This window comes from Ictalurus furcatus, chromosome 15, assembly GCF_023375685.1.
Source record: "Ictalurus furcatus strain D&B chromosome 15, Billie_1.0, whole genome shotgun sequence".
In the NCBI taxonomy this organism is placed as follows: Eukaryota; Metazoa; Chordata; class Actinopteri; order Siluriformes; family Ictaluridae; genus Ictalurus; species Ictalurus furcatus.
The window spans coordinates 4,840,001-4,981,590 of record NC_071269.1 but is presented as its reverse complement, the minus strand read 5'-3'; the positions used below and the strand labels follow the sequence as shown (position 1 = coordinate 4,981,590).

At 40.8% G+C, this 141,590-nt stretch overlaps 10 protein-coding genes across 46 annotated transcripts in view; 5 read left to right on the top strand and 5 right to left on the bottom strand.

Moving 5' to 3' along the window:
* Nucleotides 1-13,096, top strand: part of acap3a (ArfGAP with coiled-coil, ankyrin repeat and PH domains 3a) — a 62,267-nt gene extending 49,171 nt beyond the window's left edge. The window contains exons 15-26 of one of the 3 annotated variants that reach the window (XM_053642719.1): nt 1-157; nt 1,020-1,089; nt 2,322-2,416; nt 2,506-2,714; nt 2,807-2,908; nt 3,570-3,662; nt 4,057-4,277; nt 4,388-4,497; nt 4,598-4,708; nt 5,227-5,288; nt 11,181-11,283; nt 12,294-13,096. The exon at nt 1-157 is cut by the window's left edge and continues 52 nt beyond it. In XM_053642719.1, the coding sequence (XP_053498694.1) occupies nt 1-157; nt 1,020-1,089; nt 2,322-2,416; nt 2,506-2,714; nt 2,807-2,908; nt 3,570-3,662; nt 4,057-4,277; nt 4,388-4,497; nt 4,598-4,708; nt 5,227-5,288; nt 11,181-11,283; nt 12,294-12,300 (1,340 nt within the window). In that variant the 3' untranslated portion in view covers nt 12,301-13,096. Of the gene's footprint in view, nt 158-1,019; nt 1,090-2,321; nt 2,417-2,505; nt 2,715-2,806; nt 2,909-3,569; nt 3,663-4,056; nt 4,278-4,387; nt 4,498-4,597; nt 4,709-5,226; nt 9,612-11,180; nt 11,284-12,293 lie in introns of those variants that run through there. The other 2 variants (XM_053642722.1, XM_053642721.1) reach the window with 2 other exon arrangements.
* A 5,051-nt stretch (nt 13,097-18,147) lies between these two features.
* On the top strand, nt 18,148-24,722 carry ube2j2 (ubiquitin-conjugating enzyme E2, J2 (UBC6 homolog, yeast)). Of its 12 annotated transcripts, none has more exons than XM_053642729.1 (8): nt 18,369-18,400; nt 18,528-18,596; nt 19,762-19,892; nt 20,004-20,044; nt 20,145-20,247; nt 20,940-21,078; nt 21,223-21,303; nt 22,616-24,722. In XM_053642729.1, exons 3-8 carry the CDS (start codon nt 19,762-19,764, stop codon nt 22,889-22,891), a joined length of 771 nt encoding a protein of 256 aa, XP_053498704.1. In that variant the 5' UTR covers nt 18,369-18,400; nt 18,528-18,596; the 3' UTR covers nt 22,892-24,722. The 12 variants fall into 12 exon arrangements, 11 of the variants coding, with proteins under 11 accessions (XP_053498700.1, XP_053498702.1, XP_053498699.1 ...); XR_008387851.1 differs by lacking the exon at nt 18,528-18,596 and having other exon boundaries at nt 18,392-18,415; nt 22,616-23,702; nt 23,815-24,722; XM_053642725.1 differs by lacking the exons at nt 18,369-18,400; nt 18,528-18,596 and adding an exon at nt 18,148-18,170.
* Nucleotides 24,723-27,938: 3,216 nt separating this feature from the next.
* Nucleotides 27,939-48,376, top strand: hipk1a (homeodomain interacting protein kinase 1a). Of its 16 annotated transcripts, XR_008387905.1 has the most exons (19): nt 29,118-29,321; nt 29,424-30,142; nt 32,319-32,692; nt 32,846-32,969; nt 33,390-33,509; nt 33,601-33,687; nt 33,854-34,035; nt 34,244-34,394; nt 35,242-35,449; nt 35,680-35,801; nt 36,839-36,973; nt 39,408-39,565; nt 39,699-39,854; nt 40,508-40,648; nt 41,655-41,836; nt 41,944-42,074; nt 44,781-45,178; nt 45,815-46,071; nt 46,275-48,376. XR_008387905.1 is itself a non-coding variant. In XM_053643283.1 (18 exons), the coding sequence occupies exons 2-18, from the start codon at nt 29,426-29,428 to the stop codon at nt 45,831-45,833; spliced, it is 3,405 nt and encodes a 1,134-aa protein (XP_053499258.1). In that variant the 5' UTR covers nt 27,939-28,082; nt 29,424-29,425; the 3' UTR covers nt 45,834-48,376. The 16 variants fall into 16 exon arrangements, 15 of the variants coding, with proteins under 15 accessions (XP_053499258.1, XP_053499257.1, XP_053499252.1 ...); XM_053643283.1 differs by lacking the exon at nt 29,118-29,321 and adding an exon at nt 27,939-28,082 and having other exon boundaries at nt 45,815-48,376; XM_053643282.1 differs by lacking the exon at nt 29,118-29,321 and adding an exon at nt 27,960-28,412 and having other exon boundaries at nt 45,815-48,376.
* A 4,037-nt stretch (nt 48,377-52,413) lies between these two features.
* Nucleotides 52,414-69,218, bottom strand: marchf9 (membrane-associated ring finger (C3HC4) 9). Its single transcript, XM_053644024.1, has 4 exons — nt 66,324-69,218; nt 55,226-55,381; nt 54,306-54,498; nt 52,414-52,748 (listed from the first exon to the last, which is right to left on the bottom strand). Exons 1-4 carry the CDS (start codon nt 66,651-66,653, stop codon nt 52,414-52,416), a joined length of 1,014 nt encoding a protein of 337 aa, XP_053499999.1. The 5' UTR covers nt 66,654-69,218.
* An 8,332-nt stretch (nt 69,219-77,550) lies between these two features.
* tspan31 (tetraspanin 31) lies at nt 77,551-87,935 on the bottom strand. 2 transcript variants are annotated; one of them, XR_008387951.1, is made up of 7 exons: nt 87,656-87,935; nt 85,490-85,657; nt 84,214-84,294; nt 82,094-82,234; nt 81,336-81,443; nt 78,623-78,802; nt 77,551-78,520 (listed from the first exon to the last, which is right to left on the bottom strand). XR_008387951.1 is itself a non-coding variant. In XM_053643806.1 (6 exons), the coding sequence occupies exons 1-6, from the start codon at nt 87,716-87,718 to the stop codon at nt 78,728-78,730; spliced, it is 636 nt and encodes a 211-aa protein (XP_053499781.1). In that variant the 5' UTR covers nt 87,719-87,935; the 3' UTR covers nt 77,551-78,727. The 2 variants fall into 2 exon arrangements, 1 of the variants encoding a protein (XP_053499781.1); XM_053643806.1 differs by having other exon boundaries at nt 77,551-78,802.
* A 3,299-nt stretch (nt 87,936-91,234) lies between these two features.
* On the top strand, nt 91,235-112,433 carry agap2 (ArfGAP with GTPase domain, ankyrin repeat and PH domain 2). Of its 4 annotated transcripts, none has more exons than XM_053643144.1 (18): nt 91,235-91,713; nt 100,848-100,906; nt 101,212-101,299; nt 102,144-102,229; nt 102,338-102,479; nt 102,580-102,714; nt 103,012-103,133; nt 104,210-104,353; nt 104,617-104,700; nt 106,586-106,690; nt 107,601-107,778; nt 107,869-107,973; nt 108,155-108,295; nt 108,947-109,095; nt 109,185-109,275; nt 109,599-109,821; nt 110,466-110,724; nt 111,750-112,426. In XM_053643144.1, exons 1-18 carry the CDS (start codon nt 91,545-91,547, stop codon nt 111,954-111,956), a joined length of 2,487 nt encoding a protein of 828 aa, XP_053499119.1. In that variant the 5' UTR covers nt 91,235-91,544; the 3' UTR covers nt 111,957-112,426. The 4 variants fall into 4 exon arrangements, with proteins under 4 accessions (XP_053499119.1, XP_053499117.1, XP_053499118.1 ...); XM_053643142.1 differs by having other exon boundaries at nt 107,866-107,973; XM_053643143.1 differs by having other exon boundaries at nt 91,237-91,713; nt 107,866-107,973; nt 108,158-108,295.
* A 50-nt stretch (nt 112,434-112,483) lies between these two features.
* LOC128619169 (zinc finger and BTB domain-containing protein 39) lies at nt 112,484-119,865 on the top strand. Of its 3 annotated transcripts, none has more exons than XM_053643146.1 (3): nt 112,484-113,788; nt 115,377-116,913; nt 117,841-119,865. In XM_053643146.1, exons 2-3 carry the CDS (start codon nt 115,408-115,410, stop codon nt 118,735-118,737), a joined length of 2,403 nt encoding a protein of 800 aa, XP_053499121.1. In that variant the 5' UTR covers nt 112,484-113,788; nt 115,377-115,407; the 3' UTR covers nt 118,738-119,865. The 3 variants fall into 3 exon arrangements, with proteins under 3 accessions (XP_053499121.1, XP_053499122.1, XP_053499123.1); XM_053643147.1 differs by having other exon boundaries at nt 113,670-113,784; XM_053643148.1 differs by lacking the exon at nt 112,484-113,788 and adding an exon at nt 114,039-114,115.
* A 203-nt stretch (nt 119,866-120,068) lies between these two features.
* LOC128619171 (G-protein coupled receptor 182-like) lies at nt 120,069-124,167 on the bottom strand. Its single transcript, XM_053643150.1, has 2 exons — nt 123,578-124,167; nt 120,069-121,658 (listed from the first exon to the last, which is right to left on the bottom strand). Exon 2 carries the CDS (start codon nt 121,653-121,655, stop codon nt 120,600-120,602), a length of 1,056 nt encoding a protein of 351 aa, XP_053499125.1. The 5' UTR covers nt 121,656-121,658; nt 123,578-124,167; the 3' UTR covers nt 120,069-120,599.
* A 1,182-nt stretch (nt 124,168-125,349) lies between these two features.
* LOC128619170 (G-protein coupled receptor 182-like) lies at nt 125,350-128,231 on the bottom strand. The gene is made up of 2 exons (XM_053643149.1): nt 128,158-128,231; nt 125,350-127,410 (listed from the first exon to the last, which is right to left on the bottom strand). The coding sequence occupies exon 2, from the start codon at nt 127,405-127,407 to the stop codon at nt 126,337-126,339; it is 1,071 nt and encodes a 356-aa protein (XP_053499124.1). The 5' UTR covers nt 127,408-127,410; nt 128,158-128,231; the 3' UTR covers nt 125,350-126,336.
* Nucleotides 128,232-128,753: 522 nt separating this feature from the next.
* Nucleotides 128,754-132,350, bottom strand: LOC128619306 (G-protein coupled receptor 182-like). 3 transcript variants are annotated; one of them, XM_053643408.1, is made up of 3 exons: nt 132,093-132,350; nt 130,782-131,362; nt 128,754-129,392 (listed from the first exon to the last, which is right to left on the bottom strand). In XM_053643408.1, exons 1-3 carry the CDS (start codon nt 132,330-132,332, stop codon nt 129,272-129,274), a joined length of 942 nt encoding a protein of 313 aa, XP_053499383.1. In that variant the 5' UTR covers nt 132,333-132,350; the 3' UTR covers nt 128,754-129,271. The 3 variants fall into 3 exon arrangements, with proteins under 3 accessions (XP_053499383.1, XP_053499382.1, XP_053499381.1); XM_053643406.1 differs by lacking the exon at nt 128,754-129,392 and having other exon boundaries at nt 129,655-131,362; XM_053643407.1 differs by lacking the exons at nt 128,754-129,392; nt 132,093-132,350 and having other exon boundaries at nt 129,654-132,050.
* Nucleotides 132,351-141,590: the final 9,240 nt, after the last annotated feature.

Here is a 141,590-nt window from a genome sequence, read left to right as displayed (position 1 = left end):
AGCCACGAGAGCGCAGTGTAAGGGTCGAGAGCGTGTTGCAGAGGGTGCAGTGTGTGCCGGGCAACGACGTGTGCTGCGACTGCGGCCAGGCCGACCCACGCTGGGCCAGCATCAACCTGGGCATCCTGCTCTGCATCGAGTGCTCCGGCATACACAGGTAACACACACTCCGAGTAACACAGGTACAGTCGAAACAGAAGGTTGTAATGAGTGGGTATACTGTTACAACACTAGTCCATAGAATAATAATAGCATTTGATCAAATTCAGACACACCCATTTATATAAACGGGGAAAAAAAAAGTTTAGATTTACCAAGTGATTCCCTGATTTAAACATATCGTATAGTGAGAAGACGTGTAGAAACAGACGGAATGTATCCGACTCGTGTTTTATCAAAAAAAAAAAAAATCTCCTTTCATAGTGTCCTTGGTCTTTTATCACAGCACAGACAGATTATGCAGATCCCTTCAGTACTCTCCCTGTGGTTCAGACCACCTCGTGAATATTAACGCACCCTCCGGAGGCCACTTTTTCTCACGCCAAGGTCCAGGCAACGTTCTTCTTCTTCTTTTTTTTTTTTCTTCTCCATTTTAATCGAGCCTGGTTGCCCGGATACGCAGCGACACACATGCACTGATGTGAGAGAGGCTGGGCAGCTGATCAGTTTCTCTGGGAAGGAGCTGCACAGCTCTGTAATTTCAGCCCTCGAACTCTCTCCCGCTGTTCGACTCAGAAACTCGTCCCGAGCGGAGAGCGAAAGTTCCTTTCTCTGAGAGAAACGCGAGAGGAGCTTTGAGCTGCCCTTTTAATTCAGACAAGTTTTGTGCGAAAGAATGCCTGCATGCAGTATATAATTAGCACCTGGAGGTTTATGGTGGCCTCTTCTCTATGTGTGAGACCTGTGTACAGTTCAACACGACTGTCAGACGGCTACTCGTTTAACGGCAGGCTTTTACTTGCTCGGCTGTGATTATGTATGTGTGTGTGTGTCTGTGTGTGTGTGTTTTCTTCATGCAGGAGTTTGGGAGTGCACTGCTCCAAAGTCCGCTCTCTCACCCTGGACTCCTGGGAACCTGAGCTACTCAAGGTGGTGTTGTTGGGTTTTTTTTCTTTCTTATAACCTCTTAATCCAACTCCTCTACAATGGCACACTACACGAATAAAAAAGTGCAAACAATGTTTATCAGATAGATATACACTGTATGGCCAAAATTTTGTGGACATCTGACCATCACACCCATGCATACAGTATGTTGGATTACCCCAGACTGTTGCCACAAAGTTGGACTGTATGTACTAGGAAATCAGACCGTATAGATTGTATAAGGTTTAGAGGTCGACCGTTAGTGGATTTTATTGATACCGGTAACTATGTCAGGTGGTATCGGGCAGTACCTGAATTTTTATAATTGAATATTGAATGAAAACATAACACTCAAGGTAAAATATTGCTGAGCTTTATTACAAAAATAGGCAGTACTGACTATTCTATGAAAATTTTTGTTTTGTTTTTATAAGTGAAGTGAATATATAAATATTAGTATACACTACAGGTCAAAAGTTTGGAGACACTCGACTGAAATGTTTCTTTTGATCTGAAGGTGTATAATTAAATGTTTGAAATCGGTGTTGTAGACAAAAAATATAATTGTGCCAAAGTATATTTATTTCTTTCATTAGAAAACATTTTATTTGCAAAAAAATATTTTTTTAAACGGACGACTCGGAGCGAAATATTCCAAAAAGCAGCCGATAAGAGTCCAGCGTAGGTGGGAACTCCCTTTAATACTGTTTAAAAAGCATCTCAGGGAAATTCCTCAAGACATCGGTTAAGAAAAGGTCAAGAATACATTTCTGGAAATTCTAGATAAAAAGGGCATCTACTTTGAAGATGTAGATAGTTCCATTTGTGTTAAAATGTGGAAAAATTCAAATAAATACTGAGTGTCTAAACTTTTGATCGGTAGTGTATATTAACTGTTAATAAATATTAAAGTAAATGAAAGATACACATCCAAACTGAACCAAAAAATAACGCTTCAAATACCAAATAAAAACAGAGGCGTCCAAAATTATTAATTAAAAAAAAAACACTGCAATAAACACAACAAAATTTGGCAGTGATAGTTTTTAATTTCGCCTCTAGAGGCCGCTCTCGTACTGTATAAAGTCAGCGGTTCCTTCTCAGCCACGGATGCATACTTTACCGGGGATACTTTAATATACAAATACTTTTAGTGTGTGACTAACATGTGGACTCTTCTTATGCTAGAAATAAATAAAAGATCAACCCATGCTTACGTGTTGCTTTGCCTGCAGCTGATGTGCGAGCTGGGTAACAGTGTTATAAACCACATCTACGAGGGCATGTGTGAGGAGCAGGGATTGAAGAAGCCAGGAGCCAACAGTCCAAGGTGAGAGCGGCACATGCACGCTACTTTTACTCCAGCTTGGGTAGACTCTTCATTTCTGCTGTTTCGTTACCCGGCTTAACCGACTGCAGGCAAGAGAAAGAGATGTGGATTCGAGCCAAGTACGTGGAAAAGAAGTTCCTGAAGAAGATGGCAGCAGCGGAGGCCCTGGTGAGCAGCGAGAGAAAATCGGAGAGGCGGTGGGCTGCAAAAAAGTGCCGACGCCACAACAGCGCCACCACCGTACCCAAACACCGGCGGAAATACAGGCAGGATCCCGGCTCGGGTTCCCTCTGCTCAGGTAACACGTCTTACCTTCAGTCACTGATCCGTATCAGACCAGTGTGCAGACAGAGCCACTCCTTTACATTCCTGCTCCTTCTTTTCTATCAGCCGCCAGCGCTTTGGAGAGAAAGTTCCGGCGAGATTCGCTCTTCTGTCCTGATGAACTGGACTCCCTTTTCTCCTACTTTGACACCAGCTCAGGGCCTCGCAGTAAGTATTCCAGCCCAAACAGGAAAGATTATCCTGAGACAGAGTGTAGTCTTGCAGAGCGTTCTTGTCATTCTTTATTAAATAGAGTAACTAAAGTACACGTGGCGCATTAGTGCAGCACATCTCAGTCTATTATAAGAGCTTATCATGCCGTCTCTGAAGAGAGCATAACCCTATATACTGGCTTATTGATTAGACCTGAGAGCTCAGGTTAATGTAGGGAGCCAGGAAGAGGAGGAGTAGTGTATCAGAGGAACCGGATATTAAGGTAATATTTTGTCGGAGTTTTTTTCACTGTACAGTGAGTTACAGTCGGTTACCACGGACAGGCACTTTGACCTTTCACAGAAAACCGATTTTAAAAACTATCGCTTGATTCATCTGTTATCGGCAGGTACCGCGCAACTTATCGGTATCGGTAAAATCCACTAACGCTCACCGTCTAATCTGGTTCGGGACGATGGTGCGCTATAGTAATTTCATTTACGCTTTTATTGTGTTCGCCATGATTATTGCCGTCACTTATAAGTATCGGAATACTTTCCGAGTAGTGGTTAAGCCTGTATGAATACAGACGTTAAATGACGCTTTGTCGCTGGGAGCGGGAGTGCGAGTGTAAGCACGTAACGCGTCCGTGGTTTGGCGCTCTCTGGTCCTGCAGGTCTCAGCAGCGACAGCGGTCTGGGCGGCAGCAGTGACGGCAGCACCGACGTCCTTCTGTTCGGCTCGGTGGTGGACAGCGTCACTGAGGAGGGTGAGACCACGGATGACTTACACACCACCATCTCTCTCACACACCTTTACACACACACACAGTTACACACACTAGTCGGGTTTGAGGTTAATTCCGTGATGTAGTTCATAGATCAAATAAGTGAATAAACGAACGAATTAGTGGCCCAGACAAAATCCCGACGTTTCCCCCAAAAACAAGGACGCGTATAAGGGCGTATAGCCGAAGGTAACGAAAATGTTAGTGTTCAATTATAAAAAAAAAAAAGAGGTAAAAGATAATTGTGTGAATGTGTGTGTGTGTGAGAAGTGAAGCTTAATTGAGCGTGAAAGTCCTGTCCAGAAGATCACTGAGTCGATAAACAATCAGCCGTGTGTGTGTGTGTGTGTGTGTGTGTGTGCGTGTGCGTGCGCAGAGTGTGAAGTGTCGGAGGACTCGAGTGGTGAGGTGGAGCTGGAGCCGGAGGCATCAGACCCAGAAGACGTGCGTGAGCTGCATCCCGGCGCACTGCTCTATAAAGCCTGCCAGGCTCGTAACCTGCCCGTCATGGCCGAAGCGCTGGCACACGGCGCCGACGTCAACTCCATCAACGAGGAGGACGAGGGCAAGAGCCCGCTCATGCAGGCCGTGATCGGAGTGAGTTTTTGTTAAAACGCCCTTGGTACTGAATCCTGATTTATTTTATTATATTTTTTTGGTATGAATTTTGATACAAGACTGGATTCATGTTGTTTTTTTCCTGATAGGGCTCTTTAATAGCGTGTGAGTTTCTGCTACAAAACGGTGCAGACGTCAACCAAAGAGACCTAAAAGGAAGGGGACCGTTACACCATGCTACGTATTTAGGGCACACAGGGTGTGTAAACACAAACACACACACACACACACACACATACACATACAGAGTTACAGAGTACACTGACTGGGTCTTGTGTTTGGCGCTGTGTTTTTTGCAGGCAGGTGTGTCTGTTCCTGAAACGAGGAGCCACGCAGAACGACGGCGATGATGACGGTCAGGATCCTCTCAGTATAGCGGTGCAGGCCGCCAACGCCGACATCGTCACTCTGTGAGCGTTACATAAATAATCATTTACGAATAACCGTTGCAGAATGTTAATCAAAACAAACTGCCTCTTTAGCCTCCAAAGGTTATTACACTGTCCTTGGGGAATTTAGCATTTCCTTTTCCTACTCGTTGCTGATGCTTATTACTTTAACTTCAAAGCCTTACATGCGTACGAGCAAAACCTTTTCTTTCTGTTTTTTTATAGAAAAGTGGTATTTGTAGTACAGAGTTACATAAGAGTGCATTTTAAATGTTTCTCAAGCATGAAAAAAAAAATACCATTAACCGCTGCAACAAAACGTCTTTAATGCTTTATTATCCACGTTTGGTGTCACGTTAAAGGAATCTCTTGTTACATGTTAAATATTAAATATAAGGTGAAACTCAAACTCAGACTGCTTACAGTATATAACGGCTTATTAAGCCCCACCTTTTCTATGTTATGTTTTATCAGTCACAGTCTCTCTCTCTCTCTCTCTCTCTCTCTCTCTCTCTCTCTCTCTCTCTCTCTCTCTCTAGGCTGCGTCTGGCTCGGATGAACGAGGAGATGAGGGAGGCGGAGGGGCCGCTGGGACAACCAGGTCAATACCCAAGTAGCAGTCCTACAGAGCAGCAGTACAAGAAATGCATCCAGGAGTTTATTTGCCTCAACATAGCTGAGTGTTAGATGTCCCTGTGTAGCATAGACAATCTCTCTCTCTCTCTCTCTCTCTCTCTCTCTCTCTCTCTCTCTCTCTATCTCTCTGCTAATCTCCTGCCTCACACACTTATCCCACAGCACATCTAAACACCATGAGGAGGTTCTCGCTGGGCAAAATATGGTCTAAGTATAGTATTATATAGTATTATATAGGAGCATGCGTCCAACAACTTTCATGATAAATGTAATAAAAATCTTTTATGTTGCTCATTTCCGACTTTAAGCAAACGTCACGTTGTGTTACGGACGTGTTTTAGAAACAACTCGGCTGTCCCGCGCTACAGAAATCTGGCCTCCTAAATATGAAGTTTGGAGTATGGAGGGTTCAAACTAAGCTATGAATAAGAAAACCAGAGAGAGAAAAAAGTGTTGTCTACAGTTTAAACACGTGCAATGCAAAAGACTTTGCTGCTGTTAGAGTACGTTTTGTCCAGGAACGCGAACGCAGCAGGCTTTATAAAGTCCTGATCGGCTCCCGGGAACTGGAGGACTCTCTCTTTTTTTTTTCTTCTTTTTTTTTTTTCCTGTGCCCAAAATGTATGTTTATGTTTTATAGAGGAAACAGGGTTCAGCTTGTGCTGGTGTTGTGGGTTCTCTGGTATTTCTGAACATCTTTCACCAGTCAGCGCAAATGATATCACAGTTCATCAGGGTTCGTTAACCGTGTGTAATACAGTACACGGTGTTACAAATCATGATTTAGAAAAACATCAGTTCTATTTATTATTATTATTATTATTATTATGATGATGATTATGATGTCATGAGGTGCTATTGGATAGAGTGGAAGTCTATCCCTGAGCTAAAGACTTAACACTAACACTATGGGACCAGTTTCTCAGCCTCAGCTACTATCAGATGCTTTCTAACTGCTTCCTGCTTCTCGACCTTATCTAATAATCTGATCTCTGGCAAAGAAAAGGAGGGAATAGCGTGACCAAAATGACTAACCTCGCTACGAGTGCAAATTATTCCAGACGACACGCGTTCCCTTCCGTCTCTTGAGTCTTTAGAGCTCTGAAACACTAAGATGACCGTCAGCTGTAGTTGTCGAATTGCTCACGTTGAGAGTTTTATACGTAAACAAGCTAATGACCCTTACGAGCGACTGAAAACCCCGTCCATGTAGAGCGTTCGCGAAAAGCAGTTTTAGCTGTTTGCGTTTCTGCACATCGCCTCGTAAATAAAACGCTATTTTAAAGCAACCTCACAGCTAGCTGATCATTTGCGAGACGCCAGATCTAGCTAGCCGTTATTGAGCAAACACAGTTGCAAGTCGTGAGCGTCTCCGGGAAAAGTAAGCGCTGCCGGTTTCGTCCTCACTTACGAGGATGATGATGATGAAGGATGTTGTAAACACGTTCCCGTCCGAGTGAAAAACTTCATTGCGATGCAGCGAAATAGTCAAAACGGTAGCTAGGCTAGTTCCAAACCATGTAATAACACATGAAATAGTACATCAGTGTAGGTACCGATACTGTACTATTTTGACATACTGATTAGTACTGTTTAATTCGGGACACTGCATCTTTTCCTTAATATTGAGGTTTTTTTGTTTTGGTTTGGTTTGTTTGTTTGTTTTAAATAACAAACACACACATTACTGCCATCTACTGGCATGAAGAGTTATTTCCGTTCCCACTGGACATACACGCACGTCAGTCGTGTTCGCAACTTTTCACTCTTCGATCCTTCTTGGTCAGCGTTAGTGTTTCAGTGTGTCGGGGCTTTAGAGTCTCATATATAATCCTAGTTTCAATCTTATTAAGCGAACCTTCAGACAGTCGAGGCAGCTGTCCTTCATTCGCCTGTGGCATTGAGGTAGCTTTTCTAATGCTTTGGGGGGATTTTTAAACGCACTCGAGGGACTCGATACCCGCGCTATCAAAAATGCATGAATCTTGGGGATGTCAGCTTGATATAAATAACTGTGATGTATTATATTATATCATAAATACTAAAAACGTCTTTGTTGAAGGAAATGATTAACTACGTAGAGCTACAAGGAAGTATTATGCACTTTTTTAGGGGAAAAACAACAACTTTTGTTTGCTCGTTTTGGAGATAAGAAATGCTTCGAGTTGGATTTTTCTTCTCACGTGTTGCCCAGAGCGACGGTGCAATGATGATCATTTAAATTGAGATAATCAGTATTTTTTGTATTGTTTTATCGAGACAGCGAAGATAGTATTTTTTTAACTCGGCGTACTTTGTCATTAGATGTTAAAGCGGCAAACCTTCACCGACCTGCTAAATGCACCTCCTATCCAAAAAAAAAAAAACCCATCCACAACCCATAACTAGACAGACACTGAGCCAAATATCAGATGGGATAAACATTTAGAATTGTATCTAGTGTGCATTCATGTACTGTATGTTTTAGCTGCGTTTATCTGGCACTCGGATGTAAAATGATCAGAATCTGATTTATTTATTTATTTATTTATTTATTTATTTATTCATTCATTCATATGCTCTGTAGTGCATGAGTTACTGTCCCGTCCCCCCCTTTTTTTTTTTTGCTTTAACTTCTTCTACTGTATCTGACTGTATGTATATGAATATTTGTTTTCCTACACAAGGTTAAACCTTTCAAGTCTGTGGTATTTGAATTGAAAACGTCTCGAGGGACCATTAAAGCAGCAGTTTGTAATCTTTACAGTGCGTGGAAATTTTCCAGGTTACAGGTTTTTTTTTTTTTTCCTGAAACATCTTTAACATGATGTGATTATTACAGGTCTAGGAACACTTTTTAAACGTTACACACTGCACCTTTAACCTGGCGTCTGACATTCATGGTATTTCTCTACCTAAAACTTCTTTAATTGCAGCAAAAACGTGACGTTATTCTCATTTTAAATACACAGGACAGAAACGTCCAGCGCATATCGCGAGACAGGAAGGAGGACACGCGATGTCCGATTACGAAGCTCCGTGGACTTCGTAATGCGTTTATAAGATGACGTGAACAGTTAGATTTTTATATATATATATATATAATATATATATATACTTGTGTAATTGAGTCGTCTTCATTCATTAGAATCCATAGCTCCGCCTTTTTAATCGCAGTTTTCAGTCAATCAAAGACCACAGACGCATTTCTATCTGTAAAGGAAAACACAAAAACGAATCATGCCTTTCTAAGATCTCATATTAAATCTGTAACTCATGAGTTTATTTAGAGCAGGGGTGTCGAAATATATCCAGAACCAGCATGTGAGAGGTTTTAATATGGCCAAGCAAATGAGTTTAGATTCTGTGTTTTGAAATTAAAATGGACTGGAATTGAATTGAAGATTCGTAATGAGAGAAAAGGAAATAAGAGCTTTCTGTTCTTCCGTAAATTATTATTATTATTATTATTTTTCTAAATAGAGCATTTAACTGATTTTTTTTTTTTTTTCTCACCCACTTGACACTGGAGTGAGTGTATTGTAATGTAGCCTGTTAGTTGAACGTAAATTTTGACACCCCTGGTTTAAACCATTCCATCATGTTTTCCCCTCATCAGAAGACTCGATGGTGGGATTTTGGGAGCTTGTCTTTCAACGTAGCTTCTTATTAAAGAACGAGGATTAGCGTGCGTTTGTCTCTCTGGCCAGTGAACATTTGTAGCACTTTTAATTTAAGAAAAAAATAAATACATTTGTGCTCACTTGCCAGTGAGGAGATAAAGGGAAGGAATTGCATTCGTTTAATTTAAGCGTGGAAAGAAATGTACAGTAGAGGGGGGGAATCACATTCATGTACAGTACTAAACTTTCTGCTGTAGATGTTAACTCTTCTGCTTGCTTTCAGACTCCGCCGGCACTTTTACTACATCCTGTCTTACTCCAGTCCAGTCCTGTAAAATAACTCCTTTGACTGTTTGTATTTTAAAAAAAATTCACTTTTCCTCTGTGAACTAAACCACTGCTACCTGTTCTGTTCTCGATCTGCTTTCTCTGTCCTTTTTCCTGATTAAAAAATATGCTGAAAATAAAGGAAAGATGTGAGTGAACTGCTAACCTTTTCTTCTGCTTCGTGCCTTTTATTTTCCAGTCTTTATTCACTTTGGGCTCACTAATACTGCATTTACCTGGACAACTAACTAACTGCGTTAACATGAACTGCTTCTTTGTTTACGTAGCCTACTAGGTTAAAGTATTCCAGTTTTATTGTGGCAGTTGTATACAGTGTTTTACAATCAAAAACGCTTTAGTTGTGCTGTCTGTTTTATCTGTGTACCAGCGTCAGTGTGGAGAGGTGTGAATCACGATACTCTACACACAGGAACTTAATAGTACACCACTGCTCAGCTTTTTCACAGTATCTACCATCAAACAATCTTTATATATGAATAACAACATTGCCATGAAATACATTTACAACAGCGAAAATGACACGTCATATTCTCTTAATCTACTTTCCTTACAATACACTATATGATATTGCAGTAGTTTAATATTTATGTTTAATATTATATTTGTGTCAACATCGCCTGGCACCTCTAACTTTCGCACCTCTGCTTTACATGTTAACCGCAACGATGTCCCGTATAACGCCAACAACAAATCGTTACAAATCGCAACATTTTATGTGCAGTAGATACAATTGCAATAATTGTTGGATATTATTATTAGAGTTATTATGGATATTATTACAGTTATGGATATTATTAGAGTTATTATGGATATTATTAGTTATTATGGGTATTGGATATTATTATGGATTTTATTCATTATTATGGTTATTGGATATGGTTATTATGGATATTATTACAGTTATGATGGATATTATTATGGATATTGGATATTATTCTGGTTATTAAGGTTTTTATGGATATTGATATTATTACAGCCAGGAAAATAAAATATGTGAAACTGCTCACGAAAAGCAACAGTTGAATATTTCGATTCAAATTTCGAACAAAATATAATAAAAGCTAAATAAATAAATAAATATTAGGAAAAAACAAGAATTATATTAACATCACAAAGGAAAAGACATTCTGCTTTTCATTCATAAGATTTATTTATACCACGGCGTTGTTGGATTTTTTAAAAAAAAAATTTAATTATTATTCTGATTGGTTGAGAAGCGTCGATTTAATCTTACAGGATTTCCGGCTGTATTTCGAATCGCAAGTTTATATGAATGCGCTCGTCCTGGCACGTTATCGTTACTATAGTAACGGGGGCTTGTACGGCGGACGCTCTACATGATTTAAATCTAATCATAAACAGATAACAAGATGTGTTATTATTTGACAAAGAAGAGAAAAAGGCGTTGACGTGACGTTTTCCGTAAGCAGATGTTTAACTGATGATTAACGTTTGTGGGTGGAGCCTCCAGTGTCAGCGCTTTGTAACAACCAGGAAGTTTTCAGCTTAGCTGTTTCTCAGTAACATAGCAAGCTGCATTTTTTCCCGTCTAATTAACTTCGAGAGAGAGAGAGAAAGAAGCATCTGGTGAAGGAATGACTGCTTATAGCTGCTTTAACTTAAGTGATAACGGGAACTAACCTGTTTCACGGCTGTTTATACGCTATCACTTCATTGATTATTTTCCTAAAACAGCAGGTCCCCAAGTGTTTACTTCCTTACTTACATCATGTGTGACTACAAAAAAAAAGATTTAAATACTATTTTCAGGATAATACAGTATTATGTCAGTACAGGAAGTGTTTACCATTTATATTTTTAGAAATATTGTCATTCTCCATCGCATCATTATTTAAACAGATTTCCTGAGTGTGTCTTAAACACACGCATGTCTTTCCCTCCTCTAGGCGACACCACGTATCTGGACATCTTCCGCGAGTTTTCCCACATGGCATCTCACAACCCTGAGAAGCTAAAGCGCAGGAGCATTCACTTCCGCCACTCCTTCAGGTAACTCCCATGATGCCCTGCCCTCTGGTGTTGTTTTTGACCAAGGCCACTGTTCAAGGGTGCATTCAAAATTCGTGTACTGTAGCCTACGATACAGGTTTGCGTTGGGGCTGGACTCCTTGTCAGGGTCACTGTAGTTTTAAATGACTGATTTGCTGAGACATACAGTCGGGTCCATACGTTTTCGGACAGCCACACAAGTTTCTGAATTTTGCCTCTGTATACCAGGAAAAACGGATTTGAAATGAAGCAATCGAGATGTGTATCTGTCTTCGTTAATTGAAAAGCACGCTCGGTCGGGGTCGAGGTCAGGTGACTGACGCGGCCGTTTGAGAACATTTCATTTTCTTTGCCTTTGGAAGCTCTTGCGTTGCTTTCGTGGTATGTTTTGGGTCATTATCCGTCTGTGAAGCGCGGTCCATCGCTTTTGCAGCATTTGACTGAATCTGGGCAGAAAGTACAGCTCTATACGCTTCACAATTCATCCTGCTACTTCTATCAGCAGTCACATCGTCAATAATCACCAGTGACCCAGTTCCATCGGTAGCCATACATGCCCATGCCATAACCATGGCCTCCTTCACTTGCATCGCCACCTCTTTGGACCGCATATTAAGAGTTCCCACGAACACAGCTACCGAATGCAAATTCAACGCTTGGAATCAACTCCAGACCTTTCATCTCCTTAATTTGTCAGGAAATAACGAGTAAACAAGCCACACTTGGCCGGGCCATGAAACTGCTCATCGGTCAGCTGTCCAATTACTTTTGAGTCTGTGAAAATGGAGGGACTCTGCAATATGTTTTGTTAAACCCCTCCAATTAAAGCTGAACGTCTACACTTCGGTCACGTCTCGATTGCTTCGTTTCAAATCCGTCGTGCTGGTGTACAGAGGCGAAACGACGAACGCCGCGTCGCTGTCCAAATACTTACGGACCTGACTGTAAGCAGTACACCTTGCTGCGAACCGAACTGATTTCAGTCTTTTGTTCCTTTTCTTTTCATCCAGAGTCTGATGGAGGTTTTCCCGCGGACCTCGTCATATTCCGCACGGAAACGGCGCCGAGTTCTAAAGCCAGGTTATTGACACCGAGTTAGCAAACAATAGAGTTCGCAGACGCCGAGCGATCAGAATGGAGCGGTAATCTAGAATCGATTACAAACACGTTCATTTGAACGGTGGAGAGGGTTCTTTACAGAAATGCTGTTTTGTAAGCTTTAATGACTTTATGGGGATCAGCTGGACTTATCCTCCATTTTCTTTTTTAACTTTACCTACATCATTTTTTATTTTTTTGTATATTAATACTGTTTAGACTTTCAAAGAATAGTAAATATTAAAGCTCGCATCACTACAGTTAGTATACAGGATAATACTACATTATTCAGTAGTTCATGGCTGAAGGTATGTACAGAAAAAAACGAAAGAAGAAGAAATCTCAGTCTTTGCTCTTGTCTCAATGCATTTATTATCTTCACTTGCTGATAATGTCTATTGTGGTTTTTTCTGTTGTTGTTTATTCAAAAGAACCGTTTCACAGTATCGTGTATTTGGGACTGCAATTACTGTGGTTCGTCTTAAGCGCCTTTCCAGATGTGTTGGGTGTGAAGTGTGACGTTCAGCCATGACTATGCCGGTGTAGTCCTACATCCGTCCTGCTCTTTATTCTGTACAGTTACCGTAAAGCATCGCAAACCCAATAGCAGATGTTGTACATGTACAGTACTTTTTAGATGCAAAATGCTAATATATCATGAGAATTGTGGTATTTTGTAACGGAAAAAAAAATAAATAAAACTGAAATAAACCTCTCTGGGTCTGTTTTCGACGTTTGGCATCGATATGGCGTCTCAACGTAAGTGTTTATATGCCAGGAGTCTCAAGGCGAAATCACATCGATTAGTAAAATAGTCTGCTTGCTTGGCATTGTAGTGAGAGAGGAACTTTTCAGGTGTACTACAATGGAAAACACGCTTAACTCTTTTCCACTGACAGGGTGCTGGTCCTGATTCTGGTCCCAAATGGATTTCAGCAATCAAATTGCTGGTCTAGAACCAAGAATCGTTGATACCATGGCGTTTTGGGTGTGGAGCAACTCAACTTATTTCGAAGACTACCAGGAAAATAATATGTGATCGATGTGAGAAGGTTGGAGAGGATGACTGAAAAGCAACTATTGATTGCTGCTGTGTGTTACTCGGTTTGTTTTTTCTTCTCAATGAAATATTTGGGAAAAAGGAGAAGGAAAAAAAAAGAAATGTTCAGCAGACATGTCCAGTAGAAATGTCCAGTAGAAATGTTCAGTAGAAACGTCCAGTAGAAATGTTACGTAGAAATGTCCAGTAGAAACGTCCAGTAGAAATGTTCAGTAGAAACGTCCAGTAGAAATGTTCAGTAGAAACGTCCAGCAGAAATGTTCAGTAGAAACGTCCAGTAGAAATGTCCAGTAGAAATGTCCAGTAGAAATGTCCAGTAGAAACGTCCAGCAGAAATGTTCAGTAGAAACGTCCAGTAGAAATGTTACATAGAAATGTCCAGTAGAAACGTCCAGTAGAAATATTACGTAGAAATGTTCAGTAGAAACGTCCAGTAGAAATGTTACGTAGAAATGTCCAGTAGAAACGTCCAGTAGAAATGTTCAGTAGAAACGTTCAGCAGAAATGTTCAGTAGAACTGTTCAGTAGAAATGTTCAGTAGAAACGTCCAGTAGAAATGTTCAGTAGAAACGTCCAGTAGAAATGTTACGTAGAAATGTCCAGTAGAAACGTCCAGTAGAAACGTCCAGTAGAAACGTCCAGTAGAAACGTTCAGTAGAAACGTCCAGCAGAAATGTTCAGTAGAAACGTCCAGTAGAAATGTTACGTAGAAATGTCCAGTAGAAACGTCCAGTAGAAATGTTACGTAGAAATGTCCAGTAGAAATGTTACGTAGAAATGTCCAGTAGAAACGTCCAGTAGAAATGTTCAGTAGAAACGTCCAGTAGAAATGTTACGTAGAAATGTTAAGTAGAAACGTCCAGCAGAAATGTTAAGTAGAAACGTCCAGTAGAAATGTTACGTAGAAATGTTCAGTAGAAATGTTCAGTAGAAACGTCCAGTAGGAATGTCCAGTAGAAATGTCCAGTAGGAATGTCCAGTAGAAATGTCCAGTAGAAATGTTCAGTAGAAATGAAACTGGAGATTGTTTGTTTGAGCTGAAATTTAAACAAGGGGGAAAAGCAACTATTGGTGGAAAAAACAGTAAGAAACTAAATCTGAGCGAATTAACAGCTGAAAGCGTTAAAAACGTGTGCATTCGTTTGTTTCGCACGTTATTGTTATCTCTGAAAATATGTTTGGGTTTTTGGATGGTAAAAATACATTCCATGTCAGGTTACGTACAGTTGTGGTCTGGTGGTTAGCCTACCACATCGACGATTTACACCAATCGTCCTGTTCAAAAGTTTACACCCCCTGGCTCTTAATGCATCGTGTTGTCTTCTCGAGCATCAGCGAATGTGTGCACCTTATGTAATAGTCGTGTACGAGTCCCTCAGTTGTCCTCAGTGTGAGAAGACGGATCTCAGCATCATATAGAGACCGTTAAAAGGAAAGGGCTCAAATATGCAGAAGATGCTGGAAAAGCGAAGAATGTGCAGGACCTGGAGGATTTTTCTGAAGAACAGTGGGCAGTTTAACTGCTCAGGACGAACAAGAGACTCATGAACAACTCTCACAAAACATAAACACAGTCGTCGATCCTCCAGGTAACGACACACAGTATTAAGAATCAAGGGTTTTTTTTAAATTATTAACATTTCACAGATTCTGCGAGGGGTGTGTAAACTTATGATTGCAACTGTAACTTTTAAACCAGTAGAGACGTGAGTCAGTTCTTCCTTGAAACGATATTATTGGAAAAGTACCATTGGTGCACTTAGAGGAGAAAAAAAAGCTTCTGTAAGGCTTCTTTAAAGGATCATTGGATGATTTAGTTCTTCACCACCTAAAAGGAACCTGGACTCCTTTTATGGTAGGGAGATACTGTGTTTTAGGGTTCTCCATAGCATATTTCCCCTAAGAGTGTAGGTTATAACATCATAACATGCATGATTCATCCAAGCATCATGAACAATAAACTCCAGCTTGTTACTTATACAAAACTGGAGAACCTTGAGGAAACCCACATGGATATGGGGAGAACGTACCATACACGTAAAAACTCCAGCCAGATCTCAAGATCGAACTCAAGGACCCTGGAGTGGTGAGACGTCGTCGACACTACCCACTTCACCACAACACCACCCGATCGATTTTGATTTCTCATGAGCTAGGCGAATATTATGACTTGTGTAGACTTCTTACTTCCACAGACGTCCATAGATCTCTAAATTACATAGTAATAGAGTTCGAGATGTGAATGGATGTCTGTCACGAGCCATGTTGGGTGCGTTGCCTCACCTTCGAAACAGTTCTTGGAAATATCACGCAGACACAAAGGTGGTTTATTAATATATGAAAAGTACCAAAATAATGTTTGAAAAGAGGTGATTGGGGTGGTAAGATTTATTTTTGCACACTGAACCTCAGTGTGAATATGTGTGAAGGTGTGTGTGGTGCCCTGTGATCAGCCATAACATTGTTTATCTCGTTACAATGGCACCTATCAAGGGGTGGGATATACTGTATTAGGTAGCGAGTGAACAGCCAGTTCTAGAAGTTGATGTGTTGGAATCAAGAAAAATGGGCAAGTGTGAGGATCTGAGCGACTTTGACGAGGGCCAAATTGTGATGACTAGATGACCGGGTCAGAGCATCTCCAAAACGACAGGTCTTGTGGGCTGGTCCTCGTACGCAGTTGTTAGTGCCTACCAAAAGTGGTCCAAGGAAGGACTACGGGTGAACTGGCGACAGGGTCATGGTCGCCCAAGGCTCATTGCATCACTGCATACGGGGCTGCGTCGCCGCAAACAAGTCAGAGCACCTGTGCTGATCCCCGTCCACCTCCGTCAGAACTGGACCATGGAGCAATGGAAGAAGGTGGCCGGGTCTGATTGTCTTTTACATACCTATGCAATATTAGGCAGGTGGTTTTAAAGTCACTGGAATAAAGTTGGTTTGACGCTGGACGTTCAATATTCGCGGAAATGCGGAAATTAAGGGACCGTCTCTAAAGTCACATACAACATTTTTAAACACGTTTCCAACTTCAATAGCATTTGAAGGGAATGACTTACAGTCATATAACCAACTGTAAAATGTTCATCTAGGTGTCAGGTATGATGAACACCTTTTAGATTTCTGATATTTATCAAAGTAAACTATTAAATCATATATAAATATTGTCATGTATTTGATTACTGCATGGGCTCATACACAAAATATACCATTATTTAAAGCTCAATAGCATTTAAAGGGAATGATGTACAGTCACACAACCAACTGGAAAGTGTTCATCTAGGTGTCAGGTATGAGAAACACCTTTTAGATTTTTGATATTAAACCCTACAATGCATGAACCAAAAAAACCTTCACGAATACATAAAGGAGTTCAAATGACCCGTCCTATTAATTAAATAATTAAAAGAAATGATGATCCACAAATGTTTTAATATTTAAAACATTCTTATTGGTTTTCTTTTAATTTATTTACGTACATGTTTAGATTGTGGATGGGAGCCAAAGGAATTCAAAATTATTTACATAGGCAGCACTTGCCGTCAACTTTTTGAGCCCTTTTGAACTGCTTCTCTGACATAGAAAGGCATGCCACATGAAACCACCTCTTGCAGCAGTGACAATCAATCTGAAAAATGATCATAGTAATCTTATCAAATTGCTCAGTAATCAATTAGTTTCTCTCTCACTCTCTCTCTTTCATTCACTCACTCTCTTACACACACAACACACACTTGTAAACAAAATGGTGTGCCCATAAAAATGTTATAACCATTGCTTGGGTAATTGCATTACCCACCCAAAATGTTTTTGCACCACCACCTGGGGATTTTGAGGCAGCACATAATGAGCAGTAATGTCCCCTCTTGAATACTGAAACCATGCAGTTATATGTTAGCTCTGTTGGCACATGGTACGTACTGTAAATAGCATTACCATATGTTTACTACTTAGTATGATGTTACAACATGTGTGGTTTTTCTGTGATGAAAATTTAAATAATGGTATATTTTGTGTATGAGCCCATGCAGTAATAAAATACATGACATTATTTATATATGGTTTAATAGTTTATTTTGATATTTTTTAAAAAAAATCTAAGAGGTGTACATTATAGCTGACACCTAGATGAACATATTTAGTTAGAAGTTAGAATCGTGTTTAACAATGTTGTATGTAACTTTAGAGACGGTCCCTTAATTTCCGCGAATATCGAACGTCCAACGGTTTTTTTTTGGTTTTTTTTTTTGGTTCATGCATTGTAGGGTTAAATATCAAAAATGTAAAAGGTGTTTCTCATACCTGCCACCTAGATGAACACTTTCCAGTTTCCCTTCAAATGCTATTGAGCTTTAATGTGTATGGTATTGTATGGTATATTTTGTGTATGAGCCCATTCTGCAGTGAAATTCATGTCTAATTTACATATGATTTAATAGCTTACCTTGATAAATATCAAAAATCTCAAAGGTGTTTCTCATACCTGACACCTAGATGAACACTTTACAGTTGGTTGTATGACTGTAAGTCATTCCTTACAAATGCTATTGAAGTTAGAATCGTGTTTAACAACGTCGTATATAACTTTAGAGGCGGTCCCTTAATTTCCGCGAATATCGAACGACCAACTTTTTTTGGTTCATGCATTGTAGGGTTAGATATCAAAAATCTAAAAGGTGTTTCTCATACCTGACACCTAGATGAACACTTTCCAGTTGGTTATATGACGGTAAGTCATTCACTTCGAATGCTAATGAAGTTAGAAACGTGTTTAACAATGTCGTATGTAACTTTAGAGACGGTCCCTTAATTTCCGCGAATATCGAACGTCCAACGTCACACCAACTTTATTCCAGTGTTAAAGTCATGGTTGATCGGTGAATTCCCACATCACACAAGGTATGTTCCTGGAATAGACTGGACTGGACAGGATAAATCACTTACTGGCGATAGATGAATGTATGAATGAATGAGGTGTCTCTTTGTGCCACTCATGCGTCCACATCCTTCGTTTCCGTTCCTGTCGTGCTTTTAATTTCACACCGCGGCGGAACTTTTATTTTCATTCCACTTCCGTGTTTTGCAGGGGGACATATTCGAAAGGGGCACAGATGACAATTCCGGCTAGCTCAAAGCATTTGTTTTTATTTTTAAAGCAAGTATATTTCTTTCCTTTGACATTTTCCGGTTGTGTTTTCGTTCGGAAGTCAAATTGGACTGTTTTTTAAAAACACATAGGGTTTTTTTAGCCGGTGTGAAAGAGGTAAGACGCTGTTAGCATATGCTCGGTGTGTGTCTCCTAGTGCGTGTCTCCTAGTGCGTGTCTTCAAACACACCGGATTTATTCCCTTTGGTGATATGAAATGCTTCGTGTTTATTTATTTTAGTCAGTTTATGTCACGTTTAATGCAGTAGAGCATTTATTACTAGTCTTCTATATTCATTAATTTAGCTGTGTAGACTAGCAACTTATCTTAACAAAGTTAAATAAACTAATGTAAGTATTGCACTAAGAGACTGTGTGTGTGTGTTGTGTGTGTGTGAGAGAGAGAAAGACGAAAAATGTTTCTTTAAAGCATAACTCCACCCTGAAAAACATTAACTATGTTTCTATAGAAATATTTCTGATGTGTGTAGTGATTAGTTTGTTGTTAATTCGTTTGTGTATTTTCATTATTCCTGTGAGAAAAGCTAGCAGATGTCCCGCGGTGACGTCACGGGGTAGCATTATTATCGCCAGTCTAGTTACAATAGAAAAAGAAGAAAAAATTCAGTTCTCTCATCTCAAACGTAAGGGATAACGGTCACATAGTGGCTGAAAAAACCCCCAGTAAGAACGAGAGTTTTCCAGCGGCGCCTAACGTTATATTCGTGAGAAACGGGACTTTGAAGTAGTGGAGACGTTTGTGTGAACGCTTGACTGGAAGTCTCGAATGGAACGCGACTGTATGCGATGGCGGTGTCAGTACGAACGTCGACGCTTTGGAAGACGGGTGTAAAAGCTGTGATGAGGAGGTGAGGGAGCTGGATGGACTAAAGCGCCGCTGCATCGGCGAGAGCGTAAATCCCACTGCGCTACTACCAGCGAGTAGCCAGACTGCAGTGTGTGTAACGTTAGGAACCTCTTCAGCAAACTGTAAAGGGTCAGGGTTAGAGTGACCGTCAACTCAGAACGTAATCGAAGATCACACGTTGATTATAAAGATTAACAGTCGGGGTGGGGTTTTCTTTCAAATCTAGCTTTGAACAATGTGTGTTCTCATGTATGTATGTATGTGTGTGTGTTTGTTTTATTTGTATTTTTTTCTGTTTTGTTTTAGATGAGCAGCAATATTAAAAAGAGAGCCCCTGCGACAGCGACACAGAGATTAAGACAGGATTACCTGCGAATAAAGAAAGATCCTGTCCCATACATATGTGCAGAACCGCTCCCTTCGAACATACTGGAATGGTAAAGCACTTTAATAATGTTTTCATAACTGCACGATCCTGAGTTTTTATTGACTGACTTATATTTGTGATTTGGTGCGATGTGATTAAACCATCGCTGCTGTCATTTCAGGCGCTATGTTGTCTGGGGTCCTGAGAAAACGCCCTATGAAGGTCCTATTTTTAAATTATCCCCCCCCCCTTTAATTGTGAAATTAACGTGTGTGTGTGTGTGTGATCTGCTTTAACGCTATATTTTTGTGTCTAATCGCAGGCGGTTATTATCACGGGAAGCTCGTATTCCCTAGAGAGTTCCCGTTCAAACCACCGAGCATATACATGATCACACCCAACGGCAGGTTTAAATGCAACACAAGGTATGCCTGTACATTTAATATACAATTAATACATGCACAATTTTTCACTTATCCCAAGTGTAAATATGTTTTCATATCTGAGGTTTGCTTTCTTATTCTTCTTCTTTTTTTTTATATCTTTTTCTTTTTTTCCTGCACTTGCAGATGCACTTTCAGCACCGTACGCTGTTATTGTTCGAAAGAGCAGTAAAGTAATATATAAAATCATATATTCCCACACCATGCTCACTCTTCCTGCCAGCTGGAAGTGAAGTCATATAAATGTTAAATGGTTTAAAAAAAAAAAAAAAAAAAGGAAATGAAATGAATTTTCGGATCAGTCTCAGTATTCAACAAGTTTTAAATTACTCTAAAATAAATGTGTGCTTAAAAAAATGAGTCCCAGTCATTATTAAACACAGCTCAGAATAATAATAAGTAGGATCAACATTTATAAACGTAAGTCCTTCCATGTTTTATGAATGACTGTATCATGCCATAACCAAGCAGATGTGCTGATGATGTGCGGTTAGCTCCGCCTATTATTCTCTACAAACACTATAAGCTCTGTTTGATTGGCTGATTTTTTTTTTTTGGGGGGGGGGGGAGTAAATGGAAATTTTGAGTGAAAATGTCATTTTTGATGGGAACTTTCTGCAAATGTACCAGCTGTCTAACGTCGATTACCGCTTTCGACCTTTCCTTTTTTAAAGATTGTGTCTCTCCATCACGGATTTTCACCCGGACACGTGGAACCCGGCGTGGTCGGTGTCCACCATCCTCACTGGCCTCCTGAGCTTCATGTTGGAGAAAGGTCCCACTCTGGGCAGCATAGAAACGTCCGATTCTACCGTGAGTGTGTTTTACTACGAACGATTCGTACGAATTCAGTTCGTATCCATATTAACGCATTCGAATGTCTCGTTTAGTGTCAGCAAAATGTCGTGTTTTTTTAAAAAAATTTTTATTTTCTCACATCAACTTTGTCGTCCACAGAAGAGACAGCTCGCCTCACAGAGCCTCGCTTTTAACATTAAGGACGAAGTGTTCTGCGAGCTGTTCCCGGATGTCGTCGAAGTAAGTACCGCATCGTAGGCTACCAGGCGTGCTTAAAAGGTCAGGTAACTCACTGCGTCCTGCCACACAGATCAACAGATCAACCACGCCAGCTCTTAGTATAGCAGTGCATAGTCTTATAGTCACGCTTAAATCTGCCTGATGACGTAGGAGTGAATTATGAAGCTGTTAGTGCAAGTTATTTCCTGCCTGATTGATTTTACGGCGCAGATCGACACCATTAGGGGTGGAGTCGACGTCCCAGTTCTTTGGGAAGCCAAACTATACCAAAGCTATAAATTGCACGGCCCTTAGATTGAAGAATGAAATCGTTGTTCTTCGAACAAACAACGATATTTATACCACAAGTGCTCTGGTTGAAGTCTCGACTCTAATCGGTCAGGAGAGGATTCACTTTCTATAACATCAGCTTCCACGTTGTGTCGGCCGCTACACTACCGGTCAAAAGTTTAGACACACTCATTATTTATTATTTATTCTCCACATTTTATAATGATAATAAAGTCATCAAAACTCTGGAGTAACACAAATGGAACTATGGGAATTATGTTCCGATTAAAAATTAAATAAATACTAAATTATTTTTATTTATTTATTTTATCATCTTCGAAGTAGACACCCTTTTCGTCTAGAATTTCCAGAAATGTATTCTTGGCATTTTTTCAACCGATTTCTTGAGGTATTAAAGGAGTTCACACCGACGCTGGACTCTTAACGGCTGCTTTTCGGAATATTTCTCTCCGAGTCGTCCGTTTAAATAAAATATTTTTTGGTAAATAAATAAATAATGTGTTCGCACGATTATATTTTTGTCTACAACACCCATTTCAAACGTTTAATCATACACCTTCAGATCAAAAGCTTTTTAAGAGCATGAGAAACGTTTCAGTCGAGTGTCCACAAACTTTTGACCGGTAGCGTATAATTCGAACGAATGTGCTCGTTTCTATAGTAACAACCTCACAGCTGACGCTCCGTTTACAAATTTCTAATAGAAAAATTGTTTGCGGTAATTAAGAGAGTTTGGAGACAGAACGACCGTTTGTACTTGCCATCACGTGAACGATAATGTTCCATAACCTTAAACGTAACTATAAATGGATAAAGTGTACAGCATGGCATTCTTTAAGAAATAAAAACACTTGTTAGCTTTGGAAACGGGCCGTGGTATAAGGATCAAATTCAGGTCGGGCCACGTCACCGTCACGTCGAACCTGCCGCTGACTTGATTTGTTTTCCTACATCTGCACATCCCTAAGCGTTTCATTCCTTTTAACGATGGTAATTGTAGTCCTCTGCTCCTCCCTGACAGGAGATCAAGCAGAAGCAACAACTGCAAGAAAAGCTGAGTTCCCGCTCTCAGGCCCTGCCTCTGCCCGACGTCGTGCCCAACGCCGGGGCCCAGAACGGACGCCCGGCCCAGAACGGACACGCGCCTGCTGGGATGGCCCCACCCCCTGACCTCCGGCAGGTCAACCGCAACCACGGACGCCTAGGAGGAGCGGTCGCGAACCTGTTCGTCATCGTCGGCTTTGCCGCGTTCGCCTACACGGTCAAGTATGTGCTGCGGAGCATCGCCCAGGAATAAACACGGAGAGGACCTGCTCTTATACCAAAACGAACAAGGACTTGTCCTCTTTCTTTTGTCCAACTCGAAACCAAACAGAGCTAGCGGTGAGTTAGTTAGTGTCCCAGAAACGACGACGCGACGCCCTTATTACAGCTATAGAAACAGTCGAGGTGTGGAGGATATTTATAGGTACGACTTCGGTCTGTATTCGGCCCCGCGTTATATCAGGAATTCTTTTCAGATTCATGTCCACATAGCACTTTCCAGAACTTTTGTGTGAAATCGTCTTGCTGTTTGTCATTGTCCTGTGCCTTTTTCTTTTTAATTATCCTCCTGTTTCTATTTCACTGAGACACGATAGCTCAACATTTTCTGAAGAAATACTTCAAAATAAGGATGAAAAAAAAAAAATAAGGATTTTCATTTTTTTTCTTCTTTGGTTTATTTTCTGTTAACAAGCAGATTATTTTGTACGTTTGTCAAACCAGGTACAGCAGCACCATCACCGCTGGTCATACAAAAATAAATAATACACAGAACGGTATGAAGTAGAGGCTGATTCAGATAGTTTAATGTGAAATATGAACTTGTGCGCACATATGATGGTGCTGCTATATAACCGTACAACATATACTTCAGGTAGGAACAAAACTTGCGTTATATTCAGAGCAGCCTAGGATAGTTTGCCATCTAAGCCTTGCATTCAAGCAACAAACTGGGGTGTCTTTTTTCTGAAAAGGAGAATAAAAAAAAGATTCGTTATATTTGAGGTATAAGCTGCCGATGCCTGTTGACTCCTTCCTTACATCTGCAACGAGATCGGTGTCCAGTAAGTGATTCAAAGTTTGTTCCTGATCATCACTTACGTTCTAGTAGCTACAAACAAAAAGCTCCTTTCCTCACTAGCTTCTCTTTTTTTTTCCCCCCTTTGTCTCTTCAAGTCAGCTACCGAGAAACCGGAAAAAAGAGCAAAGCCCTCTTTCCTGAAGACTCGTACAAAGCGATGATACCGTATCGGCGATTATACATGTGAAGTGTCCACAGTACAAGTCCCTGTGTAGGTTACTATAGAAACAATACCATATTAGAGCTTATTCATATCATTAATATACATTTTTTGGCAGATTTACAGCTGCACTATTGTCAGAGCTTCTGTTATAGAAAATGAAGCGACGCCGGTTCTGATAAGCCAGATTTGAGAATGTGTCCTCATTGTTATACCAGAAAAAGCAAATCCTGTACTGGATCCAAGGACAAATCAGTTGTGTGTCTATAAATATGCTAACAACAACAATCCATTTCTGTGTATGTAAAGGAAGAACGGGAAATGGTGAAATCTCATGTCTTACAGACACCGGTATAGTATAATATGATATAAATCACTGATTAATACGACTAATAATTTCCCCTGTACCAAACTGAACCCTTTATGATAGGACCGAAATGGACTTCAGAAACACTTTATCAATTACAAACCTGCAAGAAGGCTTTAGAACAGCAGCTGTTAATTAAAGATGAAGCGAATGATGTTCATAGTGTTACGAATTGTTCAGGAAACACACCCCCAGGTTGTACCGTGTTACGGTACGCAATTCTGTTTGACCCGGTCGTCTGTGTAACTCATGACGGCTTTCTGGTTTCGTCGCTAAGTTTTTGTTTACAAGAACCAACCAACACTATAGTTTGTTCTATTGTTTGTCTTTTGGGGAAATTACCCCCCCCCCCCCCCCCCCCACACACACACACACACACTATAACGCACAAAGAAACTTTTAATTTGGGCTTTTATGGTGTAACTTGTGCAATATTGTTCAACTGATTTTTAAATAAAGTTTGATTTTGATGTTTATTATTCTGACGTTGTTGTGGATACTGGAACCAAACTGTTTTGCTGACACGTAAGTGGGTGGTGTGGATATTACTGGTACCACCTAATTACAGCATGTTCTGAACTTCCGCCGGAAAGGGTGGGCAGTCTTATCCGGAAAGGTCCGGTGTGAGTGCAGGTTTTCATTCCAACTGAGCAGAAGCCACACATGAATCTATTGAAAGCCAAGATAAACTAATTAAACAGGTGGAATCAGGTGTGCCTCCTGCTCGGTTGGAATGAAAACCTGCACCCACACCGGCCCTTTCCGGATAAGATTGCCCACCCCTCTGAAGTGTTTTAGGGGGTTGGGCGAGGAAGAGGTTTTAGTTTTTAAATTAATACAATTTTGAAAACTGACAATGAAGTACAACAATGCAAGAATGGTCAACATTTGCCCCAGGGGTGCCATTACTTATGCATGGCTTGTTTGGGGATGTTATTCATCTCTACGTGCAGATACGACCCCTGGCGAAAATGATGGAATCACCGCACTTGGAGAATCTTCAACCGCATTTTTTTACTTCGTAGCAAATAAACAAATCACAGATATCATGCTAAACTGTTTTTGTTCAATAGCTGAACATTCTGTTTTTGTGAAACATGTGTCAAGCAAGTTAAATTAAATTATTTTAATTAATGCTGAATTTTTTCCAGATCAAGTACAGCAAAAAATGATGGAATCACTCAATGTTCATGGAAAAAAAAAAATGAGGGAATCACCTTCTAATTTGCATTTCTAAAACAAATACCAGCACAAGTCTGAAAATGCAAATTAGTCTGTGGTTAAAAGAGAGGTTACAGACCATACAGACCTTAAAAGAGTGCATACAGACCTTCACCTTGGACTTTTTGAAAGGAAACCTGGCCCCAACAAGAGATTTGTCAATTGAAACAATGGAAAGGATTATAAAACTCCTTCAAGAAGGAAATCCAACACGGACTGTGGCAAAAGATGTCGGTTGTTCCCAGTCAGCTGTGGCTAAAATTTGGTGCAAGTATAAACAAAATGGGAAGGTTATAAAAGGAAAAAATACGAGTCGACCAAGGAAGACGACAAAGCGTCAGGATAGAAAACTCAAAGCGATACGCCTTGAAAATAGAAAATGCACAACAAGTCAAAACATGGCTGCTGCTGTGTCGTAATATCAACTTTATATATAATGCTAAAGAGTTTATTGATCACGCATACATTAGAGCACAGTGAAATTCTTTTCTTCACATACCCCAGCCTGTCAGGAAGTTGGGGTCAGAGTGCAGGGTCAGCCATGATACAGCGCCCCTGGAGCGGAGAGGGTTAAGGGCCTTGCTCAAGGGCCCAACAGTGGCAGCCTGGCAGTGCTGCAGCTTGAACCCCCGACCTTCTGGTCAGTAACCCAGAGCCTTAACCACCAAGGCATCACTTCCCCCATATATCACTATTTTGACTAAATAACATTTCAACATGTGTGCCGTTTTAACTTTCTTTTCTCCAATCTGTCAGTAAAACTCCTTTACTGAATATTAGCTTTTATGCTAATACTAATAATTCTCAAGTCTGAAGGCATTGATTAATTTTCTGTAACAACTTCAGGGCTTCAATAATACTGAATGTATAAAAAAGAAAAGTTTGAGCTACTGGAATAAAGTTGGTTTGACGTTGGACGTTCGATATTCGCGGAAATTAAGGGACCGTCTCTAAAGTTACATACAACATTGTTAAACACGTTTCTAACTTCAATAGCATTTGAAGGGAATGACTTACAGTCATATAACCAACTGTAAAGTGTTCATCTAGGTGTCAGGTATGACGCACACCTTTTAGATTTCTGATATTTAATAAAATAAACTATTAAATCATATATAAAAAATTGCCATGTATTTCACTACTGCATGGGGTCATACACAAAATAATGGTGGGAGTGTCATGGTCTGGGGCTGCATGAGTGCCGCCGGCACTGGGGAGCTACAGTTCATTGAGGGAACCATGAATGCCAACATGTACTGTGACATACTGAAGCAGAGCATGATCCCCTCCCTTCTGAGACTGGGCCGCAGGGCAGTATTCCACCATGATAACGACTTTTGCCTTGCTAAAGAAGCTCAGGGGGAAGGTGATGGATTGGCCAAGCATGTCTCCAGACTTAAACCCTATTGAGCATCTGTGGGGCATCCTCAAACGGAAGGTGGAGGAGCACAAGGTCTCTAACATCCACCAGCTCCGTGATGTCGTCATGGAGGAGTGGAAGAGGACTCCAGTGGCAACCTGTGAAGCTCTGGTGAACTCCATGCCCAAGAGGGTTAAGGCAGTGCTGGAAAATAATGGTGGCCACACAAAATATTGACACTTTGGGCCCAATTTGGACATTTTCACTTAGGGGTGTACTCACTTTTGTTGCTAGCGGTTTAGACATTAATGGCTGTGTGTTGAGTTATTTTGAGGGGACAGCAAATTTACACTGTTACACAAGCTGTACACTCACTACTTTACATTGTAGCAAAGTGTCATTTCTTCAGTGTTGTCACATGAAAAGATATAATCAAATATTTACAAAAATGTGAGGGGTGTACTCACTTTTGTGAGATACTGTGTGTGTGTATATATATATATATATATATATATATATATATATATATATATATGTATATGTGTGCGTATATTATATATATAAAATCTACACACATATATGCACACATACACACACACGCACACACACACACACACACACACATATATATATATATATATATATATATATATATATATATATATATATATATATATATATATAAATTATTTCATTAATAGGACATCTATTTTTTGAAGAAAACCATTCAATCCAGTACGGGTCATTTTGACCCCCTTTATGCATTTGTGAAGGTTTTTTTGGTTCATGCATTGTAGGGTTAAATATCAGAAATCGAACACTATACAGTTGGTCTTGTGACTGTAAGTCATTCCCTTCAAATGCTATTGAGCTTTAAATTATGGTATATTTTGTGTATGAGCCCATGCAGCAATAAAATACATGGCAATTTTTTATATATGATTTAATAGTTTATTTTATTAAATATCAGAAATCTAAAAGGTGTGCATCATACCTAACACCTAGATGAACATTTTCCAGTTGGTTATATGACTGTAAGTCATTCACTTCGAATGCTAATGAAGTTAGAAACGTGTTGAACAATGTCGTATGTAACTTTAGAGACGGTCCCTTAATTTCCGCGAATATCGAACGTCCAACGTCACACCAACTTTACTCCAGTGTCTGAGCTCTGTTCTAAAGAAAGTAATTAAACAGCAAGCACAATGACCTGTAAGCACAGGGCTGGGTGTCAAACCGCGGACTAGTCGACTAAGTAGGTGGCATATTAATGCGTGTTCGTTTGCGGCATCACGCACTACGTAGGCACAGTGTTTAGTGTAGTGGAGAGTGGATTGGGCGCGGTTCTTTCTGTGTGGTTCTTCCTGTTGGTTTGTGTTGTATGAGGGGCTACAGCGGGCCAGTTCACGGTGGGAAAGGATGCCTCTGAGGCCGTGTTTACGCCGGAAAAATGCAGCTCTACTCTGTGTGTCAACGGTTAAAGTCAGACGAGATGGATTTTGCGGATAATAACGTTATCGAGTTATTTTGGGAAATGAGGCCTAGCAGGGCGAAGAGTCGGGCTTGAGGAAATCAGTGTAATCAGGTGAGATGAAGATAAACAGCTAACTAGCTACTTAACTAATATTAACTAATGTTAACTAGTCTCCCTCAAACTGTAAACAGAATGATGTTTGTGCTACACTGAGGTGCGCTTGACCAGAGCCGTGTTAGCTTTTAGCTTCACCCGTAACCTTGCTAACTCTAAACTCATAGCTGGGGATATTTCTCTATAAAGCTTTTTATTTCCCTGGAGCTCCTTATATTTAATTTCGGTCAATAATGTGATGTTATGTTGTTGTTGTTTTTGTTTTTGTTTTTGTTTTTAAAGTGCTAACTTGTTTAGCTAACCTACAACGCCGTGGCGAATTTAAATAGCCGCTACTGGTTTGTACTCGGCTACAAAAGAGGACAAAAAACATGACGAGTGAACAATTTCCTGTTAAATATATAGATTTTGGAGCCTGGTTGTTAATAAATTACCTTGAAATCATGTCATGATTATTATTTTCTTGTCTCTAGGAAGAAATTCACGGTTGTCATGGCAACGAGGCATCCTTTCTGTGTCTGCATTTTTGTGTTTTGTGTGTGTGCACGCGCGCACAATAATCTACAAATCAAAATCTGATTATGTATTTTTGTTCATTTTTGACTAATTTAATTTAAAATGGTCTCATGTGGGACAATATATCAGCAGTATTGTGTTTGTGTGTGTGTGGGGGGGTGTGTGTGTGGGGGGGGGGGGGATGGAATTATGCTAGTGATAGTAGGAATGATTGGAATGATGGTATGGTCTCTTATGGTGGTGATAAACATTGTGATTGACTTTTGTGAAGTGCTGAAGCTCGTTATACATCTTCCTCGTTGAAGCCGGTGCAGGCGGACCGCGTGATGGACGGATTAAAGTGTTATTATAAAAATTCTGGACTGTTCTACACTAAGTTGAAAAATGGCGGTGTGTGAGGGTGTAACTTTAAGGTGTATTTTTCTCTCTGAGCTCAGATTCAGTCTCAGGACTGTATGTGTTTTGTATTAACGATGTCCGTGTTCCCTTTAGCTATGGCCTCACAACTCCAGGCGTTCTCCTCCCCCTCGGTTTCCTCCAGTGGTCTTTCACGCTCAAAGAAGCTCAAGCTGGAGAAGCCTGCATGGGATGGCGAAAACAGTTATGGTTTGCAGAGCCCGGGACAATCCGGAACGTCCTCGCCCTCAGCTCCGGATTTCAACTCCAATTATGGCTCTAACGGCCTCGGCATTCCTTCTTCCAACACCGGCCGCGAGCACACGGTCGTACGAGCAGCCGACAGCACCGGCAGCGTCCCTGGGCCTTCCTCCTCCTCATCTTCCTCCTCCTCGTCCTCGTCGACGTTGTCAGGACACCGGGGCAAAGACGCTTACCAAAAGCAGAGCGGTGTGAAGAGGAAGAGCGAGGAGGTGGAGAGCAGCGACAGCGTGCAGATCCTGGAAGAGCTCTCTGCCCCTGTGCTGTCCAACCGGGCTGGCGGAGCAGGAGGAGGAGGAGGCACCACTACGGCACAGTCCATCACTCACTCCACCTCCACAGCCAAGAGCAGCAACTCTCACAGTGAGGGCGACTACCAGCTGGTGCAGCACGAGATCCTCTGCTCTGTCTCCAACAGCTACGAGGTGCTGGAGTTCCTCGGACGCGGCACCTTTGGACAGGTCGCCAAGTGCTGGAAGCGCGGCACCAACGAGATCGTGGCCATCAAGATCCTCAAAAACCATCCGTCTTACGCTCGACAGGGTCAAATCGAGGTGAAGATAAACTTCAGTATTTCCAACCCAATTTTATATAAAAATGTTAAAACATTTTTTTTTGTTATTTTCCATAATTCAGCCACAGCGACACCCGACACATCTTTTAAGCACTGTAGCACACTCGTAGGAAAGCACTATCCGCCCCCTTCCGTATACACACGCTCACAGATGCCCGTGATTGACAGGGGAGAGAGCGAGAGTGTGCCATTCCTCCCACACAGAGAGCACGGGCAGTTTCGCTCTCTTTCGGACCCGGCCACGCATGGGTGTGGCTTACTCGGGATTCAAACTCACGATCGCAAAGATAATTTGATTTTCCGTTTCACATTTGTCATTTAAATCACCCATTTAGAGTCAGTTTGTTGTCTGCTGTTTGTACAGATCCAAACAGTCAGACCCTTTGAAATAATAAACACACATACGGTGTTGTGAAAATGTATTTGATTTATTCTGTGTTTGTGTAGATCTCGTATTAAATAGTTTCTGAAATTAAAACAAAATCTAAGATAAAACAAAGGCAGCCTGAGTAAACACACAATACAGTTCATAAATGATAATGTTATTTATTGAAACAAAAAAGTTATCAAATACCAACTGGGCCTGTGTGAAAAGCTATTTGCTAATCCCATAGTTACTGGTTCCTCAAATCCTCAAAAAGACTGCACTGATAATGTGGTTCAGCTGGACTAGACGCAACCAGGCCTGATTACTGCAAACCCTGTTCAATCAAATCAACATACAAATAAAACTTTCAGCAGCATGAAGTTGGTTAAAAGGTCTTACCCAGTAACACACTATGCTGAAGTTGAAAGAAATTCCAGAAATGATGAGGAAGAAGGTGATTGAAAGACATCAGTCTGGGAAGGGTTACAAAGCTATTTCGACGGCTCTGGGACTCCAAAGAACCACAGTGAGAGCCGTCATCTCCAAATGGAAGAACTCGGCAAAGTAACGAACCTTCCCAGAAGTGGCCGACCTTCCAAAATTCCTTCAAGAGCACAGCAACGACTCATCCAGCAAGTCACAAAAGAGCCAAGGACAACATCAAAGGTCCTACAGGCCTCTCTTGCATCAGGAAAGGTCACTGTTCATGACCCCACTATCAGAAAGACACTGGGCAATAATGGCATCCATGGAAGAGAGGCGAGGTGAAAACCACTGCTAACCCAGAAGAACATTAAGCCTCGTCTGAATTTTGCCAAAACACACCTTAATGATTCTCAAACCTTTTGGGAGAATCTTCTGTGGATTGATGAATCAAAAGTGGAACTGTTTGGAATACAGGGGTCCGAATACATCTGGCATAAACCAAACACTGAATTCCACAAAAAGGTCATCATACCTATGGTCAAGCATGGTGGAGGAATTGTGATGGTGTGGGGAAGCTTTGCTGCTTCAGGGCCTGGGCAAGTTGCAATAATTTAGGGAAACATGAATTCTGCTCTCTACCAGAAAATACTAAACGAGAATGTCCGGTCTTAAGTCCATAAATTGAAACTCAAGACTCATAACTCGTAAGTGGATTATGTAGCAAGAGAATTATTCAAAGCACAGGAGTAACTCCATCTCTAAATGGCTAAAAAAAAAAAAAACAAAGTTAAAGTTTTGGAGTGGCCTAGTCAAGGTCCTGACTTGAAGTGATTGAGGTGCAGGACCTTAAACGGGTAGTTCAGGCTCGAAAACCCTCCAGTGTGGCTGAACTTCAGCAGTTCTGCAAAGAAGAGTGAACCAGAATTCCACCACAGTGCTGAGAAAGATTGATCTCCAGTTATCGGAAGTGTTGCAGTCATTGTATAGGTGGCACATACAGATTTTAATTTTAAGGGGGCAATTTGTTTTTCACATGGGTGATAGGTGTTGGATAATAATTTTTTTAGTGCTTCGATAAAAATAAATCATTCAAAATTTGTTTGAAAATCTAAAACTATTTAGTACAAGATGTACACAAAAGCAGAAGAAATCGGGATGGGGCAAATACTTTTTCACAGCACTCTATAGACATCTGTGTGGCCTTGGAAATACAACTTGATGGCCAAGAATGGCTGGATGGAGGTCTGAAAATTGAGGAGTCAAGATGATCAGTTTCAGAAACAAGGTGATGTCTAGTAGTAGCGCTAAAGCTTCACCTGTGTAGCCGTGTCTTTAAACGTTTCGACTCCATCCGTTTCCGTAGGTGAGCATCCTGAGCCGGTTGAGCACGGAAAACGCAGACGAATTCAACTTCGTGCGCTCGTACGAGTGCTTTCAGCACAAGAACCACACGTGCCTGGTGTTCGAGATGCTGGAGCAGAACCTGTATGACTTCCTGAAGCACAGCAAGTTCAGCCCGCTGATGCTGAAGTGCATCCGGCCCGTCCTGCAGCAGGTGGCCACCGCGCTGATGAAGCTCAAGAGCCTGGGTCTGATCCACGCCGACCTCAAACCCGAGAACATCATGCTGGTGGACCCCATCAGGCAGCCGTACCGGGTCAAGGTCATCGACTTTGGCTCGGCCAGCCACGTCTCGAAGGCTGTGTGTTCAACCTACCTGCAGTCCAGATACTACAGGTGAGTGACCACTGGCTTCCAACACACACACTGCATATGATATAACATAATGGCATCATTTTATTTCCTTCTATTCACTTCTATTTCCTGTTATCTTTGACATCTTTTTTAATGATTTCCACCTGCTAAAGAACCCGTTGTGTTTTCTCGCAGAGCTCCTGAGATCATCCTGGGCCTGCCGTTCTGCGAGGCCATCGACATGTGGTCTCTGGGCTGCGTCATCGCCGAACTCTTCCTCGGCTGGCCACTTTATCCCGGAGCCTCCGAGTACGATCAGGTCGGCACAGGGTTTAATGCTGGATACGTTAAGGGTGTGCCTTCTGCCTCATTTTAATATGTGAATATCTACGAATATAGAGAGCAAGGGAAAAGGCGTTTTTATTTATTTATTTTTTGTTGTGGAATCTAGTAGAATTTCATCCTGTCGGTGTCTCTACGTGCTTTGTTTGATATACAGAATTATTAAAACGCACACCGACTATTTCAGCCTCGTAGCTCTGTAGTTCATTCGTCCATTGTGAAACTGTGTAGGATTTTATTCGCTTTGCGATCACACTAGTGATGGATATTTATAACGATCTGATATTCAGGACACGGATTTGCTAATGAGAGAATGAGTGCACAGGAATAGCGGTACTATGTTCATGCCCTCCAACGTTAAGGAGAATAATTCACTTTCGGCGTTGTCCTGTCGCAGATCCGTTACATCTCGCAGACACAAGGTTTACCAGCGGAGTACCTCCTGAGCGCGGGAACAAAGACCAGCCGGTTCTTCCACAGAGGACCAGATGCCAGCTACCCTCTGTGGAGGCTCAAGGTCTTTTAGCTGCGTCTTTTTATTTCATTTATTAACTCGTAATGAAAATTAATCCTAAAGTTGAATAAATGTATTATATTTTTTTATTTAGACGCCGGCAGAGCACGAGTCAGAGCTTGGCGCCAAGTCCAAAGAGGCTCGGAAGTACATCTTCAACTGTCTTGATGACATGATGCAGGTAATTATGTTTTTTTTTTTTGTACCTAATCATTTTATAGCATTAAAAAAAATGCTGAATAAACTAATTTACTACAGTTTGTTCGTTAAAGGCGAAGAATATTTCGCTCTCTAGCCATGCAGAACGTGACACCCGTGTATATATACCCGTCTCTTCTCGGCTGCAGGTTAACATGACGAATCTAGAAGGCACGGACGTTTTGGCGGAGAAGGCAGACAGGCGGGAGTTTATCGACTTGCTAAAGAAGATGCTCGCTCTTGACGCAGATAAACGGATCACCCCGACGAAGACCCTTAACCACTCGTTTGTAACCATGACCCATCTTCTGCACTTTCCCCACAGTGCACAGTAAGCTGCTCCTACCGGGGCATGTTTATAAAATAATAGCGCGTAGGATATGGAAGTGCATTTGATATATTCGACAGCGAAATGAACAAAATTATTCTTATTTGAAGTCTTTATAAACGTTACACCTGAGCTCTTCGGTGTCCCTTTTTGTAGCGGGGGTTTTTAATAGGAGTGGGGTTTTTTCCCCTTCATTTCTTTCTTTGCACAGTGTAAAGTCCTGTTTCCAAAATATGGAGATCTGTAAACGCCGATGCACCGCCTTCGACAACAACAAGAACCTCTTCAGCAACAGCAGCGGGCCGAGTGCAGCCACCAACCTCACCGTGACCTTCAGCAGCCAGCTCAGTCAGCACAGTCAGGTGGGCACACAAACTCATATACGACCTTGAAGAAGTCCTCAAGCATTTCTTTCCATTCAGTTTAATCGTAGTCTGTATCCATATCCATGCATACGTAATTGCATGAGTTTACACAGACAACAGCGTGGTCATGTTTCCATACTGACGTCCGGGGGTCGGGTCACACGGTCATACGATCTAACTCCATTCGCAACATGGCGTCCGTGCGGTCAAACTGATGCATGCTCTGTGAGACTAAATACAGCAAGGAGCAGCAGGCAGACATCTTTCTTTTTCAACGGCAGAGAAATTCACAGACGCGTGCATCTGGACGGGTCTGAAACTAAAATCAGATGACTGCTGAATGAGTGGGTCATTTTCTCGGAGGAGGACGGAGGAAAACACCAGTATGGCCGATCCAGAGCAGAGTGTAAAATAGGAAATGACCCCAGGTCAATAAATGTGTATGAGAAACACCATTTTTATTAAATTCTTTGGCTAATTTGGTTAATAAGAGAGATTAGATTAGTTTGTAAATGTTTATGTAAAAAACAATAAAGTATATTTTAGTGACGATCGGTTATCGTTCTTTATTAGAAAGTAAAATGAGCAATGAAAAGCAGCAGGCTGATTTTTACCTGGTGTGAACACATGATCTTTCCCAAAACAGAGCATATTCAGCTCTTTCCTTTTAGCACCAGCTCTGATAGAGGAAATATTTGACGATTTTATTTTGTTCAATATGAGCACAATGTTATAAATCAAGTGGTTTTTTTTGGGGGGGGGGGGGAGGGTGGTATTCTATAGCATTCAGATCACTTTCCTTTTGAGCACCACGCCCATGAGCTTCTCTCCTTTTGTCTTTCAGCAGATGGCGCCCTCTGGTGGCCAGTCTCTGTCTCTGAGCAGCAACGTTCCTCTGCTCAACTACCAGCCGGGTCTGTACCAGCAGGCCACCATCAACATCCCGGGTCTGACCCAGCAGAGCGTCCCACTGCAGACCAGACACACGCAGCTGTGCACTCAGACTGAGCCCTTCCAGCAGACCCTCATCGTCTGCCCACCCACTATACAAGGTCCTACTACTACTACTGTGTGTATGTGTATATGTGTGTGGGTGTGTGTGTGTATGTATGTGTGTATGTATATGTGTATGTATATATGTATATATATATTACACTCACACCTTCCATATCTGATTCTAGTTATATCCGAGGACTGAAAAGTTGAAATGAAGCCCTGATTTTGCTTGTGCTGCGATTATCTTGGTTTGGAATGACTGTAAAATTCCGGCTCTTTATCCCAGCAGGACTTCAGCCTTCCAGTAAGCATTCGGGATATCCAGTGCGGATGGACAACTCTGTCCCCATGGTCCCCCAGAACCAGTCCGCTCAGTCCCTGCACATCCAGCCCAGCATGCTGACACAGGTAACACTGCAGAGAGTGTGTGTGTGTGTGTACCTGGATTTAGTAGTCTTCCAGTCTTTTGTGCATTCGACATGTTTTAATGAGATGATTTGTGGGATGGAACAGCGCTCCTATGTGTGTTATTCAGTTTTGAGTAAACCGACGGTGCTTGCTAGAGTTTTATTTTTTAGTTTTGTTACGTCTTCAATACTTCAATCTCTTAGAAATGTGGAACAGATTTCACAAGATTTTTAATATCACTGTTTTCTTTGTTGTATGGTTTCCCTGTCCTTTAAAGAATGAATTAGTTTTAGGTAGGTAAGTGGGCAAAGTTTACGTTTTACAGGTGCACTTCTTATTTATTTATTTATTTATTTACTTACTTATTTATTTAATTTATTTATTAAAAAAAAATCCTCAATCCAAGTTGGTTTGAAATGCTCTCACTATAAACATCTGTATTTTATTTTTCCAAGCAGATGTTGTCTATTGAATTAGAATCTTGTTTTTTTTTTTTCTTTTTTTTTTACTTGTTCTGTGTACTCGGAGAAAACGCTTCGGAACAACGGATGCCATGCAACAAAGCCTCGTTTACGTTTGCATATGCCACAGTGTCGTCATTTTCTATAACTAAATTCATGACCCAGTAATATGACCATGTCTCCAGATGTTCCAGGGTTTGCAGGAAAATGACAGCTAGAGTCTCACTCATCCTATTTTAATTCCCAGCCATCAGGATGCATGGAGTTTCATTTTAATTACAGAGATCATTCTGAGAAATGAGTACTGTCCATATGGTTCTTTTGTCCTTAATTGTCAGTATTACAGTCATACAAGACTGCATAAATTTTAATGAACTAATAATAATTTCCCCTTCTTTTTTATGGCTCTCTGTGTGCGTGTGTGTGTGTGTGTGTGTGTGTGTGTGTGTGTGTTCTCACGATGGTGTTTGATGAAACGAATTGGCGAGTCACACTCTCCTCTTCCCCAATACGGTGTGTTCTAACCTCCTCCAACCCCCTCCTCCTTCCTCACACCCCTCCGTACCCCCCCTGCAGGGCTCCTGCACACCACTGATGGTCGCTGCCCTGCACCCCCCTGCAGCAGGAGTGCCCCCCCTGTACCCACTGCCCCTAGCATTGAGCCGTTCGTCTGCGATAGCAGGGCACCTGAAGCCGAGCACAGCCATGCTGGTAAAGCCGTACCACGGCTCCCTCGCAGCCCCCTGCTGTTCTAAAACCTGTTCTCTCCTCCGCCAATCCCTCCCTCTCCTCTCCTCCCCTCCCCTCCCCTCCTGTCCAGCTCGCTCGAGGGGTAGCAGACACAGCATGATGGGACGCATGTGGCTTCACCCAGCCTGCGCTATTACTGCTACACACACACACACCCCATATTCCACCCAGGAGTTGTTTTAGTGGTTAGGATTCTTCCAAACAAAAGAGTAGACTCTTCAAATACTAAATACATATGTGGTAGTATAAGACAAATGTCATGTGACCTGAAAGTATGCCTCTGTTGAAACAGTTTGTGTTATTAGGTTTCACACTTGTTATATATATATATATATATATATATATATATATATATATATATATATATATATATATATATATTAATTATATATATATATATATTAATTATATATAATTAGTGTGTGTACACTACCGGTCAAAAGTTTGTGGACACTCGACTGAAACGTTTCTCATGATCTTAAAAGGCTTTTGATCTGAAGGTGTGTGATTAAACGTGTGAAATCGGTGTTGTAGTTAAAAATATAATCGTGCCGACATATTCGTTTCTTTCATTAGAAAACTAACATTTTATTCACAAAATAATAATTTGTTAAACGGATGACTCGGAGAGAAATATTTGGAAAAGCAGCCGATGAGAGTCCAGCGTCGGTGTGAACCTCCTTTTAATACTGTTTAAAAATCATCTCAGGGAAATTCCTCAAGACATCGGTCGAGAAAATGCCAAAAATTCATTTCTGGAAATTCTCGGCAAAAAGGGTGCCTACTTTGAAGATGCTAAAATATTAAATTATTTTGATTTATTTTGGATTTTTTATCGCAACATAATTCCCATAGTTCAATTTGTGTTACCCCAGAGTTTTGATGACTTTATTATTATTATAAAATGTGGAGAGAAAAAAATAAAAATAAAGAATGGGTGTGTCTAAACTTTTGACCGGTGTTCCAGTTCATCCCAAATGTGTTCAGTGGGGTTGAGATCAGGGCTCGGTGCAGGACACTTGAGTTCTTCCACTCCAACTTTGGCAGACCATGTCTTCATGGAGCTCGCTTTGTTAACAGGGGTATTGTGATACTGGAACAGGTTCGGGTTCTTGGTTCCAGTGGAGGGAAATTATAATGATGCAGCATCCAAAGATGTTTTGTACAACTGTGTGCTCCCAACTTTGTTGCTGCAAATAAAAACATTCTTTTCTGAAGCCTCAAAAAAACCAAAATAAATAAATCAGCTGTTTCAGCAGAGGAACAGATGGTTCAATATGTTTGTCTTTCGCAGTCCTTTGTTTTTATTGAACTTCATGCTACCATGTAGGCGTAATATAGACAATTATGGATTTGCGCTCTGCTTTATACACTTATACGATTTACACGCTCTCCGACAAGATGCCAGGTTGATCGTACAGATCATACGCCAAAGATTAAATTGATGACTAACAACTGTTTGTGTCTGCTTATTTTTACAACTAGATTTGACCATATGCAGCTTTGAGGAATAACGAGCGGTGCCGTTATGTTGACTCTGACTAAGCTAAAGGTGGAGTCTGTTGGACAAAACTGAATTAATGAATTTATTAAGCAATTGACTTTTTTTTTGTTTGTTTGTTTGTTTATTTTCTTGACATTTCTAACATTTAATTTTCTCATTTCTAGGTCCTTTTTGAGCATCACTTTCCATGTAGCTAGCACGGCCTCACCTCTGTGCCTCTTACTTTGGTGGAAACTTCCAATGCAAAATTTATTGATTAAAAAAAAAAATCCTTTTATTCCAAAACCCGATCATGTGACTAAACAAGACGCTTCTCTCACCTTCTCATCCTCCGCTTTAGTTTTCTTGCCAGCTGCAACCAAGACCTTCCAAGTCTGCAGAAGGACACCTCAAACTTAGGGAACATGTTAGGGACTGTTCTGAATGAAGTTGGAGCGGGAAAATGTTTGTGATTTGATTTGACTTGTCTTGTATTAAATTATAAGGTGAATTTTTTTGGTCACGCGTGCACCAGGTTCACCGCTGGTTGCGGTGTATTTCAGCCACTCGGGGGCTGATTAACACTGTCCACGTGAGAAGGACTCGCAGGCATGCTGAGAGCAGATTTAGCCATGGCTCTGACTTAACCTCTGTTCAGTGCAGGTTTTTTTTTCTTCCTTTTTCCAAGGCTGTAGATTTGTGCATGGTTTCCTATGAGCTTGTTGGAGACACTTTCCGTGTATCAGAGCAAGAGAACTGCCTGACTGACTCCACTATCTGTCTCTGTGCTGCATGTGCTTGTCCTACACGTGCCATTCGACAGACGTCCCGACTTTGAAATAACAAAAACGAATTAATAATCTAAAAACCCAAGTAATAATTGCATGCTTCTGTTTGTTGTGTGTTTTTTAGCAGGGCTGGCCTGCGGGCACACAGCAGATCCTCATCCCGTCGGCATGGCAACAGATGCCAGGCATGGCCATCCATGGCACCGGTCAGCCTGTCCTTGCTGACTCTCCTATGAGTTCTCTATTGGCTGATGGCTCGAGTCAGTCCAGTGCCAGTTGGAGGTTTGTGCCACTCTCCCAGCACACACTTTTGACCTGTACCCATAATTCTTAGACTTGGACTTAAGCGTATTGAGTGAGTGCATATGTTTGTTTATTCTTGTGTCGTTACCGTGCTGTTCCTGCGCTCCATCAGGGGGCGACATGGCGGCCAGTGTGATGTCGCACAGCAGGATGCTGCACAGGGATGCCACATGACCTCACAGACTCTCAACTCCGGCGCAGCCAACAGTCGGGCACAGCAGAGCGGGGTCAAGAGGTCAAAAGTGCGCCATGCAGAGAGCAGAGACGGGTGAGGAATAACTAGTGGGCTAATTTAGAATTTATAATTTTTTTTACAACTTTCAAAGGCAAATAATCCATATTTGGATGTTTGTGATGGACCTTGTGGCATAACGTGATCAAATAGGATTGGAAAAATGCGTGCAGTTTATGGCATGCTTTATTTTCACATATTTTGTCATTCTTTTCTAATTAAATATAGAAAGATATCATTTCCATTTATTGGAGTCACGTTTTTTCTGTAGTTGGATCTGAAACTACGCAGGTTATGTAGTACCTGTGGATTATAGTCTATGTAGTGAACACACACACACACACATATATATATATATATATATATATATATATATATATATATATATATATATATATATATATATATATATATAATATATATGTGTGTGTGTGTATGTATGTATATATATATATTTTATAAAGGGATTTGGGATTGGAAAGGGCAGATTTGGGAAGTGAAGCTACTGTGGGTCAAACACAACGATTATGAAACATTAAGCTTTATGATACGATTATATGGTATGCTTGCTTCGCCTTTCTTTACTTTTCAGCTTCCTTGATTTATACCAGACTATCTCGTAGCGTTTGCTGATTAATATTCAAATACATACTGTACAGAGTGTGATTGAGTTGTTGTGTGCTCTGCAGGCCCACGTCCTCTGCGCCGCACACCAGCGGTGACCCTTCACAGCCGATTATCATTTCGGACACGCCCAGCCCAGCCGTCAGCATCATCACCATTCCCAGTGACACGGAGGACGAAGACGATGCCAAAGTCCCTCCCGCAAGGTGATTGGCATTTATTGCTCTGCCTCGTAACCGCGGTGCATTCTGCAGCGTTTTCATTGCTTATTCAGCAGGAGAAAGTGCTCATTCAGAAGTCATTACCTTTCGAGTAGAAACAGGCTCAAGTATTTTATCCCCAAGGAAATTTCAAGTACTACTTACGAATCCCAGTGAAATCCCATCTGTCGGTGTGATCAAGGTACCGTGGATCGGTTTCCTTGGAGCACTATTTATATGACAAAAGATCATTTGGACTGATTGAAAAATAATTTTCGAAACAAAACAATTATGCGCGCTAGCACGCTGGGGTTGTGAAAGGAGCAGTCCTCCAGGGCCATGCCACCGACCTGATTATGTGCCAGTTAGAATTACATAACTAGAGATTTTCTATAACATGGATGTTAAGATATAATTCTGCCAGTGACAGAAAGAGTGGCAAATATAAACAAATACAAGGAATATTGGTGAAAATCTTTATTCTTATTCAGGATTAAATCCTAATCCTGCACTCACATGTTCATTCTCATGCAATTACAGTTTGCAATCCTGAACCCAAACAGCTGTGAGAGCTGCACAAATATCCAGATCAGTAGCAGTTAACCCAATATCACACATCATGTGAGCCTGCGTTATAGATGGGCATACCTACTCTGTGCCCACCTCCAGCACTTCAAGATCAGCTGCTTGAGACCTCTGTGATAATCTTATAGACTGGAAATATTATCACCATGACGCATTCGAGATTATCGTTAGAGAAATAATCTTCTAATCTAATAATTGTTAAAGACTTACAGTGATACACGTCCCGTACGTCATTCTCTCACCCTGTCTCCGCGAGAAAAATGTCGTCTTGGGGTCCACAGCCAATAAAAATCTCAACCTGACCATGTTACTCCTGTTCTTCAGTCTGAGTCTTCTCAGCACTGTTCTGTCATTGTTTTATGGATGAACACGCTGTTTAAAAGCACCAAGCATCGACAAATCTATGCGTATAATCCCTCGTCTGCAGTGCGAACCAGCGTGCGAACGTCATCAGCTGCGTGACGGTGCACGACTCTCAGGACTCGGACTCGTCCACCTGCAGCCCTCTCAGTCCGAAACGCTTGCCCGAGACCAGCGGACAAGCCTCCAAGTCCCTGGCTGTAGTGATGCCCTCGCTGAAGACTCAGATGTGGGAGGGGGCGACCAGCGGTATGTCATCACTGCATCACAGCAATCCTGAATTAAAAACGACGGTTCTCTCGTTTATGTTCTCATGTGATTTTTTTTTTTGTTCGTTTGTTTGTTTAATGTTTCAGAGCAAAGCAGCACAGCATCCGTGAAATTGAAGAAGACTTCAGCCCTCCAGTCGTCTCGCTCAGGATTGACCAGCAGCGAGCGGCATCAGAGAACCGTCACCACCAAAACCCAGCCTCTCAACCTGAGTCAGGTAGAGCCAGTCTGCTGTAGATTACACTGTCGCTCACACCCCAGAGACACCAGCGGAGATTTTCATATGCATCATTTGTCAATCTTTTAGTCAAGTTGTGAGTTAATATTTGCGTAAGCCAAGGTAAAAAAAATTTATCTGGATTTAGATGTTTTGGAAACACTGATTTTCTTCATACTGGTGTGCGAAGTGTGGTCCTGACCCAGCACATGTGTATATAGTGATGCCCACAAAATGTAAAAGTTCAGGTGTATTGACAGGAAAGGAGGGCTCAAAGGCAGAGGTGACTCACTTCTGTGGCAATAAGAATATTCAAGAATACATAATAATAATAATAATAATAGTAAGCAAGCACTAAATCTTCAGCTGAGGTGTTTGTTTATGGTTTACGGCTATGCGCAGACTCCTTTTTCTGTTAATACGCCACCACGTCTTTTCTCATAATCGGCTGATTCGTTTTTATTTGTCGTCATTTATAGGGTTTTTTTTTTTCCTCTGGCTTGCTTTCTTTATCTTTCATATTCTTTAATTAATGGCAGTAATATAAAACAACCGGCTTTCACGAAATGTTCTCGATGGCGTTCTTAGTCCGCGTTTTTGATCGAGACAAAGCACTTCTGTAAATCGCTCCGGACAAGGGCGTCTGCTGAATGCTGTAAACTTGCTATGATTTAAATAAATAAATAAATAAATAAATAAATAAGCGGTTTAAACTCGACGGGATAATCCAAATCGGAAAGCGCAGTAATCCGTGCAGATTATACGATTCGAAGACGATCACGTCAACGTTTATAGTAGTTAGTCGGCTTATGCGCACTCGGGGAGCAAGAGTAGGGTACAAGATCACAAAGGCTGCTGATGTATTTGCAGTGACGGTGTACTTTTTGCAAAGCTGCTGTACATACTGTACACTCATGGGGTTTATAACCAGGCAGATCCATTAAGCATTAATGTATTGGCTAGGCTGAAATCCAGGTGAGCTTAAGGCCTACTGTGTTACACAATTCGATACTCCTAGGAAAAGCTCAACTAGAGCCAGAGCCATATCGCCCTGCAGCTCTCGCCTGGTTTCCCACTGAAGCTAAGCAGGGTTGAGCCTGGCCAGTACCTGGATAAGAGACCTCCTGGAGAAAAGTAATGTTGCTGCTGGAAGTGGTATTAGTGAGGCCAGCAGGTGGCGCACACCCTGTGATCTGTGTGGGTCTTAATGCCCCAGTATAGTGAGAGGGACATTACACTGTGAAAACAGCACCGTTTTTCGGATGAGGTGTTAAACCGAGGTCCTGACTCTCTGTGGTCATTAAAAATCCCAGGACACTTATTGTAAAAGAGTCGGGGTGTAACCCCGGTGTCCTGGCGCAATTCCCCCATTGGTTCATGACGCTCTCTGTCGCATCATCCAGGTGGATGCTACACACTAGTGGTGGTTCAGGGGAGACCCCCCCCCCAAAAAAAAACACTTTGAGTGTCTAGAAACGTGTTGCATAAATGTAACTGTAAGCAAGTATATGTATGTAATATAAAAGTTAGACCAGTTAGCTGTTAAATAAGGTCAATATTCCATGCAACAATTTGCTGTATGATGAAAGGCTGTGTATGAAATAGCCTACACAACATCCACAGTGCAATAGGGCTGAGTGGTATGGGCAATGAGTAATGATGATCAGTAGTCACTGATGTTTCTTATAGCAAAGACACCAGTTTCTTGAGAACCAGATGGATGAACACAACTCTTATATCAGTCAGACGTTCGACAGTATCAGCCTTTGGCTTGTATATTAATTTGAGTATGAAGACGGAGAAGTGTGCCAGAAGCACGGCTGGCTGAGGGTAAAGTAGGGCACAGATAGGAGCAGCAGCTCAGACTGTACTGTTCAGACTGTTCCTCTGGATCTTGTTTGTTTGTTACACAAAAAAGAGCACATGCATAGTGTGCGTGCTTGTATTTTTATTATTTTTTATTTTTTCATGTTGCTTTTTATAGAGTGTTTTTGGAAGATGGTGTTCTAGTCAGTGGGGAACGCTTTTGTAACAGAGCAGTGATGTAATATGAAAAATAAAGATGTTTGTACAATCTGTAGCAACTGATGTTTCATGTAACAAAGACGCTTGTATAACTGGACAAGACACCGAGACACAGTTTCTTAAGAACTCGATAGATGAACAGGTACACAGGGAACGTAGCACCGCTTTCCCCACCAGCCCATGTTTATGGGCGTTATTTCAACTCCGCTGTATGTATAGATGCGCTTTCTATTTACGCCGTCACGCAGTACGCAGACTCGAGCTCATTTGTTGCTATGCGTGATTTGTCAGCTCTTCTCTACGCAGACCGTCACGATTCAGATATTGTGTCGTCACGGCAATGACGCTGATAGGGTAAGAGTTCCAGTTCGTGTTTAAAAACCCTCAGCAAGGCGACTGTTAATACTACTGATTTAATATCTCATCAGCGATGGTACTGCAGTGGTCCCTCTTTTTTTGCTGATTAATGGAGCTGATCAACTCTGCAGAAAAGCTGTGCATAACATTGGTGCACAAAGAAAAAAGTTTGAATCTGCCTTGCTGTGCAGAGAGAGAGAGAGAGAGAGAGGGGGAAAAAAAAACAGCCCTCAGCACTTTTTTGGACAGCAGACATCATGTAGCCTATAATATATCTCAGCAGAAGTCTTATGTTCTGTGTCCTTGTATGTCTTCCCGCTGCAGGTCCAGCAGCCTGTGACGTCCTCTCATGACAGGTCAGGGGGCGGATCCCTGAGGCGTCAGCCCACATATCCTCCCGCGGGTCCGTCGCACTCCTACAGGCTACGCGAGGCTTCGCTCTTTAGCTCCGCCCCCAACCTGTACGCCTACCCAGCCTCGGCTGCGCTGGCCTCAGTGTCGCAGGCCGTGGACCAGCTGCACAACTCCGCCGGCTCTTCCTCGTCCTCCTCCATCAGGCACACCCGTGCCACCGGGCCTTACTCTGCCTCGCTGAGTCTGCTGCAGAAGAGCAACGCCATGGGGCTGATGGGCCAATCGGCCGCCTCGCACTGCCAACAGCAGCAGCTCCCCGGGCAGCCGTACCCCCTCAGCCAGAGGAAACTCAACCAGTACCCTTACCTGTGAGACATGGTCACATAGCACACCAACCTGATTATGGAACTTTTAATTATTGTAGGATTTCTTAATCGTTATTTTAATACTAGTTTTGTTTTTACATAGTAGTAGTGTTTATTTTAACGCAGCTTAAGTTAAACCATAGAGTTAAATCAGATCGTCTGATCTAATGTGTAGTTGACATCAGTTTACATTTTGTTCTCAAAACGTAACAGAAGGTGTGACTCTATAAAAAAAAAAATAATAATAATAATGTCATTTAGCACTATCAGTGCCGTTCAAAACACGTTCTCGCTTTAGTTTTCATCATGCTCTTATTGAACGACGGTATCATGTTTTTAATGAACTTTAACCCTATTTGGACGGGATTAGTTTCTCCGGGCAACTCCCATCATGATGTTGCACTTTTCTTCTCCGAAATAAAACTCTTGCGTCCGGACAGCGATTCAATTAATACAGGACGAAGGAGTTTATGTCGGGGTTTTATATGAAATAAAGCTTTGAATATCGGGAACGTTATTGGATTGTTTACAATTGATATTTATTTATTTATTTTTCTCAGTAAAATGAACATTATATGATTAAAGATACAACTGCTCATCATTCTTTTTTTTTTATTCTTTTTTTTTTAATTTTCCTAGAAGATGCGGTGTTCGATGATATTGTGTAAGATGTGAATCAGCAGCATCGTGCTTTTCGGATTTCTTAATCATTGATTAATTCAGTGTTGCAAGTGGGAAAAAAAAAAACTCAAATCGAGTACAAGAAGCAGTAAAGTCCTCGTGCCGTCGGGATTAAAACGATCGGGGTAGGGTATGATGTTCTGGAATGTTCTCAGGAGGAAGGAAAGGAAGACCGTCGTGGCCGAACCGGATGAACCTAATCACGTCCAAATAGGGTCTGTTTTGAATTTTGTTGTTTTTTTGTTTGTTTTACTGACTTCATGTATTAATCATTTTTAACTGTTTATTTACAGGTGCCTTTGACTATATTAGCACTTATTATGTTTTAATATATTTTCTATGAGTGTTTCGTTATGTTGCTTTTCTGTGTGTGTGTGTTAATGGATATTGTGCTGACAGTCGCATGTTGTTTATGTAGAGTCCTAGGCGCTACATAGTCAGATGTTTTTAGGCTGCATCAGCGAAACGATTAACTGAGCGAGCTACGAAGAGGACGATGACGACGCACGAAGGCGGTTCTCTGAAGCGGTGGTGTGTCGTCGGTGATGTAGATCGCTCGTAAAAACAACAGTTAACATGGATGTGTTTGCTCATAAACTCGTGCCTAGTGCATTGTGTGTCGTTGAGTCCGAGTCGCAGAGCTAAGCCTGCTTTTCACAAGCTTCTTATTAGTGGACGTTCTGCTCTAACTAGAAGATGGTGATTTCGGTGCTTTTAGGCTGATCATGTGTTCGTTTAGAATAGATCAAAACTTGTGCAATTGTGGATGTTTCTACTCTTCTATCAGAACGTGGAGTGTAAAGTAGACCAAACTACGGTGACGTCCTGATTAAATATACATATTGTATATGCACAATAAACATTTTCAGTGTACATTGATCATGTGGTCGTGTGTGAGAGCTTGTGTTTTTCCTGAATATACTAAACGAGAGTGACGCTTTATTCATGTGGCGTTGGGAAACGTGTCATGTTAACGCTATCGTCAGTGATTTTGGAATAGACTGATGAAGTTTTTTTTTTTGTTTTTTTTTGTTTTTTTTTTACATTTTATTGTTATTTTTTGTTGTTGTAAGCTGCTCAAATACCAACGAATTCAAAAAGCATAAAAATTCCTGACCCAACTTGTAAAGCCCTACGTCTGAGGACCGTGTATACCTTCTAGTCTCTGTCAAACATTTGAGGATAAAACAGTTTATTTTCTTTTCAAATTTAGTATCGCTTGAGTTTCACTGACCCGAAATGCACCTAGAGCTGTGCGAGAGGCATCTGGAGATTGTGTAGAAAGAACAAAAACCCAGAAGACTAGACCGAAGTCTTTAAATGACAAATAAAGGTCACAGATATGTATGTGCTTATCGTTTTCTTTAAGACAAACCTGGTTAGTTTTTAGTAGCCTAAAATAACTTAAAAAAAATATGATGCTCATTTATTCAGTTTTTTTCTTTTAAATGAACAGATTAAAAAAAAAAAAAGAAAGAAAGAAAAAAGTACGTATTAGTAAGGAGTAAAAGTCTCATCAAAAGTCAGTCGGTTATTAATGAAAAATTCAAAAGTTTGATAATCATGCTAATATTTGTAGTTATACAGTTTGACCCAGACTTAAGCTTGACTTCTAATCTGATGTCAGATCTAATTTAATTGGATGGTTTAAGCCCTTTTACCAGTACACATTGTGAGGAGCGAGTGGAGGGTGATGGAGACAACCTGCTAAATCACACGATCTCCACCACCAATGGCAGCGAGGCGGACAGCTCATCCCTCCAGCTGGAGTACTGTCTTACCACCGGTGCGTGTGTTCAGTTTGTTCTTAGGGCTTATTCGTCATAATCGCACTCTCCGTCATCACCCAGACGAGGATCGGCTCCCTTTCGAGTCTGGTTCCTTTGAAAGGTTTCTTCCTTTTATGTTTTTCTTAGCCGCTGTCGTCTTTGCTCGTTACAGATCTAACTCCACGTCTGGATTTCTGTAAAAACTGCTTTGTCTTGTTTTATAGACGATATGTACAGGGTGTCCCAAGAGTCTCCGTATACAGGGGACTGTTCAGCACCACGTGGGTCGTGCCTTCGTCAGCGGGTGTTCGTGGACGTCCGCTTCTCGGTCGGTCCGCAACACTTCCAGGCTTTTTGAATTTGTTAATAAGTTTGGCGACAGTGTCGTGTGTGTGTGTGTGAGAGAGAGAGAGAGATGTGATGTGATGTGCTCGCCATGTTTCCTGTTAAAGTCCATCGCAACCTTCCCGATCCAGCCATGAGAACGATTTTAACGCTTTCTTCTTCTGGCAAAGGCGTTCTTAAATATGGAAAAAATATTGAAGACATTGTGCAAAAAATTTGGGACACCCTGTAGTGTTAAACATGCTATATGAATGAAATGAAATGAACTCGAAGGGAATCGGGGCAGCACAGCGGTGCAGTGTGTAAAAGAACAACAGGAGTCCTAAAGCTCCAGTTCTGTGCCTTAATCAATTACAAAGATAAACTTCACTTCTCTGGTCCCTCTAAATAAAATAAATACATTTTTTTTTTTTTAAAAAAAAAGGTTTAAACGATGGATCAGAAAGCCCCAGTGTTTGTGTTAGAAAGGTTTTGATCCCCCTTCCAAAGTGTAAGGAATTACAGTTTAATCAAAAGGTATCTGTTTGTTGAAGGTTGTACAAACAGAAACATCATATTGATGAATAAATCTTGAAAGAGTCTGACAAATCCTCCTACCACAGTGGTTCCCAGCCTCGTTCTCACATGTTGGTGTTTTTCCCTGTGTAAACACACCCGTGTTGACTCGGACAAGGTCTGTTAATTAGCTCAGCAGTTTGATCAGGTGTGTTCGAGCAGAGCAGAGCAGAGCAGAGCGAGAGAACGTGCAGCGCGGGAGAGTTTGGGGAACTTCCTGTGAATTTCTCAGTAATCCGACCCCACTTATAGAGCTCTGACGCCCTGCAGAGTCGAGTCGAATCTAATCTAATCGAATACATCTGGTCTAATACTCAGATCTTCATTATGCTGATCAGATTTGGGATGAAACACTGCAGAGCGATTTCCAGAAACAGGCCTGCATCCATAAGTACACTTATTTTCATCCATGAATACAATTGGGAATAGTGAAGGGAATGGAGTATTGCTCTCTTGGTATAATATGGACTGGATTTTTTTATTTTTTCCCCCTTTTTTAATAATCACTATCAATTTCTATATCTAACTACACATGTCTAGATGAGTGTACACTACCGGTCAAACGTTTAGACACACTCATTCTTTCTTTCTTTAGTCCCCCAACACCCCCTCCCCCCGTCCCCCTCCGTCCCGCTGCATTTTAGAATAATAATAAAGTCATCAAAACTCTGGAGTAACACAAATGGAATTATGGGAATTATGTTGTGATTAAAAAATCCAAAATAATCTGAATAATTTAGTATTTTGGCATCTTCAAAGTAGACGCCCTTTTCACCTAGAATTTTCCAGAAATGTATTCTTGGCGTTTTCTCACCCGATTTCTTGAGGAATTTCCCTGAGATGATTTTAAATAGTATTAAATGAGTTCACAACTATGCTAGGCTCTTACTGGCTGCTTATCAGAATATTTCCGTCCGAGTCGTCTGTTTAAATTTTTGTTTTATTTTTTATTTTTTATAAATGAAATGTTAGTTTTCTAATGAAAGAAACGAATACGTCGGCACGGTTATATTTTTGTCTACAGCACCGATTTCACACGTTTAATCACAAACCTTCAGATCAAAAGCTATTTAACATCATGAGAAACGGTTCAGTCGAGTGTCCACAAACTTTTGACCGGTAGTGTGTATCACTGTATTCTCTCCACAATAAGCCCAATGGGTCGTTTATGTTTTCAGTGATTAAACATCTGGCTGAAAGATGCTTTCTACTTTTAAATACATCACTCTGATGGCTCATTTCATGATGTGGTGTTGTGTCGGACCGCGTTACTGACGTGCTGAATTGGCCTGTAAAGCCATTCTAGAGCTCATTATGGCTGGAAATGAGAGGAGGTTACTAAAAGCAATCAGAAAGTAGAACAGGGTCTGCGTCACTGGGGGGCATTCGCATGGCCGTGACCTCTTCATCCTGTTTTTAATTTTGTACTTTTCAAATGATTCAAATGATTCATTTTTTTAATATTATGGACAGGACACTTTTATTCATATTCAGGAACTGGTGTAAATGTGCTAGCAGAGATAAGCTCCTGTCTTTCAAAGTGAAAAGACATTAATATTTGGTCGGTGCAGTGTGTAGTCTGCTGTCTCACACCTACAGGGTCCTTATACTGTATGTAGAGCCCTGACCATTACGCCCATATGTGCTTGTTGAACATCTTGTTCCAGATTTCGTTCCCCTTTTACTGTTCTAATAACCTCCATTCTTCTGGGAAGGCTTTCCACTAGATTTTGGAGCGTGGCTGTGGGGATTTGTGTTCATTCATCTACGAGAGCATTAGTGAGGTCGGATGAAGAGATCTGAGGAGCAGACAGCATTCCAGTTCATCCCAAAAGTTCTTCCTACCTCCCGAAATATTCCCATGTTGCCAAGATTCACCATGACCCTGATCAAAGTGGTTACTGAACATGAATGAATAAATGAATAAGGAAAAGTTTTAAAGCAGATTATTTGGGACTTTTGTGGAATAAAGCACAACAACACGACGGTGAAATGGCGCTAAATAAAATACACCTCATGATAGGAGGAAACAAGAAGTGAAGCTGGAGCTGATTTCTTTGCAGACCAGACTGTAGATTCATGACGCCCAGTCAGCGAGTCATGTCGGGTGATTATACAGATAAACACGCCCCTTAGGTGCGGTCTCCGTACAGGTTCAGATAAACACGCCCCTTAGATGCGGTCTCCGTACAGGTACAGATAAACACGCCCCTTAGGTGCGGTCTCCGTCCAGGTACAGATAAACACGCCCCTTAGATGCGGTCTCCGTACAGGTTCAGATAAACACGCCCCTTAGGTGCGGTCTCCGTACAGGTACAGATAAACACGCCCCTTAGGTGCGGTCTCCCTACAGGTACAGATAAACACGCCCCTTAGGTGCGGTCTCCGTACAGGTACAGATAAACACGCCACTTAGGTGCGGTCTCCGTCCAGGTACAGATAAACACGCCCCTTAGGTGCGGTCTCCCTACAGGTACAGATAAACACGCCCCTTAGGTGCGGTCTCCGTACAGGTACAGATAAACACGACCCTTAGGTGCGGTCTCCCTACAGGTACAGATAAACACGCCCCTTAGGTGCGGTCTCCGTACAGGTACAGATAAACACGACCCTTAGGTGCGGTCTCCCTACAGGTACAGATAAACACGCCCCTTAGATGCGGTCTCCCTACAGGTACAGATAAACACGCCCCTTAGATGCGGTCTCCGTACAGATTAAGGGTTTTTCCTCGCCACTGTCGCCCCGGGATTGCCTATTAGTCATCTAAATCTATCTACATTTGCATTTCTGTGTCTGTTTGTTAAAAGCATGATAGAAATTGAATTCCCTTGAAGGCCCCCCTCCACCTTTTTGGGGTTAATGAGTTCCACCGTTCTCCTTGCTGTGATGCATCCATGCGCTATAATGCACACAGCTAACGCGTTTAAAAGGGAAGCGTTTGTAATGATCAAGATATACATGTACGTGTTGTTTAGAAAACTCATTTCTCAACTGAGTTTACTTTCATGGATTCATTTGTTAAAAGAAAGTCTTTGCCCCCATGCTGAAAGCCTAATACCTTCCAATTAGATTTGTGGTGTTAATGGTTACTGGGTCCAGTGGTACACTTAGGTATCTCACAAACACCTGATGAATAGCAGTGTTTATTAAAACAAGCACCATTCGAAATGAAAACAGATTCATCATATCCTCATGTCGAGGAGGCACAAAACTTTACCCTCATGCAAAGTTCACTGCAAAATGTACAGGTATCTTTATTGCAGAGAAGATCCAATCCTTTAAATATTAATGTACTTAACACTCTGTATAATCCCTTTATTTATCTTATTGCACCCTAACCCTTCATGATATTCTCGTTAAATGTTTTTATTTGTATATTGTTAAGAATTATTTGCTCCCTGGTTGTTGTGCCTTTGTCACGGTTTGGTTACAGTTATTTTTATTATTATTATTTTGTTCCCCTTGCTCAATTGAAGCATCGGTAAACATCACTGTTTTTTGTTGTTGTTGTTGTTGTTGTTGTTTTTTTAAGCCATTATATTCAGTACAGCAGCGTCCGTTAATAAAACCACACGCCCTTAGAAAATGAAACATAGTAAAAACCATAGTGGTATAAAACGACACCAGAGAGGAGACGAAATAAAAATGCGCTTGTGTGCCCGACGACAAAGACAGTTCTCTTTCTCGTGTGTTTCTGATTATGAACCATGTGATTCCAGAGTTCATCCTTTACAGCATGTTCAAATTCTCATTTATGACAAGTGTGTGCGTTTCACTCTGCTTGGGAAACGAGAGAGACGTCATCCGATGAGTCACGGCACAGCTGCTGCTCAGAACAAATCTTTGCGCGCTGTGTTTCAGCAGCTCCGAGCGCGTGCACCGCCATCCTCATACAGTCGTGACCCTCATGACCACCTCGCGGTTGGAGTTGGAGGCGAGGCGGGCTTCGCTGGGCCTGATCTGACTCAGGATGTGCAGGACGGTGTAGCCGCAGTGGTGGTTGAGGATAGTCCTGAGCCTCCGAATGCGCTGATTCCTCCTGCTGCCACGGCCCAGGCTGTGAGGATTGGAGCGCGAGCCACGTGCCGTCGCCTTACTGCTCGAACCAATCGGCTCCCCCATGTCCTTGGCCTTTTCATAGTTCAATACTTTCCACTGTTGATTGACTGCTTGCCAGCGCTTAAAGATCCGGTAGACCGATGAACCCTCATGGATGATGAGGCCTGCGGGGAAATATGGATTAACAAGGGTCCAGACGTGGGCCAGTGTGGGAAATTTCCATCATTTAGAAAGGATTTAACTGGATTTTCTTATTTATTTATTTATTTATCTGAATTAATCTTCTAAAATGTGTAATGTTTCAGAGAAATAAAACTCAACTTATACTCATGTATACTGAAATGAGAAGTATGAATGGATGGATAAATAGTTTGAGCAGATTGATGTATGGATGAATGTAATGATGGATGGATGTATAGTTGGAATAGTTTGAGCAGATGAGTGGCTGGATGGATAAATGGATGGTTGAACAGCTGGATGGATGGATGGATGGATGGATGGATGGATAGATAGATAGATAGATAGGTATTTTTTTCATAGAAATAAAACCCAACATGTACTGATGTATACTGAAATGAGATGGATGGATGAATAGTTTGAGTAGATGCATAGATGAATAGTTTGAGCAGACTGATGTATGGATGGATGTAGTGATGGATGGATGGATGAATAGTTTGAGCAGATTGATGGATAGATGTAGTGATGGATGGATGAATAGTTTGAGCAGATGGATGGATGGATGAATAGTTTGAGTGGATGGATGGATGGATAAATGGATAGATAGATACATAGATAATACTTCTGCAATTATTTAATTCGGCCTACAAGAGTCTTAAACACAATGCATTGTGGGTAATATTGTCATATGGGACCTTCAGAATACATCATACATATATTAATTGCAAAATTTTTGGTTAAAGGAGTTTCTTACCCTTTCTGCTAGTTTAGTTGTTAATTTAAACAATTTCACAGTTTCAGATATGAATATAAAGCGGTTTCATCGTCAGTTGATGGATATTTTATTCTGCAGCTCATGTTTCACTGCCAGCTCCTCAGACAGATTAATGCTTGGATCATAAACAACCTCAGAAGTCGATTAAAAGCGTCTGCCCAATTTGATTTTTAAATCAGTGGGACTCTGGATGAATAAATAAAAAACTATAGCTGCAATAGAAAAAGCAAATGAAGCGTTCATTCCCAAATCTTTTTCTAGCTATAGACACAATTAGAAGGTGTATTTAGTTCAGCTTAAACCCCTTTATGAATAATCTATGCACAACTTCTGCTAATGCTTTAAACTGCTCCAAGTTAAGTGAATTATTTACTCAAGGCATATATCAAGAGTCTCTCCTGAGAGTGCGTCTGATCACAAACTCTCGGCAATCATGCCCAAAAAAATTAAAACCAGAAAAAGAAACAACAATGTGGAGTAAATAATACAGTCTGAAATAGTTCAGTAATATAATTTGGTATATCATAGGTCATTTGCATAATATCTACAGTCATACACTCTACATTTATTTCGCTCGCAGGAAATTATTGTCAAATGAGTCACAACATGAGTCACAGCCTCTTTCAGCCGACCTAAAGAACCTCGTACTGAAACACCCGAATGCTAATGGCTATGTAAATGGCCGGTCCCCACAGTACTGACCACAGTAAAGGTCAGCAAGTGGGTCGCTGTCTTTTAGTTCTATCGCTTTCAGCACGCCTCCACTCACCTATGCACACGATGTCCATGAAGCCGTACATGCCGTAGCAGATCTGGAAGAGCAGGTCCTGCCGCTGCCACTTGGCCGAGGGGCTGAGCGAAGACCACACCAGCCACGAGATGCTGGCGATGAGGAAGAGCGAGCCGAGGATGATGGCGGCGATCTGCACCTTCTCGATCACAGTCAGAGAGATGGCCTGCCACTGAAACGCAAAAGCCGCACAACATTGCTTCGTCCCGCTGAATACACCTGAACATCATGTGGGTAAAGCTCAAAAAAAGTAAATGCTACATCTAAATCAGAGATATTGCCTCCTCGTAGATATTACAAACCTTTAATCTGTGGTGTTGTTGATTCATCTTCTACAACAACAATAGTTCTGGTTGTAATTCAAACCACAGGTTTATATTAATGTGTTTCTACAGTAACAGCTCATTCACAGAGACTTGTAAGTACATTCAGTGTTTTTATTTCAAGAGAAATACATTCGATCTGAAGGTTAATGGCCAGAGAGCACAGGGATTGAACATGACGGCTAGTAATATGGCATTATTATTTAATATAATAGCAAGTAATATCAGTATGCTGTTATTAAAAAAGAGGTTTTAATGCAGTTTATGGTATAAATGTGCGAAGATGTGGGTGGCATAATGCTTAATAATGACTCATTTTTTCCTAATTGTTGTACTTGGAGCTACTGGCATGGTTCCAGTCTGAAGAAAAATACACGCTTATTGACTTCCCCTGCTCTGTTTTACTCAGGAAATCCATTATGGACGAAGTGAATCATAGATCGCGTGCTGCTGTCTTGAAATCGAAGAATGTTTCAAAGAAGATAAAGTAACAGAATATTTATGGATTATGCCAAGTGGAAGCAAGGGGGAAGAGGCCCTTTTTTGTTTGTGAATTTGGGCTGTACTAGCTCTTACCTGTAAGGGATTTTTGGTGCTGATGGCCAACACTTGGTATTTGAAGTAGCAGAGCTCGCAGCTCCAGGAGCCTCTCTCGCTGATCCAGCGGATAAGACACGGCTGATGGGTGCAGCGCACTGAGCCGTCACACCGGCACGGACTCAACAGCTCTCCCTGATGGGCACACGATCACAAAAACACACTGGGTTAGGTCATGCAGTTATAATAAATCAAAGTGTCAATACTGATCTCAGGTCAGCAGAATCAGTCGCAAATATTACGACAGTATTATGCGGTTGAACTCTGACTGTTTTCCTGCAGGAGCACATCTGCTTCATTCAAACAGCAGCAGGTATGTGAGCTTCACCCGGTGGTTTCGCACCCAGCTGTGAGCCACTGTTGTGGCATCTGTTACCCGATATTAAGCCAATCCCACACGGCTCCCGTAGTCCCTATATAAGAGCATCAGATCAGGTAGGAAACGATTTCTACACCCCATGGAGTGCACTATAAACCCAAATGAGAGCCACTGGGTATGGAGCAAATGACCGGGTTGATGAAGGCATGTTGCATCGCTGTACATTATTGACCTAATGCAGTATTGGCCCACACTGAGGTTTTCATTGTAGCTGCAAAGATAATATCAAGATGTTCTACTAAATCATAAAGAAAAAGCTTTGGCTACACCCAGTGTAGCTGGCTGTGGGTTAAATTCAGGGATGGAAAACACCTGCATGTATCATGCCTCTGAACAGAAGTGCCAGAGACTGTTTGTTTTTTTTTCTCTTTCTAGTAGCGTCTAGGCCACTGCCTTCAACTACAAGTACCAGCCTTTAAACTCGAAAACAATCAAGCATACAAAATATGTTTGACAGCAAAAACAAAACAAAAAATTCATTTGACAGCAAAGAAAAAAAATTGTCCTTTAAAATGATGCAACATAAAAGCGATATATCATTTGAAATGAAGAATAAAAAAGACTACGACGATGATATATGAATGAGAAGAAGGACAGCGTTGAAATCAGCATCCAATGGGAGTATAGTATATTTACCATTTAATTATCACATCAATCACTGTGCATTTACTTTGATTTAACAAGATGGCTTCTACACTCATTACTCGGAGGATTATAAAATAGCACTTGAACCAGCACATCATATTATTTTACGTAAAAACATGAATTTCAGTGACATATTGTTTTGACATCAAAGTGTTCATTAGTGGAGCTGGACTTAATACCTCATTTGAATCAAATCGTGCAAGAAAAAGAGCAGAAACGGGCATAACACCCGTGAAACTTCTGAACTGCACTTAATTCTGTATTTATGCCTGAGGTCTGAATACCATTGTGCACAATTTCAGTATTAAATCCTGTCTGCACGCATATTTTTTTTTTATAGTTACATTTATATAGCACTTTTCTAGACAGTCAAAGCACTTTTCATAGTATTGGGGTGGGGGTTCTCCTCAACCACCACGAGTGTGTAGCTTCCACCTGGATGATGTGACGGCAGCCATAGTGCACAGAACACCCACCACACACCAGCTATTAGGAGAGAGGAGAGTGATGTAGCCAATTCAGAGATGGGGATTATTAGGGGGCCATGATAGAGAAGGGTCAATGGGGGAATTTCACCAGGACACCGGGGTTATACCCCGACTCTTTTACAATAAGTGTCCTGGGATTTTCAATAACCACAGAGAGTCAGCGCCTCAGTTTTAACGTCTTATCTGGAAGACTGCTGTTTTTACAGTATAGTGTCCCCCGTCACTATACTGGGGCATTAAGACCCACACAGACCACAGAGTGAGCACCCCCTGCTGACCTCACTAATACCACTTCCAGCAGCAACATTAGTTTTTTCCACTAGATCTCCCATCCAGGTACTGGCTGGGCTCAACCCTGCTTAGCTTCAGTGGGAAACCAGGCGAGAGCTGCAGGGAGATTTGGCTCTGGCAACGCATGTAACTCAACTCACGTCCGGCATCGTGCAACACAATGACCACAGCTGTATCCTTTCTTGTATTTAAAGCTGTCCTACCGTCTATTTAAAAAAAACAACAACAACATGATGTTATGTAGGATCCAGTTAAAGCGGTTTGAGCAAACTAAGTGACTGGACTTCCGTAAATGAGAAAGTACTCATAAAATTGCTCATTTGGAGCAGGAAATCAATGCATGCAGTCAGCACGTAGCCACTGTTAAGGCTTGACTGTAGCCGCAGGATCTCCTTTTTCGCAGTGTGTGGAGTGATGTGAAGAACATGCAGGTTAATAAGAGTTGAGCTGTTCCTGCCTCCCTCCTACACTCAGCCAACCAATCAATACGGGTCTTAAACCCCTCATACACGACTCCCCCGGCACAGGAAAATCTCCATTCTAGTATTTCTTGTAAGTTCACTGGGTTCTATTATGGGGTTTAAGTCCACTGGGCTATAGAATTGGCTAGACTTGACTGTAGGTCCATTGGGTTATACAATGGGTTGTAAGTCTAGAATTGGATGTAAGTCTAAAAGGCTATAGAATGGGTTGTAGATCTACTGGGTTCTAGAATTGGTTGCAAGACCATTGAAATCTAGAATTGGTTGTCAGTCCACTGGGCTATATTGTGGGTTTTAAGTCAACTGGGCTATAGAATTGGCTAGAATTGACTGTAGGTCCATTGGGTTATAGAACGGTTTGCAAGTCTATATGGTTCTAGAATTGGTTGCCAGTCCTTTGGGATCTAGAATTGGGTCTAGGTCTGTTGGGTTCTAGAATGGGTTGCAAGTCCATTGGAGTCTATAATTGGTTGTAAGTCCATTGGGTAAAATAATTGTTTGCATACCCACTGGGTTCAGGAACTGACTGTACGTCCTTTGGGTTCTAGAATTGGTTATAAGTCCGCTGGGTTACAGAATTGGTTCTAAGTTCATTGGGATACAGAATGGGTTGTAAGTCCAATGGGCTATATATAGAATTGGTTGCAAATACATTGGGTTCTAGTGAAATGAGAAATGGTAGAAATGACTATTTCATTGGAAGCATCTAGATCTAATCTAATGCAAAAGGCCAAAATCTTTATCACTGTAATTGGGCACTTTAGGCACACTGAATATTTATACTTTACAGTTAATACTAGCACTATTTTCTCTACAGGCCTAACTGATTCACCCTCTAACTGTGTCTGCCTTTAATAAAGCACTCATTTAGAATCTCATTAGGATCTGAGAGTTAGCAGTTAATAAGTTCCACAAAGATTGCGTTTTCCTTATTTAATTACTCTTCTGTATCATTTTGTTTGGTCTGTGGTAATAATCGTGATTAAACTGCAATAAAAACCGTTTGTCTGGCAATCTATCTAAAGAAATGGCTGTACCACTGATGAGAAACTCGGTTTTGAAACATTCAGCTTCATTGCTTTAGTTATAATGTACCTTTCTAAAGTCAAAAACATAAATCCTTCCCTTAGCACTCAGCATGCGGTTTTTATTGAATCAGTCACAGTATGTCGCCGTATGAAAATATAATTGATATGTGAACTTGTGTTGTTGGAGTTTTGGCGTTCCTGTTGACATAATTAAAGTAATCCTCCAGGGTTTAGGATGGGACGCTTTGGGTTTAAGTGCAAATCAAGTGTTCTTTGTAAAATGCTTTCATGAATTGTTCAGTTGAAGGAACTTGTACATTACGCCCTAAATCTGTTGATTTCATCCTTTCGGAGGGAAGAATCATTGATCATGGGTTACAAGCATGGCCCTGATCATGCATTAATAACACGTATACCACAGCAACATTGAAGTCTTGGCTCTGATTGGTCAGAAAGTTTTGATTCATTTTCTATAACAGCAGTTCTGGCAATAATTCTGGCTGCAAGGTATTTCACAGGTTTATATTAATGTGCTTGCTCAGATGTGTTATTGTTTCTATAGTAACAGCTTACACAAAGACTTGTGTGGTGGATGGTATAAACATAATCAACATTCTGTATGGTGAAGTTTTCTGAGAGGAGATGTTTTTTGGGAAGGAGTCAGAGTTGTAACTGTTTATAGCTGCTATAATATGAGTGATAACAGGAACTAACTCATTGCATGGATTATTAATTGATTATTAAATGAAACTATAAATGGAGAAAATGAATCATTCTTTAAAAAATAATAAAAAAAATCTTTTCCACCTTAGTACATGTTGAAATACTTGTCTGTGGCAATCAGATACTCTACAAATATGGTGACTAGGGATAATCTGGAATACAGTTTAGATGATTAGAAGAGCTTTTATGTACTTCTAGATAGGAATTGTTTGGTAATCAGGCTGCATGTGTTTATTGTGTGCTCTGACGATCCTGGCCAATCTGATCTCAAATGAGTGTTACTGTGCCAGTTCTGATGAATCACACAATCCAGAACATTCACACGATCCAGCAAATGGAAATTATCCATCCATCCATCTAGGAGCCTATCCCAGGGAGCACTGGGCACAAGGCGGGGTACACCCTGGACAGGATGCCAATCCATCACAGGGCACAATCACATACACATTCACACACCCATTCATACACTACAGACACTTTAGACACGCCAATCAGCCTACCATGCATGTCTTTGGACTGGGGGAGGAAACCGGAGTACCCGGAGGAAACCCCCGCAGCACGGGGAGAACATGCAAACTCCGCACACACAGGGCCCCGGTGGGAATCGAACCCCCAATCCTGGCGGTCTGAGGTGAACGTACTAACCACTAATCCGCCGTGCGCCCCAAATGGAAATTATTTTAGTAGAAAAAAAAATAAGAAAGGCTGATCTTTAACCATCAAGGTTATAATAGATTGCACGGCTAACTGTATTCACAACAGGTAGTGTGTTTATCTCATGGATCCCTGCTCGCTTCTAACCAATCAGACAACAGAAGCCAAAGAAGGTGTCCAATCACAGCTATCTTACATAAAATACTGACAAATATGAAAGATAAAGTGTTTGATTGTGAAGTTACAAAAACTACTATTGAACTGCTTGAGTACTATGGTGCTCTCATTGTAATACTTTTGTTCAGAGAGACTGAAGAATGTCTCAATCCAAATGCTTCATGAGAAACTCTAAAAAATGCTGTGTTATTTTTCTCTAAACACTGGGTTGAGCCTTTGGGGTCCTTTACTTGGGTTAAATTCTCAGTCTTGGGTAGTTTCTGGGTAGTTTTGTGTAACCCAACCGCTGTGTTAGTGGCTGGGCCATTTTCACATTTGACAGTTGAATCAATGCACCCCTCCCCCACCCCGACACCTCAGCACAGCTCCTCGGGTCAAATCAACTCAGTGCGCACTGTTTGAATTCGCCTCAGGTGGAGGTAGCGGTTTTCACTCAGACAGACTGTTAGATTCATTTGAAGAAATAAGGTTCGTATCAATACATTTATCCATAGAACCATTACTGTACATTAGAAGAAGCAAAAATGTGCGATAACACTGCAGTTTACATGATACTACACGCACCGTTATCTTCGTTCGCTTTGGTGTACTTGTTTGTAACCCCCACTGGATCATAAGTTGGTTACTCAGTTTTTTAGATGTTTTAAACGTCTCCTTTGATCAAAATCTGACGTTTTTGTCTTAAATATATGATTTATTTGAGTCATTTACTTCAAAGTCTATATATAAACACCACTTTAGCAGCTCTAGCCATAAATTTCTGAACACCTTCTTGTGTATAAATAAAGGACATATTTGTTTAAAATGTGGTATATTTGACATTTTCAATGGGTGAAATAATTAACCCAGCATTTTTTGTAAAAATGAAACCGTCCTTTGGGTCGAAAAACAACTCAACTTGATGGGTTAGTTTAGCCCAAAATGTGTTCTGTCTTATATTTAACCTAGCCGTTGAGCTAAAAATAACCCAATTTGGGTTGGTTTTATCCCAGTGTAAAAAAATGACATATGGGGAGATGAGTAAAGAGAAAATTCATGCAATCTTTTGGGCATAACCACAAACAGAGGAAAAGGTGAAGACGTGGGGTCCATATGGCAGACTAGCAAACAAAATCTTGCTCCTCATGAGTATATGAGAGAGAGCGAGAGAGAGAAAGCAATTTGTGGGCATTAATGGCATTGATCTGTTAACTGTGCAGCACTGTGCTGAACTCCGACGCATGAGGGAATTTGAGGTGTGACGAGAATGTGAAATGCACGAAACCTCGACAATAGCTGCTGATATATATTTTTTTTCGAGCTGAGCTCCAGATTTATTCATGTCCTTTGTGTAAAGTGGGAGTGTGAGAACACCAGTAGAAAGAAAAATAATGAAATTATCTTAGGTCAGAAACCTTCTGCTTCTCATATCTCATCTTCAGTCTGAAAAGGCTTGGGTATAAAAGTGTCCTGTTACTGGTGGAGTGATATACACCCGGTCTAGTCAACTAGCCCAGAGAATTTTGACGCTCAGCTGTTTACAAGTGCACTGAATCATCCTCTCTTTTTCCATCTCACTGTTCTTGTGTGACGACGTTGTACTCGAGCGCTGAGAACGTTGTGGGCAACTACTGGCACATATCACAGATTATAGCCTACACAGTCCTCACCAAAGGCTGCTATTTGGTCCAAAGGTGATCAAACTAAAGCATGTTATTATTATTATAGCGGGAACGGTCCAAGATATCAAGTGTCCAATCATCAACCGCTACATCTGAGCACAGAATCTGCTCAACTGCTTATATGCCTTAATTATTTCTAGACTTCTTGACAATCTTGATAGTCATAAGCCATTGCTCTTCCACCGAACATGAGGTCAGATGCAGACTTCCTGTTTCAGCAAGCCTTGATTCTGATTGGTCAGAAGGTGGAGATTAGGTTTCTATATCAGCGGCTGACAGTAATTCCACATGCATGGCGAATCCCACACAGGTTTATATTAAAGATTCAGTTCTAATATTTGATCATTTCTGTAGTAACAGCTTGGTACCGTGGATGCTCCACATCATTTTTTTTTTTTTTTTTAAAGTCTTCATATGTTGATGTTTATTTGGCATGTTTTGAAAGGAGTCTCCAGGTGACAAGCTGCTTTCAGGGATGTTCCACAACATTAATGTAAATATAAACTGATAAAAAGAAGGAAAAAAAAGCATAATTGTGGTATAAGGGGGATGAAACACTTCAGGACGTGCTGTTATTAAAGCAATAAGCCACATGACATGAAGCAGAGTGCCTAAAACACCCTTAACGCAGATTACTGTGTCGTGATGTTTTTAGAAAATAAAAACACTACGATCAAATCCACGAGACAAAAAAACACTACGATCAAATCCATATCAATAAATAATAACATTTTTTGTTTTAAAACCTGGCGCATTAATACAGATTTCGATTATTGTGACACGGTCACAGGTGTGTGTATATCACTGTTGTTATGTTTTGTTTTGTTTTTCAATATGGCTTAGCCAATCAGGTTTTAGAACCAAAACGGTCCATTTTATAAAGGAAAATAAACGGCTTCAGAGTATGCCGTTTCACATGACCCGGTTGTTGATTATTTTCCTATAACAGCACACCCAGAGTGTTTTATTCCTGACTAATTCCTCACTAATTCCGCGATCGTTGTTTATTTGTGCATCGTGTATGCACTTTCTGTTCCCACCTAAACCATTCCATCATTAGTCGCTTCTCTTTCCGGTTATGAATACATGCAGATTGACTAGATATTTCGTATTAGTGTGCTGTCAACCCGGAGAAGAGAGTCTGCTAAACTTACTAAATGTAAGTCCCTAGGCACTGCGATGCTCTGTTTTCTCTGATTTCCATCACTTCAAAAAAAAAATCATCTACCCTGAAAAGAGAGCCAGCATGCCATTTACCACATCAAAAAGACTCGGTGCTATTTCTCTTCTTATCTTCTTATGAGCCTTGACACATAGACAGCTGGTTAATGAAGACTGATACTCCATACCGCACCGTTCATTGGTTAATCATATTTACAGAGATAATCGGACACACAGGAAGGGGATGGGATTGTCTCACCTGGTGGGACTTATCTGGATAATTCAATAATAGTTCTGCAGTGATCAAAGACAGTGATTTATTGATGCAGGACCCGCCATCTAAAGCTTTATCAAAGACATCAGATGGTGGAAATCAGATTTTGACAAAAGATACAAGATTGCTGTTAGAGATTCTTATTTTTTCCCCTAGGTCTGATGCCACATGACACGTTTTAATAATCAGAAATACTACAACATCCGAGAGGACAACTACAAAACCCTTTAACATGCCTTAATCTGTGTGTGTGTGTGTGTGTGTGTGTGTGTGTGTGTGTGTGTTTGTTTTATTTTACACCACTGCCTTTTAAAATGAGCCGATGTCCAAGCCTAACCTACATTAGACAAGCTTTTCTGGCTTCTGCGCATCTGTTCTTTCGCATCTTGGCCACAGACCAAACATCTATACACCGTTCTGTCTGTAGCGAAAACAGTGTGTCATCCATCTGCCAGGTCTCCTGAACTCCAGGCGTATTATTCCCCATCCTAATAAGGACATTCCACTGATTGGCAGAACAGTTTATACATTAAGTGGACGTGAAGAGAATAGTTTTGTGTTCAGTTTGCACAAATTACACAAGGATATAACAATATGGCACAATTTTAGAGTCTTCATAGGAATTCACACACCAAAAAAAATACTTCAAATGAATCATAGCATAATAATATACAATAACCTTGAGCAATAATTGGGAGAAAGGGAGGGATGAGTCTAGGTATATATATATATATATATATATATATATATATATATATATATATATATATATATAATTCAACAGCAGAAGAAAACAGCATCTGTAAAAAAAAATGTCACTCTGGTATATATATCATGGCGTCTTTATTGATGCTGTTTCTGAAATATGTGATGTATAAAAAGAGTAGGTGGTGAAGAACATACTTTACACCACAACACAACACAACAGAAGGTGCTGATTAATTTTCTCTGACAGTAGTTCTGGCTGTTATTCAAATCTCTTTTTTTTTTTTATTAACGTGCTCATTCTAATGTCTTGTTGTTTCTATAGTAACAGCTCATTCACAGGGACTCGTATGGCAGATGATATCATCTGCATAATAAGACTAATAATAAACAGAATTTTGTAACGATGTTTTTATTTAGCAGAAATACAAACCTATAATCTATAATGGATATAGTAATACTGTACGTTTTCTGCAAGAAGATATTTATTTAACATTTATGGAAGGAGTCTCCAGTGTCAGCGCTTACTGGAACAATACGTTTTCTGTCTTAAGACCAGAGGAGTTTCTCAGTAACATGACAAGCTGGGGTCTTACTGTTGGTGAGAGAACAGCTTTACAGTTTGTACTGTATAACTAAATGCTAACAAAATCTAAAAAAAAAAAAAAAAAGGTATTGTTGTCAAACTGTTGTGGTATGAGAGGAATTAAAAAAAAAAAACTTTGGGATGCGCTGCTATTGGAAAGTAATCAACATCACACCATGAATCCCATTGTGATTTATTCCTTACTTAAAATGACTATCTGACTAGGCCAGGAGTTTAAGGAGTTAATCACGAGTCCCATTTTATAGTGCTGTGGATTTGGACCAATACAAAAATAAATACAAATGTTACTAAATCTTTCATCTAAATATTTGAGGTAACTTTTCTCCGTTTTTTATTATAATAATGTACAATAAATAAAAACAGACAGATTTCTGACTTACTGCTAAACTAATAATACAATTATAAGAACCTTTTCACTGTAAAAATGTGTTACTGTAACAAAAACGGTAACTGAGCCATCAACAAAAAACAAGACGACTGTATGCCTGAGTTGCCAGATTGGGAACACAGATCCCACACACAGGGTTATTATTATTATTATTATTATTATTATTATTATTATTATTATTATTTATCACAGATGGGCTAGAAGATGGCTTTGGAATGAAAGAAAATTACATTAAATACAGGTTTTTTTGTTTTGTTTTGTTTTTTTTAAAGAAAAAAAAGGCAGCATTTCCGTTAATCTTCCCTGGAACTTGTGAAATAAATAATATAGGCTATGTGTAAAATCACAAGTAGTAAATATAAATGAAACATATTCAAATCACACGTGAAAAATGTGTGAACCATGACACATGCGTATATTTCACATATAAACTGTGATTATTCACATGTGACTGTTCTGTAAATCTCCTACAATAACCAAGTATAGTCTGATAACCCAGTTTCCTCTGGCATTCTGAAATGAAAAGTTGATGTCCAGGTTAGGTGAGAAGCACAACACAACACAACACAACACAACACAACACCCAGTGTCAGTGCTGAAAAAAAAAAAAAAAGATTCATATACTGATGCATTTACTCATCACACTTACAATGCCAAATGAACACCTGGACGTGCACATCTGGACAGCAGAGGTTGTTAATGCATCACTGTAGGTGTTAATTCAGCTCTGGGGATTTCTCTGTGTTTGGAAGCCCAGACAGATGGCTAGCTCTGATAGGCCCAAATCCTTACATATAAACAAAGGAACGCGTTTATTTGCACGCGGCGCCGTCGTCCTGCCTTTTGTCTGACTCACCGATACATGGACATGACCAGGGGAAAAAGAAAGAAAAAAAGAAAGGAAGGAAGGAGGAAAGAAAGAAGCAGCTCAGTTGTCGGCTTCCCAAAAACAGAGGATTATATATCGCGATGGAATCAGAGCTGCACAATAAGCTCTCTCTCTCTCTCATTAACAGCATTAACCTTTGCATTATTGATATCGCACAGTCTGGTAGCCAATCACCGACCTGCGTTCATGCGCGAGCCGAGCAGTCTGACCAATCAGAGTCGATCTGCATGTGTGTTTCCGTGTGCCTTTGATGAATCACGGAATTCACATGATCAAAAAGACGGAAATCGTTTGAAAAATGTTTACAGACAAATCAATAAACAGCACAAGGCCGAGTGTATTGTGCAACAGCAATCATAATGATCCTCCTCGTGCCGTTAAAATAGATAGTTGATAAACAATAACAATAAAAATAATAATAATAAGAGCAACAATAGACAGTTTACGCCCAGTGTAGAAATAAAACAGCAATATGGTGGTATATAGCCTATGTAGTCCAGGGTTAAAAAAATAAAATGTATTTACCTGCTCAGGTCCTTGGAAGCAGATGCGGCACTGGGGCGTGCGGGTCCCGCTGCTCAGGGACACGGCGTCCGCGTTCATCCGTGCGTCCCGCTCGTCGAGTCCCGCCGCCGCCGCGCTCCGCCTCGCGCCCGCATCGCTGCCGTAGTACTCCTCAGCGTCGTGGTCGTGGTCGCCGGTGCAGCGGGAGAACGCACGCCATCCGCAGCCGCCCATAGCACCCAGGCCCCGCATGCTCGTGCCTGCGTCCACGCTGGGCTGCCGAGGACCGGACCGCATGAACACCAGGAGCTTCAGCTCGTTGAAAAACATGCGGATCCGGTTCTTGAACATCTTTCACTACATGCGTGTGGTGTGCGCCAGAAGTGAAAAGGAACGCGCGGATTATTGTATTGGCATTTATTATTATTATTATTATTATTATTATTATTGGTGATACTTGTGATATCTAGAAGACCCGCAGGCCTGTTATCGTTACTTGTTACTCAGGGAATAAACTATAAGGTTGTAGTATCACAGCAGTCATCCAGAAACGGCCCGAGATAGACTACAATGCTTTTTATTTGCTGTCTGATGGCATGTTAGTGCGGATGAGAGCTCTTCCGGCCCGGAGAGACCGACGCGCTCTTTAAAATGTTTATGTTTAAATAACAGCAGGCGCGTCGCCGCCTCAAACCACAACAGCGACCCGAGAGTCTCTTCAAACCTCTGTCCCGTCTTATTGGAGCAACAACAACACCAAAAAAAAATCAGTGCATTGGTCCGGATTTTAAAAAATTGGGAGGTGGGTGATATCCAGCTATCAAAAAATGAAGGAAAAGGTAAACAAATGCAAAACAGATTTTCAAACAGTCATGTCGGGGTCCCACATTCATGTCATTACTCAGAACAGTGCTAAATAAAAAACCCCAGGATGATGAGTGTCATACACGTCTCTTTTTATGGTTCATCGCCGTTATTTGATCATGACGAATCCTTCTGCTTGATTCCTGGCCATTTTCTCATCGATGTGTGTGGACATGTTTTGACGCCACCTCCCATCCGACCAGCCCCGGACTCAGGATGCCTCGAGCTGGCATGTTTATTAAAAAAAAACAAAAAACAACAACAATAACAACAAAAACTAAAACAAGATTAAAAAAAAAAACCCAAACAAACCAAAAAAAAAACGTCGCAAGGCCCCAAGCACGTTACAAAAAATCCCAGCAACTCGTCCCTGTTTTGTTGTCCATCACCATCCCGCCCTTAAAGCGGCCCGTCGAGCTCGTGCGTCGTTCAAAGAAAGAGGGATGCAAAAAACAAAAAACAAAAAAAAATTTAAAGACGGGGGAAAGAACCCCATAAAACCCGCACTGTCTGCTGAATCGCGGTGTTTCCTCCTCCACGCGGTGATGGGAGCTTTTACGCGTCCGAAGTCGCTGGGAATAAAATCATGGCAGCCTTTCACTGCTCCCTTTTTCCCCCCTCCTTGAAAATGGACGTCTTGCCAAAATGACTCAGAGCAGTCCTCGGGTACACGGCGTGCTGGCAGCAGAACAGATCACATATACTCATTTACACACATTTTAGTTTCGGGTCCACTCGGAGGAGGAGAGCTTAAAGCGGAATTGCACTGATTTCGGTGCGGGGTTTTTTTTTTTTTTTTTTTTGACAGGCGCCGCTGTCCGAGGTGCTGATCCCTCTGCGTGACGCGCTGGTCACGTGATACTAATGAGACGCGGGAAATATGACCTTCTGCGGGAGAGACAGAGTTCCAAACGATTTTTAGATAAGTAGTGCACTATGTAGGGTGTAGGCGCCATTGTTTTATTCCCGACAATGCACTCAGAGAGGAAAGGAAGTGGGCTAAACTGTACCTTTCCTTGCGGTGTCTTTGGAAGCCTGCGTTTAATATATTTCTCCTGGAAACATGGATACAGTGAAGGATGAATTTCAGATTTATTGGCACCTTTTGAATGTCCACGTTTTCTAAGCTTTCTTGCTTCCTCAAGGTTTTGATTATATACAGTACTATGTAAAAAAAAAAAAAAAAAAAGGATTAGGCACAATCTTTGCTTAAAAAAAACCCATCAGTCGTCTCAGGTACAATTTCCATCCGTCCATCCATTTTCAATCCATTTTCCATCCATCCATTTTCCATATGGACATTCCATCAGAATCATCATTTTAGTTGAGGTTGAATATTCAATGCTGAATAATATTGAATCAATTTTGATAATTCATTGCTTTTCAGTGTTGAAAAGACAAACAGTGAATCAATGTTGATTTTTTGGTCAGCTTCATTTCCCCACTGGTGGGGCTTAGATTTAATGTCAACTTGTCCGTTCCCTCATTCAACACAACGCAAATCAGTTGGGTGCATTTCTGTGAAATTTAGTGGGCATATTCATGCTCCTCAGAGGATGAATCCTGCTCATTTTGTGACATCATGACCCTTCCCTCCACTTGAACAAATATTGAATTTATTTCCATCTTGGCCTATCGTCACTGAAATGACATTATTTCAGGGTGCAAACCTGATTAAAAATCAATGTTAAATTTCACATTTCAACACTGATTCAATGATAGTTCGGTTAGTGCATGAACAATGAGAACCTTCACACTAACTGTCCCTCAGTGGTTCAACTTCCAACCTCCAACCCCAATCCGGACCGCAGAACCTGTCACTAACTTCAAAAAACAGCTAAAGACCCACCTCTTCCACAAACACCTAACTAACCCCTAAAATGCCAACCCCACATTATCCTAAAAAAAAACAAAAAACAAAAATACACCTACTCTGTGCACTTTGCTTTTCTAGAACTCAATTATAAATCTTGACTGGTTGCACTAGTTCTCTCTAGGATCACTGGTTCACACTATTGTTCTCTGCTTGATATATCGATTGGCTTGTATTTCCTCATTTGTAAGTCGCTTTGGATAAAAGCATCCACTAAATGAATAAATGTAAGTGATTCAATGTTGATTCTGTGTTGATCTGCAATCTGGGTGGAGCCTATCCCAGGGAAGTCAGGGCACACATTCACACAATTAATTGTGTAATAAAGCGTTTTATTTGCAAAAGGCCTCAGCTTTTAATTTTTTTTTTTTTTTTATTAAATAGGTTGTAGCTACTCTATATTGAGTACTAGTGATCCAGTGTGATTGCAGCCTAAAGTGTATAGCTGTAAACATACTTTAACTGTTTAACTTACACCTTATCTAACTTACATTTGCTTACATGTAAAATATACGCCCAAAACTGTTAAAAAAATGATATAAATTTAACTACTGTAAATAATTTCAGTGTACATCAAGTACACTGTATTTTAATTCGTTCCAATACACGGTATGCAATTAACTATTGTAAATAATTTTACAGTAACAATACACTGTAAATCATTACACAGTATACTGTAAATTACTGTTGTTAGTTTTACAGCATTTTTACTGTATTTTGGAATACAGGATCTTGCTGGCTATTTGTTTCCTGTTAAGTTACTGTTCATTTTACGTAAAAAAATGTTTACAGTGCAGGGAAAACATGCGAGCTCCGTGCACAAAGGGGGTATTTAAACCTCCCAACCCCGGTACAATACGTGCAGTTCATTAGGGAAATTAGCTTAGAAAGTCTGAAAAGTGATCTGTAATATGTTGCTTTCTTTATTGACATACAAACTTTGTTGGAAAGGTAATGTTTGGAAATATAAAATATTTCTGTACTGACTAAAATAAAGAGATATAACGAAAAAGTTGTACTAAAAGGGTGCCTAAAAAGACTTTTGCACAGTATAGAACATATGAACAAATAATGTTTATATCATTTTCCATAGAAGCATGGCTGACTCTTTTGTCATGACTGACTGGAAGCCACTTTTTAATGACATTTGGTCATTTAGGATTGACATTTTCATTGGTTTACTTTCCCCACAATTTTATCCACAATTATATGCTTCTTTATTTGTATCAATAAATCACATTTCATATTTCCATCAAGCACTTCCATTGCAAAGGCTTAGTAACGTGTGTTTTGCTTGTATTTCCTCATTTGTAAGTCGCTTTGGATAAAAGCATCTGCTAAATGAACAAATGTAAATGTAAATGTGACCTTCACTTATCAGGCCACAAAATAAATGCTGCTAAGTTCAACTGTCCCAATATCCCTGATGTCACCCTACCTTTAGAAAGATTTAAGGTAAACAATTAGACCATAATTACCTTTGAGAGTAAAGCTTTAAAAGGTACACTATCTGTACCTTACTAGGCAAAGGATACACACTAAATGTGCAAAAGGTGTCTGTTTGAAGGTAACACTCCAGCGGTACTGTTTGCTGAGAGTGTAGGCAAGAGAGAGCAGTTTAGAAGTGCACAGAAGAGGGTGATGAAATAGCTTGTATTTTCATATTGCTTTCTACTATAAGTTCCAGAGGGGTTTTTTTCATGGAGAACTTAAGCAGTTAAAAAAAAAAAAAAAAAAAAAATCTAATATAAGCAAGTGGGGGAAAGGTATAAACAAGAGAGTTTAAGTATGGTGTTAAGTGACCAAGTGACAGTGACTCAATAGATACTGTATACACCGATCAGCCATAACATTAAAACCACCTGCCAAATATTGTGTAGGCCCCCCTTCTGCTGCCAAAACAGCTCTGCACTGTGCACTGTGTGTTCCGACACCTTTCGGTCATATCCGGCATGAACTTTTTCAGCAATTTGCGCTACAGTAGCTCTTCTGTGGGATCGGACCTAACGGACTAGCCTTCGCTCCCAACGTACATCAATGAGCCGTGGGTGACCATGACCCTGTTGCCGGTTCACCGCGGTTGTTCTTCCTTGGACCACTTTTGGTAGGTATTAAACACTGCGTAGCAGGAACACCCCACAAGACCTGCTGTTTTGGAGAAGTTCTGACCCGGTCGTCTAGCCATCACAATCTGGCCCTTGTCAAAGTCGTTCAGATCCTTACGCTTGCCCATTTTTCCTGCTTCAAACACATCAACTTCAAGAACTGACTGTTCACTTGCTGTCTAATAAATACAGTATATCCCACCCCCTGACAGGTGCCACTGTAATGAGATAACTCCCCTTTCAGTGGATTTAATGTTATGTTATAAAGTTCTTATGTGTCCATAAAGTTTGTGCATATATAGCTAACATCATATTTACTTCCATTGTGTAAAATTACTGACCACATAATGGCCTTAATGTGTTGCTGTCATAGTTGCTCTATAGTTCCTAATACTCAAGGGATTTGTTCAAAATGACCCCCTTCATTTAGGGCCAGGAGACACATTACTGACTCACAACACAGAAAAATTGATTTTCCACACTACCTACTTACATTCATTGAATGTCATGGAATTCATTACCTTGCCCCAAAGGTATTAAGTGAATGTTAGTACAGTAAGTGACATTATTTTCAGGTTCAAACTGAGATTAAAGTTAACTTGATCTGAAACATCACATTGTTCTAAATTAAATAATAAACACTTCATGTGGCAGTTCCACAAAAATATTAATAACAACGAAGGCGCTACAGCAGATGGATCGGAACTATTGCCAATTTCTTCGTTGTGTGTGGTAATATTCTTCCAGATGTCATATTTATCAACTCTGCAAGCTTGATTAATCCCTGATCATTTCTGAAAAGCTGGTGGAAAGAGATCTGCAGATGTCAAGGATCTAAAGAGCCTTTAAAATATAAACTAATGACTGTAACCAGGGAACAGTCCACTATAGTTTGGTCAGAGAGTCCTCTGCCTAAACATTTCTCAACATAAACACGCATCATTACCCAGTTTAGCTATTACAGCAGTTAAAACACTGAATCTTGCTGCACATCAGACAGGAACACAGCTGGGCTCCCTTTTGTGTTCTTGGCAGATGTTTTACAGCTGTGATCATTAACGCTGTTTCTGAGGATCTACTTTCATACAGAATTCAGTTTCAGCACCTGCTTCGGATAATCAGTTTACTTCATTAGCCAGATTTGCTCCGTTGGATCAGGGCTGGGATTGAATTCAGCAGGAAGGAAATGCTCTAGATCTCCAGACACACAAATTGTGCAGTTGGTGAGAATCGATGAGAAACTATTCATACTATTAATCCTTTGCTGTTATTGAAGAAGATTCCTGTTAATATGATGCTCCATGCCAGGATTCAGGGTGAAATGTATGTTTGTGTTAAGTATTAATAAAGAAAGAACAACTTGTCACTTTGCAAGTTGTTTAAATCTATATGTGTCAATAGACATACCTATGATTTTATTTTTACAGAGATGCAAGCTGGGAAATCCATGTAAATATTACAGGAGAGAAAAAGGGAACGTCCATCCATCCTATCCAGGGGATCCCTGACTTGGTCACCTTCATTAAATTCACGTGACAATTCACTCTTAAATAATAACCATATTATTATTTAAGAGTAATAGAGCATAACAATGCTCCAAGTGAGCTCCATGAAGACATAGTTTGACACGGTTGGATTGAAAGAACTCAAGAGATCCCAAACCTCAACCCCACTTCACACCTTTGGGATGAACTGGAACACCAACTGCACCTCAGGCCTGACCTCACTAATGCTCATGTGGCTGAATGAACACAAATCCCCACAGCCACGCTCCAAAATCTAGTGGAAAGCCTTCCCAGAAGGGTGAAGGTTACTATAACAGCTTGGAGGAATTAAATCTGGAACGGGATGTTCAACAAGCAAATACAGGTCTCGCGGTCAGGTGCCAAGAATCTGTTGGCCATATAGTGCATCTCAGAACCTTTGTGCTTTCTTTGTAACATGACGAGCCGTAATTTCTGCCTTATTAACTTAAAGCGCGAGAGAGAAAATAAAAAGGATGGCGAGGGAACAACTGCGTATAGCCTGTTTAAAGTAAGTGACAAAAGGAACTAGCTTGTTTTATTGATTCTAGCCACCACTACTCTACACACACTAAAGAAATTATTTTTAACTGACTAACTCATGTCCATCTCCAAGGAAGGGCAGTACATGTTCAATAGTCCTTCCTTTTAGACAACCAGACCTCTCCGTCTTCATTTACACAAACAACATGGATCCAGTCAGCCTAATTATTTACACTGCTATTGACCCACGTGTCTCTGTAAACTAGCAGGAGAAATTACTCTTACTCCTGTTCATTGGGCTCAATACGCATGCAGAATCTTAATCAGCTGCATCTCCGTCCCGAGTGTCCTCATCACGCTCCGTCAGCAGGTACACAGTCATGACGAGGACAAGTAGGGACGAGTGCTCCAAAATACTGATCAAAAATAGTGTGGCTTGATCTACTTATGTGCTTCTGTATAAAGCGTCCACGGAGAGACTGAGTGTGTGTGTCAGAGGGATTTATCATAGTAAAGAATGGTGTACTTTACTGAGCTGTTAAATATGAACTGTGAAATTACAAGAAAACAAAAAAAAGGTCACATGCATATTCATGACCAGGCGCCTTCTCTTTCTATTTCTCACATCACCTCTCACTTCTCCATGTTTCTCCAAATCGTCCTTACTCACAGCTCACACTTTTGTACGCTGTAAGCTGGAACTTGCGCTTAACACCCTTTCGGAGTTTTCTTTTTCACAGACTTCACACGTTGTCAGATCGGTCTGCGAGTGGACAGGTGGTAGCCGTGAAGTTTTGCAGCTAAACCAAGTCTGAGCATACGGGTACACACACAGGCACGGCAGGGGGTAAAACCTGGCATGAAGCCCAACTGCACTATAGGGGAAGAGAATCCATTTTGCAGATACATCCTGCAGAGCGGAAAACTTTCCAAACACCCAGAAGCATTACTACAAACATTGGTTTTAACAAGATTTTACCAAATCTACAAATGGAGCATGTCAGAAAGAAGAGCGAGTACCTTACACTTATAGGTAAGTTATCAGTTTAAGGGGGAGTTAGCAGTACAGAGATTTTGCGCCAAGTGCAGAACGCAAAAATGGCAGATCCATACATCCACTCTGTGTACCATTTATCCTAAACAGGGAGCCTGGAGCCTATCCCAGGGGACTCGGGACACAAGGCGGGGGACACATTGGATGGGGTGCCAACCCATTGCAGGGCACAATCGCACACACACTCCAGACAATTTACAGATGCCAATCAGTCTACAGCGCATGCTGAAGGAGGTCGCCGAAGTACCCGGAGGAAACCCGAGAACATGCAAACTCAGGTGCACGCAGGACGGAGGCAAGAATCAAACCCCCCACGTTAAATAAGGTTAAATAAGATTCATCATATCTTTTCTTTAGACATCCTGATTTGATCATGCTGCAATCTGCACAAAGTTACGTTTTAGAGCTGAGGCTGGACAGCTCCAGGACTTAGCATCCTGCTTTACACACATTTCCCAGGAAGAGGTATGTGTCGTTAAAGGAAAATATTCAGATAGGGTGGTGTGCTCCGGCCCGACCCATATCAAGTCCCTGTATTTGTTGTTATTATAAAAACACAAACATACAGTGCATTCTGAAAGTATTCACAGCGCTTCACTTTTTCCACATTTTGTTATGTTACAGCCTTATTCCAAAATAGATTAAATTCATTATTTTCCTCAAAATTCTACAAACAATACCCCATAAGGACAACGTGAAAGAAGTTTGTTTGAAATCTTTGCAAATTTATTAAAAATTAAAAATTAAAAAAAGCACATGTACATAAGTATTCACAGCCTTTGCCATGACATTCAAAATTGAGCTCAGGTGCATCATGTTTTCACTGATCATCCTTGAGATGTTTCTACAACTTTATTGGAGTCCACATGTGGTAAATTCAGTTGATTGGACATGATTTAGAAAGGCACACACCTGTCTATATAAGGTCCCACAGTTAACAATGCATGTCAGAGCACAAACCAAGCCATGAAGTCCAAGGAATTGTCTGTAGACCTCCGAGACAGGATTGTATTGAGGCACAGATCTTTGGAAGGGTACAGAAACATCTCTGCAGTATTGAAGGTCCCAATGAGCACAGTGGCCTCCATCATCCCTAAATGGAAGAAGTTTGGAACCACCAGGACTCTTCCTAGAGCTGGCCGCCTGGCCAAACTGAGCGATCGGGGGAGAAGGGCCTTAGTCGAGGAGGTGACCAAAAACCCGATGGTCACTCTGACAGAGCTCCAGCGTGTCTCTGTGGAGAGAGGAGAACCTTCCAGAAGAACAACCATCTCTGCAGAACTCCATCAATCAGGCCTGAATGGTAGAGTGGCCAGATGGAAGCCACGCCTCAGTAAAAGGCACATGACAGCCCGCCTGGAGGACTCACAGACCATGAGAAACAAAATTCTCTGGTCTGATGAAACAAAGATTGAAGTCTTTGGCGATGTTTTTCAGCGGCAGGAACTGGGACATTAGTCAGGATCAAGGGAAAGATGAATGCAGCAATGTACAGAGACATCCTTGATGAAATCCTGCTCCAGAGCGCTCTGGACCTCAGACTGGGACGAAGGTTCATCTTCCAACAGCACAACGACCCAAAGCACACAGCCAAGATAACAAAGGAGTGGCTACAGGACAACTCTGTGAATGTCCCTGAGTGGCCCAGCCAGAGCCCAGACTTGAACCCGATTGAACATCACTGGAGAGATCTGAAAATGGCTGTGCACCGACGCTCCCCATCCAACCTGATGGAGCATGAGAGATCCTGCAAAGAAGACTGGGAGAAACTTCCCAAAAATAGGTGTGCCAAGCTTGTAGCATCATACTCAAAAAGACTTGAGGCTGTAATTGGTGCCAAAGCTGCTTCAATAAAGTATTGAGCAAAGGCTGTGAATACTTATGTACATGTGCTTTTTTTATTTTTTATTTTTAATAAATTTGCAAAGATTTCAAACAAACTTCTTTCACGTTGTCATTATGGGGTATTGTTTGTAGAATTTTGAGGAAAATAATGAATTTAATCCATTTTGGAATAAGGCTGTAACATAACAAAATGTGGAAAATACTTGGTGAATACTTTCCAGATGCATTGTATTAGAATGAGCACATTAATATAAACCTGTGATCTGAATTACAGGTGGAACTTCTGTCAGAGCTGCTCTTATAGGCAATTGACTGACGCCTTCTGACCAATCAGATTGGAGAAATCAACAGCATCGCGGTAGAATTAAGAATGAAGAATGATTCTCTAGAGTGCAAATATATAAAAACAAACTGATATGATTTTTATTATTATTTTTAAACGACTCAAGTCGGGAGAGTTAGTCTGGCTAATTTTTTTGAAATCCTTTCGATTTATTCACACAATTATTCATTTAGAATTGCTGACACATGAATATCGCGGCTCATTGTTCGGGTCAAAGCACTTTACAGATCACATAAGTGGATCTCTTTATTGGTAGCTCTGTACAAAAAAAAAAACCTTAAATATTTACTTGATTCAAGTTCTTACCTTTAAAAAGAAGCACATGGCAGTTTGCCAAATTTGGATCCAAGATGTTTTAATTGGAAAAAATGAGGTTCAAAAATACAAGGAATAACCGGTGGGGGGGGGGAGTTGCAGGTGGATACAGAGTTGTGAGAAGAATGAAAGAGAACATGGCCTGCTCATATAAAGTCAATAAATTAAATAAGGAGAGCAAAGAAATGGCCACAGAAACATTCTGTATATTTTGGCAAAACAGACACACTACTAGTACTCTAATGGCCTTTTAGCACTTATATACAATAATATTAATATGCAATGTGAAAATTCAGTGCATCCTAATTATCAGAAGTGAAACGAGACTGAAAGAGGAGATTTGAAACAAAGCCACATGCACGCGCTCCAAAAAAAGAGACAACCTGGACTGAATCAGAACGGTTTTTTAAAAAAAAAAAAAAAAAAGAAAAAAGAGAGAGAATTAAGACTAAAGGTGTGAAGAATGATTCAAAATGAAAAACAGAAAACTAGCAAAGAGAAAGTAAGTTAGAATTATTTAGAACACAGTGCATACAAATAACTTACATTTAAACAAACCTGAATGGCCTTAATCTTAATACTTTTAAATGCAAAAGGAAAAATGGTGCCAAAAAATAAATAAAAAAAAAGTGTGAAGTAGATACAGTTTGGCAAAAATAAAACCAAAATAAACAACTAGAACTCGAACAGAACTTGGCCTCCATCGCCAACATGTTACAAATGTGTGCGCCACCTAGTGGCGGAGGCATAAAAATTAAAGTGAGAAGCAACAAGAATCATTTTCGAGAAAGATGTAAAACTAATACTTATTTGATGAAACAGGTGTTATTGAGAACATGACAAAACATGGAAAAAAAATTTATTCTGGAAAATATTACACACTACCATTGACTTAAGAGGTGAGAATGAGATGAGACACCCGGATTAAAGTGATGGCAGTGGAAGAACTTTGCCCACGAGTTAAAGCGTGCGCGCACACAAACACACACACACACACACACACACACACACACACACACACACAAAAAAAAGAAAAAAGCCAGCTGTGATTCACTATATTGCAAAAAGAAAATATTTGCGATTAATACCAAGAAACACGAGAGTGTTAAAGTTCCAGTGCGGGTTGTACCTTGGAGAGGAGCAAATGAAACATGTATGTATGTATGTGTGTATGTATGTGTGTATGTATGTATTATGTATGTATGTATTATGTATGCGTGTATGTATGTATGAGAGAAGCAAACCTTCACGGAGACACATGTATTTATTTACACATCAGGGCTGCAGTCTGCTGGCTTCTGCGTGGCTCAGTTACACAACGTACTGAACAAAAAATCTAATTCCTCAGCTAAAACTCTCACGTCATGTCGCACATCTGTAACAACAACAACAACAACAACTCGCATCAGCAAGAAACATCTCAAAGGTGTAGGAAGTAAATTACAGTAATCACAGATGTCACACCTTGACCAGCTGACATAAAAAACTATGAACTAGCTGCTTCACTGACACTAAAAGCCCACACTGGTAAAACTATACGGCGTGTAATAACTGACTGAGGATCTGCCGGGTGGAGTACTAGTGCTGTGTAACAGAGCGGACCAGCTGGAGTAATGGCTACGAGCATGCACTTATCAAAGCTGAATCTCTGTCCGGGACACCTTTTCTCAAATCAAGGATGGGGGGGGGGGGGGGGTCATGATGTAGGTCACACTGTCGGACTGGAGATCAAGACATAAATACCAAACATCATCCTATCATTCATGAGACGTCCAGCTTTCGCTCTCACTATGGAGGATAGAAGAAGAAGATTCTAGACAGAAAAAAAAAAAGAATTTTTTTTTTAATGGGCTCTTTAGCTCTTGGTGCCATAAAATCAGTGAGAAGGCATGTAGAGAGCAGCAAGTCAGTGTACAGTCTGAAGTCCGTGCTGAATGACTGAGTGCCTCCGGGTGTGCAAAGGGAAGAGGAAACGCTCATCTACGCTGCTGCACTGTGGGACCGGGTGGAGGCTGGGAGACTATAAGAATGCGCTGGGGTTTGCTCGGGGGTCTTTCTGGTTCCTGTAGCGCATGGCCAGCCAAACTCCTAAAATCTGATAAAAGAGAAATATGCCATTAAAATAAATAAATAAAGCACAGATACAGTGAACACGTTTACATGCACATCAATATTCCGATATTAGTCAGAGCTTTATTACAACAAGCACGTACACAGGAATATTCCGATGCCCGTACGCGTACAAACATGGTATTCAGAATAAACAAAACGATCAATCCAAGAGAGTCCGGCTTTGAGGTGAAAGTCGTGTATTTTAGGTTGCAGTGAGTTTCGTTGTCGCTGAAAACCGAGCCAAAGGGCAGACTTGTGTGTGATGTGTAGCGCTGCAGAATTGCGATGTGCTCTGGATAGCTGGACTGACACCAAATGCTTAACTAATTTATATAATGAATTATCTAATAGAATATTTTGCGATTTCTATCTGCACTTGGTCAAGGTTTATTTACCTTTATAGCTCAGAGCATTTCTCACCCAATAACTGAAAGCGTTCCAACATGTTTTAGGCCCATCATTTTAAAAAAAACAAAACAAAACTATGTGCAGTCTGAAACCGAACCAAAGCAAATAGCAAATGAACCAAAAGAATAAATTTCCGCTCTGACTCGGATTTATTGGTGCGAAAGTTGAGAGGTGAATTTTTCCCAGCATTCTGCCTGCTGTCAAAAAAATCAAAACCCTCTGCACAGAACCTAAACCTAAATCAGGACAAAGAAGCATCTCTACCTCATTTTGCGCCAACGTTCAGATGTTGCAGTGTGAGATTCGGGGGTGTGGCTTTGTTTGGAGAAAACGCTACAATGAATGAAGTGATTGAGCCGTTTGGATTTTGAGCTTCAAAACTTCATCAGATGAATATCTTATACTGGACCGAGCTGAACAGATTCTAGCCCTCAGAACTGCAGGATAACATACGCCACCACTGTAATGTGTGTGTGACCAGTACTGCTCAAATTTGGGCCGTCTGACTCGCGGCTCCAGCAGGAGGAGGTGTGGTCAGACGCTATTCAGGGAGTCTGTAGCTATTTCAGGATTATCCAAACACAAATTAAGGAGCGCTTGCTTCTTTAGGTTTCAGCCATGCTCCACACACAGCTCTTGCTCGGAAAGGGAGTAGAGCGGGTTTTACTCCTGCACGACAAACATTACATTAAAACTAACACACAGCGTTCCTATTAAATCTGCGTACGACCGGCTGTCCACAGATTAGACCATGAGGCAGCAAAAAGTTCAACATTAGCATATTGAACAGATGGCCATTACACCGTCGGGACTATGGATGGATCGGCTGTACTCCTAACCGAAGCTTAATGTGATCTATTAGAAAAACTGATCAGATTAGTGTGGAATAGTAAACGGATACTGTGTACTCTCTCACTGCTCCAGGTTTTTAGAGATTTCAGTGAACTCCACTGCTGACCAAACCGGCCCTCTGATCGACCGTCTTTAATTTACAAATCAAATAAAAATTATATTGAAAAAACGGTCAGAAAGCGATTATTCATGTTCTCTTCACAGCAGCTCTGACAGTCATTTTTTTATTATATATTAAATCGCTGCACATAAACAGAGTAAAAATGTGTTGTCTATGATGAAATGTTTATTTAGCATATACAGAAGGAAGTGAAAAGGAATTTGTAAAAGTGAGAGGTGAAACTGTAAATAACTATCCGTTATCGGCAAAAACCCACACCCATAGTTTTCCTGGTTGCGTCCGTGACAAGAAGAGTCCGCTGTTGTTATACAGTACAAGAGCGGCCTCTAGAGGCGAAATAAAAACCATCACTGATTAATTTTATTGTGTTTTTTGAAGTGTTTTTTAATTAATTTTGCACGGCTCTATTTTTATTTGGAGTGTTACTTTTAGGTTCAGTTTGGATGTATATCCTTTATTTACTTTAATATTTATTTCGTTAAAAAAACAGTACATTTTCATGGTATAGTCAGCACTGTTTATTTTTGTGATAAAGTTCAGCACTTTGAGTGTTGTGTTTTCATTCAGTATCAATTTTAAAAATTAATCGATTGATTAATCAGTTATCAGCAGGTACTGTCCAAGTTCGTTATCGGTAAAATCCACTGACGGTCGACCTCTAATGATAATCTTTATTTTTTTTAATTAAATTCGAGAGGAAGAAGAAAAAAAGAGAGACTGGCGAGCTGGAGAACAACTGTTTACAGCGGTTATGACACAAGCTAACTTGTTTTCTGGATTAAACATAACTATAAAAGGGATTAAAAAGTAGGATATGTTGCTCTATAATTGATAGAATTAGCCTTGCTGTGGTACAAGAGGAATAAAACACTTGTTTAAGGAAAATAAATCAACTTCAGGGTAAGAACACTGAGACCTATTATTTTCCTTACATGATGTAATAACACAGCTGAACCACTAGAGGTCAGAATGACGTATGAAAACCTCAAATTAACACAAACGTTGAAAATATCCAGGGCTGTCCCAGTTTCCATTTTAGAATTCACATTTACTTACACAACGATGTATGTAATGAACTGAAGAAAAAAAAACCCCCAAAAATCCCAGAATGCTGTGGTGCACGACAAGGACTGACCTCAGTGAAGCTGAAGAAGAGGCCCACACCACCCAGAATCCTCAGGGCCTCGGATGCATGCTGCAGCATTTTCTGACCACACGTCATGCAGTGAGATTTTACACAGCTCTGTTGGACAAGAGAACATCAGACCATCAGCATTTCACAATTTCTCCATAGTAAAATGGCCTCACAGTGGTCTCGTTATGTTACGGTATGTGACTGAATGTACTGAGTGTGAGATTATTTCGCTATACACATTTGAGCTGACCAGGAAAGAAAAAAAACCCTTTAGCAGAGAGGCATGTTGAAAGGGGCAGGGCTGGAAATGTACTCACAGAAAGTTTCAAACCGACTAAGGAAGATTCTGTGACGGCGAAACGCAATAACACTAGTGAAAAAAAAAACCCAATGAAACTAAATACACAAACGATACCGTTTTGATTTGCAATATGCAGAAAATGTGCTACATTGAAAAGTAAAACCTTCAATGAAAATCAAATCAATCAGCGGAGGATTGCTCATCGCCAAAACAACCCCCCCCCCCCCGCCCTCCATACACTCACACCAACAACCACCCCCAGCTTGATATGATTTTTTTCATCCTGCCTTGAAATCTTGTCCATAAAATACTACACATGTGAAACAGCCCTTGAAGGATCCATATAAAAAAAACAGAATTTTATAAGCCTTGAAAGAACTGAGCACATTTCATGTAAACATTATCCACATGTTTGTTTAGACGCCGTTCGTCTACACCCCAGGTTATGGATTCTTACAGCTTTACAAAGGTCCACGTCAACATCGAACTGCGGGCGGCTTGCAGTGTTGTTGAACAGGCCACAGCAGTCCAGCTTGTCCTCCAAATCTGCCTTGGTCTCATTGCTCATCATTCTCCAAGTGGAGTTCATCAACTTCTCCTGCAAAGCACCAACAACAGCACAGGTTCAACATCTCCTCCTCCTCCTCCTCATCATCATCATCTACACAGCAGTTTAATTATCTCTGTCTTCAGCACTTTCGGGCTATAAATAACGGATTTACTATATTTATACCACAGCACTGTTCAACCTGATTTGTCAGAAGGTGATCTTGGCTGCTTTTCTCCAATAGCAGCTACACATTGTGGAAATCAGCATTCTATTAATTATGCATATAATGTAGTCACACTGCACGACACAGAGCTAAAGCTGCTTTTCCACTGCACAGTATGACTCGACTTGGCTCGCTTTACTTTCCACTGCAGTTTAGTGCCGCCTCAACACGAGTGCCATCTTCCACTCGCCTTCACGCAGGAATAACGTTGTATTATCGAAGCCCTGTACAGATACACGCTCAGGTCCATATTCCAAACGCCTTTCCTGTTCACTGAACACGAAGCCTACTATGGATGTAAAATAACAGCATTCTAGAACCTACGTAGTGTTCAATACGACATACGTAATGAGATAGATTATATATAATTTATAATTAATAGAATATTACCATACTTAAAAGTATGCATTAAATGACACACATTTATTCAGGCATGATACAGAACCACTCATTAAGGAGAATTCCCTACTCCCTCAGCGCGTGGCTCACATTTAGTATGTTCTCGGCTCGCTCCGAACCTCGACCCAGGTGCTACTAAAACAGGTACCAGGTACTATCCACAGTGGAAAGCCTCCAGAAAGCGAGCAGGGTCGAGTCGAGCCGTACGGTGCAACGGAAAACTGCCATAAAATATATAGAGAGCACGCTGGTCACATGATCGTGCTCATTTGTGGAGAACTGTTACCGGGAATCATCAGCACTTGTGAAGTGATTAATAGCTCTGGATCACAACGACTGTTATTACAGGCATTACAGGTCATACGGTTACATGATCTTGTTATAACGGTTAAAAAGAGCTCTTCGGTAGCGCTCAAACGACGCCAGCCCTGTGCCACTGCGACCCATGGGGCCTGAGAAAGAGGAGGTGGAAGACAGGCGCTTTAGCCAACTTTCGAGCTCTATTTCTTGTTAAAATGACGCTTCAAGTGCTACTACGGAGCTCGTTATGTTTCACTCAAATCATTTCCCGGGGTCAGAGACTTTGTTTATTCAATCAACAATTTTTTGGGAGAATTTATAAAATGTATTTATTTTTGTAGTTTGTAGCAATTATTGATGTATTTAGTTTTATACAGACAAAAACACACAGATTGTTTTGCATTATTTTTGATTCGGTAAAAAATTGGTCTTTTCAGTCATATTTTTTTCTGAATTAAAATTTTGTTCAAAATATTCTAAGAATCAAATTGTTTCAAATCCTGCAGTCAGTATCATGAGCTAAACAGAATCATGACAGGTGTGTATCGATACACCTCTGGTAACGACATTCACAGGCACGTATGGTGGACGCTCCACATAAAGTGATTCAAAAATGTGCAGTTTTCAGTAAGCAGAGGTTTCGTTTGTATTTTTGGAAAGAGTCTCAGCGCTCAGTAACAGTTGGAGATGAAACTGAACATTTTCTGAAACAGGAAGTCTTCGAGACGGAGGGATCTGTGGTTTCTCTGTAACATGACAAGCTGCATTTTTCGTATTATTAACTTCAGAGATAAAACTTAATAGAGAACCTAAAAAAATTATATTTTAATGAATTAAAAAAACAAACTGTTAGTGTTGCTAAATTGCTGTGGTATAAGAGGAACAACACAAACACTTAGTGATGCACTGTAGTTGGAAAATAATTGATTATACCCTGAGTATTTTATTACAGGTACATGCACAAATCATTCAATCGCTTTATCTTTACAAATTTGAAACGTGCATTCTCTGCACGTGTATGAAAACGAGCATTTAGTTTGGTACGGATTCGACAAACGTTACTGTTCTGTTAGCAGCATTCAATAATTATACGATGCAAACCTACCTGCTGATCCTGGTTCATGGCCAGACAAGAGCAGGACACACCAAACTGGAAGAGGAACACGATGAACAGAATGACCATGTACTGGAGAAGGGAACGGTCAAGGGAAATGACTCATACCCAGAGGTACTGATACATACACGCGTACACGTATATACACACTTTACCCATGCAGTCGGCTTTAAGTAGAACAAAACTGTCATGTATTAATTAGAGGTCGACCCATAAATCGGTTTTGCAGATTACTCGTCACTGATAACCGACTGTCAGTTAGTTATCGGCAAAAATCCGCACGCAGTTCCCGGCTGCGTCTGAGAAGGGTCCACTGTCATTCTACGGTACGAGAGCGGCCTCTAGAGGTGAAATAAAAACCATCGCTGACAAATTTTGTTGTGTGATTTGAAGTGTTTTTTTTTTTGCCCCATCTTGTATGTCTTTATTTTTATTTGTTATTTGGAGTGTAGTGGAATCCACTATTTCATAGTGCCTACTTCCTGAGTGTTTACAGTGCTCCTGAGTATTAACACCTACTCCAATACTTGTTTAGTTTTGGCTCTCTTTTCGGCTAAGACCGCTCCCACACACGCTCGTTTATATCCAAGTTCTCGATATTCCGACATCCTCGGGGCATTCAGTTTACATACGACACGGCAGCCGCACACCACAGTTTGAACACTGTGCGCAAAAGAAAATAACAGATGCTGGTAGATTTAGTAAATTTGGGGTAGTGTGATGCGACTTCCCGCTTCCGAGTGTATTATTCTCCTATAACAGCACGGTCTAGCGTGTTATTCCGCTATCCACACAGCGATTGGTCAATGGGAACAATGTTTAATTCATAAATGAACTTTAGTCATTTTAAGTTTATACAAGGTGTCCCAAAAGTCTCCATACATAGGGAAAAAAATAAACACTTTTTAACACACACATACATATATAAAAATTCAGATAGCCTGTAAGAACGTCTTTGACAAAAGAAGAACGTATTGAAATCATTCTCATGGTTGGATCAGGAGGCTGAGAGATACATGCAATTATACCAGATCTGTTAGCATGAGTTCTTCGTGATTGGGAGAGACAAGGTTTTGTAAATAAAGTTACATTTAGCTAAAAAAAAAAAAAAAAAAGTGTTCATTTCCCTGTGTATGGAGACTTTTGGGACACCCTGTAGTTTGATTTAGCTAGTTATAGAAATGTTTGTGGAAAACAGCTGTCGAGGAGGTGCTACAAAAAGACTGACACGGACACGCTGCTGTAAACAAACGCCGATAAAGGATACAAAGAAGAGCATGACTTGATGATGATGGACGGCTCCGATGAGGCCGACGATGGCGATGAGCAGCAGGAAAAAGCCCACGGCAATCACACCACCAATGATGTGGATACTGGACACGATCCCGAAGCCCTTCCCCCACGCTGCTACACCAATCAGGAGCAGCCCCACCAACTGACGGACCAATCGGAGATTAGGAAATTCTATTACTGCACTGAAACACTTAACGCTCGTTCAAGACTGTTAAACACCAAGATCAAATGTGTATTAATACAATAAATATTATTCTGAAAAGAGACAGAAATCCTGCGTGTGATAACCTGTGAGCTAGATTACTAGCATTTAGCTAGCTAGACAGACGCACACCCAAACACACAAAAATAGACACACGAGGACAGACACACACACAAATAGACAGACAGACAGACACACACACACAGATAGACAGACAGAGAGAGAGAGAGACAGAGAGACAGAGATAGACAGACAGAGAGAGAGACAGAGATAGAGACAGAGATAGACACAGATAGAGATAGACAGACAGAGACAGAAATAGACAGACACACAGAGAGAGAGAAAGATAGACACAGAGATACAGATAGACAGACAGAGAGAGAGAGAGACAGAGATAGACAGAGAGACAGAGACACAGACAGAGAGAGAGACTAGCTAGACAGACGCACACACAAACACACAAAAATAGACAGATAGACAGAGAGAGAAAGAAATAGACAGACACACAGAGAGAGAGAGATAGGCAGAGAGAGACAGAGATAGACACAGAGATAGAGATAGACAGAGAGAGAGACAGAGATAGACACACACAGAGAAAGAGACAGAGAGACACAGAGAGAGAGACAGACAGAGATAGACAGACAGAGAGAGAGAGAGTGAGACAGACATAGACAGACACAGAGAGAGACACACAGAGATAGAGATAGACAGAGAGAGAGACAGAGATAGACACACAGAGAAAGAGACAGAGAGACACAGAGAGAGAGACAGACAGAGAGAGAGAGAGAGAGTGAGACAGAGATAGACAGACACAGAGAGAGAGAGAGAGACAGACAGACACAGAGAAAGAGACAGACACACAGAGAGAGACAGACAGGAACACAAAGAAAAAGAGACAGACCGACAGACAAAGACAGACAGACAGAAATAAAGGCCACACACACAGTAAAATATAATCTGAAGGTGTGTGAGTTGTAATGATGGAGAACTCGGTCATTTCTGGGAAAGAGATGTGAAGAATGTCCTGTGCTCGGTGTGAAAACACCACATAAGTGTAAAAAAGCAGAAGAGCGGAGATATTTTCTTTGTGTTTATATTTAACCAGTGGCCGAGAATAAAGAGAGAAAGTTACTTGATACTGAGTAAGTCTAGCTGCATCCTGTACTGTAAAAACACCTCGCACGTCTAAATATGACCAAAAACCCTCTTGGGGGAAATGACGTCATCGCTCACGCGGAACTCCGTTTTTTTAGTCACTTCCGGTGCAGAAGCAGTAAGCTGACATGATTGAATTTCTCATGTTGCGGTTTACACACGGAGCTCGTGATGTCTGCGTTGGAAAGCTGGACTGTTAATGAATGTTAAGTTAGCCCGAGGATGCTAAACATACAACACACAACATTATATTATAATAATATATAAACAGGACGATTAGCAACACTGTAGCTAAGCAAACGTTACTAATGACGTAATATCCGGTGACGGCTTGACGTGGCTACGAAAACAAGACTAAAGTTAGCTGGTTATTTAATCATCACTCTGACGAGTTCTTTCATAAAGAAACACACAAAGCAAAGACAAAGTAAAGATTTAACACAACATATATATGTATGTGTTTAAACTTGTATTCAAATCAACAAAGTGTCGTAAAGAAGAAGTTAGCTGTCACGAGACTGACTGACTGAGTGAGTGACCGGCTCTCCGTTATATAAACACAATAAAAAACACCGCTAACACTAACTGTGCTACTTAACCAACTCTCTCTCTCTCTCTCTCTCTCTCTCTCTCTCTCTCGTTGTTTATCATACAGAACATTTCCTTGTCTTCCCTCCTGGACCCTCTGCAGTTTAGCGAACCAGACAAAACAAAGCTAGCTAGGCCAGAGTGTATAAGCTAACACAAAGCTAACACAAAGCTAACTAGCCATCCATGACTCACCATGTAAACGACGTTGAGAGCGCAGAGAGCATTTTTCGAGCAGGTAAATCCTCCACACACCATGATGAACCCTGAGGCATTTAATCTACAGTCTACAGCTCCTCTTGTCCCCGCTGTGAGCTGTGCTAACTGCTTCACAGCCAACAGGATGCTCGGTTCAACCTGCAAAAACCACAGATCATCTACAGCCTACAGAGAGGTGCTACTGCTAGGAGCGCTTCGCAGTGCATTGTGGGTAAATCTGAGCTGCATCCGGTTAATCCCAAAACATACACACTTCCGGTCAAACGTTTGGAGACACGCGACTGAAACGTTTGTCATGATCTTAAAAAGCTTTTGATCTGAAGGTTTGTGATTAAACGTGTGAAATCGGTGTTGTAGACAAAAATATAACCGTGTCGACGTATTCGTTTCTTTCATTAGAAAACTAACATTTTATTCACAAATAAATATTTTTTTTTTAAACGGGCGACTCGGAGAGAAATATTCTGATAAGAGTCCAGTGTAGGTGTGAAGTCCTTTAATACTGTTTAAAATCATCTCAGGGAAATTCCTCAAGAAATCGGGTGAGAAAACGCCGAGAATATATTTCTGGAAATTCTAGGTAAAAAGGGCGTCTACTTTGAAGATGCTAAAATATTCAATTATTTTGATTTATTTTGGATTTATTTTATCACAACATAATTCCCATAGTTCCATTTGTGTTACTCCAGAGTTTTAATAACTTTTTATTATTATTCTACGGAGCTAGTAGTGTCTACTAGTGTCAAGTAAGAAAAAAAAAAACAGCCTTGTGTAATCCGTACCCTCAGATTTGTAAACCGTGTCCGCGGATTTGTAAGCCGTACCCTCAGATTTGTAATCCGTACCCTCAGTTTTGTAATCCGAGCCCTCAGTTTTGTAAACTGCGCGCACTGCGTTAAAATTGGGTTTATATTGGACATTCGCTGTACATTCGAGCTTCTCTCTTCTATTTCTCAAGAAATAAACACACAAAAAGGACATAATGTGTATTGTCTTAATAATGTGTATTGAGTGGACATAGAACCAATACAACTGAATATATTTTAAAATTTTCTCCCGTTAAAACCCACGGAAGCCAAACTTTGGGAAACGCAGGTCATCAGCGCTTTATAGTAATGGAGTCAGTAAGGGACCGTCTAAAAAGTGCATGACCTGGGCAACTGTATAAGATTTTTATATGGCACAATAAGTTTAAATGTGTAACAAAAAGGTATATCATTAATAATATATATATATATTCTATAAAAAAAAACATTCTTTATCCATACTGTATCTTAACACTGCAATAAATTAGATATCCTGTGCTGTGAAGTACACGTCTATAAATTTAGTAGAATCTTATACAGTTGCCCACGTCATGCACTTTTTAGACAGTCCCTTACTGACGGATTACAAATCTGAGGGCACGGATTACAAAACTGAGGATACGTTTTACAAATCTGAGGGTACGGTTTACAAATCTGAGGGCACGGATTACACAAGGCTGTATTTTTTTCCTTATCTGACACCAGTGGGGCTCCGTATTATTCTAAAATGTGGGAGGATAAAATAAAATAAAGAATGAGGGTGTCTAAACTTTTGACCGGTAGTGTAGTTATAATGGAGGTCTAAGGACAGTTGGTAAACGTTTCAAATAAGCAGCTACAGTGTTTAACATAATTTCCCATAGTTCCATTTGTGTTACTTCAGAGTTTTGATGATATTATTATTATTATTATTATTATTATTATAAAATGTGTGGGGGTGAATAATAAAAATAAAGAATGAATGTGTCTAAACATTTTACTGGTAGTGTAATATAAACAATATAAGCATGTATAAACATTATTACACAAATACATGAAAAAAAGTACAGTCTGAATAGCTTTCTGTTTTTTGTTGTTGTTGTTGTTGTTTTTAGAGGGCAAGATTGATTCAACATAATGAATCACTTCCTTTTTAAACACTAAAAAAACATGGTTTCTTCCCTGAGAATTTGCATTTGTGGATATAGAATTTAGCCTTTAAGAAAATAAAATTGATCAAATTTGTGCGAGTTCGCTGTGTGTGTTTTTCTGATTCCCATCAAGAATCAACAACAAATTTCCACTGTAAAATATCATTTTCAGCGATATTATCAATAATAAAGTCCAGTGTATTTTGAGGGGGTAAAAATGCTACCATTGGGCAGTACCAAAATAAATGGGTAGCCATCTCTTGAGAAAAATTACAAAAGCTCCCAAGACTAGAGGTCCTGACTGCAGCCTGTAGCAGGATGACCTAGCCATCTTTTTCCTTAAAGCGGACGTTTCACCTGGCTCATACCAGAAGCCTGTTTTACATTTCTGGTCTCTGGTGTTTATAGTCAAATTAGCGTATTTTCCATTGTGAAAATGACTGAAAAAAGCATATGGCTCCATAATGTCTATGCTTTACAGTCTGAGGCGTACCTAGATTATGTTGGGGGGGCAGGCAAAATAAATGCATGGGGCCCTTTTGACAGATTGATGTTGATGTTATGGTGTGTTCATGTTACCCAGAGATTTTGTTGTGTGCAGTAGACGCGTGTTTCGAAGACTTCATTTCTTTATTGAAAACAATCGTAAGAACATAAAAAAACGGATAAAGAAAGGGACTACCATACAGTTGCTGAGCACGGTCTCAAAACTGTGTCCCTTTCCCCCGTAACAATTAACAAAATGTCCATCTTCAACTAATGTGAACTGATATCAACTAATGTAAAGTATTGATTCGCAGGAGCAAAAGACACAGTACTGGTACTTGCCTAAGCAGTGCCAGTGTTGTGCGCATCATTCTAGGTACCTATCGCATTTCAGCCAACATTAAGAACTGCTAACACTACTCAAAACATGCTAAATTACAGGAAGTTTTTCCTTGCCACCGTCACCTCTGGCTTGCTCATTCGGGATAAGTTAATACATGTAAAAATCTATATCTTAAATTGATATATGTCTGTAAAGCTACTTTGTGACAATGTCCATTGTTAAAAGCGCTACACAGATAAAACTGAGTTGAATTGAATTGAACGGAAGAGCAGCCAAAAGTTATTGGTATGCTTTGGGAGGTGAGAGAAGGCCAGAGAACCTGGAGGAAATGCACACAAACGTGGGGAGAACTTGAAAAACCTTGGGTTTACAGACAGTAACCCAAGCTCAGGATTGATATGTCGGATTCTGGAGTTTTGAGGCAGCATCATACCTGCTGCACCTCTGCACTACCTGATCCTCCATTTCTAAGAGAATATAACCTTTGAAGGAATTCCCCAGAGACATGGAACCCCCCCCCCCCCCAAAAAAAAAAAAAACTAAACTAAAAGTGTACTTATACAGGCAATTTTCCATCGTGTTTGTAATGAATGTCTTTACAAGGTAATTTTGTACCAGTGCGTTTCAACCATCAAAAAAAATTGTAATGATAGAAATATTAATATACATGTAAATCAGACTAGATTTTAAGATACTCTTATTCTTCCTAAAAGAATATTTACTTCTTCGGCCTACGAGCGTGTATTTATATGACTACTGAATAAACTAAATAAGCACATTCTCTCCTCTGGGGTAACTGCTGAGAGAGAGAGAAAAAAGTACCCTTTGATGCGTTTTCCTTTCAGTTGAAGTGAATTCACCGCAAAGTCCTGTTTGTGAGAGTACAGACTACAAGTGTGCACAGTTTTTTGAAATCAGGAAGTGAAGTCAGATGCACACAGAGGAAATACATGCAAGTTGAATTACTTTCCTGCTCTACTTCATGTCTCACGCTGAAATGACTTGCTGCTTCTGGTTATGATCGAGAGTATGGAACGGGAAACCGAGCGTGCCAATGGGGTGCAGGGATAAATTTGGACATTTTACACCGACTCACCTGAATGAACATGCATAATTCAACTAAGGTGGCACATTCAAGTGCAATTCGGGCTGAAGTAAAGCGCCATGAAAGCTTACAGAAAACTTTCAACAAAGTGTTGAAACAGCTGGAGAGGGTCGAGGACCAGCAGCTCAGGACTGGCCTGAAGGTTTACATCCACGGCGTGCAAGGTGAGTCCACCTGATGCTTATTAAAACAAATGTATATGGCGAGTCTGTTCTTTATCCTCCTACATGATAATCAGTTCCTGCAAGATGGCAAAGATTTGCTCGAATGTCTTCTCAAGAAAAAGAACATACACAAAGCTTATTTCTCGAGACAAAAATATGTCTAAGTAGGAATTAGAAGGGCTTCGATGAGATCGATGTAATGTAGAGAAGTAAGTGCTGAGTCTTCAGTATCTGGGTCAAGTCACCCCGTCTGTACCTTTTTAGGTAGATGCTTCAGGTGTTCCTGTGCAGCCCTAATTATTTTATTCAGCTCTTCTTCTCTGCACATGTGGTGATTAAATAATGAAAATGTGATTTTAAAAATGGAGAATGATCGAAGTTAGAGTTAATAATTTGGAACGTCCCGTGTCTGATTACATTCTATCTATATTTACCTGTAGTTGATGGTATAAAGGGAGTATCTCTTGCTTGCGAGCTTTAGTCTGGAAGTCTGGGGATGTGTGTAATGTTGCAAAAAAGGAGGAAATGCTGTCAATTAGTGTCTACATACACACAGACACACACGTGTATCAAATGCAAAATTCCTGCGTAGTCAATTTCCAAATGGTTCAAATCTCAGTCTCAAAAGGCATGTGTTCACCAAGTAAAATGTCACTGCGACTCATCTAGGGTTTTCTTGTGCAATCACCCAGCTGGAGTGTTTATGTCGACTTGATTATTTTCACCAAAAACACTTCAGACGTTCGAATTCTTCTGTTAGTGTTAAGAGGAAAACAACGTAATGAGTCTGCTCATCAGAGACAGAGGGAGGTGATCTCCCAGAAACCATGTAATGGTAATGTAGTATTTATCAGCCACATCACTTCCTGTGTGAACTGCAGGCTCACTACAGCTCATCAAGTAGAAATGCGTATCCATTTACATTATTAGCTGATGTGTCCCTTCAGTCTACATACTTAATCTGGCTTGTGGATTTGAACGTTAAAAATCTTGTGTTGCAAGATTATCTCTCACATATAGTCTTGGTAGCAGGCTTTTGTATGGGCTCACTTCCTGTCTCGCTGCCCAAAAAGCCACTTCCTCTCCATCTCAGACGCCATCTGTTACATCAGCATGCACGCTATATTAAAAATAAAATAAACAATCAAAAATACGTTACACCTTCTAATATTACATATAGTTTTTGTTGTTGTTGTATTTTTCAAACTCCTGCTTCGTAGGTCTCACGCTTTGTAGTGTTCACCAGACAAGGGACAGACGTCCAATACGGTGCAGGGTCATTTACTTTTCAATTAAACGTTACCAGATGCGCACACACACGTTTGAAAGGGTCCGCGGTCAAAGGATCTTATGACAATGGTTAATTTGACTTTCATTTGGTTGTTCAGACCCACACACAATAATTCACTTCCTCCTCTGACTACTTCCTCTCCTGCGTGTAATTATTGCTCTTCTGTCTGAGAACAGCATCAGACGAGAGCACGTATTAAACATCGTATCTGCAGTGTACGTTTTCTTGATTTGAGGCATGTGGCCAACTTTGTCATACTTTATTGACTGGGATCACTGGTGACCTGAACATCAGCAGTGTGCCATTAATGATTAACACTTGTAATTGGTTGCTCAATAACATCCACAGATCCTAAAAACAAGAAAGAACCTACTGGCAGTTAATAAAGAAAGAAATGAATGGAGGGAAGTGCTACGATACTCATGAATAACACCTTTAAATAGAGCTTACTGCTCTGAGACTGAGAGGGTGATTGAAGCAATGTGATGGGTTGTTTTTTTTTTTTTAGCAAAATATATAGTATGTTTGAACGGAAGAAAGCAAGATTAGAAATCAGACTTATAGACATATAAGTTAGGATAAATTAAACCTTTTATGAGCATTACTTAGTTGTAAAGCACTGTAGCGTTTTAATGCTGACTTCTGGGCATCCACATGACTGTAAACCCATCCTTGCCATGAGTCTGTGTTTATTTGCTGGAAGAAACAACTGGGATACATGAAACACACTTCCCATCAGCAAGTACAGTAGCAAGACTGATTCAATAACCATGACCCCATTTCTTTAAGTAAAACAGAGATTACTACATGCCATACTAGCCTGCTGCCAAACTACAACCCCCCCCCCCCCCCCCCGCCAACCATTTCTTTTTCTTTTCTGTATCTGTTGTACTGTTAAATCAGAACTAGAAATCAGCAAGAAAAATGACTGACAGCAGGAAATGATGTACTGGGTCCACATCATCATCCTGTTAGGTGGCACATCCTGTGTCACCTCACATTGTATTGACTGACAGTATGGAGGAGTTGTGATTATATGTCGTTTGTGGACGGTTTATTGAAATTAGTGAGAGCGTTTTTATATCTGACCATCACTGACATTTTGTCTGAACTGTGCTAAGAGAGTGCTCTAAAAGAGGAAGTAAAACAAACCAATGCAAAAGTCGAATGGCTTTACTTGAATTGCTTTACTGCACATAGAAATGCCATGCACTCTCTGTTCAGACTTGTTATTGACATCCTTCTCTGGTGATCCTTTCACAAGTAGACAAACAAAATGGATGGCCATGTACATATGGTATTTTTTTTTATGTGTCTCAATTCTGTCTTCAGTGACCACTAGTATTACCTCAGCACCAAGGTTGCCAAATCTACCAAAAGCAACCTCACACCACCAGACTCTAAAATACAAACCAATACCAAAACTTAATTATACTTAAACTGTATTAAACCAACAGATGGCATTTTCTAATTAAACGGTATGATTAGTCACTAAAAGTTAGACGCACAATGTCATTTTGCTTTGTCGTATTTTGTACAGCTATTGCTCAGCTAATAATTTGCTCTGTTTTGTGTGATTTCAACAACCACACAAGTGAAAAGAAAGTAAAAATTGAGCTAAAAGAAGAGTGGTGGTCATAACTTCAGAGTCTACAGAGTCTTTGATATCTTTTGTAATTTTCCCACCACAAACATCAGTCTGCTTTCTGATTGGTGCTATGTACTTTTCTGCACTGGTTTCCAGCAGGAAGACAAACTTTTGAGCTTTTTGGAGCAAGATCTAGTCACAAGGTTAATGGATGTTCACAGAATCCCATTTTTAAGAGGTTCTCAAGAGTTTTGTGTCAAAATACTTAGAGCTAATGTCACACGTTTTCCAATGGGCTGACAGTCGTCTGACATGTCAGTCAAACTGACTCTTCCAGAGCACGTACTGTAGGTGGTTCTCGGCCACATTTATTGACAAAATGTAAATCTGCTCCTTCCGAACCAATTCAAACATAAATGTCCTACAGTAGAATTAGTTTATAAACCAATATTTAAAACAATTCCTTGAGTAGTTATTTCACCAAGGTGATCAAATTGTCTCGTATAGAAGTTATCATAAATAAAGAATAGCGATGGCAACATGCAAACAATTCACTGAAGTACCAAGCACAGCAGATTTTATATTAAGAATTATAACAAGAAGCGCACATAGACAAAGAGACCAGGCTTGATCCGTACAGTATGTACTGTAGGTTTTTATACAGTGATTTAATTAGCATAATATATTAGAATATAATATACACGAAACATCCAAGAAGTTCACAAAAAAACCAACCTGTTATGTGTATCAACAGCGTGGCTGAACAGATAAAGTAGCTCAATTGCATGAAAAAAAAACAACACGAACCTGGCAACACTAGTGACAATACACCAGTATTCTGTATACACCAGTACACTTCGTTTGGCAAGAAGGATGTTAATACCAGGTCTGAATGGGAACGTTCTGCTCTACAGTATGAAAAAAGTTTACCTGTCAAGTTCTCCACCAGAATAGAGGTCCTCTGAGCACATTGAGACATTTCTGATTGTGAAAAGCTGCTCTGAATGTCCTGCAGATAGTATTACACTTCTGCCTTCCTATGTTAAAATCAATAGTCTGTTTATTGATTTGTGTATATAGTGGAACCGTAAAACGAACGTTTTCATATACATCCTATATGTATGCGTGACTGTCTAATAAGAATACGTTTTCCCTTCTGCCAATATCCATTCTGCACACACAACATCTCTCCATAACAATTCAGTAAAAAAAACTCCAAAAATCTCTTTTTTTTTTTTTTTTTGCCAGCAGAGTGCATTAATAATGCAGAGGGTCAGGTACAAAGATGCCAGAAAGAACCCACTGTAATCCATTGCATTTTCTCTTGAGTGTTGAATCGATACTTTAGTAACTGAAAATGCTGATGAATTGAAGCAGCAATGATTAGCCCTAAATAAACCACCAAGTGGTCGTTCAATGGCAGCCGCAAAAATACCTTACTAAGTACCTAATACATGCAGAAGGTGTAAAAAAAAAAAAGAAATGAGTGAAGAGATCAGATAGGGCTGATGCTAGAGATTAAATAGAGAGACTAGACAGAGCTGGTGTAAGGAGGAGGAGTTTATGCTCCAGAATACCTTGGTAACAGGCTGCCTCAGCATCTGAGAGGGGGGTGGTGGGTGGATACCACAGCTTGCAAACCACACTCACTGATTCATTAGAAGCACAGTGCTGCTGTTGTTATATATTTATATATATAGAGACACACACAAAAAGGAGTAGATATTCTACTGATTTTGCTGTCTTAGCTGATTAGCTGCTCTTAGATTTTATTTTTCTCATTTGCTGATTAGTTTTTCTGTGGCTCCTCCCCTTTACTTCACCAACATTTCATTGGCTTTCGTTCCTTGAAGTGGTGTGCCCGCCTCTTCCCAGAGCACATCATCGCCTATCCCTTTTTCCAGTGATAGCGCGAGAGAGAGAGAGAGAGAGAGAGAGAGAGAGAGAGAGAGAGAGAGGATGGAGAGAAGAAGGAAGAGAGAGAAAGATGGGGAGGGGGGAATTTCTGTGGAAAGCAGAGGCTATGCGCTGTCTGGCTGTTGACAAGGGCAGGCAGGCAGAGGGAGAGGAGAGAGATGGAGATAGAGGTTTTCCAGCTCTGATCTGTGGAGTATGGGCACTATGAAAAGCATCTAGCACAGGGATTTGAGAAATTCCTGTGCTCGAGGCAGATGACTGATCTAAGACTTGCACCTACAGTGAAGTTTTTTCTGGCACAAGGACCCCAAGGATGCACGCTCATTTTGTGCACCAGGTACTTGACACAGAAGTCGGCTGTATTAATATCCATGCTGCCTGAAGCGCATGGCGGAAATCTCGGCTCACAGGAAGCGTAATGGATAGACTCTCTGTGGAGAGGCTGGAATTGTTCTCTCTGGATTTACCCTAAGCTTCTCTCTCTGATCCATGTGTCAGGTAGTCTTCTTGCTTGCTTCACCTCTCTTTATCTCTCCTGTCTGTCTGGCAACATCCACACTGTGGTGTATGGCTGCAAACAACATGCCTTAATCTACAGGCAAAAACAAGATTAATTCAAATTAAGTAATTTTCCTGCCCATCACACTAGATGTGTTATCTGCCGGAAGGTTATGAAGGTTGTGGTTGCAGTGTTCCAGTGTGCTCAAATGTCTTAAATCTGAAGAGCAATCCCAAACACAGGGGAATGAAGATTCTGAGGTTTTAAGGCATGTGGAAGACTAACAGTTAAGCTAACGAGCACAAAGGACACAGGTAGCAATTTGGTCCAGTCCACAGGAAGAATCCACGATTCAAACAATCTTCTCTCCCACTCTAATACTCATCAAAATGTCTTTCAGTCTTTTTATTAGTTGGGATCAAAACAGAATATCTGATCACCACAGATCAGTTTAATCTATGTCTGTGTCTATGTGTCTACCCAACTTGGACCTCATGGAGCAAACTGGTGTATCACAGCATAAAACCACCTACCTCATTTCCCTAACCTTGGTGAAGGTGGAGACTACTGAGGATCATGGGATGGAAAAGGCCAAGCAAAGTGTGGAGGGGGCCACAACTCAGGCTGGAGGAAAACAACTATCCCCGAATGCAGACGCAAGCAACAGGGATCTGAAACAACAGAAACAAGAGGATGTCACTGAACCAGAAGCAAAGAAAGGTACCCAGCTCAAAACAGAACAGGAAATACTTCCAAGCCCCAGGGACCATAAAGCACTTTTTACAGATGGTGCACAACCCAGTGACAGGCAAAAATCAATAACCTCATCCACTGCAGAAAACGGTGGGGCAAGAGAAGCCACAGGAGCATCTCAAACATCTATATCCCAGGATGTAGCAGAACCAACCCAACCCCCCGCCACAAGTGATGGTGTAGGACGTATTAACAAGCGGCCTGTTTCCCTTCTAAAGACACACAGTGGTGCCCTCGGTAATCGTGAACTACGGGAGGCCAGAGACAGCATCCATGCTTCCTCTAAGAGCCTGGATCGTAAGGACAGCAGGACCAGGATCCAGTCCCCTGCCAGCCCTGCTCCCAGCACATTTAGAGCCTCCTGGGCTGTGTGTGAGGCCAAACCCAATCAGGAAGATCAGAAAGGAGGCACTAGGGTTAAAATGTCTACGGAAGCTGTGATATCCATGCGGACCCAAAGCCCAAGAGCAGAGAGACTGAAGTCAGGGTCTACATCTCTTCCAGCTCCTGGCACTGTGGTCTCCAAGCCCCAGCGCAAAGGGAAGAGTCGTACCCTGGACAACAGTGACCTGAACTGCCTGTCCGAGGACCTTCTGAAAGGAAAAGGTGGTCAAATGACATCAGACATCAGGACAGGTCAGTTGCAAGGGACCTCGACCCGTGACCGCAAAATGCTCAGATTTATTAGTGGCATTTTTACCAAGAGCACTCAAGTCCCATCCAGCGCTGGTATGGTACCCCAAGTTCCTAGCTCCTCACAGAGAGAATCCAGTGAGGATGAAGGTAGGAAAGCACCACCTCCACATCCATTCATGATTTCAACTATAGCAAATCTTTCAAACTATGTGCATGCAAAAACACAGCATCATGTATGCTTGTGGCACACATCCAATGAAAGGACACTTCGGCTTTCCTTATTTCCACAGGACAATTGGGCTTTTCCATATATTTGTTACAGAGATAATTGCTAGGTATGGGTAGGACTCCAACAAACCATATAAAATACATTTTAACTTGTTATATTAAAAAACTGTATATAGTACAATTTAGGAAACAATAACACTCCTCCAGCTTTGAACTTGTGAAATAGGAAACTGCTCTCATTTAAGAAATTTAAATGTTACTTTTTTATTGTATTAAAACCAGGAGTCTTTTCTACATTATCTCCTTCCCCACTGTCCTAGTGCCTGATTCAGAACAACTGGAATGGCAAACGAATTTGATAATACATATGCAAAAGCCTGTGCAATTACAGACTAACAAGTCCTAATCCCATCTTTTATATTCCACCTACTGCCTGTTCTCATTCCAAATATGTTTTGTGGCGGCTTCTACTCTATTCTTACTGCGATCTCCAGTGTCATACCATGTCCAGACCAATCATTTGTTACTCTCTGATTTATCTTTGCTTCTTTATTAACCAGTCCTTTATTTATTATTATTATTATTATTATTATTATTATTAAATAAACATGTTGAAATGAAGCTTGTAAATTTTGATCTTGAGAAGTGTGATTTATATTTAGTAGATGCCTTTAGCTACACTGTTAAAATCGGGATATGAAAAATATGCCTATTAAAAACGATTATGCACATAATTTGTGGATAGCAAGTAGACCTTTTAGAAACTTTTCTGATGCAATTGTTTTCACATGAGATGAAATATATAAATACGGCTACATTATACATAAATAAGGCTCAGTAATGTGTCAGTAAAGATGGGTCTGTGTTGTGCATGTGTGTGTGTGGTCCATGAACTGTGTGCACTGATATGTATGTGTAAATGTGTGTCTGTGTGTAAACTCAACGCATGCGCGCACAAAAGTATTTACGTATGCGTCCTCCGGGCAAGCTGACAGAGCAGCTGGAGGTGGGGTTGTCATGGCAACAGGCAGATGGAGCTGCCTGTTGTATGGCTGCATGATGCCACTGAGAGAGTCCCCAGCCCAATGAATGAGAAAGAGCGGGGATGTATGGGTGTGTGTGTGTGTGTGTGTGGCGAGGGAGTCTTTTGAAAAGCGTCCAGAAAAGAGAGGAAATAAAAAATGCAGGCTTTAGAATGTGACACATTGAGCATTCTTCTCCATCCAGGCACTCCGGATACGCGGCTGTATATAGAGGGCTTGGTATCTGCATAAGGGTCTTACTGTCTGGCCCTGTCTCATAATGCCCTCATAGAACCAGGATGAATTTGAGTGGGTGGGTGTTTCGAGGACATTCTCTTTATGTAAAGGACTGGTGTTTCACAGAGGAAGTGGTGGATAGTGGGTTTGGTAACCTCTCTTTATCTCAACCTTTTGCCCATGAGTAGAGACCAGACAGTGCATAAAGGCGTAAAGGTGTATCAACTCACTTGCTGTGTAAGTCACAAATTATCATGCCATGAGCAAAGCATCTCAGTTGCCGCCTTTACACGTCCAAAGCAAGCCACAGCTGGGCAGTCATGGATGAGATGATCACAAGGAAGACAGCAGAATTCTCCATCAGTCACTGGTGACAGTGAAACAGCTGGGGCCAGTCCTCACAGACAGACAGAGAGAGAGAGAGAGAGAGAGAGAGAGAGAGAGAGAGAGAGAGTATCTGTAGGCTGAAAGCTGTTACTCATAATGCTCTTACAAGAATTATGGAGAAAAATCTCACCTCTCACCATCTCACATTACATCTAGACTGAAATCTATGCTGAAGTTCAGATTTCAAGAGCTGATTTTTACCATTCTTGAAACCGTAAAACATTTGAAACAGAGGACAACATTATGTTTAGAGAAAACTGTGGATTCTAATGGAATGCAATCATGCAATTTGTTCTTCCATTATTCATTAGCTTTCTTTTACACATTTTCACATGTAGTGTAGGATAATAGCGTTTATGCTGTAATTAAGGTGAAATTTCACTTTATTTTTAAACTGAATTTTGTCAAGAGAGGCAACATGTTGGTCTTAAGTACAGTTGTTTAAGTTATGCTGCATTGTGGTTTCAGCATACTCAGACATCCTGCCATTTCTAACTTTGAGCATAATCTTAAGTATGCCACTTATTGTTTTCAGTATGCTTCAGTATGTGTCTATGTCTTTCATTTTGTCTGTAGCTTCCTTTGCTAACAGTCAGGAATGGACCTTAAATCGTTCCATACCAGAGCTGAGACTGGTAAGATGACTCTCTAATCTTCACTGTAACACTGGTGCTAATTCTTGTGGTTCTTTTTGGTTATAACATTCTTGTGCTAAAATAATTATGAGCCAGTTTAGACTATCCTAAATACTTTAAAAAAAAAAAAAAAAAAAAAAAAAAAATGAATCTTAAAAAGACACTAAAGGATAGGTCAATTTTTATAAAGCAAGAAAATATTTTGCTTCATGCCTCTGATACTTTAGTTATGATATTTTATGATATTTTAGTTGTCTTTGTTACAAATGAACACTCTTAGTTGATCTACGATTATCTTCATGTAGGGGGTGCTGGGTAGCGTGCGAAGTGGAAAATCTGCCCTGGTAAACAGGTTTATCACAGGAAGTTATCTTCCCCTTGAGTCACATGAAGGTAAGAACGTACTGATTGGCCTCCCAACATACCGATTACGTAAACAGACACTACATGAAGGCAGTTATGGTTAGTTAGGGTTAGGTTAGATTTGTTTTATTGGTTTGTACCCAACAGTTCTCTGCACTATTGGTTTATTATCCAGTAATGACATAAGAAGACTATAGACTTACAGTGTTTATTGTTTCACTATTGTAAAGAGTTAGAGTTTGTTTATTTGTTTTTTTAAAATCTCTAAAATTGGCTCTAAAGAACATGTAGCAACATGCTAATACCTCTTTTCTACTCATAAGGTGGACATTCAATAATACATTCATAAACAGCGCAAATATATCACCACAGACAACAAAATACATGTAAAATGATAGATACAAGGCCGAAACTTTGGTATAGAGGGTAGTCTTGCTGCGTTACAGCTCCAGGATCCCTGATTCAAAAAACTGGTGGTAGGTGGCTACTTTAAATTGCCCCTAAGTGTGAAGGTGTGGCATCCCATCCAGGGTGCATTTCCACCTCAGGTCCAGTGTTTTAGCCAGTAGGGATTAAAAAAAAAATAGTTACAACATATATTTAAGCTTTTGTTAGCATTGGAGTTGCTTAAATTATTTCTTGGTAACAAAATTATGCCATTCCCATACCCACAACATCACCAGTTCTTGGATCCAGAACAGCAGTATTGAGGTACTGAAACAAAATTACTATTGGCACAGAAAAGTGCAGATCAATTCAGGATGTTGGTCAATTCTAGACTTCAGAATCGGCACTCACACCCTGTTGGTGGAGAAGGGCATCTACAAGACTACAATCTAGCCTATTTTTCAGTTTCTTTTGTTCCCCCTTTCAGGTGGGAGATATAAAAAAGAGGTGTTGGTTGATGGTCAGAGTCACTTGTTACTGATTCGAGAGGAATCCAGCCTTCCCACTGCACAGGTTTTCAATCTTTTTTTTTTTTCCCTGTCTCCAAATAATCATTTTATGTGCTCTCTAGATCATGCACACATAAATCTTCCTGTGTAATTTTCAAATATTGAATTATAGTTTAGCAACTGGGTAGATGCAGTTATCATGGTGTTTAGCCTGGAAAACGAAGCCAGCTTCCAAGATGTGTATAAGAACTTCAGTGAACTGGGAGCCCACCGCAACACTGCAGACATCCCGCTCATAGTAGTGGGCACACAAGGTACAGGATTTCAAAACCTTACCTTATGAAAGTTGTAATATGAACAAGAAGAAGCTCTGAGGTAGTTACTGTCAACGTGTCAATGTGCTTTTCCATCCAGATAAGATTAGCAGCACTAACGTTCGTGTTATTGAGGATAAGCGGGTACAACAGCTTTGTTCAGATGTCCGACGCTGTACCTATTATGAGACCTGTGCCACCTATGGACTGAATGTGGACCGAGTCTTCACTGAAGGTCAGGATCTCCTCATGATAGTGAAATAAAATACTGGGGGCTAGGATCAATTAAATGTCACCTTCAGGATTTTGGAAGACACACACAATTACTATTACTAAAATAATTCAAATTGATGGCCTGTTTGAAAGATCTCTGTTGATATGAATCCAATGGGCATCCATTTATCAGGCTTATAAAGCAATCCCATGAGTGGGCTGAGCTGATATTTAATCGTTCTGTGGTCCTTTTAGATGCGCATTACTTCCAAATCATAGTGCTATTTTTGATTCACTAATCAAACCATTCACCACACAGTGTGCCAGAAGATAGTAGCAGGTAAGAAGCAAGCCAGCCTTCTAGCATCCTGCAAGTCCCTACCCAACTCCCCCAGTCACTCTGGAGCCTCCACGCCTGTGTCTGCTCCATTATTGGGACAGGTACTATCATACAACTGTTAGACATTGTTTGCACACATGTATTTCATTTCTGTCACGGTCACATTGTTTTTGATGTGGGGGTATAGAGTAATTTGGACTGAATAAATTGGGTCGAATTTATCAGTGTTTAGCAAAGCAGCAATGTCTGTCCTGCACATGGAGAATGGCTTATCAATGCCCTGATCTTTTAGGGCTGTATTCAGATTTGGGTTATGCATGCTTGGTGAGGTGTTAATATTAAAAGTGCGCACATGTATTCAGGCCTCAGATAGAGTAACAACAGACAGATGTTATTCAGGCAGCTGTTCAGTATTTGGAGATGTGGGCAGGGCTTGTCCAAAACAGAGGAGTGCCTCAGTTAAGTGCAAGTCTGACTTTGGACTTATTTTAAGCTTATTTTTCTTCTGAAATATCTGCCTGAGTGAGGAGCAGTATTTAGTTCAGGCTTAAAGGCAAGTGCTTGTATTTAAAGGCTGTGGTCTGGACATTATTTAAAAACTGTTTCCGACATTTCTACTTCAGAAAATTCAGGCAAACTCTGAGTTGTGAACTACACTAAGATAATTTTAATATTCTGAATGGGCTACACAGAACATCAGCATAACTACCGTAGTAAGTGGACTCTGGATACAAGGAACTTTCTCTGTATAAATAATGACTTAAATTTTGGACTTTGAATTCACCAACTTTGAATTCCGCCCTTAGTCATGGCAGAATATTTTTCATTTGTTGAATGCTTCAGTAAACTGGACACAATTAAATGTGCTGTGCAGACAAACATCCCCATTCAAAATCCATTCATCCATGTCTTCCATTCATTTCTACTGTAAAAATCATTAATTATCACAAATGCATATAAGTTTTTAGTAGACAAGTTTCTAAATAAAAAAGAAATCTGTTAAAATGGGAGATTTTCTCACAATGGCAGAAATTTGAATGGCCCCATTGTCTCTGTGTTTGTCTGCTCAATTCCCTCATTCTGTATCTGTTCCATTTAACATCCCTCTATCTTTTCTGTCTCTCTCTCTCTCTCTCTCTCTCTCTCTCTCTCTCTCTCTGTCCTCCCCCTCTCTCAGGCCAGTAATGGGGGTCAGACTAGTGATTATTCCTCCTCTTTGCCCTCCACCCCTGTGATAAGTCACAGAGACATACGTGGAGTGGCAGGAGGAGAGGGAGGCTCTCAGCGAAATTTACCACGCCGCCGGACCTCCTTGTTCACGGTTAGTTCCTCAGTTTCAATAGCCTAAAAAAAACAATACTTTCAACCCAGTATAGAAGAGGGATTGCTGGAGAGAGAAAGTAATTCCTAATGTGCAAAAGAAGAGATATTAAGAGAGCTATCACAAGTTTAATAACTTGAGCATGACAGCGAAGAACCACTCTATCACTCACCTCATCTGTCACCTCATCCCATATATTGTCTCTGTCTATCTTTAACTACTGTGCCTCGTCAATGCTTTATCTCACATGCCTGCCATTGCAGAACCGTCGTGGGAGCGATAGTGAGAGGAAAACTCCGGACAGCAGAGCTGATGTAGGAGGCAGCAAAACAGTTATCATCAGACAGGTAGGAAACATTATTTAAAAGTGAGGCAAAGGTATATATATACAATATCTCACAAAAGTGAGTACACCCCTCACATTTTTGTAAATATTTGATTATATCTTTTCATGTGACAACACTGAAGAAATGACACTTTGCTACAATGTAAAGTAGTGAGTGTACAGCTTGTATAACAGTGTAAATTTGCTGTCCCCTCAAAATAAATGAACACACAGCCATTAAAGTCTAAACCGCTGGCAACAAAAGTGAGTACACCTCTAAGTGAAAATGTCCAAATTGGGCCCAAAGTGTCAATATTTTGTGTGGCCACCATTATTTTCCAGCACTGACTTAACCCTCTTGGGCATAGAGTTCACCAGAGCTTCACAGGTTGCCACTGGAGTCCTCTTCCACTCCTCCATGACGACATCACGGAGCTGGTGGATGTTAGAGACCTTGTGCTCCTCCACCTTCCATTTGAGGATGCCCCACAGATGCTCAATAGGGTTTAGGTCAGGAGACATGCTTGGCCAGTCCATCACCTTCACCCTCAGCTTCTTTAGCAAGGCAGTGGTCATCTTGGAGGTGTGTTTGGGGTCATTATCATGGTGGAATACTGCATACTGATCATTCTCTGCTTCAGTATGTCACAGTACATGTTGGCATTCATGGTTCCCTCAATGAACTGTAGCTCCCGTGCTGGCAGCACTCATGCAGCCCCAGACCATGACACTCCCACCACCATGCTTGACTGTAGGCAAGACACACTTGTCTTTGTACTCCTCACCTGGTTGCCACCACACACACTTGACACCATCTGAACCAAATAAGTTTATCTTGGTTTCATCAGACCACAGGACATGGTTCCAGTAATCCATGTCCTTAGTCTGCTTGTCTTCAGCAAACTGTTTGCGGGCTTTCTTGTGCAACATCTTTAGAAGAGACTTCCTTCTGGGATGACAGAAATGCAGACCAAGTTGATGCAGTGTGCGGCATATGGTCTGAGCACTGACAGGCTGACCCCCCACCCCTTCAACCTCTGCAGCAATGCTGGCAGCACTCATATGTCTATTTCCCAAAGACAACCTCTGGATATGACACTGAGCACGTGCACTCAACTTCTTTGGTCGACCATGGCGAGGCCTGTTCTGAGTGGAACCTGTCCTGTTAAACCGCTGTATGGTCTTGGCCACTGTGCTGCAGCTCAGTGTCAGGGTCTTGGCAATCTTCTTATAGCCTAGGCCATCTTTATGTAGAGCAACAATTCTTTTTTTCAGATCCTCAGAGAGTTCTTTGAAATGAGGTGCCATGTTGAACTTCCAGTGACCAGTATGAGGGAGTGTGAGAGCGATGACAACAAATTTAACACACCTGCATCCCATTCACACCTGAGACCTTGTAACACTAACAAGTCACATGACACCGGGGAGGGAAAATAGCTAATTGGGCCCAATTTGGACATTTTTACTTAGGGGTATACTCACTTTTGTTGCCAGCAGTTTAGACATTAATGGCTGTGTGCTGAGTTATTTTGAGCGGACAGCAAATTTACACTGTTACACAAGCTGTACACTCACTACGTTACATTGTAGCAAAGTGTCATTTCTTCAGTGTTGTCACATGAAAAGATATAATCAAATATTTACAACAATGTGAGGGGTGTACTCACTTTTGTGAGATACTGTATATATACACATACATACAAATATTGATTGATATAAAGACATTTATTTATAAATTTTACAATTTTGTGGCCATGTAGGTTCACACACAATTTCCTTTTTTTTTTTTTTTTTAACAATTGTTGTCAGCCCTGTATTTCATTCAAGTGGTAACTAATTGTTTTGTCTTTTGTTCAATAAATGAATAAGCATCATCATAATGGTGAAATGCGTGTTTCGTCTGGCAGGGCACATTATGGAAGCGCAGTGAACGCTCTCTGAACAAGGAGTGGAAGAAGAAGCTTGTCACACTCACCAACAATGGCATTCTGACGTATCATTCAAACATCAATGTGAGAACCACTGTCTTCTACTGATGGACAGAAGAAGAAAAAGGAGTAGAAAAGCATATGGAAAGCATTATATATATAGATACAGATATACTATATGGCCAAGTATGTGGAAGTATGTGCCACAAAGCTGAACGCACTCAAGTGTCTAGAAAGTCTTTGTATGCTGTAGCTTTAAGAGTTCCCTTTACTAGAAGTAAGGGGCCCAAACCTGTTCCAGCATGGCAATGCCCCTTGCACAAATCGAGGTCCATAAAGACATGGTTTGCCAGGTTGGTGTAGAAGAACTTGAGTGGTCTGCACCGAGCCCTGACCTGAACACCTCTGGGGTGAACTGGAATGCTGACTGTGTGCCAGGCCTTCTCAGCTGTCATCACATCATGGAGTAACAATAATGTGATAGAAGTTTTAAATTCAGAATTAGTCTTTTAGTTCCAAACACCCTGTATTAATATTTTGCTTCAAGAAATAAAATCAAAATCCATTTCATAATTTGAGCTAGATCACTTTCATTAGTCACACATTATTATTAATCACACAGTGACGGCTGTGGCTCAGGTTGGTAGAGCGGGTTGTCTATTAACCGTAGGGTTGGTGGTTCAATTCCCGGCCCACATGACTCCACATGCCGAAGTGTCCTTGGCAAGACACTGAACCCCAGGTTGCTCACAATGGCAGGCTAGCACCTTGCTGCCATTGGTGTGTGTGGGAACGGGTGAATGAGACACAGTTTAAAGCGTTTTGTAGAATGACTAAGGTTAAAAGGCCATTTACATTAGTAGCACACATTATTTTTGTCTTATAGTTAATACTAACATTGTCTAGCCCAAACTTGTCTAGGTAAAACAAATCAAGAATACATATCTTAATATGTTAATCGCATTGAGCAACTGGAGTGTGTGGCCATTTGCAGGAATATAGGCAGAACACCCATGGTAAGGAGATGGACCTGCTGCGCGTAACTGTGAAAGTACCAGGAAAGCGTTTGCACAGGGCAGTGCCCCCAACTGGCCCTGCACCTGCCTCTACTCCTGCCCCTGGGGTCAATGGCCTTGCAAAAGACAAACCAGTATCTGAAGGGGGAACCTCATGTGAGTAATATTAGATGTTCTGTTTCTTTAGATATCATCTCAAACCAAAATTTTTACCTAGAGTGTGACTTGTGTCTCATTTTCCAGCAGTTCTTCTGACTGTTGATGAGGCAGCTAGTTCTGTAGTGCCATCTCAAGATGAACAAAAAATCAAACGCTGTCCTTCCTCTGTGTCCAATAAGGCAGTATGCATGGGTACGTAAACAGGGTCTGAAGGACTGCAAAAACAGCATATGAATAAGCGGATACAGCAATTTCTGAGTGAACTTTTCAGTGTGTAGAAACTCCATGAATCTAATATGAATTGATTCTTTGAAGTCCATAATATGCGACAGCTGCTTGGTTTCTAGATGTTTAACCTTCTGCCTCCACCCAGCAGAATCAAGCATTGAGGCGCTTACAAGCCCTTCTCTGTTAAAAGACCTCACTCCATCGTCCCCCATGAGCGACAGGAAGAAGACCAAGAGGAAGAAAAGTATGAATGTCAAAGGAGATGCTGCAGCCAGCCAGGCTGATGGTAAGCACCACCAGAAGCACACAGAACACTTAATAACCTTTCCAAATATGATTAATAGATTATAAGAACAAGCTAATGATAATTCATTCTGAAAGGATTCCATTAGATGAAACCTGATGAATTTCCCTGCTTGTCCTATGCTCTCTTTGACTCTTATTCATTGTGTCTGTGAAGATTTAACACAGTTCAACTATTTCGTATGACTTATGTCTTCTCTTGCTTCTTTCCTTTTCTATTCCTCTTCGCGCTTCCTTTGTCCTCTGCTGCCCTGGGCTAATTTCTTGCACTGCAAGCCAAGCGCAAAATGTGGAAATTGAAAAGCTTTGGTAGCTTGAGAAACATTAACAGAACAGGTAATAAGAGGCAGTGTGGATGAGGGGTACGGATGAGGTGTACGGTTGTGACTGACTGTTGCTCTGCACTGTGTGTTGATGTTTTTCATCCCTCAGTCATGACGACACATCATTAGATTACTGCAAATGGATTGCACCACTACAGTCATCTTTCACTCTGTCTCTGTCCTTCTTTCCCTTCCTCTCTCTGGCTCATGTCACTATAATGAGAAAATAATATATTTGTGCGAGGGGTTCACTGAGTGTCTTCCATCGATTACTTCCTCTCTGGTAAATAAATATTGCTTGCTCCTTGCAGAGGAGGAGAACGCAGACTTTATCATCATATCAAGCACAGGACAGAGCTGGCACTTTGACACCCAGAATCAGGAGGAAAGGGATGCCTGGGTGCAAGCCATTGAGAGTCAAATCCTAGCTTCTCTGCAACTGTGTGAAAGTAGAAATAAGGTTGGTTGACCATGATTTATAAAGCACATCATTGGTTTCTTGACTTAAAGTACTGATCTGACTAGTGCGTCTGTATGTGTGTGGTCCAGACTCGGAGAAGCAGCCAGAGTGAAGCTGTGGCACTACAAGCCATTCGCAACGCCAAAGGAAATGATCTGTGTGTGGACTGTGATGCACCACGTGAGTTGTTTGTTACTGCATCACCAAATCATGTGAATTTAGGCTCAGTGGTTAAGGCTCTGGGTTACTGATCAGAAGGTCAGGAGTTCAAGCCCCAGCACTGCCAAGCTACCACTGTTGGGCCCTTGGGCAAGGCCCTTAACCCTCAATTGCTCAGTTGTATAAATGAAATAAATGTAAGCCGCTTTGGATAAGGGCGTCTGCCAAAATGCCATAAATATATTCAATTTAAATGTAATGTGAATAGACCAACCATTGTGTTCAGAGAGATAGTGTGTGTCTAGTATACATTAGAGATAATTCACTTCTCCTTATCCCACCAGATCCCACCTGGGCAAGTCTAAATTTGGGAGCACTGATTTGTATTGAGTGCTCAGGAATTCACAGGAACCTCGGGACACACTTGTCCCGAGTCCGTTCGTTGGACCTGGATGACTGGCCTAGTGAGCTCACCAAGGTGCTAATGGCAATAGGCAACCCCATGGCCAACAGCATTTGGGAAAAATGTACACAAGGGCGCCAAAAGCCAACGCCTGAGGCGACAAGGTGAGCAGGACCTCTTGGGGTCCTTTTTTTTTTTTTTTTTTTTTTACAGTTAAAGGTATAGTAATTAAAGGCAAATGATTCCACTGCCGCTGTTCAAAAACTTTTTAGAGCCCCAGGGAACCTAAACCTGTAATTACACCCTAATTAGGTTAATGTTGGTCTTGTGGGAATCGCAGTTTGCAGTACAAAGTGGAAATAATTTGTCAACAATTATGTGTACAAAGAATCCATGCCAAGCTCATGTCACACGTGCTTTTTAAGTAAAACTATGCTTTCTCATATCAAAAGCCTACTAGTGAGTAAAAAGTGAAAGCAAAAACAACCCCACCTTTCAGTCACCAACCATAACACAGGCTATTTGGAGGAGGAATAGTAGATTCTTATCTTTGTTTCATTATTGCAGTGTGTGTGTGTGTGTGTGTATATATATATATATATATATATATATATATATATATATATATATATATATATATATATATACATACATACACAGAGAGAGAGAGTTGAGTAGATTTAGTTAAGTAGTACACAAAAAGCCTCACTGCCACCTACTGTTCCGAAGAAACTGTTCAAACACTTACAAAAGTTCTTCCCAGAATAAAAACCTTTCCCTGTGCCTTTTTTTCTGGCATGCACCCCAGAGAGCAGAGGGAGTCTTGGATCCGGGCTAAATATGAGCAGAAGGTGTTTGTGGCACCCTTGCCAACTCAGGACGAGAGCCCAGGTGAGGTGACATCATCACAGCTCCTCAGTGCCGTCACCAACAAAGATCTTCCCAGGCTCCTGCTGCTCTTGGCCCACAGCACCAAGGAGCAGCTCAATGTTCCACTGCAGTCTCAGAGCCCCTTACACGCAGCCTGCCAGTTTGGAGATGTGGTCATGACTCAGCTCCTAGTCTGGGTAAGGGTTGACAGACAGTATGGATATATTGATAATAAAAAATAATAGCTGCTGATAAAGAGTCAAACACAGCGCGGCGTGTTGTTATAGGAAAATAATCAATGAAGTATTGTTGTGATGGGCCCAACATAAATGTACTTTTAGCACCCCAAAGTTAATTATTTTCTTATAATAGCACATCCTTAAGTGTTTTATTCCTCAATACCACAGCAATTTGAGAACAATCACAATTGTTTATTTATTCAAGAATAAAACATCTATTTCGTATCCATTTATAGTTAACAGCTATAGCTGCAATCAAAATTATTCAATCCCCATTGCACATCAGATTTATCGTCAAAATGTACAGAATTTCAGCTGTTTGCAATGAACAAATCAAACAAAAGCAATTGAAATAGTTCAACACAACGAATGCTTCAGGTGGTTCCCCAAATTCAACTGAAAAAGCAACTTATAATGACTTCTTCTGTTTCAAAATGATTCAACCCCCTGAATAGAATCTCTCACAACTGCAAAGATATGCAAGGGCTTCACTAGTTGCACCATGTGTGTTTCAGCTGGAACACATGAAATACCTGAACTGGCTAGGGGTAGAAAACATAAGAAATACCTGGACAGGGCAGAAAAAGGAACCAATCAACGGCTGCAAGCAGATTTTTGAGAAGGCAGGGTGTGAAAAACCCTTGAGTGACTGAAAAAGACCTGCAGAAAGACTTGGTGGCAACAGGCACTGAGGTTTCAGTGAATACAGTAAGGGGCATACTAAACGCAGGTTTCCATGCCAGAACTCCAAGACGTACACCACTACTGACCCAAACGCACAAGAAAAGTCGCTCAAAATCATATAAAAAAGCCACAGAAGTTTCTTATATTCATATAATATAATTCATATAGTTCATATATTATTGGTTCCTTGAGACTGAAAAGTCTTATAGCATTATACATGGTTGGTGTATCTCAGGTGGCTTTTTGAATGATGGCTTTTTAACTGTTTAACTGTTTTTTTTGTCTGTTTCTCTGTGTAGTATGGAAGTGATGTGAAAGCAAAGAATCCTCAAGGCCAAACAGCTTTAACGCTGGCACAACAAGCTGGGAGCCAAGAGTGTGTAGATATCCTTCGCCAACATGGGTGCCCCAACGAAACCTCACCCACTGCGCCCACTCCCATTCTCTCACGCAAAAGTAGCATCACAAGTCTTGGACGGAACAATTCCAGGAGAAGGGTCACATAACTTTTAAAGACTTCATGGACAGACAAAGATTCTTCCTTTCTGGGGGAAAAAAAGAACAGTTTTTATTTCATTTTGTTAAAAAGCTATGTACGTCTCTCTCTATGGATGTTCTGCTCTGTCCTCATTCATAAACGTCCATTTAGATTCCTCAGAGAAGGCAAAAAACGTACTTGTCAATGTATGAAATCAAATAAATTAAAATATCAAGCCAGCTTGAAATCAAATACTGATACTGTTTCAACGACTCAAAAGCAATATTATACATGCTAATTATATATCTATTACAAAGACAAATGTAGCCTAGAGAGCTTCTCCAAGCAATCTGTGGAGATGTATTCAACATTACTGTATGACTCATGAAACTGTTCCTCATAATAAGCAACATAAATGAGGCCACTGTGTTTGTATGGGAAAAGAATAGTACTTGTCATTGTGCAACGTTTCTAAGTACTAGAATTAATAAACGTAAATCTTTAAACTTTTTGTTAACTTTTTTTTCAATCAGGTAATTTTTTTGTGGTTGTTTGAGTTTAACCAAGGTAAAGGTACTTTTTCATGCAAAGGCAATGTGTGGGCTTGTATACTGTCATATGTACACTATTAACATGTCATCAGAAACATCTCTGGATGAGTCATTATGTAGGTGCACAACAACCTAGCCAAACTTCCCTACTACTCTACATCCTGTGCAAAACTGGTATGTTTGTGCTTAAAACTCATCAATTTTTATCAGCGAATTTGTCTCTGAACCTTTATGTTCTATCCAGTATGCAAAGGAATTTTGTTAATTATTGGAAATTTGTATGTTTGACAACATTATTACCAGCGGTTGCACAGCGGGTAGCGTGGCCGACTCGCAACTCAAGGGTTTGATCCAGAGCTTGGATTACTGTCTGTGTGGAGTTTCACATATTCTCCTAGTGTCTGTGTGGGTTTCTTCCAGGTTTTCCTGATTTTCTCCTCCCAAAACAAGATGTGAATGATTATTTAAATGTGTGTCTGCTCTGGTTCCACTTTGACCCTGACCAGGAAAATGTAGTTACTGAAGATGAATGAATGAATGAATGATTATTGCCATATGACAGCATTTAATTGGCCTCCTCTTACAGTATCTGTGCCAGAGACTGATCATACTTTGGATGCAGAGTAGATTAAAGGTAGATTTTCCACATCCTCATCAAGTTTGAAGGTGAGACTTTTCTTTTTAAAGCAACTTTGCATTCCTGCCTTTTCTTAAGTTTCTTAAGACTAAAAGATTAAGACATGATACCATGCAGGTGTATGGGTTTTATTATTATTATTATTATTATTATTAGAGTCTACAGGTAGCACTGGTAGACACTGTTTGATGGTAGGCCTATACTTTTGCTGTTTATAGTCTATTCTGCTAAGTTTTCTTAATTTTTCACAGTACCATTCATTATAGCCAGGTTGAAGGATACACTTGGGTTTTTTTTTTTTTTTTTTGAAGAACCACTGAAGGGAAGTGCTTACTTGTCCCATATGTGTATCTCATTACATTGAACCATACCCCTTTTTTTATTTATTAATAATTTGTTTTAATATATTCGAATCTGTTGTGAACCTTGCTACTTGGTTGGGTTAGCTAAATGCAGTCCAATGCACTTTCAAGAATGCTTGCAATTTTCATCAGGAATGTAAACCATGCTCTCACATCTGGCTGCTCATTCCAGATGGGTAGCCGGTAAGGGCTTTGGCTCGGTGTGTATTAGCCAGCTAGCCATCATGGTTGGGGAAGATAGGAGCCTGAGCTGATAAACAATAAAAACTGGAATACTCTCCACTGAAAACAAACTACCGCCGCTCTGTGGGTAAACAGAAGATTTGTATTTTGTATTTACAAACAGTAGTAAGCTAGGTATCATTAGCTAACACTGCTCAGCACAGGTCTACAACACTTTAATTTCAATGCTAAGCTAGCTTCCTAGCTAGCAGCTTAGCTTTGCGGTTGCTAAACTGCTGTATAGCAACCAGTGCACCCTATAGCTAGCTTATACAGTGCTAACGTTAAGGCCAGGTTTCTAATTAGCTGACGTGACTTGGATAGTTTGTTCGTTTTTTTTCTCCCTTTCATATTCAAAATAGTCCTTCTGTGATATCTTGTGTTTTGTAATATACTTGAAATAGTATAGCTACAGGTAAAACATTCTCCTTTGTTTGCTAGCTAGCTAACTTGCTGTAGTACGGTAGACTCGGTCGCTAGCTAACAAGCTATATTACCTTTACGAGATAGCGAACTGTTGTGCTTTTCTTTTCTTTTTTCCTTTTGTTTTATTTTAAACATAAAACCGTTAGCGCAGTATGCAATGTTTGGTTTCTAGCGAGCGTTTAACGTTTCGTTGTAATTACTTTCTTCGAGAAACCTACCTTTAAAAAAAAAAGTATATTAACTTGTACTTTAATGGTAATCGGTGTTTGACTGTTGTGTCAGTTGTTTCTTGTGTCTGAGGTAAAAGTACAAGTCTAGCGCATTCTAGATTTTTCTCGTCGCGCGAGGATTTCAGATCAGTGACAAGAGATGCTCGTGCACCGGTCATGTCTTATTGGCTGTTACAGGTGGCTACCAAGACTGGCTAATTCAGAAATGGATAGGTTCCTCAGTTAAAAAGTTCTCTTATACACCTTTTGGCCATTTTTGTCATAGTTGTAGTCTAACCCTGCTGAAAAATTCAGCTTAGTCTGAGCTGAGTCAGGATAGTAGATCATCTGCATAGACCAAAAGCTGGTAGAAAGGAAACAACTTCTGAATTAGAGCTACCAATGCTACATCGTAGACAAATTCATTCATTCCTTCACATTTAGTAAACAGTTTATCCTGGTCAGGGTTGCAGTGGATGCAGAGAATATCCCGGGAACGCCCAGCTTACAGGGAATGACACATGGGCACACTGAATGGGACGCCAATCCATAATAGGGCACCATGCACACCTAAGTACTACTTACTGACACGTTTTTGGGAGGTGGGATGAAACTGGAGAACATGTAGAGAAATTCCACACATGCAGAGTTTGGGATCGAACCAGGGTCTCTGGAGGTGTGAGGTCGGAAAGCTACTCGCTGTAGCGCAGTGCCACCTTGTACTTTAAGAAAATAACACACCAGTTAATTCAAGTCATAAGGATGCGGGAAAGTAACTCACTAACTTGCGAAGATGGTCTACCAGCTTGGGCTGTGCTCTGGTAGCTGGCAGCATTTTAAACAGCCTTTTTTGAGTTCAAGCAGGGAGATCACTAAAATGTAAAAAGGAACAAGTTTGGGAAGCTTTGTCTTAGGAAGCTTGGGAAGCTTAAGATAACAGTTTCTGTTTCAGTTAAACTGATTATAAGATATGAACATTAGGATTGTTTAACCATGAAGCAAAGTTTAATCTCATGTGAGTTATTTTTGGTTGTGTTGCAGTTAAACTGAGCTCAACGCCATACTGGCAGGCATGCGGATCCGGCTGCAGAGGTCAGGCCATGCGGCCCTGCTTCTATCCGAGCTTAACCGCTGCCGCCTGTCACGACTCCTCTGTGACGTGGTTCTGCAGGTTGGAGGTCGATCGTTCCCTGCCCATCGTGCAGTCCTTGCATGTGCAAGCTCTCATTTCAGCAGCTTGCTATCTAGGGCCCCATATGGCCAGAGTGGCACCCCTCCCACATTCTCTTTGGACTTCATCTCTGCAACCAACTTTGAGAAAGTGTTGACTTTCATTTACACGGGTGAGATCCTCACTGATCTGATAGATGTCGGTGTGCTGTACGAGTTGGCAGAACGACTGGGTGTCAGGGAGTTGGTGCGGGCTTGCCATGCCACCTTCCCAGATATGAAGAGCTCAGATGGAGATGTGGAAACGGACATGACCCCTGCTATCACCATGGCTGCCTCCATGTGCTCTTCATCCGTGGCATCCTGCTCTTCTCTGTCATCTCCTGCTGCTCCCACTCCAGTCGCACCTTCTCCCCTCCCTCTAAGCCGAGGAAACAGGGTAAACCGCGCTCACGTCCCCCCCCTCTCACTCTCCCACTCACCTAAAGCAGAGGATGGCTTTCAGCTACATCTGAGCTATAACCAGCTGGCAAGCAACAAACAGAACTCATTGGATAACCACCACTCTCAGGCTTCTGAGATCCTCCCAGCTCTCAATTTGCAGCTTAAAACTGAACAGGAAGAAGAGAAAGTGGATGGGAACCACAGCTCAGAGGAACACGTCATCATTAATGGTAACAAACCAGCACTTCCTGAAGCGTGTTCCATTCCTGACTCATCAGCACAGGCTGGAGGGGAATCCTGCGCACCATCATCATCCTCTGGTGACCCACTGGATAGTCTGCAGCTTAGAGTGGTTGAAGGAGGTGTTGGACTTGGGGTTGGGGCAGTCAAAGATGCCATTTTGTTCGGGGAAGAAGACGATGCAGAAAAAAGGAGCCTCCATGATGGGCCTCCAGAGGATGGAGAGCAATGGAGAGCGCTGGAGGGTGATGTAATAGAACTGAGCGACGATGAAGAAAATTACATTGAAGAAGAGGAAGACGACGAAGACCTGATGTGCATAGAGAATGGCAGAAGTGGTGTCTTGGTGAATCAGGGCCAGTTGGCACCGTCATCACAGCCCTGTAAAACTTGTGGAGTGTTGTTACAAGCAGATAACAGTGTCTTACGCTCTCATGCAGAGACGCACCTGTCTGAGACCGGCAGCTGCCGGGTGTGCGGCACTTCTTTCCCCGATCGTGGGTCCAGCATCGCTCATGCCCTCACACACGTTGGCATCCTGTTGTTTTCTTGTGAGATATGTGAGTTGCAGTTCTGCACTGAGGCTGAACTGATCCGGCACAGGCGCCAGTCAGTGGCCCGATGTATCCCTCAAATGCCCGAGCAGTTTAACAATGCCACTCAGGGGCCTGGAGGGGAACTGCACTGTGTTGCGTGCGCTAAATCCATTCCCAAGGATTTAAAGGTCTGTGCTTTCATTTTGTTGTCTGTAGGTGGTTAAATGTTTAGCAAAAATGTTTGAGTTCCTATAATGCTCATGAACTCTAACCAGCTGTAAACTATCTTTCCCATTATTCTTTTTTATATTTATTGTACGTGAGAAGTTGAAATTCTGACTAGATTTTATGGGTTTAGATTTTATGAACTTCATTAATATTCTTTAGTTAGGGCTTTTTGAACCAATTAAAAATTATACTGTATGTTTGCATACTTTAGAAAACATGAAAACTTAAATGTTTTGTGTGTGTGTGTTATACAGTCAGTAATCAGTAGTTAAGGATTGTACTGTTAAATCTAATATTAAACACATCTGGTGACATGTCACATATATATCAGTCCGTACCGGAATCCGCGGAGTTTTTTTGTAATCGTTGCGGCCAAAAATTGTTGATTTTTCTGTGGATTTTTTCAAAATGTGTGATGCAATTTACGAAGCTTTTTGTGCTTTTTTCCAGAAAATGACTTGAATTGGTAAAATTGCAATTGCACAATTTGCATGCTCTTTCACAGTGACGTTTGTTGGTAAATGAGACCTTTTCAGCTGTACCCATGGTCGACGCACGTGAATCGAAGGCGGCTTTGGCTGAATGCCTCACATGAGGCGTCTCTGCAAAAATCTGCAGTAATTTTGACAAATTGCAAGCTTCTGTGAAAATTGCAGAGTTTCTAAATTTTGTGTTCATTTCTGCGATGGCAAAATCCTGGACCGACTGATATACGAACATTTCATGGGAAGTGGTTTCCTATTATTTGTGGAAACCCTGGAATTTTTCTGAACAAATGAATACGTTCCAGATTTATATTGTAATGCATGTTGAGATTTTTCTGTTTATATAATAAAGATAAATAAAGCCCTTCCCCATCTCTTAACTATATATGATTTTCCTTTCAGGCGGTCAGGGAGCACGTGCAGGGTCATGTATGTTTACGGACGTTGCGTTGTGGTGTGTGCCAGTCAACCCAACCCACGCGATGTGCTCTTCTGTGGCACACGCTAACACACCTCCTTGCCATCCACTCCTGCCCACAGTGTGCCTGTCCCTTTCTGGAGCGGCCTCTACTTGACACACACTTAGCCATGCATGCTGAACAAGGTGGAGCAGCCAAAGAGGATGAAGGCAGTCAGGAGAGTACAGAAGGACAGGCTGAATTTCAGTGCTTCCTTTGTCCACAGACCTTCCCTTCAGATGCAGCTTTCCATTACCACCTGAGCACACATCCAAGTGAGCCCCAAACATGGCCGGCCAAGCGCAAGGCAGACCAGCCACTGGAATTTTCTTCCTCTTCTTCCTCTCCCCTGGAGCCAGGGAGCATGGGTAAGCTCAGTGGCCTGGGCTTTAACCTGGGCACATTTATACCAGACAAAATGATTCAAGCTGGTATGCCGTTCCCTGCTGGACTTTTACAGAATGGCAGCTCTTCTGGTTGCCCTCAAATGGGTGCAGTTCTGAAACAGAAGTGGTACCGCTGCAGGTATTGCGGAAAGCGTTTCGCACACTCTGGCGAGTTCACCTACCACCTTCGCATCCACACAGGAGAGAAGCCGTACCAGTGCAAGGTGTGCCTGCGCTTTTTCCGTGGCCGCTCCACCATGATCTGCCACTTGAAGACGCACGCCGGCGCCCTGATGTACCGCTGCACTGTGTGTGGCCTGTACTTCTCAACGCTGAAGATGGTCTCGTCCCACATGGAACTCCACAAGGACCACCTACCTCCTGACTTCAGCATAGAGGAGACGTTCATGTACAACGACCACTCCAAAGAGCCGGTCCCTAATCTGGACACCTGAAATTTCGAATCATGTGCCTCAGTACTTATCTGTAACCATTGTTGAGGACTAAGTAGAAGTAGAAGCTATTAAATGTTTGATGTGATAGAGACTGGAGATTGAAGTAGGTACTGTTATTGAATTGCCACTTGGTGGCAGCATTTATGTATTCTGAGGGCGCACTGACTGGACTGTTCGCGTGGATGTGAGGTTTGATTATTAGTTTAGGATTACCTCTTGATGTTCTTCCTTCTACTCATTCTGTAATTAATATAAGCTGAATGTATATATTCTAGAGTGTTACAACAGCATATTGTATCACCAGTAAATATGGTAGTGTAAATGGGCATTGTAGAAAAAAATGGAAGATTCAATAAGCGGACAAATGAGGCAGATACAAGCCTGTGCTCTGCTTTAATGCCCTCATATAGAGGGTAATTTTTATAGAGTTGTGTTTTACTTGGTTATTTATTTTTTACATTTTATTTCATTCAGTATATTCACTCTTTTTGTATGGTGTGTTTAAATTCAGCACAAAGTGCTCATTTATTAATCATGTGTTCTGTATTAAGACAGTATCGAGCAAGGGTGAACATAAAGCAGTCCATCAAATCATAGTGTAAACAGAGTAAGGAATAAATCCTGTGCAGTCTGTATAGTCCTGTGATCTTTTTTATAAGCTTCCCAAGTGTTCACCTTTTATTATATCGTATTTTACTGATAATTGGATTGAAATAGCCAAGATAAATTGACACTTTGGTAAATTTAAAGTTTGTGTATGCTGAAAGCAGCAGGAAAAAAGTAGCATTTTTAATGTCATTTCTAATGTCACACACTGGTGACTGGTGTAGTCAGCAATTCCAGTGTCAGGACCAACAGTGAGTTCAGCCGTAATATCTCTTTTGAGAAGTGTAAAAATGGTACCCATGGCCTCTTTAAGTGGGCTAATTCCACAATGTGTAATATTTTTTTAATGTGAAAGCAGTATCTTATCATACAATTTAAGATCTATAACTATTTATTTATTTATAGCTTTTTATGTTGATACATTATATTTTGTAAGGAGTGTTTTCATTATAAATAGAAGCATATTACTTTGTTCTAGACTGTATTTGTTTTGTATGTGTTCTGAATAAAATTGAGCTGGCAGACATACACAGGTGTTACAGTGTGATGTTGATCTTCTCAGCCTTTGCATGGAGCTATAAAATTTCCAAACAGTGGACAACACAAATTCAGAGCAAGTGAGTCGCACACATTTTGAAATGACCATTTATGCCATAGATATATTTTTATCTCTCTCTCTCTCTCTCTCTCTCTCTCTCTCTCTCTCTCTCTCTATATATATATATATATATATATATATATATATAAAATATGTATGTATATGTTTTTATTTCAAGATATATTACAATACATTCTAGTAGTGATGACAAGTTATTTATTTAGTCCAGTGTTTAGACATCATCCTCTGCAAATCTCTGATTGTTAGACTTCCTTTTATCTGTGGCATGTTTGTCGGCAGCTTCCTGTGGGAGGGTGATGTAGGGAGTTTTCTTCCTTTCTCTTTTAAACCCACTAACAGGAACTCTTAAAGCTGTTTCTTTACATGCAGTTTTGACTCCTTTGGGCCCGTCCAGCTCACTGTTTACAAGCAATTAAAAGAAACCATTTATTCTCTTAAAAATGTTCTTTCTGAAAGGTTTTTGGTTCTTGCACTGAGAAATTCAGTGGAAGAATATTTCAGAAGGGAGACATTTTGTAAAACGGTTACTTTGATGGCATCTGGAAAATGTTTTCTTCATAGCAGCACACATACAGTATGTGCCACTTCCCTATCTCTCTCAGGAGACCTCATCATGACGTATTCTAGACTTCCGTTCTTAGGATCCTATTTCTGAGTGACTGGTGCTGGCATTGCTGAGCTTTCTCTCCTTTCGTGATGCTGTCCCTGCACCATCGGCTGCATTGGCTGCAATGTTGGCAGGTGCTGAGGAAAAACGGGAAAGAATATCGTTGATGAGGTTGGCACGAAAGCTCTTGCTCAGGAAGTTATAGAGAATGGGGTTGGCAATGCAATGAAAGAGTGAGACGCACTGTACAACACTGTAAGTGAAGTACAGTATATCTATGGTGTTGCAGGACATCAAGCCTGGATTCAGATCATCCACTGTCATCAGGAATATCACAACATGGTAGGGTAGCCAGCAGGTCACAAAAACGACTGAGTACACGTGCAACAGCCAAAGGTCCCTACGATTCTGCATGTCCGGAGAGGCACGCACAACCCGTGCAATCAGGATGTTACAAGTGATGATGACTGACGCAGGGCCCAAAAACTGAAAGATAAGGCAGAAGACGCTAACTGAGACAAACCATTCATTGTAGAGCAAGATGAAACAGCCAGGTTCATGCCACTCACGCAGGTCCACATGTACATTTTCTAGCAGTGCCAGCACCAAGGACAAAAGCCACACTCCAGCACACAGCAGCCATCGCCGGTGCCTGGGCTGCAGTGGAAAGCAGGCGGGCGTGGTTGGCCGTGTTAATGTCAGGTACCGCTCCAGAGTCATGAAGGCCAGGAAGAAGGAGCTGCTGTAGAAGTTGATGACGTAGATGAGGTGCGTAACCTTGCACAGGAATCGGCCCCAAACCCAAACCCTGTCCAAGATGACCTCCAGCATGAAGAATGGCATAGTGCAAACCACCATCAGGTCAGACAAGCTGATGTTGATAATACAGAAGAGCACACCACTGGCCGAGTGACGCCTGCGCCAGTTTACCCAAACCACCAGGCAGTTCTCGATCAAACCAACCATGAACAGGAACAAGTAGAGCAGGAACAGTGCGATGCGCCGGCAGTCCCGGTCCAGTTCTACGGTACATTCAGAGAACCACGGTGTTTCGCTGTGGTCTGACGTATTGTGATCGAGTGACATTTTCTGTGTAGAAAGAAGAAAGGGTTAGTGTGTGTGTGTGCTTTGCAGTTATTTAATAGGATTATGCTGATCCATTTTTTTCAGTTGTTGAGCTGAGAGTGCTAATTTGAAATTCTTAACATTGTTTCGAAGTACAATGATTTTAAGGCACTTGAGGACTATCATTTTTAATCAAAACTAGTCAAAATATGTTCCATCGAGGCCATTTGTACTAAAAATTCAGTGAATAAGGGGCCATGGTGTTAAAGCAAACCTGGATTTTGGGTTTTTGAACCCCTGAGATACTCATGACCTTTTCAATAAGTTAACCGTACGTTCATCCTCATGTGTGCTGAAAACTATAGAGGCAGTTATAATGTCTAGAAAACAACAATCTCTGCTTTGGCTAGTGCACACTTGTTCACTATTTTGGTTCTCCAAATAGTCCTAAAATCACAGCATATTGATGTCATAAAATGCAGACAACTTTACTGACTGTTCTCTTGTAATGCTTTTAGGGAAGTGCTGGTTTGCTATAGATTACTTAGTTTACTTAGTGCCTATTTGATATATGTATATATTGTTGTAGATGGCCGTGCCTCTGATATGGAGTCCTCAACCCATACCTTATCCCATTGCATTGTAACCTCCTATCTCACCAATCGAACCAAAAATTTACATTACACCCAGAACCAAAACTTTAACTCTTGGTGACATCTTCCTGAATATTACTAAAGCCTCCCTCAGAGGTCAATCTGACATCTCATACAACGAGAAGATCCCGAAAAGACAAGAGAAGGACAAGAAACGAAAGATCAGAGGAAAAGGCCAGAAGAATGAGTGATCATCAGGGGATGCTGATCACACGATCCTGCAATATCTGAGTTCCTAACAGCTCTAAATCTAAATTGCCTCTTGAAATGCCATAGGGATGTTCAGAAACAGATAAGAAAAGTTCTAAAAATAAGTACAGTATTCAGTACTAAAATGTATATAGAGGGTATTGCCGTTAATAAAGCAATCAGCAGGCAAGTCTGTTTGCTGAGCTAAAAAACACTTCCTGACTCACATGAATATGAACATGATCTAAGCCATGCTATAGCGTACATGACAACTGAATAAGTACAGAATGTTAAAGTAGATGCTGATATGCTTCTGCTTGTTTATATGTGATTAAGAAGCGCAAGGTGTTATAAGAACAAGGGTTGAAATGTCTTTGGCTTGCTTATTTAAACCCATATCTTAAAAACATGGACAGGATAATGTGGGTTAGCCGGACATCTTGTGCTCAGTGATTTATATCGTTTGAAATGCTTTCTCGGAAGTATATTGTGTGCTATTTTGAAAAATGTACTTGTAACCTCTGACTCATATATTGAATTGATGTGATGACAGTTGGCACCAAACGTCCTATTTTATAAAAATCCAATGGGGTCCAATGTGCCTGCTGAAATTAATATAATATGAATATAATATTCTATAACATACCGAGTCCACTTAGATGGAGATTTGTAAACTCTAGAAATGATTAGTGAGTCCTCTTTTTCTATGATAGACTAAGAATAGAGTTTCATATTTTCTTCATCTGGTGATCAACGAGTTATCCTGAGGGGTAAGGCCGCTCTTGCCCCAGAGGCTCGGACCTCAACCCGAGTATGTAACAAAGCTTCTCAGTATGATGTAGACACTAACAATGTTTATATTGTATAGCAGGGCCTAGTATGGCATTTTCCCAATAGAAAGCTACCCAGGGGCAACTGTCCCTAAGGAATTTATTGCATATTAGCCCCGACCACATCAATATACATATAGAAATGTTTACAGGATTTGTTAAAATGTCTTTATTTAAATAAAATAAATAAATAAATAAAAATAAAGCTTAATTATATTAGATTTTGAGAAAGAGAAAGTAAAACAACAACAATAACAAGAACCAGGCTTACCTTGACTGTGGCGTGTGGAGCTCTTGAGAGGGTAAGACCCCTCTAATGGTTCAGTGTCCTGGAGAGATGACTGCTGATCTGGCAGAACAATTGTGCCACTTTAGTCTTTTCCCTAGCTGCTTTGGGGCATTAAGCCCTCCTCTCTCTCTCCCACCCTCTCTCTCTCTCTAAGCAGCACTGCTGATTGGACATTCTCAAAGGGCAGGAAGGAGGGCATGCTCAGCAGGAAAGATTCCTGAGAAAGCCTTGAGCACGGGTGACATTTTGTGATCTGATGTATCTTGGGTAACTGCCAAACCCCATGAAGTGTTCAAGTAAAGTCCAGTTTTTGATACAGAGTTATCTTATTCTAAACTCGTATTACGTCACTCAGCACAGATATCGGCTTGGCACGAAAAGTTCACTGCATCCCCAAAATGCTTTACTAAAGCTACTAAAAGTCTGCAAACATAAAGTCATTGCATTAAAACATCAGCACTAGACTGTGCTAATAACTTCCACTAAGTGACAAATCCTATATAGTCAGTATAGTTCTATATCATCTTTTTATGAGATTCCCCTTTATTATCATATTTTACTAATAATTGGATGACCCAAAACACATCCATTGACGTTCACGTAGATAAAGTTGAGCGGTTCCTGCATCCGAAAGCAGAAGGAATACATAACATTTTCAATGTCCTTTCTAATGTTACTGTGAGTGAACACACTTATTAAGTGCAAAACACATTAACAAACTAAAAATTGCAAATCAGAAAACACAACAGAAGTAGAAAAAAACATAACAGCAGCTCAGAAATATCAACATTGAAAGGTAAGTCCTTATAGCATGGGTGTCCGCTCTTATCCGGAAAGGGCCGGTGTGGGTGCAGGTATTCATTTCAACCGAGCAGAAGCCACACCTGAGTCTACTGAAAGCCAAGATCAACTCATTAAACAGGTGGAATCAGGTGTGGCTCCTGCTCAGTTGGAATGAAAACCTGCACCCACACCGGATCTTTATCGAAAAGATTGGATACCCCTGCCTTATAGAACATCACATGCTGATGGCTCTGAAAGGCCACAAAAAAAACGAGAGATGGAGGATATTTACAGTGAGAGGAAATATGAGCCTGTATAAATCTACTGAGGCTTTTATATATGTTTATTTGTTATCAAGGGTATTCATATTATTTCATTTGATATATACTGTCAACTACAGTTTCCTATTGCTATGTTGTCTGTTTCAGAGAATTCTTAAACTAGATGCATATTCATGTTTATTGATGAAGTGGGTTTCAGACGGTGACAGTGAGGAAGGAAAGTCATCAGCCAGCGTGCCACTGTTAAACGTTGACCACCGAAGAGTGAACAAAAACACCATTACATCCTCCATCACCATGCAACCCTTGGCCCCTAAAATACTTACCTGGACACAATATCCTCCCTTCAGCTGAGCAGATCAATGGCCCAGAGCAGCCCAGGTAGGTTGTCATCTGGGACAACATACGCTTCCACTGGTCTGCAACTGGTTCATTGATCAGCCATGTTTTCCCCTTCTTTATCAGCCAGCATATTCTCCATTTCTCAACACTTTTGAGGAGGGCTTTTTTTCAGCTTGGTGCTGGAAGGCATATGAATGCAATTCATATGAGTGCATATTCCTTCTATAAGCAATGGAGGAAGCATGTGGTGATATATCTGCTGAAGTATATCAGAGTTGGATTTGTCATGCCAGGTGATACTTTCCCCACTGCTTGGCCAGGGAGTTGTTGATGAGGTCCTGTGGCCAGACAAAAGTGTGAAGGGCAGTTTTAAGGGCTAATGATATGTTTGTTTACAGAACATACTGTATATAAGGCTTTCTTTGTTGTATTGTTTCTCATATATGTAGAACACTTAAAAAAAAAAAACATAAATTGTTTTTGCTGAGATGTATGTAGTATTTCAGAAAAAAAATATTCTTGCATTTAAGTTTTTTTCTTACTCAAATATGAAAACATAATAGTTTATGTTTTTGTATTTGTATTCATTCCAAATAGAAGCATTTCACTTTGTTCTCAACTGTATTTTTCATATTTGTTGTGAATAAAATGTAGCTGGCAAGCACATTCAGGCGTTCCAGTGAAGTATGATGTATTTTATTATTTAAATGGTTGTTTAACTATAGAGTATTAAAAAAGAAAAGAAAAGAAAAGAAAATAGACTTGTAATAAGTTTTAGTAGTGAAGCCAAGTAATTTATTTTGTTCAGTGTACAGATCATCATCTGCAAATGTTTGATTGCTACACTTATTTTAATCTGTGGCATGTGGCATGTTCCTCAGTAGTAATGCCATCGCTTCCTGTAGAGTGCGATGCAGGGAGATTTTTATCCTTCCTGTTTTAAAACTGCTAACAGAAACCCATAACCTTTCCTTAAATGGATGTTTGACTCCATTGGGCCTTCCAGCTTTACTATTTACAAGCAATAAAAACAAACCATTTAGTGTTTAAATTGTTCTTTTTGAATGGTTGTTAGTCCTTGCACTAAGAAACTGGCAATATTTTAGAAGTGAGCATGATACCAAAACCCTTCTTTTATGATTAAAAAAAAATATGACATAATTCTGAAATTGTCTCCTTAGCTATGTGGAGGTGTTAAAACACATATGAAAGTCATTTGGATGACATTTTGATGTGTCACAGCAGTACAAATTAGGTAAAGCTCCAATATTTGCCACTTCCCCATCTCTCATCATCTCAGGAGACCTCATTATGACCTAATGGGAACTTGCCGTATTAGGATCCTATCTCTGAGTGACTGGTGCTGGCATTGCTGAGCTTTCGTTCCTTCTGCAGTGACCTCCCCACACCATCGGCTGCATTGGGTACACTGCTGAATGGTGGTGAGGATATACGGGAAAGAATATCATTGATGAGGTTGGCACGAAAGTTCTTGCTCAGGAAGTTATAGAGAATGGGGTTGGCAATGCAATGAAAGAGTGAGATGCACTGTACAACACCCAAAGAGAAGTACAGTATATCTATGGTGTTGCAGGACATCAAGTGTGGATTCAGATCATCCAATATCATCAGGAACATCACCAAATGGTAGGGTAGCCAGCAGGCCACAAAAACGACTGAGTACACGTGCAACAACCAAAGGTCCCTACGATTCTGCACATCCGGAGAGGCACGCACAACCCGTGCAATCAGGATGTTACAAGTGATGATGACTGACGCAGGGCCCAAAAACTGAAAGATAAGGCAGAAGAAGCTAACTGAGACATACCATTCAATGTAGTGCAGCTCAGGCATCATGTAACAGCCAGGTTCATGCCACTCAAGCAGGTTCACATGTACATTTTCTAGCAGTCCCAGCACCAAGGACAGAAGCCACACTCCAGCACACAGCAGCCATCGCCGGTGCCTGGGCTGCAGTGGAAAGCAGGCGGGCGTGGTTGGCCGTGTTAAGGTCAGGTACCGCTCCAGAGTCATGAAGGCCAGGAAGAAGGAGCTACTGTAGAAGTTGATGACGTAGATGAGGTGCGTAACCTTGCACAGGAAGTGGCCCCAAACCCAAACCTCATCCAGTGCAGTCTCCAGCATGAAGAATGGCATAGTGAAAACCACCATCAGGTCGGACAAGCTGATGTTGATAACACAGAAGAGCACACCACTGGCCGAGTGACGCCTGCGCCAGTTTACCCAAACCACCAGGCAGTTCTCGATCAAACCAACCATGAACAGGAACAGGTAGAGCAGGAACAGTGTGATGCGCCGGCAGTCCTGGTCCAGTTGGAGAAAGAGGGAACAGTCATGGAACCACAGTGTTCCATTGTGGTCTGATATGTTGTGATCGAGTGACATTTTCTGTGGAGAAAGAGGAAAGGGTTAGTGTGTGTGTGTGTGTGTGTGTGTGTGTGTGTGTGTGTGTGTGTGAACTTTGAAGTTATTCAATAGGATTATGTTGATCCATTTCACAAGTTGCAGTTGAGAGCTGCTAATTTGCAAACAAGAATCAACGATTCTGCTTCATAAGCAAAATATTTTTGAGGTACTTCATATTTAACAAAAAAATACTAAAGGATATGTTATTTCAAGGCAGTATATAACGAGTCTTAAAAATTCAGTTGTGAAAAAAGGATTATGGTGCTGTAAAAAAGCAAACCTGAATTGTGGTTGCTTGGACCCCTGAGATACCACGCCCTTTTCACTTATGATCAGCAGTGTAATAGATACAATAGATACAGTTATACTCTTTCAACCCCATCACAATAATCGGTGCTTTTTGGGAAATTCATGCTCATTTAACAGTTTGGTTCACCAAAAGATCGTTGAATGATGTTTGCTGTCATATGACATAGGAAATTTTGCTGACTGTTGCACTATATAATGCTGGTTTGCTATACCGGTAGATTACTTAGAGCCTTCGAGCCATGTATAGAAATGTGTATAGTATTTGTTGAAATGTGTTCGCTTTATTTGAATACATTTTACTACTTCTATTTGCTTTATTTAATCATTTTCATTTCAAGTGATACACATTTTACACATTTGGCTTTTTAAGACTGCGCAGTGGTCTTGAGAAAAACTTGAGTAAAAATTGACAAGGCCTACCTTGCCCTTATGGAGCTGTTGTGAAAATAAAACCCCTCTGATAGAGCAGTGTCCTAGAGGAATGAAGGCTGATCTGGCTGAAGAATGGTGCTGTTTTTGTCTTTCTCCTGCCTGCTTTGGGGCATTAAGCCCTCCTCTCTCTCTCCCTCTCTCTCTCTCTCTCTCTCTCTCTCTCTCTCTCTCTCTCTCTTTCTGAAAAAGCACTGCTGATAGGAAACGCACAGCAGGAAAGAGTCCTGAGAAAGTTTTCATCACAGTTGACATTATCCTCTTCCTCTGACATTATCCTCTTCCTCTACACTCGTCTATCTATTATCCCTTTTCCTGCCCATTTGTCTGTTTACTACTGGGTCCATTTTGCACAAAATAACTAACTGGCTTTTTATATTATATTTAAAAATATATATTTTATATTTCTATAAGTAATATACACTTACTGGCCACTTTCTGTAGTCCATCTGCCTCACAGCTGTGCATTCTGAGATACTTTTCTGCTCACCACGATTGTAGAGTGTGATTACAGTGAGGGGAAATAAATATTCAGACACTCATCTTTTTTATTATTATTATTATATTGTAGGTATATCCACTTCAAAAGCTTGGTGCTGGAAGGCATATGAATGCAATTCATATGAGTGCATATTCCTTCTATAAGCAATGGAGGAAGCATGTGGTGATATATCTGCTGAAGTATATCAGGGTTGGATTTGTCATGCCAGGTGATACTTTCCCCACTGCTTGGCCAGGGAGTTGTTGATGAGGTCCTGTGGCCAGACAAAAGCGTGAAGGGCAGTTTTAAGGGCTAATGATATGTTTGTTTACAGAACATACTGTATAAAAGGCTTTCTTTGATGTATTGTTTCTCCTATATGTAGAACACTTAAAAAAAAACAAAAAAACAAAAAAACCATGAACTGTTTTGGGCACACGGTGGTTTAGTGGTTAGCACGTTTGCCTCATACCTCCAGGGTCGGGGGTACAATTCCCACCGTGGCCCTGTGTGTGCGGAGTTTGCATGTTCTCCCTGTGCTGCGGGGGTTTCCGCCGGATACTCCGTTTCCTCCCCCAGTCCAAAGACATGCATGGTAGGCTGATTGGCATGTCTAAAGTGTCCTTAGTGTATATATGGATGTGTGAATGTGTGTGTTCCCTGCAATGGATTGGCACCCTGTCCAGGGTGTACCCCACCTTGTGCCCGATGCTCCCTGGGATAGGCTCCAGGTTTCCCCGTGACCCTGAAAAGGATAAAGTGGTATAGAGAATGAATGAACTGTTTCTGTTGAGATGCATGTAGTATTTCAGAAAAAAAAAAATTCCTGCATAAGTTTTTTTCTTACTCAAATATGAAAACATAATAGGTTATGTTTTTGTATTTGTATTCATTCCAAATAGAAGCGTTTTACTTTGTTCTCAACTGTATTTTTCATATTTGTTGTGAATAAAATGTAGCTGGCAAGCACATTCAGGCGTTCCAGTGAAGTATGATGTATTTTATTATTTAAATGGTTGTTTAACTATAGAGTATTGAAAAAGAAAAGAAAAGAAAAGAAAAATAGACTTGTAATAAGTTTTAGTAGTGAAGTCAAGTAATTTATTTTGTTCAGTGTACAGATCATCATCTGCAAATGTTTGATTGCTACACTTCCTTTAATCTGTGGCATGTGGCATGTTCCTCAGTAGTAATGCCATCGCTTCCTGTGGAGTGGGATGCAGGGAGATTTTTATCCTTCCTGTTTTAAAACTGCTAACAGAAACCCATAACCTTTCCTTAAATGGATGTTTGACTCCATTGGGCCTTCCAGCTTTACTATTTACAAGCAATAAAAACAAACCATTTAGTGTTTAAATTGTTCTTTTTGAATGGTTGTTAGTCCTTGCACTAAGAAACTGGCAATATTTTAGAAGTGAGCATGATACCAAAACCCTTCTTTTATGATTAAAAAAAAATATGACATAATTCTGAAATTGTCTCCTTAGCTATGTGGAGGTGTTAAAACACATATGAAAGTCATTTGGATGACATTTTGATGCGTCACAGCAGTACAAATTAGGTAAAGCTCCAATATTTGCCACTTCCCCATCTCTCATCATCTCAGGAGACCTCATTATGACCTAATGGGAACTTGCCGTATTAGGATCCTATCTCTGAGTGACTGGTGCTGGCATTGCTGAGCTTTCGTTCCTTCTGCAGTGACCTCCCCACACCATCGGCTGCATTGGGTACACTGCTGAATGGTGGTGAGGATATACGGGAAAGAATATCATTGATGAGGTTGGCACGAAAGTTCTTGCTCAGGAAGTTATAGAGAATGGGGTTGGCAATGCAATGAAAGAGTGAGATGCACTGTACAACACCCAAAGAGAAGTACAGTATATCTATGGTGTTGCAGGACATCAAGTGTGGATTCAGATCATCCAATATCATCAGGAACTTCACCAAATGGTAGGGTAGCCAGCAGGCCACAAAAACGACTGAGTACACGTGCAACAACCAAAGGTCCCTACGATTCTGCACATCCGGAGAGGCACGCACAACCCGTGCAATCAGGATGTTACAAGTGATGATGACTGACGCAGGGCCCAAAAACTGAAAGATAAGGCAGAAGAAGCTAACTGAGACAAACCATTCAATGTAGTGCAGCTCAGGCATCATGTAACAGCCAGGTTCATGCCACTCAAGCAGGTTCACATGTACATTTTCTAGCAGTCCCAGCACCAAGGACAGAAGCCACACTCCAGCACACAGCAGCCATCGCCGGTGCCTGGGCTGCAGTGGAAAGCAGGCGGGCGTGGTTGGCCGTGTTAAGGTCAGGTACCGCTCCAGAGTCATGAAGGCCAGGAAGAAGGAGCTGCTGTAGAAGTTGATGACGTAGATGAGATGCGTAACCTTGCACAGGAAGTGGCCCCAAACCCAAACCGCATCCATTGCAGTCTCCAGCATGAAGAATGGCATAGTGAAAACCACCATCAGGTCGGACAAGCTGATGTTGATAACACAGAAGAGCACACCACTGGCTGAGTGACGCCTGCGCCAGTTTACCCAAACCACCAGGCAGTTCTCGATCAAACCAACCATGAACAGGAACAGGTAGAGCAGGAACAGTGTGATGCGCCGGCAGTCGTGGTCCAGTTGGAGAATGAGGGAACAGTCATGGAACCACAGTGTTCCATTGTGGTCTGATATGTTGTGATCGAGTGACATTTTCTGTGGAGAAAGAGGAAAGGGTTAGTGTGTGTGTGTGTGTGTGTGTGTGAACTTTGAAGTTATTCAATAGAATTATGTTGATCCATTTCACAAGTTGCAGTTGAGAGCTGCTAATTTGCAAGCAAGAATCAACGATTCTGCTTCATAAGCAAAATATTTTTGAGGTACTTCATATTTAACAAAAAAATACTAAAGGATATGTTATTTCAAGGCAGTATATAACGAGTCTTAAAAATTCAGTTGTGAAAAAAGGATTATGGTGCTGTTAAAGCAAACCTGAATTGTGGTTGCTTGGACCCCTGAGATACCACGCCCTTTTCACTTATGATCAGCAGTGTAATAGATACAATAGATACAGTTATACTCTTTCAACCCCATCACAATAATCGGTGCTTTTTGGGAAATTCATGCTCATTTAACAGTTTGGTTCACCAAAAGACCGTTGAATGATGTTTGCTGTCATATGACATAGGAAATTTTGCTGACTGTTGCACTATATAATGCTGGTTTGCTATACCGGTAGATTACTTAGAGCCTTCGAGCCATGTATAGAAATGTGTATAGTATTTGTTGAAATGTGTTCGCTTTATTTGAATACATTTTACTACTTCTATTTGCTTTATTTAATCATTTTCATTTCAAGTGATACACATTTTACACATTTGGCTTTTTAAGACTGCGCAGTGGTCTTGAGAAAAACTTGAGATTTTTGAAAATTGACAAGGCCTACCTTGCCCTTATGGAGCTGTTGTGAAAATAAAACCCCTCTGATAGAGCAGTGTCCTAGAGGAATGAAGGCTGATCTGGCTGAAGAATGGTGCTGTTTTTGTCTTTCTCCTGCCTGCTTTGGGGCATTAAGCCCTCCTCTCTCTCTCTCTCTCTCTCTATTTCTTTCTTTCTGAAAAAGCACTGCTGATAGGAAACGCACAGCAGGAAAGATTCCTGAGAAAGTTTTCATCACAGTTGACATTATCCTCTTCCTCTACACTCGTCTATCTATTATCCCTTTTCCTGCCCATTTGTCTGTTTACTACTGGGTCCATTTTGCACAAAATAACTAACTGGCTTTTTATATTATATTTAAAAATACATATTTTATATTTCTATAAGTAATATACACTTACTGGCCACTTTTTGTAGTCCATCTGCCTCACAGTTGTGCATTCTGAGATACTTTTCTGCTCACCACGATTGTAGAGTGTGATTACAGTGAGGGGAAATAAGTATTCAGAAACTCGTCTTTTTTTATATATATATTATATTGTAGGTGTATCCACCTCAAATTTACACACATATACACATGGCTTTTGACCTGTAAGTACGAATAAAATAGTCTGTATTCATATAAGCATAAACAAAGATATGTTTAAAAAACAAAATCGTTAGGGAAGATTGAATTTGGACACCACAGTACTAATACCAACATTAGTACTTTGTTGTAAAGCTGTTGCTGGCAATTATAGCTTTGAGATCTCTATAGTAAGACATAATTAGCTTTATCAGCATTGTGATTCAATTTTTGAACATTCCCCATTCCTTTTGGCAAATCATCTTCAATTCCCCCGAGGTTACAAGGTTTTCTCTGATGGACTCGCAATTTCAAAATTTTCCATACATTTTCAATGGGATTCAAGTCAGGAGATTGTCTAAGTCATGCAAGACCTTCTTGAGTTATTTTGGCTGTATGTTTGGGGGTGGTTGGCTTGTTGAAACATCCATCTTCAGATTGGCTAAGGAGATGTTTCAATATATCACTCCAGTCATGTTTACTTTGATGAAGTGTAATGCCACAGCAGTGTTTGCAAAGTAGCAGCCGTACATCATGATGCACCTACCTCCATATGTGTTTGGTGTTCTTGGGATTGTACATGCAAACCGAGCTAAAGTATTGTCAGAGAATTCTATTTCTGTTGGTGTCTCGCTTACCTTCCTTATCATTTTCATATCATTTTTATACTTACGAACTCAAGCTTTTTTTTTTGGTCATACTTACAAGTCAAATACGTTATGTGTGTAAATTTCTATTGGATATATGCAACGGAGGTATATTTAACAACAAAAACAAAAGTGTGCAAGTACTTATTTCCCCTCACTGTATTTGAGTCACCATTCTGTCACCTCGAACCAGTCTGGTCATTCTCCTCATTTCTCTCTGAGTGATTTCTCTCATCAACATGGCGTTTCTGGCTGGAGGATTTTTGTTTTTCCTTACCACTTTGTGTAAAATCTAGAGACTGCTGTGTTTCTGAAATACTCAAGCCAGTCTGTCTGGCACAACCATGCCATGGTCAAAGTCACGGAGATGGCATTTTCCCCCAATCTGCTGTTTGATGTGAAGCTCTTGACCTGCATCTGCATGATAGTATGCATTACGCTGCTGCCATGTGGCTGATTGATTAATTGCATGAATGAGGAGGTATACAGGTGGTCCTAATAAAGTGATTGGTGAATGTACATGTTTTAAGCATTGCTCAATATAGTATTTACTCTATAACATAGCAACCTGCTGTACGTCACTGTTATAGGTTTTGAAATTGGCCAATCACACCACACACAAAAACCAATGAACTAGACGTATTATTATTGAAAGGAAAAGTATCATGATGAATAAAAGAATTACAAATGAAAAGTGCTAAAAGAAAAATTCCAGAACTAAATGCTTGAAATGAACTAATTTTATGCCAAAATGTCTAAAAAAGGGTTTAATAATTTTACGTTTGTAGTATAATCTCATAGTGATGAAAAAATTGATTAAAAATCACCTATTTTCACAATATTTACAGTTGCTAATATATAATTTTCACAGATTTTATTATTAGTTTGTAGTTATATAGTGTATATATAGTTATATAGAGCAGGGATTCTCAAACCTTTTACAACCAGAGACTGCTTCAATACATATTTATTTTATGAATATAATCTAACTATTCTAAAATTAGGCCCATTATTTAAGTGTGTACAATAATATTTTTGATGAATTTTTGAGCTTTTAGCTTTTATATACAACTATAATTTAGATTTTATATTTAGCTATATTTTAAGCTATTTATAGTTAGTTTTTTTTATTCCAGACCTTTCCAGTCACATAACACATTTTTATTCAAATTATTAGAATGAAGTTGACATTTACAGGACAACTAGTTTCTGAGTTATTGAGGTTTGGATTAAAATACGCTAATAATTCTAAGAACTCTGTATCTTTGATAATGAAGGATCGTGATTTTCACTACTGTAACAAAACAGCAAAAAAAGAAAGAAAGAAAAAATCACAGACACCTGGCTGTGTTTCCTGGGGTTTCCCAGACCCCACTTTGAGAACCATGGACTTACACAACTGTTATGCATTTCATGTGCAATCTCAAAAATCAGCTTTAAAAGAATACAAGCAAGCAAATTGAGCTGTATAAAGGGTCATTCCATCTCAAGTGGTTAAATGCAGGTTTCTCAACTGTTTTCAATTTGCAAAACCACATTTTAAAAAAAAAAATAGTTTATTTTATTTGGTTTAACCACGACGGCAATCTTTGTGTCATGGCACACAACAAATTGTGGTTACACAGCTGTTTACTGAAACCTCAATATCTCGGCTCAGCATGGTCCTAGCTACTTGAAACAAAAACTGATCTCTAGAGTATATTACAAGGTAGATGAACATGTACAGTGTATCCTGAAAGTATTCATAGCACTTCACTTTTTCCACATTTTGTTACAGCCTTATTCCAAAATAGATTAAATTCATTTTTTTCCCTCAAAATTCTACAAACAATACCCCATAATGACAATGTGAAAGAAGTTTGTTTGAAATCTTTGCAAATTTATTCAAAATAAAAAACAAAAAAAAGCACATGTACATAAGTATTCACAGTCTTTGCCATGACACTCAAAATTGAGCTCAGGTGCATCCTGTTTCCACTAATCATCCTTGAGATGTTTCTACAACTCGATTGGAGTCCACCTGTGGTAAATTCAGTTGATTGGACATGATTTGGAAAGGCACACACCTGTCTATATAAGGTCCCACAGTTAACAATGCATGTCAGAGCACAAACCAAGCCATGAAGTTCAAGGAATTGTCTGTAGACCTCCGAGACAGGATTGTATCAAGGCACATGTAACCTGCTTGTTGAGGGCGGGTCACTTATTGGGTTATTACAGCATGTGATGACCATAATGAGTAGTCAAGATACTTAGATGGTCGGAATTGGGCCAGATCAAAAGACTATAGATTCACTGGCTTTAGCCACGAGTTGGATGACAACAGTGAAGTAATATGCCAGACACACAAATTAAGATAACTTTGTATGTTTTATAAAATAACCAATAGGAACAAATATAACAGTAAGGAAATAAAATTAATAAAATAAATAACAAATTAGAATCCCAAACTTATACACTAAACAATTATCAGAAGAACACAGTATATGTACACTACACAATTATTAATTTAACACAACATCCTTCAAACAAAGTGGTACTCAAACCAGATCCCACTGAACTACTAACTTAACTAAACTCGGGTCTTGGTGAGACAGAGTTCACAGTCCCTTGGTTTACCGAGTACCGAGTCAGTGCAGTCTGAGTGTCCTCCTCCAAAGGAAACAAGTGTCAATGTGCACACAGTTCTACCTGATCCCTTGTGCCAAGAGAAAAATAAATCAAAGCTCTCGGCGTGGCGTGATGAAATTGCAACCTCCTAGCTGCAATCAGGTTCTAGGTCGAGTGGGGTTGGCTTGCCATCCATTACTGGAATAGTTTCTCCGAGGTTATCCAGAATCTCCACCAACGGGTCGGACTCCACCGTATCCGCGGTCAATCAACATCTGAACTCAACATTAAAACCTGACCTACATGAGATAGGTCACATAAAATTACTTAACAGCTAACTATTAACATGGTCAGAATAACTGGAGTTAATATCAATAACTCAGTAACCACATTCATAATACACTTAATAATTTAACTGCGTGAATGTAGGGCATGAAAACTAGCTATCTGCTAATATTCACTAACATCAGTGTGTCAACAGTTACTAGGCCTCAAGGCCTAACAGTAAGTACACTCAATTTAACATTTGACATAAAATACATTTAAAACATACATCTCAACAGAGCTACTCCTCTTACCAGTGGTAGCAGTCCTAAATACAGAATACCATGAAATATCCTGTTTTTATCAGTTAATATATACACAGCTTATTAACAAAGATAAGGCACCTTAGCCGTTACCTTACAGCTCACAGTTCACAGCTAGCATACAGCAACACGAGGCACAGCGGCTAGTGCCGTTTATACATGAGGCGCACCGGCTAGTGCCGTTTATACACGAAGTGCACCAGCTAGCGCCGTTTATACCGAGGTCAATAATCTAAAATGGCAGATATAAACTCACCAGTGCAAGAGAACGGCACATTACTCTAGCATGCCTTCCAACTTAGTCTCTTTCATGGCACTCTACACTGTTGGTAATTTACACCCGTAACAGCAGCATCAACATACTGCTACGATGACTCGGTTACTACTGAGTCTCTTCCTATCTCCCTAATAGTTACTCTGGACTTATTTATTTATTTAATCTATTTATATCTAAGTTTTATCCCTGGGTTATACCCTCCCCCCTTGACTTCATGCATGTCCCTGTGTATGGGTGTGGCTGCTTGAAAACAACTTTGGAAGAATGAAGAGGTCCCAAGTAGGGTTCAGTAACGCTAGACTCTTGTAGCGTATCAGTGAAAGCTAAACTCAAGCCCTGGAACAGAGACTGCACAATAGCTAACAAAGGCCTTCCCGGCCGAGTGTATTGTAGTCTCTCAGGGGGAACTCTGTGTCTTTCTGATCGCCAGAGAACATCTACTCCGTCAGGTTCAACCTGCTCTGCTTCTCTAGCATCAGTGCAATGCTCTGACACATGCCCGACCACCTTTTCTAGTACAAGATCACTGTCAGCCACAAGTAAGCCACCTCCAGACCCTAATTTAAGGTCCAAATTTGGCAATTCATCCGCTCCGCTCAACAGAACATCAGTATTGTGACTCTCGTCAATCACTGGAGTAAGCTCTAATGGGGTATCCCCAACTGGTGAACTTTCAGGCAGGTTGGTTGTATCTGCTGGTAAATCAGTATCACTCACTGGTTGGTCAACAGGCACGTCAACTTCACCCGCTAACTCATCAACATGTGGGTGATCGTTAGTGTCATGCCTATGGCTTGGAACTTCATACAGCTTAGTTACTGTGAATGTCTCTCATATAGATGGTCTGATAATGATAACAGAGTTATCATTCTCTGCATCAGAATAGGCAAAAGTATCCTCCTCAGAATCAGAATCTATAGACTGCCTGGTCCTGGGTTTACGTGGTGTTGGCTGCACCTGCCGGTCCACCTCTGCAGAGACCGGAAGAAAACCACACGGTAGCAGAAGGTCATGATGGACTGTTCTCAAAGGTCTTTCCTTAGTTTCTGGCCGTATAGTGTACACAGGGAGACTCCCAGCTTGCTTCACCACTACATGGATATCCGTCTCCCATTTATCGGCAAGTTTGTGTTTACCCCTGAGGCGGACTGCTCTAACTAACACTCAGTCCCCAACCTCAAGAATAGAAGGAGTAACATGTCTGTCAAACCTAGCTTTGTTCCTATCTGCTATCTTCCTAGCATTTTGGGATGCTATTCGATAGCTATTTTCCAGGTGTGACTTCAATTTCTGAATATACTGCGAGTGCGTCTTGCTGTCACTCCTCTTCAATGGTAAGCCAAACGCTTAATCGACCGGTAGTCTCGGTTGACGGCCAAACATTAGCTCATAGGGTGAAAACCCTGTCAGATCATTCCTTGTGCAGTTATACGCATGCACCAAAGGTTTGACAAATTTATGCCACTGTGTCTTGTCTTCTGCTGTTAACGTCCCGAGCATGCTCAGATGGGTTCAGTTGAAACGTTCTACCGGGTTACCACTGGGATGGTAAGGTGTGGTACAAACTTTGCGGATACCCATCATCTTACACAACTCTTTGATGACATGTGATTCGAAGTCAGGGCCTTGGTCACTGTGCAATCGCTCTGGAATACCATAATTCACTAGGAAGTTGTCCCATAGACACTTTGCAACAGTTTGGGCTTTCTGGTTTGAGGTTGGCACAGCAATAGCATACTTAGTGAAATGATCAGTCAAGACAAGCACATCTTTGGTGTTACTTTTATCCGGTTCAATGGACAAGAAGTCCATGCACACAAGTTCAAGCGGTCTGGTACTCTTGATATTCACCAATGGAGCCGCTCGCTCCGGAGCTGTTTTTGTCCTAACACACGTATCACAAGTCTTTATGTGTCTCTCCACATCTGCAGCCATTCTCGGCCAATAGAACCGAGTTCCGATAAGATCAAGTGTATGCTCAGTACCAAGATGACCGTTGTCATCATGCAGACTTCGCAAAACGACAGCCATCTTGGGAAGAATGAGTTGGTAAGTCCTTTGGGCACCTTCGTGACAGGTTCTGTAGAGAATTACAATCATGTAGTTTACAATCATGAATTTAAAATTACAATCATGTAGTTCTAGGTGACTCAACTCTCTGAGTAGTAAATGGATGTCAGGAATCACTGTTTGGACAGTAGAAGGTAACCTCTCACCAGTTTCAAGCTGAGCTATTACTCCTCTTATACCAGGGTCTACGCGCTGTTGATCTCTAATTTGTTCTGCGGACATGAAGGGAACTATCGGTAAAAAACCACCCTGATCTTCATTCAAAAACACAGATGGTAAAGCTTCTGCAGACATTGCTAATGACTGCACCAGTGTCAAAACATTTTCACTATCTGAGTCAGTATCTGCTGGTTTACGAACTAGATGTTTCTTGCAAATGGCACTCACGACATCTGGGTCAAGACAGGGTAATGACTCACTCAAGTGAGTTTGTGCAAATTGGCGGATACAATCTTGCTCCTTCTGGGATATGGTGTCTGTGCTCAGCCCTCCATGTGGTCACCTAGAAAGACCATCCGCATCGGAGTTTAACTTCCCTGCTCGATACTGAAGTCGGAAGTTGAAAGTGGATAGGGCCACCAGCCACCGGTAACTCACAGCATCCATTTTTGCTGTGGTCAAGATGTATGTCAGGGGGTTACTGTCAGTGACAACAGTGAACTGAGTCCCGTAGAAGTAGTCACTGAATTTCTCAGTCACGGCCCACTTCAAGGCAAGGAACTCTAGTTTGTGGGATGGGTACCGTGACTCACTCCTAGATAACCCTCTACTAGCATAAGCAAGTACTCGCATTTGACCTTGCTGTTCCTGATATGGTGCTGCCCCTAACCCTGTTGTACTGGCATCAATTTATGTAGCACCCCTTTGGTGCCCTGAGTTCTTTTCTATTCATAAACAGAAATACCAAGCACTCACTCGTAATCAAACCAATGCTTAAATCTTTAACCTTTTTTACTAATATAGACACAATATTGTGAACAAGAAAGTTCAGTCATCAAACATTCAACTACTGTTTTAAATTATAAACACTTCTCAGAATCCCTTAATTAGTTTTAAACGTCACAGACTAACCAACAAAAAATCCACATTACCCCATAAACAAACAAAATAAGAGTACCAAGTTCCCCGTTGCAGGCCTGAATGTAACTGGCGTGCATAGAAGCCTCAAACAAAATGGCTGCTTCACCACAAGGGCAAGAACAAAAAAATGGTACCTTGATCAACAATGAGGTCACAGTCATGCAGGGTCATTGCGAGATAAGAAGAGAAGATTCACACACAGGTAGTAATCCGCGAAGTCCACAGCTCCTTTCTCCGTGACAAACACAGTCTCTGCTCCTCCAGTCTCTGCTCCGGCTGTTCGCTAACTTATTAGCAAAGGCCACGTGTGCACTAGTATCCAAGTCTTAACAGCTAGCTCTTAGCTATTATACTCTTTCCGCGGTAATATAACGTCTCTCCGAGGTTATACTCTCCACAGATAGCTTATTACACCACTACAGTTACATATAGTGCTCTGGTCGACCACTTAACTCGCAGTGATGGTAACTGAGAGAAACAAAAAACCCGCAGCTAGCGAATTCACACTTCTTCCACACACACGCGCTTCTCCCCCCTCTCTCTCTCGCGTTGTTTTTTTCCTCGACCTCCCGGGGACTTGTAACTCCCTCATGATTGGTCCATTAACACAACAAATCAAACTGACCCTTTTTTACATCCACTCCCAAAAACACAGGTAGTATAGCATCACACATATCTTTAACCCTTTAACTCTATTTAATAACTTATTCTATGAATGAATCAATTTAAATAAGGACATTATTTTTCACCTCGCTACATCATCCCTTTTCTAACTGTCTGCATGTGCTCATGAGACATTAAACTATGAAGTAACCTACTAAGTTATGAAAGGATGTTGACTAGGATTCCACTCTAACATCCTAGTTTAATAATAATGCCTTTATGTACAATTGTAATAGGCTGATCTCTAGCTTTCCCTGCCTCATCATAAGTCAGGCAAATTACTGGTTTCACTTGCCTCTTAGAACTAGTTCTTGATCTAAGATCCCTAGTTATCTTTGGGGTATTCTTTGTCTTAGCTTTAGGAGTATTAATAGGGGTGGGACACCTTTCGAATTCTAGCTCAGATTCAGAGTGGTCCGAGTCAGTGGTGTTGGCACTGGCCACGTCATCTGACTGATCATCCTCCTCCACTTGGTCATAGGCATCACGACTTTTATGCGCCTCAGGATCAGAGACTTCATCATTCTACTCCTGGATGGATATCTCTTCCACCTCTCTTGGCTCATGAACAGAGAGCTCCTGTTCATCGTTACTGTAATCCGTAGCAGCGGACTCACCATGGCTCCTCCTCTCTACGAGCTGATCCAGGTAATCTCTGAAGGATCGATAGGTCCTTTCATGCTCCACTTCTGAAGATGAATCGGATTCCTCTTGGCTCACTTTGGGTTTTGTTTCCCTTGGTTGACTGTTCCTCTGTAAACGTGTCTTGGGTTTAACTGGTGTCTCTTTTCAAACTTCGCCATCTGGCATTCTCAGGGACTGACTAATGAGTAAGAGATGGTTTCTGTGCAGCGTCCTAACTCCACCTTTTCCCTCCTCAGGCTTTACACGGTATACAGGTAAATTGGGTATTTTTCCTACCACCACATGTGGCACAGAGCTCCAGCGGCTGTCAAGCTTGTGTTTGCCTTTAAGCCCCAGGTTTCTCAGTAGCACTCGGTCTCCA

Coding starts and splice junctions, on each gene's coding strand:
- ube2j2 (XM_053642723.1), top strand. Junction 20,045..20,144: donor TGAGAAAACGCCCTATGAAG/GTCCTATTTTTA, acceptor GTCTAATCGCAG/GCGGTTATTATCACGGGAAG. Junction 21,304..22,615: donor TGTTCCCGGATGTCGTCGAA/GTAAGTACCGCA, acceptor CCTCCCTGACAG/GAGATCAAGCAGAAGCAACA.
- hipk1a (XM_053643277.1), top strand. CDS start 29,258: ATGGACGGATTAAAGTGTTATTATAAAAATTCTGGACTGTTCTACACT. Junction 35,450..35,679: donor CTGCCCACCCACTATACAAG/GTCCTACTACTA, acceptor TCTTTATCCCAG/CAGGACTTCAGCCTTCCAGT. Junction 36,974..39,407: donor AGCCGAGCACAGCCATGCTG/GTAAAGCCGTAC, acceptor TGTGTTTTTTAG/CAGGGCTGGCCTGCGGGCAC.
- marchf9 (XM_053644024.1), bottom strand. CDS start 66,653: ATGTTCAAGAACCGGATCCGCATGTTTTTCAACGAGCTGAAGCTCCTG. Junction 54,499..55,225: donor GCACCAAAAATCCCTTACAG/GTAAGAGCTAGT, acceptor TTTGCGTTTCAG/TGGCAGGCCATCTCTCTGAC. Junction 52,749..54,305: donor CATGGACATCGTGTGCATAG/GTGAGTGGAGGC, acceptor ATTTCCCCGCAG/GCCTCATCATCCATGAGGGT.
- tspan31 (XM_053643806.1), bottom strand. CDS start 87,718: ATGGTGTGTGGAGGATTTACCTGCTCGAAAAATGCTCTCTGCGCTCTC. Junction 84,295..85,489: donor ATCAAGTCATGCTCTTCTTT/GTATCCTTTATC, acceptor TCCCTTCTCCAG/TACATGGTCATTCTGTTCAT. Junction 78,803..81,335: donor TCTTCTTCAGCTTCACTGAG/GTCAGTCCTTGT, acceptor CTCTTTTATCAG/ATTTTAGGAGTTTGGCTGGC.
- agap2 (XM_053643145.1), top strand. CDS start 97,467: ATGTCTGTGTCTATGTGTCTACCCAACTTGGACCTCATGGAGCAAACT. Junction 100,907..101,211: donor CCATACCAGAGCTGAGACTG/GTAAGATGACTC, acceptor ATCTTCATGTAG/GGGGTGCTGGGTAGCGTGCG. Junction 102,230..102,337: donor CCAGCCTTCCCACTGCACAG/GTTTTCAATCTT, acceptor ATTGAATTATAG/TTTAGCAACTGGGTAGATGC.
- LOC128619169 (XM_053643146.1), top strand. CDS start 115,408: ATGCGGATCCGGCTGCAGAGGTCAGGCCATGCGGCCCTGCTTCTATCC. Junction 116,914..117,840: donor CCATTCCCAAGGATTTAAAG/GTCTGTGCTTTC, acceptor TTTTCCTTTCAG/GCGGTCAGGGAGCACGTGCA.
- LOC128619171 (XM_053643150.1), bottom strand. CDS start 121,655: ATGTCACTCGATCACAATACGTCAGACCACAGCGAAACACCGTGGTTC.
- LOC128619170 (XM_053643149.1), bottom strand. CDS start 127,407: ATGTCACTCGATCACAACATATCAGACCACAATGGAACACTGTGGTTC.
- LOC128619306 (XM_053643406.1), bottom strand. CDS start 132,332: ATGTCAACTGTGATGAAAACTTTCTCAGGAATCTTTCCTGCTGTGCGT. Junction 131,363..132,092: donor AACAGCTCCATAAGGGCAAG/GTAGGCCTTGTC, acceptor CTTTCTCCACAG/AAAATGTCACTCGATCACAA.